Here is a 143,678-nt window from a genome sequence, read left to right as displayed (position 1 = left end):
CGTTGTGGATGTAACATATTTTGATTTGACCATCTGCTCTTCTTTTCCTCACAATCACAAGATTTCTATCAACAAGATCATTCAAATATTTTTGAGCTTCAACTTCTACGTCTAAAGGGTATCCAAACTCATCTATAATTGGAATGAATTCTTCAGCAATCCATAAACGGATTAATTTCCAAACAGCAATGTCATGTCCTTGGGGAAAATATGCAAAATATAAGAAGCAATTTTTCAACATCTCATGAGGCAAATATTTATAACCCAACTTTATTAGCTCATGGAAACTCTGGCGTTCTTGAGGAATTCCTGAAAGTAAATTTTCAGCCATTCGTTGCCAGTCAACAATAGTTGTACACTTACGTAAGACGCCAGCAACCATTACTAGAGCAAGAGGTAGTCCTTTGCATAGTTTTGCAATTCTTCTCCCGATCTCTGCAAAAGATGGGTCCCCGCAGCCCATTTCACCAAAAACTATTTTTTCTATTATCAACCAACCATCATCATCGCTTAACAATTCTAGCTTATGAGATTTCCAGGTAGAATCTACTAGATAGTCACTTCGAGTAGTCACCAGGACTCTACTTCCATTCAAATCTTCTGGAAATACAACTTTGAAATAATCCCAAACTTTTTTGTCCCATACATCATCCAATACAATGAAGTATCTTTTACCCTTCAATAAATTCCATATTTTATGTGCCACTACATCTTCTGGAACCATGCTAAAGTCTTCTTTATGCTTGGTAATTTGATATAGAATGCTGATGAAACTTTGCTTTCTATCAAAGTACTGTGAAACATGAACCCATATGCAATGGGTGAACTTTTGTATAATTTGTGGGTCTTTAAAAAGCGTTGAAGCAAAGGTAGTTTTGCCAGTACCACCCACCCCCACAATTGCAATGACAATCAAATTATTGGATGCCTCCATTACACTACCTTTTATGGTTTCCAAATCAGTCTTCAATCTCTTATTTTCATGTATCACCGGTCCAGTCTGAAAATTTAAAGGAGAAAATTCATGAAAACGCGAAACTCATACTAATCAAGTGCTGTGGGAGGGTGGAACGAAGGAAACAAAATTGAAATTCACTTTCAAATCATTAGTACAATGTGCACTGTCCAAATGTTCAAACTAATTATAATATTTGTTTTTGAACCTTGATGCAATATATACCATATTTAATTTTAACATAACTAAGCAATTCAAAAAATTCTATATATAGAGGTGTATGTAGTTGGTTGGAATACTATAGAGGTCAATGTTTGTCTATTGATCAAAGGATTTGAGGAACTAAGTTGGCTCTAACATAAAAAGATGAGTCATCTTAATTTTAAGACGATCAATAAGCTAGTCTGGAAGGATCTGGTTGTTGGATTATAGACTTAGTCTTTGATAAAAGGGGATTATGCTACACCTATCAAAAGGGAAAGCTGATTCGATCCTCATTATATTCAAGGAAAAACCTCATTCCTCATCATCAAGGCCCTTAAGCTTGTTACATATGGATTTATATAGACCAGTTAATTCACCGAGCATCATTGGGAAAAAAAAAATACTCTTGTGATAGTGGATGATTATACAAGATATACATAGGTAATATAATCTTCCTTAGCGAAAAGAGCGAGACTCTTAGAAGCTTACCAGAAATATTCAAATTGCTTCAAAATGAGAATGCGTTATCAATTGTAAAAATTTGATCAAATAGGGGTACCTAATTTGTGAATTAGTTAATCAAGGAATTCTGTGAAACAAATAGAATTTTTCATCAACTATCAGTAGTTGGGAGCCCTCAGCAAAATGGTACGGTGTAGTAGAAAAGAGGAATCGCACCATCAAGGAGTCTGTGCACATTATGATAGCAAAAGCCAAGTTGCCTAAAAGGTTTTGGGTAGAAGTAGCTAACACTACATGCTACATTCAAAATTGTTATGTGATTCATAAGCTTCATCAGAATACACCATATGAGATTTGGAACTAAAGGAAACCAAACATCTCATATTTTTATACGTTTGGTTGCAAGTTCTTTGCTTATCATAATGGGTGATCCTAACTTTGTGTGTTTGATGAAAAAGATGATGAAGCTATATTTCTAGTCTACTCTTAAACTGGCAAGGCATTCAAAGTTCTAAATAAAAGAACCATCCATGGTCACCAAGGAGTCAATTCATGTTGTTTTTACAAGCATGTGATAAATTCTAATGATATAATTGATAAGATCACCGAAGATGTTCAAAAATAGAATATCAGTGGTCATCCTTATCCAATGCTACCTTGCAACATCCTACCCGAAGAAGACGATGAGGATGAAGAAGATCGTGCAAATCGGAAGGAGGCGGAAGTACATCAATGGAAGCAGGGACGGAGCCAGAGGGGAGCAGGGGGGTCAGCTGCCCCCCTCACCCCACCCCACCCCATATATAGTCTTTGTATAATTGTATGTATATATGTATATATAGTACAGGTTTTAGTATTAGTATAAAAAAACTACTAAATCTTAATAAGTAGTGAGTTAGAGTAGTTGGTAGAGCATGTGTTTGAAAATAGTAAAGGTCAATGGTTCAAATTTTGTTATCAACAGTTAGTTTATAATAGCTTTTTTGTGTATTTAATACACACACATATATATAACATTCTTTTATATTAATAATGAGATGTATAATTTATAATCTGTTTTCTATCAAAATTATTTTATCAAATTAATTATGTTTCATATTTTGTTATGAATATTTTTATAAAGTTTCGATGTGTTTTATTTTTCGCCCATATCCAACAATATTTACAACTATATTTCTTAGGTAAATAATGAGATGTATAATTTATAATGTGTTTTCTATTCAAATTAATTATGTTTTATATTTTGTTATGAATATTTTTATAAAGTTTTGATGTGTTTTATTTTTCGTCCATATCCAACAATATTTACAACTATATTTCTTAGGTAATTTATTTATTTATTTTTAAACTATCTCTTTTGTTTTAATGTTTCGCCTTTACTGGAAAATTTTTTTGAATCCGTTTGTACTTTTTCGCTCCCCCTCGACTAAATTTCTGGCTCCATCCCTGAATGGAAGGACTTATTTTAAGCTTTATATGTTTTACCAAACAGTGGTTATAACTCATTTGTATATTAAAATGAGTTCTAAGCTCTACCAAACCTAGACTTCAAATTATGCTACATTTTAAAATTTTTATCTAAAATTGATATAATCTAAAAGATACTGAGATGAGTAGTGTCGTCAAAATGGGCTTAGCTCACAAGGCTAGACTGTACCGACCCACCAAAAGGGCGGGGCTAGCTTTGAATTTTATGGCCCGCCAAATTAGCGGGCTTTTTAGTCTGCCTCGCCAAATGGCTGGATTTGGCGGGCTGCACCGGAGCCTGCCTAGTAGGTATACATTACTAACATTAGTGTGCATATATACATAGGGTGTGTTTGGTTCGCATATAGGAATCGGAATCAGAATGAGTATCAAATACTTGGTAATGGTAATGGGTTTTGGTGAAAGTATTTAACATGTTTGGTAGTATGGTGGAATGAGAATGGTTACTAATAGTAGTGCTTGAGAATGAATAAGGGAATGAAACCCTTATTGTATTTGGGTATGGGTTTTTCAATTGATGGGGTATTCGAAACCCATAGTAGTGTTCTAAAAACCTATCAACCAAACAACAACAATCACTTTCATACCCATTCCTATGGGCAAAACCCACCAACCAAACACACCCATAATTTTATATAGATTTAATACCACAAATGATCATCTAACTATTTGGTTAGTACTCCTTTTAGTCCTCAACTTTCAATTCGACCATAACACATAGCTTGACTTTCATTTTTTTTACCACAAATAGTTCTCAGCTAAATTTTTTGTTAAATGAGTGTTAAATCTAAGGTTATTATTATCAAATCAATTAATATGATTATGATTACCTCTTTTAAAGAATTATGTATTTATGTGGATTAATTTAATAGGAATATAATCCATGGATTGCTCATTTGGCCTAATGTCATGCCTATGCCCAATCCAAGTATCCCAATACCATCAATTGTAATTGTTAAATAAATGCGTTTTGGAGAAACTTCCAATTGAGTTGGTCAGATAGTTGACTTGTAACGACAAGCTTTCAAGTTTGATTCTCCGTAAAAGTTGTTTATTGGTTTTCTTAATTTGAGCTAATAAGCTATGTGCAAGCTACTTAGGTCGGTTTAATTACCTCATTGTACTTTTTTTGTTTCTAGGTCACGGGATGGGTTTCATCAAGAACACACCTCTGGGTAGTTGATGCTGACTTTCAGTAAATTTAAAATATAAATGTATTTTGACAATATTAAAAAATAATTCTCTCTCATAGATTTTAATGAAATAAAATGCGATCCATCTTAACTATATATAAATAATAAATACTTTATAATTTCATAAATTAACTTTATATTTTGAACTCTTATTTATATATGTTACTATATATTTTTTTACATTTATTTATATATGAACTCTTACTATATATATGTTAACTTTATTCTACTGTTCATCTTTTGAGTGGTAATAAGATTCTTTATATACATTGGTTGTTTATTATTTCGTTGATCCTACCACAAGTTAAAAATGAAATCTACTCAATAATCAAATATAAATAATATCCAATCAAATATTATCACATAAGGAGATGAATATTATAAGATAAATTTAAGATAACAATGTAGTGTTAATCATTTATTATTTGTAAAAGAGTTTTTTAAAGCTTGTGTATTAAACTTCATTGGTTGGTTAATAATAAATTCTATTTTTAGATTTTCATAATAAGTATTTATTTATTATAATTTATAAACATATACCATAAAATTGTATCATCTATGAATTTGTTTGATACTATAATAATAAGATAATTGTACTTTTGAAATAATGATAAATAATTATCTTTTAGAGATTTTAATTTAAGAAGAATAATATTTAGCTTAACAATATATGATTTCTATTTTTATTAACTTTTATTAATATTTGAAATTAATTATGTTGTCATCATATAATTCTTAAAAGAGGTAATCATAATCATACTCAATTAACCCACATAATTTTCTAAAAGATGTAATCATAATCATATTAATTAATTTGATGATAATACCCCTAGATTTAATACCCATTAAACAAAAAAATTTTAACGGTGGACTATTTGTGGTAAAAAATGAAAGTTAATGTACAACATGTTATAGTCGAATTGAAAGTCGAAGACTAATTAAAAGGAGTACTAGCTCAATGTCAAGAGGATCATTTGTGATATTAACTCTTTTCATATAAGTATATATATAAATATATGTTTATTTATTTTTTATATTGACAAAAAGTGTATTACTAATTACTACCTCCGTCCCATTTTATGTGTCTGGTTTGGTTAACGAGGCTTGACTGAAATTATTTTAAATTTAATTTTTCATAATATTAAGTTTAGTATTAGTATAAAAGAATTTATATATTTAGAAACTACACTAAAAGTACTATTAAACAAAAAAAAAATCAAATTCAAAAATAAGTTTAAAATATTAAAGAACATAAACAAAGAATGGAGAGTTAGTTTGACCAATTAATAGTCAGTAGGACAGATAAAATGGGACAAAGGGAGTAGTATATTGTATAAATGATTTTTTATTGACTTATTGATTAATGCAATATGTATTTGACAGTTTATAGGAACTTATTACTTTATTAGTTATTATTGTGTTGAACAAATTAAAAATGCATAATGTATGTTTAAATTATTCAAATTATTTTAGTATACGCTTATTATCATTTTTTATATTAATTTTTATTTATGTTTCAAAATAATTGTGAATTTTGGCAGGCTTCACTTAGGCCTGTGGGCCTAAGGTGGAGGTAGGCCGGCCTTTTTTAGGCCCGTCCACTCCATGGCCCACACAGTTGTGTGGACCATACTATCAAATAACGTACATTCATTACGCAAATAATGTATTTTTTTAGTATATTAAAAATATATATTATATTTAGAAAAAAGTACATTATTTGAGTACTGAAAATACATTATTTTGTATAATAATGTTCATCCAATATACGAATAATGTAGTTTTTGTTTTAATTTGATCCACACAAAAGTAGTCTACAATATAATGAAACAACATATATAGGTCCGGTGTTTCTGATGGCCGGGAAACCTGGGAGTACTAAATTAAATGCGCTTAGATTTTTAGAAGTGAATGTGAATATGATGATGATGAATGGAAATGGCAATTTTTGAATTGAAACACGCAAATGAAATGATTTGAAATATGATATATAATTTGAGAATAGTAAGTTTATGTGGTACCTTGGGTAGCGGCAGATCAATGTGTTTGTAGTCAAGTAGGTATAGAAGATCTTTATCGTGGTCTTTGCCAATCGTTTCCATCTTTGAGCTAATGGACTTGATCTTATCCTCATAGAAAATGACCTTTCCAATATATACGCAGTCCAATTGTTTTTGTAAGAGATGTTTTCCTCTATACTTCTTCACCAGTGCAAAGTAGTTGGCAAGTGCCTCCTCGGCTTCATTCACAAGCATTCGGAATTTTTTCACAGCTACTCTCAAAACACGGTGTTCATTGGCATTTGGGTTCTTGCAAGCTTCCACTAGCTTCTTTTCAAACGCTTGAATGTGGGAGGTCATGTCATTTATCTCTGCAAGCACAGACTGCATTTTGACATTTTTATCTACAATTTGGACCAGCTTGTTTACCACCACCTTTATATCCTCTATCACTTTGTCAAAGACTGTCACTTCATCTCTCTGTACGTACGTGAAGAAATAGAAAATACAATTATAAGGTGTGAACTTGCTCGCACGGTCCGGCACGGATCATACACACATATATATATATATGCTATGGATCATGTGAGAACACTCCCATAAGAGATAAATAAGAACTAATCTCAGAATTACATCAATAAAAATTCGACAGGCCTGATAAGATTTTAAAAAAAACGACGGTATGGCAGCTTCGTAATTATCATTAATTTCACCGTCACTTAAATATACCATCTTTAAGAACTAAATATGCAAACTTGATAAATCCTATAAAATCAACGAAAATGACTAAATTTTAAATCTAAACTATAAATGTTAGACTTTAAGCAATAAAAAGTGATTCACTGGATCAAATAAAATAAAAAATTCAGCCATAAAACTCTAACATCGAAACCTTAATTGCAATGTACTTTCACATTTTTACAAGTACAAACTTTTAAACTAAATATGCAAAACGTTAATACTAATTAAATGTGCAAACTTGAAAAAGTCTAAAAATTACAGATTTTAGTGTTCACATTTGCATAATAAAATTGGTGATAATTACGAAATTGTCACCATATTTTTTTAAAAATCTGATCTAGTGCATTCAATTTCTTCAAATGTAAGGTCGTGATTGACTTGTTCTCATATATCCAATACCTATATATGTGTGTGTGATAAATAATTTATTATATATAATACGGTTTTTAATTTGTACGTACTGTGGAATGTACGTACCTGGAGAGATAGCAGAACACCGGTTTTGTACTGGTTGAGGGATTGAAGGTAATTTTCGTGTTCTTGGCGAATCGTTTTCACCTGTTCCTTAACAGACTTGATCTCATTCTCACAAGAATTAACCTTTACAATATTGCTTGGTAGCGGAAAAGGTCGCAAGGAGTCGTGTTCGTACATCTTCTTCCTCAGTGCAATGTAGTTGGCAGCCGCATCCTCGGCTTTATTCACAACAGTTTGGAAATTTTTCACTATCAAAACATTCACAGATGCAATTGGGTTCTTGTAAGCTTCCACGAGCCTAGCGTTAAATGTTTCGATTTCGGATGTCAGATCCTGTATCGCCGAATCGACGACAGGAGGAGGCCCCCGACTCTGCTTGACATTATTATTGTATGCCGCTACAGTTTGAACCAGCCTGTCTACCGCCTCACTTACATCTTGCTCAATCACCATGTCCATGGCTGCCGTCGTTGGTCTCTCTCTCTGTTAACAACATATATAATTAGGAAATGCATATATATATGGTTCCTGTGCAGTTGACCTTCTTAGGTGCGGTTGTCGGTTGTTTAGGTGCATGGTTTTTCTTCTGGTGAGTGATTTTCTTCTCAAGTGCCTGGTTTGTATCCTTATATGTTGAAACTTATGGTGCGTCAACCTAAAGCTTAAGGTGCGTAGTTTTCTTTCTTTAAGGTGTGTTGTTTTCTTTTTTAAGGTATGTGATTTGTATGCTTAAGGTGTGTGAGTTATTGAAACTTAAAGTGCACCATTTTAAAACCTTAGGTGCGTGGTTTGTGTTGTTAATGTGCGTGGTTTGTGTTTTGTGTACTTAAGGTGCGTTAGTCTAAGCTTTAGATGCACATGATTTGTGTTCTTAAGGTGCTTTGTTTGTGTGCTTAATGTGCGTAATTTGTGTACTTAAGTGGGTCATTTTAATGCTTAAGGTGTGGCTATACCAATGCTGGAAATTATGGAATTTTCAACCACCTAAAACTGATCTTAAATCAAGTCGAAAGCAAAAAGTGGTCGGAAATAGCAACAAAGGTTTTTTCGAATACCAAAAGTGGTTGGAACAAGGCTTTCGATTCAATTTAAGATCACTTTCAGGTGGTCGGAAATTTCATAATTTCCAGCAGTGTACCTACCTCTGAACTCTTCCCTATATATATATATATATATATATATATATATATATATATATATATATATATATGATATCTGAGTGCAAATTAAATGTCAAATTAATTAAAGACAATATAATTGAATACCTTTTCAAAGGTTATGACGATGAGCTTGATTCCTGTATCGTTTCCGACAACATTTTCTTTGATATCGTTTGCTGACTTAACTGCATTTTTACTCATGTGAAACAATTCCATTACCTTAAGGGTATGTACCCTAGAAAAACTTTCTGGAATTCTTTCTAGGGAGCTGCAGTTTCGAAGGACTAGAACTCGTAAAGCAGGAAAGCTATTATGTGTGGCCAGCTTCCAAGTTACTAGGTTCGTCCTTCCAATGCGCAAATATTGAAGCCTTCTGAAAACAACATTATTGCTTAGTTCCCAATTCTCCCCCTTGAATGCATAGTCATCCAACTTCAGCACCTCAAGCTCCTCCAACAACCCCAATACTGTTATATCTTTCCACTTAAACAATGTGCCGGAGAAGCTCAACTTTTTTAGCTTACATGCAAACTTGTCCAGAATAGGAACCGTTAACATGTTATCATACTGCCCATAGAGCTTCAAGTTTTCAAGGCACTTCAGCATTCCAAGATTGTTGAGCAAGCAAATATTATTTTTCTTTTCCTCTAAAAGTTGGAATAAATTCCCACGAACACCCAATTTTTGGAGATTGGGGGTTCTACTAAAGATCTCTTTTGTGCAACTTGTTGGTGATATTGTAGAAAGTGTGCGGATAGCTTTTCCTCCAGAGTAATTAGTTTTGGGAGGAAAGGGTAATTGAGCAGAGGTGTTGGTGCGTACATGTCTTAACTTTTCCATGTTCCATATGCCTCCCTCAATTTGTAGGGTCCTTGATGTGGTTTTGATCACTATAGTCTCCAATTCACGAAGATTTTTGAATGATTCGGGGAGGAGATTGAGATTGCTTGTGATTGCAAGATACTTGAGAAGATATAAGCCATAAACCTCATTCGGCAACAAGTCACAGTGGATGGATTCAATATTCAACACCCTAAGAAGTGGAAAGCTGTTTGGGATGGTTGCTAATTTCTCTTGTGCAAAACGAGTCTCACTCTTTTGTGTGGAAGACAGCAACAAAGAATGGATATGTTTGCCAAACCGATACAAAGAACTCCTACTTTGGCTGTAGCAATTGGGGAACAAACCTGCAAATGATTTATTTTCTGCTGAATCATCAAATATGTCTGCAGTAAAGGAGTGGAAACCAAGACGGCGAGTTGATGATGAACAAGTATTCTCATCATCTAATCTTTGCTCCTCAACCATTATGTGGAATAACTCTTTCCTTGCAGCTTCGCTTTTGCAGAACTCATGCACTATGTCAAGGATGCGGCATGTTTTTATTTGACCATCTGCTCTTCTTCTTTCCACTACCACAAGGTTTCTATCAACAAGATCATTCAAGTATTTTTGAGCTTCAACTTCTACATCATCTAAAGGGTATCCCCACTCATTTACAGTCGGAATGAATTCTTCAGCTATCCACAAACGAACCAACTTCCATACAGCAATCTCATGTCCCATGGGAAAATATGCAAAATACAGGAAACAATTTTTCAACTTCTCATGAGGCAAATCATCATAGCTCAACTTTACTACCCCATGGTAGCTTTGGTCTTCTCGATTAATTTCTAGAAGCGGATTATCAGCCACTCGTTGCCAGTCCGTAGAAGTTGTACATTTGCGTAGGATACCAGCTACCACAACTAGGGCAAGTGGCAATCCATCGCATTTGTTTGCTATTTGTATCCCAAGCCCTTCAAATAATTCGTCACTACATCCCTCTGTACCAAAAACATTATTTTTAATTAGCTTCCAACCATCATCAATGCTTAACTTATCTAAATGATGAGATTTCCAAGTAGAATCAACCACATTGGCGTGTCTGGTGGTCACCAAGATTTTACTTCCATTTTTGTTTTCAGGGAATGCAGCTTTTAAAGAATTCCAGTCTGTTTTTGCCCATACATCATCCAATATAATGAAGTATACTTGATCCTTTAAAAGGTTCCGAATTGTATCTCTCAACATTTCTTCAGTCTTGTTTGTCAAGTCTTCGGCAATCTTGGTAATTTGATATATGATGCTGATGAATTTCTGTTTTATATCACAACGTTTTGAAATATGAACCCAAATGCGAATGGAATTCCTGTGAATGCTTGAGTCTTCAAAAAGCATAGAGGCAAATGTAGTTTTTCCAGTACCAGGCATCCCAACAATTGGGATGACAACAAGATTATTGGATGCATGTGATAAACGAATTCTTACTTTTTTCAAATCTTCTTCAAAGCCTAATACTTCGTTTTTCTTAGCTATTGGTCGAGCCTGAACGTTTAAAGAAGGAACGAAAAAAAAAACATTACTGATCAAGTGCTAAGAAGATAATAACAAAGATTTAAATTCATTTGCAAGAAGAGTCAGAAGCAAGAATATGAGAAGTTGGTAGATATCTTCCACAAATGTATACAGTGCATACTATCTGCTACGGATGATATCACACATTCAAATTAAAGGTTGGCTGGGATTTTGTCATGATCTCGAACATTAGAGAAGAGAAATGAAAGGATGGAAGAAGGATTGAGGTGCAGGAGAGGAATCAGTTTCATAATCTAAGTATTGAAGAGAAGTCGAAGGACCAAAGCGACGTCATTTGCAGCAAGGATAACTAATCGTTATTACTTATTCAAACGACACCATTTGAGGATAGCCGTTGGGAACCGTTTGAATAAAAGGACGAGACGACGTCTTTGTAGATGGCCGTTGAAAGCAGTTGCAACGATTCCCTCAGGCAACGTCGTTTGGTGAAGAACAGCCTGGATTGCGCAGAGGTGAAAATCGTAGAGTTTGTTATAGATTCCTTTGGATGTATTAACATAGATTTTATATTATGTCGTTTGGGTTGGAATGTTTTTTATCATCTATGTTTTTGGACAATTTTCATAATCAAAATCCCTAAATCCCTTTCTTTTTCTCGAACCCTAGTTTTATCTTCTTCTTCTTTACCTATTTCTCCGTTCTTTTAGCTGCAATTTTTCTAGGTGTGCTATATTTGGTATCAGAGCCCTCTCATGGGAACCCCCTCTACTGCCTCAGTTGAAGAGAGGTTGAGCAGACTGGAAGCCTTGACTTCTGGGCAACAAAACCTTGAGAACTCCTTCCAGGAGCTGAAGGTCCACATGGTGGATTGGAAGGATGAAATTATGGAGCTGTTGAGATTGAATAGGCCACCACCAACCACGGACCAACCTTCAGTACAAGCTCAGGTTCATCCTCAGCAACCAAGCCTTGGTGAGGCAAGTGTGGATCCAGGAAGAAGGCATGGGAAGGATCCAGTGGTGGATGGTCAAGCTGACGATCAGGAACTCTCTGATGAAGAGGAAGGCTGTGAAGAGAGTCATTTTGGGCCCCAGGTGAACCCCAGGAACACAGACAGGCCATGGGCTCACAGGAGAGTTAACTTTGAAGATAGGACAGGATACCACAACCCTGGGGGTGAACCACTGATGAGGTACAAACATGAGTTTCCCTTGTTTGATTATGATAATCCTAGACTTTGGGTGATAAGGTGTGAAAGGATTTTCATGTTAGCAAGAGTCCCAGAGATGAAATTATGCATGTGTTGTGTGTAAACTTAACTGGAAAAGTAGCCATGTGGTATGAGGCATATCTGAATGGTCTAAGGGTAGGTTTTCATTGGCCTGTTTTTGCCAGAGCTGTGTGCAAGAGATTTTGTGAGAGTAATGTTGATGTGATGGAGGTAGGGCTGGGCACTTCGGGTTTCGGTTCGTTTTTTTTCGATTTCGGTTTCGGTTTCGGTTTTTCAGTTTTAAACAAATTAAACCATTCAGTTTAAAATAGAGTTCGGTTTAGGTTTCGGTTTGAAAAGTTCGGTTCGGTTTCGGTTCAGTTTCGGTGAAAGTCTACTATTTGAACGTTTCTTTTTTTGCCTAACCGATTGTTCAGTTGGCCACTTGTAGTGCCACTTGAAGTGTTTTGTTGATGACAATATGAAGAATCATTCATCTATAGTTAATATTTGAAAAATAAAAATTATTAAAACACCAAATGTTGGGACTTACAACTTGGAGTTGAGATTTGAAGACTTGAAGGAGTTAAAATTATTAATTATTATAATATTTATATATAATACTAGCATTTTGTACGCGTGATGCACGAAAATTAATGTCTAACATTACAAAATTGATAAATGCAAATAATTACAAATTATAGTTCAAATTATATTTCGCAATTCCTTAAAGTAGTAAATTTTAATCATCGTATTTGAAAATTATAGAGATGAACAAAATTTATATTTTTTTATTAATAATATAAACAATTTTGATATAATTTATATTTTGTTTTTACAATAATTAAATAATATATCTATAATTCTAATCTAGTACCTGATCACATATATTGGTACGTGTGTGTATCTTTATATATATACACACATATATGATTTACTATTCATAGAAATTTAATTAAAATATAATCAACAATTAAAGTAATTATATAATGATTTTAATAAAATGATAATTAAAGAATAGGAAAAAGATATCATAGTTAATTATATATATATATATATATATATATATATATATATATATATATATATATATATATATATATATAGGTGTATGATAATAATGATAGAATTATAAAATATTTAGAATTAAATAGCAACAGTGTAATAACGGTATAATGGTATTTTAGTCTAACAAGAATGTAGTACGGATAATTTTATTCATTATATTTGAAGTGTGCAACATTTAATGAAAAATGTATACCTTTATTACCATACAAATGTGAATATAGACATAAATGTGGCTATAGCTTAGTGGCTAAAGCTCTTAATTTATAAACAAATGTGTAAGGGTTCAAACCGAATTAAACATTTAATATAATATATATCTATAATTAAAAAAATATATATAGAAAACTGATCGATTCTTCGGTTTGAGGCCGAACTGAACCGGTTCGGTTCTAAACCGAACCGAAATACCCCTCCCTAGATGGAGGAGTTCTCTAGTTTTAAGCGGTGGGGGAATGTGGTTGATTTTTCTGATAAATATGAAGAGTATAAGGGGCTATTATTACAACATTATCCTACTTTAACTGAGCAGTATTTTTTAGACAGTTTTGTGGCTCAGGTGTTTTGTGAGGACCTCTAGACCTGCCAACTTGGAGGAGGCAATTTGGTTGGCAAGACAGTTTGAGAAATGACTGAAGGGGAGTGAACCTCAGAAAGCCACTACCCACTTTAACCAAAACCCAGCCTACACTACCCAAAGAACCCAGCCAACCACCAGAACTTATAGCCCTAGACCAAATAAACCCCAAACCAGAACTCAACCAAAACCACAACCTCTAACACCCTCTAGTCCAATGCTAGGTCTCCTGAAATCAGCAAGTTTAGAGATCAACTTAGGGAACAAAATAGGTCTTTTAAGTGTTTTGATCCTTGGAGCCCTGGGCATAGATGTAAGAGCCATACCTTCAACATCATAGAAGGCACTGAAATCCAGGAAACAGTTGAGGGATTCAGTGGGGATCAAGAAGTGGAAAATGAAGTGTTAGTGACACCAGAGGAGGAAGTAGTGGAGGTGACACTAAATGTTGTAATTGGGGGAGAAGGTATTAATACCATTAAGTTAGTAGGCTAATTGGTAGACAAACAACGACTATAATGGTGGACAGTGGGAGTACCCACAGCTTTGTGGACCCCAGGGTGCTTGTTCAGATAGGAATTGCTCCTGATAAAGCTGAGATCTTTAATGTAACAGTGGCTAATGGTGAGAAAATGGTTTGTGACTCAATTTGTAAGGGGTTGGAATGGCATGTGCAGAAGGAGAACTTTAAGAAGGATCTAAAGGTCCTTAAGCTGGGAGGTTGTGATATAGTCCTAGGTATGGATTGGATTGACTTCTATGCTCCTATTCAGTTACTCACTAGGTCTCCTGGAATCTCATTCCATAAGGAAGGGAAAAGGGTGTTGATAAAAGGCCTAACCAAGAATATAGTGTTGCAGCAAGCCACTAAGAAGGAGATTAGGAGGTGGAAGAAGGAAGGGGTACAAGGGTATCTTCTGCAAGGCATAATTCAGACCCTCTACACCTCTGAGGAGACAGAAAATAGACATCCTGAATTGGCTGCCATCCTGCATGAATTTCAAGAGATATTTGATGAACCTAAAAGCCTGCCCCCTTCAAGGCCATTGGACCATGAGATTCCCCTAACCCCAGGGGCTAAACCTGTTAACTCCAAGCCCTACGGATACTCTTACCTACAGAAGAATGCAATTGAGAAGATGGTGGATGAAACGCTTACAACAGGCATCATATCACATAACACTTCCCCTTTTGCCTCACCAGTGCTATTAGTGCCTAAAAAGGACAACACATGGAGATTATGTGTGGATTATAGGGTTTTGCATGGAATAACCACTAAGAACAAGTTTCCAATTCCACTGATAAAGGACTGGTTCTTAGAGTTGGCCAATGCAAGGGTCTTTACTAAATTGGATTTAAGGGCAGGGTATCACCAAGTAAGAATGAAGGAAGGGGGGGAGTATAAAACAGCTTTTAGAACACATCAAGGTTTATATGAGTTCAAGGTAATGCCCTTTGGGCTAACCAATGCCCCAGCTACATTTCAAGCTCTTATGAACTTGGTATTCAAACCACTGATTAGGAAGACTGTCCTGGTTTTTTTTATGATATCCTAGTTTACAGTTCCTCCTCAGAAAGTCATTGGGGGCATCTAAGGGAGGTTTTGGAGATTATGAGGAGGAATCAGCTATTGGCTAAACTTAGCAAGTGTTCATTTGCTAAAAGGGAAGTTGAATACTTAGGGCACATCATTTCTGATAATGGCTTACAAACTGATCCTGAGAAGATGTCTCCTGTGTCTGCTTAGCCTAAACCAGCTAACATCAAGGAATTGAGAGGATTCTTGGGCCTCACAGGATACTATAGAAGGTTCATCAAGTCCTATGAAACCATAAGCAGACCACTTACTGATATGCTAAAGAAAAAATGCATTCCATTAGAGTGGAAAATCAGAAATTGCTTTTGAGCAACTAAAGAAAGCATTGTGTTCAGCCCCAGTTTCGACCTTACCTGATTTCAACAAGGATTTTGTGGTAGAGGCTGATGCTTGCTACAAGGGGATGGGAGCAGTCCTTATGCAAGAAGGGAAGCCAATAGCCTATTTTAGCAAGGGATTTGGTCCTAAACATCTGGGATTATCTATATATGAAAAGGAGTATTTGTCCATAATCAATGCCATAGACAAATGGAGGCCCTATTTGTGTGGGAGACACTTTATTATCAAGACTGACCACCAGAGCCTCAAGTTCTTACTGGAACAGAAAATCACCACAGCTATGCAGCAAAAGGGCCTCACAAAGCTATTGGGGTTGAGCTATGAGATTCAATACAAGAAGGGTAATGAGAATTGTGTGGCAGATGCCTTGTCTAGAAAAAGGGATAGGGAGCAAGTTGAGTTAAAGGCCATCTCAGATGCCAGACCATTATGGAAAGATGAGGTCCTCAAAAGTTATGAGGGAGATGAATTGGCTACTAAGGTTTTGACTGAGCAGAACCAGAATCATTTTTTACTGTCAGTGAGGGTCTAATCAAGCACAAAGGAAGGCTATATATTGGGAGCACATGAGATCTGAGAAGCAAATTGATGGATCAGATGCACAATTCTCCCATGGGTGGCCATTCTGGGCAGCAAGTAACCTATCACAAGCTTAAGCAATTGTTCTATTGGAAGGGTATGAAGAAGGAGGTGATCCAGGCAGTTAAAAGTTGTGATGTGTGCCAGAAGTGGAAGGAGGAAAATTTAGCCTACCCTGGACTACTGCAACCTCTACTCATTCCAGAACAAGCTTGGCAAGGGATATCAATGGATTTCATTGAGGGTTTGCCCAAATCGCAGGGAAAGGATGTCATCATGGTGGTGGTGGACAGGTTCACTAAGTATGGCCATTTCTTGGCCCTCTCACCCTTACACAGTTGAAATGGTAGCTGACTTATTTATGGAAAACATCTATAAACTCCATGGGCTTCCTCAAGATATTGTCAGTGATAGAGATAAAATATTTGTCAGCAGATTCTGGAAGGAAATATTCAAACAAATGCAGGTTAAGCTAAACATGTCCTCTTCTTATCATCCTCAGTCAGATGAACAAACTGAAAGAGTGAACAGGTGTGTAGAGACTTACTTAAGATGCATGGTCTTCCACAGGCCCAAGGCTTGGATCACGTGATTACATCTGGCTGAGTATTGGTATAATACCAATTTCCATACATCCCTGCAATGCTCCCCATTCCAGGCCCTTTATGGATATACACCCCCTTACCTAACCTTTAAGGTGATCACAGAAGGTGAAGGCCATGACTGGTTCAAAGAAAGGGCTATGATGATAGCCATACTCAGAGAAAACCTTTCAAAAGCACAAGCTAGGATGAAGGAACATGCTGACAAATACAGAACTGAAAGAAGCTTTCAGGTGGGGGATTGGGCTTATCTTAAAATACGGCCTTACAAGCAAATGTCTGTAGCTATAAGGTCCAACATAAAGCTAACAGCCAGATTTTATGGACCTTTTGAGGTGATTGAAAAGATTGGCCAGGTAGCCTATAAGCTGAAACTCCCAGGAGAGGCTGCAATCCATCCTGTGTTCCATGTCTCCTTGTTGAAAAAGAGGGTAGGTGCTGGAATAGAGCTACAAACAGAACTACCTTCTACTAATACAGAAGGCATGATCCTCACCCAACCTATAGCTGCATTGGAGAAAAGGCTGGTAAAGAAGAACAATGCAGCTAAAGTGGAAATTCTTGTGCAATGGGCAAATTTGCCTAAGGATGCTGCTACATGGGAAAATTATCATCACATCACCAAGCAATTCCCAAATTTTGATCCTTGGGGACAAGGATCTGGTGAAGGAGAGGGCAATGTCATGATCTCGAACATTAGAGAAGAGAAATGGAAGGATGGAAGAAGGATTGAGGTGCAGGAGGGGAATCAGTCTCATAATCTAAGTATTGAAGAGAAGTCGAAGGACCAAAGCGACGTCGTTTGCAGCAAGGATAAGTAATCGTTATTACTTATTCAAACGACACCATTTGAGGTAGCCGTTGGGAACCGTTTGAATAAAAGGACGAGACGACGTCGTTGTAGATGGCCGTTGAAAGCAGTTGCAGCGATTCCCTCAGGCGACGTCGTTTGGTGAAGAACAACCTGGATTGCGCAGAGGCGAAAATCGTGGAGTTTGTTATAGATTCCTTTGGATGTATTAGCATAGATTTTATATTATGTCGTTTGGGTTGGATATTTTTTATCATCTATGTTTTTGTACAATTTTCAGAATCAAAATCCCTAAATCCCTTTCTTCTTCTCGAACCCTAGTTTTCTCTTCTTCTTCTTTACCTATTTCTCTGTTCTTTTAGCTGTAATTTTTCCAGGTGTGCTATAGATTTTGAGTGCTATCATGAATTGAAGGGAATCAAAATTACAACTGGGCCAAATTTCTATTTACTAACATACGAGTATATAGTATTTTATTTATGCAATCTGCAAACCCTTGAAGGAAGCTAATGTTTGTTTGGAAAGAATATTGGATATGGATTCATGATCACCCAATTAATTAGCCTAAAGGGGGTGCAGCGCAGTTGAGGCACAAGAAGAAATTAAAGTTGAGAATGTCAAATTCTTATTAAAAAAAATCCAAATGTTGGCAAGAAACAAGCTTCAAGTAAGGATCTATCAATTCAAGTCTTCCTTGAATTGGCACAAGGGATCATGAGGACAATGGCTAAAACACCAACTAAACCATTCCAACTAACCATTTTCAATGTTCAAATGAACCACCTACATACCAAGAAAGCACTGAGAAATGATAACGAGGCAGGCAGCTCATTTGTATGAGCAGTGGCTACATGTGAGCTTGAAATTGTAGTTGCTAGAGGATACATTAGAATTACCCCACAAGAACTTGTTATACCAACAACAGAAAGCATTCTAACTTGGAGTATGCAAGGACATTATAGGAAAGAAAATTGAACTTGTAGCTAGGCGTTGAAGTGGAGATATATAAACACCCAAGTCCAAATGAGTTTAAATCAGGAATTGAAGTTTCCAACACACTACAGACTAAAGAATTTGACATCACTTTCACTAAGAGCTTAATTCAACAAGTAGAGGAGGAAATACGGATGGAGAACCCTCCCTGAACTAATTAAAAGTTGAGTTAGAAAGGGTTTGCATTGTAATGGATTGGAACTAAGGAAACCGCAAAAACTACAAGTCTATTGAAGATAAATGAGTCCTACTTCTTTATGACTCATCAAAAAACAACAAAGGCTAAGGAGAAATTGCATGTTGTGGAGGGGTAATTTCAAACCTAAACAACAGATAAGAGGAGCTAGATGAAATTCATGAAGCTACTCTTCCTAACTGGTTATTACAAGTGGGGAATTAGTAAAAGTTCTGTTAAGGAAAAGAAATCATGTATTCATTCTAGCAAATATTTTCTACCTTCATTTAGTCTTGTATTCTTGGTTCATTATTATTCTCATTGATTTTGTTTCCTTTTCTTTATCTTATAGTTTGTATATATAGGAGTACATCTTCTGTAATGAATAAGAGAAAACATACAATTCATATATCTCTTAACATGGTATCATTCGGACACCCTCTTCATTGCTAGGGGGGTTGCTCCGCACGAGAAAATTTATCGACGGGCTCCACCATTATCTCACATTCGTGTCTTTGGTTGTAGATGTTTTGTGCATAATCAGAAGCGACATGGAGATAAATTTGCTGAACGGAGTATTCCTGAAATATTCCTTGGCTATCCTCCTAGCCAGAAAGAGGAAGCGCTCATGTCCCAATTTCCTTGATACTCACACCTCTGCATGGACGCCAAACACTCGACATAACATCTCAGAAGATCGTAAGTTTGACGGGACGTTCTGTAACTACACGAACCCACAGCCTAGTGACCAGAACCGATAGCCCAAGTCTAAATGGCTTTAAGCCTACTAAGAAAAATGGAGAAATTAAGAATGGAAAAAATAAAAAATGGATAAGTTGTTTACTAAATTTATGCTTCCAAATGCTTATTCCATCTCCATTCTCCAACTTTGTATACAAATTTGGAGAACTGATTTTTAGATGTTTCCAAATGGAAGAATGGAGAGAGGGCGGGTGAACAGTGTTAATTAATGAGGGAGGTCAACAGTTCAATTCTTGCCATCTGCAATTATTTTTGCTTTTCAGTTTTCAAAGCTTCTTCTTTTTTTCTCCCTTGTGCGCACAGCGTTTTTGCTTTTCAGTTTTCAAAGCTTCTTCTTTTTTTCTCCCTTGTGCGCACAGCGTTTTTCAGTTTTCAAAACTTCTTTTTCTTTTTCTTTCCCTTATGCGCACAGCGTACATGTTTATTATTATTATTATTATTATTATTATTATTATTATTATGAGCACAGATTTGTTATTATTATTATTATTATTATTATTATTATTATTATTATTATTTGTACAAATGCTATATGGGATGATTGTATTTAATGAGGTTTTACATATTTTGTTGTGGAATCAAACTATGTACTAAAATGATTGAAATAATTTTAATGTGATGAAACAAATTATAAAATTATTTAGTGTTAGTGTATTAAAATTTATATTTAGTATTACTGTATTGAACTTTTTTATGTGATGAAATAAATTATAAAATTATTTTTAAGAAGATCATATTATTTAGAAAAATGAAAATTGGAAGAATGGAGGAATGGAAAACTGGAGGAATGGAGAAGGAAAACTGGAAAAGTGGAGAAATGGAAAACTGGAAATGGAAAAACAGAGAAATGAAGTAAACGACCCCTTAATATCTCGGAAAAAGGGATCAAGGGTAGGCTTATTCATCAACCCTTCTTGGTAGTCGATTCTCACCAATTAGCCAATTTATTTTGTGGACTAGAGTCCACATAGCATTGTGAATCTTGAACGGAAATGATGTTATTTTGATATTTAGATTTTAACAGATTTTGTAATTTTTTTTAACAGATATTTTAATTTTTTTTGGTTCCCATGTTGTTTGTCTATACAGTTACTAATATATTCTAAGTATAGAATTCATACTCTTAATGTAAAGAATTTCATAACACAAGACACATACACGTGTTATATATTTACTTATTTTCAAATCTGATACGATTTAGGTACAAAATTTATGTTTATAAGCACAGAATTTTACAACACAAGACACATAAATTCATAACATAAGACACGCAATATGTTGTCGGATACAAAGCTATTAATTTAATTTGTTCCATGTAAAGAATGTATACTCTTAAGTTAAGGTACAAAATTTCACAACACAAGACACATACGCATGTTATATATTTATGATAAAAGGGTCAAATAGACCCTTGAACTATAGGCAAAAGAACAATTAGGCCCTTCAACTTTAAAAAGATGCAATTAGGCTCTTCAACTTGTTATTTTGAGTCAAATAAGCCCAATAATACGTTTTTCACCTGGAATAACCGATCAAAAATTTTCGGCGATATTTCCGGCGACAAAAAAAACAAAAAAAACAAAAAAAAAAAAAAAAAACAAAAAAACTACCGGAGAAGACAATCGTTCCGTTGTCTTCTCCGGTGGAGAAAGCGACCAGTTCGGTTGTCCTCTCCAGTGGAGAAGGGGACCAGATCTAGCCGCCCTCTCTAGTGGAGAGGGCGACCGGACTGGTCGCCTTCTCCACCGGAGGTTTGTCTTCTCCGGTAGGTGTTTTTAAAAATAAAAAATAAAAAATTGTTGTCGCCGGAATTTTTTGCATTGACTGGTTATTCCAAGTGAAAAATCGAGTATTGTTTTTATTTGACTCAAAATAACAAATTGAATGGTCTAATTGCACCTTTTTTAAAGTTGGAGGACCTAATTGCTCTTTTGCCTATAGTTCAATGGTCTATTATTTGACCATTTTCCCTATATTTATTTATTTCCAAATCTGATTTAGGTACAAAAGTTATGTTCATAGGCACAGAATTTCACAACACAATACACATAAATTCATAACATAATTTACTCTTAAGTTAATGTACAAAATTTATAAGACATCAAGACACATACACATACTTTATAGTTTAAAAAAAAAAAAAAAACACGATAATATGAATTGGACAAGCAAACAGTCTTCGTCAAAATTAAATAAATTATCCTACAAAAACAACCCAATAAATTATCCTACAAAAACAACGCGATACAAGACCAGAATCAGGTTCTATAGCGCACGGTAGACCTTGGTCCCCGGTATAAGGTTTGAACTAGTTAAAAGCATAATCTGCGCAACTTACCCATCAATCCCAAATGATATATTTATGTAACGAAATACGATCCAATAGTTTGAAATAGTAGAGTTTAACTTAGGAATAGTTGTTGTGTTACCTGGAGAGTTTTCACATCATTGTCTTGGCCTCTGATTTCGAACTTCATGAGGTATAGAAGTTCTCTTTCGTGCTCTTGGCGAATCGCTTTCATCTTTGCCCTAATGGACTTGATATCGCTCGCATAGGCGTTGACCTTTCCGCAAAGTGGAATCCTATCCAAGGACTTTGAAAAGACATTGTCTCCATGTCTCTTATTCAGTACAACGTAGTTGGCAATCGTATCCTTAGCCTCATCAACAACAAATCGGAATTTTTTCACTATTACTCTCAAAACATTGTGGTCGTTGGCCCTTGGGTTCTTGAAAGCTTCCCCAAGCCTGGCGTTAAACGTTTCGATGTCGGAGGTGAGATCTATTATCTCAGAATTTATGCCGCGAATCAGCTTTACATTGTCTGTTACATTTTGGACCAAAGCATTTACCCCCTGTGTTACCAGTTCCTCTAGGACTTTGTCCACGACTATCATCCTTATCCTTAGCTTGCTTGCGCTCTCTCGATCTCTACCTCGCAGGGAATGGAAGAAATAGGAAATGCAATTATGCAGGAGGTAGGTATAATACTGTAGTAGATAAGATAAGATAATATAATATATACGAATTGAATGCGCGTTGATTGTGAATTGACTACTTTAATTTTTTATTTTCAAATTATTTTTTATGAAGTTGTCTTTGCTTACAATTAGTATTTAATATTGAAATATTTAATTTAATTTAATTGCATGTGATTTTTAAAAAATATTTATTTATTACTTTGTATTTAATAATTACTAAAGAACAGCTGCGCTGTACCAATATAATTTTTCAGAATACTCCACTAACAACGTAATTACTTTGATTAGCTGGCCAGAATTGTTTATCTAAACTATAATTCTTCCAAAAAAACTGAACCCCAACCCGGGCCCGACAGAGCGGTGGGAGGATGTAAATCATGATGACTCAACTGAACATTAATCATAGAGACTAGACCGGTGCTCACTGTGCACAAGGACCCCCCCCCCCCCCCCTCACTTTGAGAGGTTGTTCTCACACTGCCGCTGGTGAGACTCGATCCCTGGTCATTCTTCCAAAGTTTCACCTCTATGACCAGTTGAGCTACCTATGCGGGCATCTAAACTATAATTAATTTGTTAAGTTCTGTAAATAAATGAAAATTTAAAACAAGTTCTTGTTTTTGTTCTCAATCGATATAGCAACTAAAAGATCTCCAATCTTTCAACGCTCAAAGTTCATTGGATATTTATATGCATGAAAGATGCCGCAAAAAAAGGGGGGAAATTAAAGTAAGTAATTAATAGTCAATGGATTTGAAAGAGTCATGCATCATAGAGGAAATTAAGATCCCCACCCAAGGATGATCCTACAAGTCTACACCTTAGATGATGTGCTTGCCAGTATAATATGAGGAAATAATTATCAGGTTATGACTAAGTCGTATGGGTATTGGGTAACAAAGCAAATTGAGTTTAAGAAGCACAAGTAGGAGATGAAGGAGGTTGAATCTAGGGTCTTTTAGTTAACACATGAGAATCAGAACCGGAATGGGTATCAAATACTTGATAATTGTAATGGATTTTAGTAAAAGTATTTTGCACAGGGGCGGAGCCAGCATGGGGGCAGTGGGGCAGCTGCCCCCCTCCCCCCACCCCACCCCTATATTATCCTTGTATGTATATATGTATATATAGAACAGGATTTAGGTATTAGTATAATAAAACACAAGAATTTAAACAAGGGTTGCTTCAGTTCGGTTGGTTGAGCGTGTGTTTGGCCTTTGGTAAGGTCTAGGGTTTGAATCTTGTTGGGTGTTAAATAAGTTTTATGACTTTTTATTATTAATTGTTAGGCTATTGCTTCAACACAATTTCATATATATAAAATGAGATGTGTACTTTATAATTTATTTTCTATTCTAATTATTTTATCAAATTAATTATGTTTCATATTTTATTATAAATATTTTTATAAAGTTTTGATATGGTTTATTTTTTACTTATATCAAAAGATATTTATAATTATACTTTTAAGTGTTTCATTTTTGTAAAAATTATCTTTTTTTGTTGTAATGTTCTGCCCCCACTGACAAAATTTCCTGGCTCCGCCACTGATTTTGCATGTTTGATAGTAGGGTGGAATGAGAATGATTATCAATAATACTGTTTGATTATGTATAATCTGAATAAAGATTTTAAAAATACAAGACCACAAATTAAAATCAATACTATTGATTCTAATATAAAAATATCCAAAACATTAATATGAACAAAAAAATAAAAACAAAAATCTAAAAGTACTAATCAATGAGGATGAGAAGAAATAAGGGAATGAAAGGGGATGATACTATTGAGATGGTGATATCTAGTTCTTTTCTTTTCATACTGTACGAGTAGAATAGGGGTTGTTTTGGTCTTTCCTCACTTGGGCAGTTATAACTACCCTTCTGTATATATGTTGCTTCTCTTTTGAATCAGTTCACCACAACAGAATAACATACTCACGTTCCTCTTCCTTTCCCTCTCAAATCCGAATGTGAAGTCTCCGATAGATACTTTTATTTTATTTGGGTATAGGTTTGTAATTAAGGGGTATTTGAAACTCATAGTAGTGTTCTAAAAATCTATCAACCAAACAATATCAATCACTTTAATACACATTTCTTAGAGTTAAACCTGTGAACCAAAACACCCCTAGTCTTCATGACTATAAGTTATCCTGAATGCCCTTTCAAGCTTATCTAGTGCTTGGTAAAAGTTTATAATAATTTCAAAAATATCATCACTATTTTCTTCTTGTTTTTTCATTATTTTTCAATTGTTGATTTATGTAGATGGATTATTCTAATTTTTTTTATTGAAAAATCTTTTTCTAATTTGATCTCTCTCTCGCTCACACCAATATGTGTGTGTGTTTGTGTGTGTGGGAGAATGATCATTTCAGTCCCTCAATTATGCAATATTGTAAACTCAGCCCCTTAATTATACATGTGATCTCATTTAGTTCATGAATTGTTCGTTTAGTGGTAGCTTTAGTCCCAAACCTTAAGTTTATGTTAAAATTCACGATGATTGAAGGGTAGATTTGAAAATTTATTAATGTTCCCTGAAAACACAAATCAAATAAGTTTTGAAGTTGTAACAATATTTTATGTATAATATATAGATTAAATTACACTTTTGGTCAAATAGGCCACTTAGAGTGATGATATATTAGTATATTACCTTCACACTACTTAACTAATTCATTTTTATACTCCGTATTTAATAAAGGAATAATGGTCAAATAGGCCATTTAATTACACACCACCACGCAATTAGGTCATTTAACTCAAAAAATGGATACTTTATTACTCCGTATATTTGTTGCTTTCTTATACTGTGTGGGGTATTCTTAATCTCTTTATTTTATTTAAATAAAGGATTAATTTTTTTTTTTATAATTAACATCAAAAATAGAATCGTGGCCTCTCTCTGAGTCTTTCTTGGAGAGTATCTCCCTAGACTTCTAGGGTTTTTTATCCCACGCACTATGGCGATTTGTTCTCCACTACGTAATTCTATTCCTCCCCACGTTGTGTGGTATCTCGCTTATACATGCAGTCTCTGCATGGCTGTTACCCATCTCAAAACATTCGATCACGATCCCAGTTTTGTTTACGACGACAGCAATTTATTGCATTGCCTATACATATTCCTTCTCGATTTTGATCGATTCATTGGCGATCAATTGATATCAACGATCGTGTCCAGATTCTCACGTGTTTTCGACAATCAACACCTATTCGGCTCGATGGAGATTAACGTGATTGAGGAAGGCTGTGCGGTCTTGTCCCTGGCTTCGGAAGACGCGAGTGGCTTAGAGGCACCGGAGATCCTGACAACGGCTATTCCGATCAACCATCACGAAATCGTTGGTCGATTCCTAACTGATCGTACGATCAAATATGACCACATGCAACAGGTGATGGCCTCGGTCTGGCGGCCAGTGATGGGGATGCGGATCCAACCGATCAACGACAATCTATTCCTGTTCCAATTCCCACATTTGAAAGACATGCTACGTGTGGTGGACGATGGATCATGGTCCTTCGAAAATCATATGCTGGTATGTGGCGTGGTTCCGACCGGCGGCAATCCAGAAGAGATACCACTCAACGATGTACCCTTCTGGGTCCAAATTCATGATCTGCCCACCGTTTTTGCTACAACAGAGTTCATCCAACGCATCGGCGAGTATATTGGGGTATTCATCGCGGCTGACCCGAACAACTTTGGTGGTACATGGAGGAGTTTCCACCGGGTTCGCGTACGTATGGATGTGAATGTCCCGCTGAAGAGACGAATGAAAATCAACCGCAAGGATGGATCAACGCACTGGGTAAGCTTCAAGTACGAGCGCCTGGGTACTTTTTGTTTTTGTTGTGGGATCCTCGGGAACTCGGACAAATTCTGCAAACGGGTGTATGAGGAAGGGATTGAGCCGGATTCATTCCCATATGGCTCATGGATGAGGGCTGGACATCGGCGTCAGGTCAGGCCGGTGGGGGCGAAATGGTTGCTGGCTGAACTCCCGCAAATTAAGGCGGCAACAGCCACTGTTGATCCGATCATCAGTCCGAACGAAAAGGTAGCACAAGAGGAAAGTTTTGGTCTGCAAGGTGATCTGAAGAGACGTAGGGCAGGTAGTACCGAGGGGATTGATGTCGTCATGGCTGAAAACCTAAAAAACTCTTCTTCGGCGGGTCTGATCCTTCAGACTCGCCCCGCACAATGAGCACTTTGAGTTGGAACTGCTGGGGGTTGGGTAGCGACCGGACAATTCATGAACTTCTGGACTTAGTATCCAGAAAGCAACCCAGTTTGGTTTTTCTTACAGAAACGAAAGCTATTACAGATCAAGTGGAAAGAATAAGGGTTCGAATGGGATATGAAGGTCTGATCTCGGTTGATCGGACGGGTATGGGTGGAGGTCTAGCGCTTTTTTGGAGGGATAAGGAAATGGTAACATTGCTCAGTTACTCGACAAGCCATATCGACGTCATTGTTTCAATGCCAGGTAAACCTGATTGGCGGTTAAAGGGCTTCTATGGGAACCTCGATCAAACCAAGAGACATCTATCTGGGGATTTTCTCCGTGAGCTTAGAGATCGATCTCAACTCCCTTGGGTCGTCATTGGCGACTTCAATGATATCGCCTGCTAATCGGAGAAACGTGGGCCACATGCACAATCTACGGCTTTAATCGAAGGGTTCAACGATGCTCTGGACGACTGTCAACTGTTGGACCTTGGTATGTCAGGTAGCAGGTTCACTTGGGAACAGGGACGTGGTACCGAGGCTTGGTTCGAAGAACGCCTTGATAGAGCGGTGGCATCGGTGAGTTGGTCGGATATTTTCGAGGAGGCAGAGATTGAAAACTTACTGACTTTCACGTCAGATTATAACAATATTTTCTTGAGCGTGGAGAGGCGAGACACGTGTGGTGGAAGGAGATCCTTCAAATTTGAATCAGCCTGGCTACTAGACGAAGGGTGCGGGAAAGTCGTCGAACAGGTTTGGCGACAATCGATGGGTGCGGATTTTCAGCAACGAATTTTTTAGTGCGGTTGTCAATTGAACCGATAGGGGAAGGATTATTTCAGTCACTTCGGTACACAGAAGAAGAAGCTACGTGATAAGTTGGAGACGCTCAGAGATTCGAGGAACCAGCAGGCCGTTACCGAATATATGGTAACAGAAGAGGAATTGCTAACTTTAATGCGTTAAGAAGAGTTGTTTTGGAAACAACGATCAAAACAGTTATGGCTTCAACATGTTGATCTAAACACCAAGAACTTCCACAAATCGGCGTCATCACGTCGGAGGCGGAATTTCTTGGAACGAGTCAAAAATGCAAACGGCAATTAGGTAGAGGGGGCGGCAATGAACACTGAGATACTGCAATATTATGAGGACATATTCCGAACAACAAATTCAGCCTCTGACTTTTTCGGAAGAGTTCCAGGCCGTGTGAAGGAAGATATGAACGCGACCCTTATGCTGCCAGTCGCGATGACGGAGGTCAAGAACGCTCTGTTTTCAATGGTCCCGGAGAAGGCGCCGGGTCCGGACAGAATGACACCTGTCTTCTATCAACGCTTCTGGCCGTTACTGGGCACGACTTGTTCATCTTTGTAACGAGTTGTATCGCAGCCAGAACGCTACCTCAAGGCCTCAACAACTCCAATATCGTTCTGATCCCCAAAAAGAAGGTACCTGAAAAAGTCTCTGATTTGCGTCCAATTGCTTTATGCAATATTGCGTACAAGGTGCTAGCCAAAGTACTAGCCAATAGATTGAAGGAAGTTCTGCAGAGTGTTGTTCCATTGTCTCAAAGTGCTTTTGTTCCTGACAGACTTTTAACGGATAATATTATCGTGGCAGGGGAGGTGGGGCATTACCTGAGGAGGAAAACAGGAGGGGTGATGGGTTGGACGGCCTTGAATTTAGATATGGCCAAGGCCTACGACCGGATGGAGTGGGATTTCTTGAAGGGGATGCTTGCGGCACTGGGGTTTGACCGGGGATGGATCGAGCTCCTTATGATGTGTGTCACGACCGTGGCTTACAATATTCAGGTTAATGGTGAGTTGGCGGGATTAATAACTCCGACCCGGGGCATCCGTCAGGGTGATCCGTTATCACCGTACCTGTTCATCTTGTGCGCGGAAGGACTATCTATCATTCTACAACAAGCCGAAGCAAGAGGGGATATCCATGGGATTAAAATTGCAAGGGGTGCAGTGGTGCACCATCTATATCGCACTTGTTCTTCGCGGATGATAGCTTATTATTCTTCAGAGCTACATCCGAGGAGGCTCAGAGGGTCAGAGATTGCTTGGAACTATACAGCGTTGCCTCGGGACAAATCATCAATTACGAGAAGTCGAGCGTCATGTTCAGCACTAATACGGATCATGAGACTCGCTGGACGGTAGCTGATTGCGTGGGGGTGCATGAGACTAACGATTTAGGTCGCTACTTGGGCCTGCCGTCGGCACTAGGACGGAATAAAACGGAAACGTTTCATTACATTGAGAGGAAAGTCCGTGAGAGAATTGGAGGATGGCAACAAAAACTTTTGTCTAGGGCGGGAAAAGAGGTATTATTAAAAAGTATAGCACAAGCTTTACCTATATTTACCATGTCTGTCTTTCTGTTACCTGAACGTGTTTGTTCTACCATTGAAAAGATCTTCAACCGCTATTGGTGGGGAGGGAACGGAACTCGACATACGGGTATTCACTGGCTGAGTTGGAAACGATTGTCTACACCTAAAAAGTACGGAGGTTTGGGCTTCAAACGGCTTCATGAATTTAACTTGGCTCTTTTGGCAAAACAGGGGCTGGCGGCTCTTAATTTATCAAAATTCTCTTGTTGCTAGATTATTGAAGGCAAAATACTTTCCACATTGTAACTTCCTCGAGGCACAACTGGGCAACAACCCAAGTTACTTATGGCGAAGCATTTTGGCGGGTCAACCGCTCCTGAAATTAGGTGTGTCCAGGCGTATTGGCAATGGTGTTGATTCCAAAATCTGGGGCTGGCCCTGGCTCTCAGACTCGATCCATCCTTCGCTGGATACTCCATGCATCGAGGACTTAAAGGACGCGACAATAGACGGACTGCTCACGGCACAAGGAAATTGGGAAGTGGAAATTTTAAAAGACCTCTTCATTGAAAGCGACGTTACCAGAATTATGGCAACACCGGCTTCACTTCACCATCCGGACTCCTGGAGTTGGAAGGATGACATACGTGGTGTCTACACGGTTCGACAGGGATACTACATCCTTACGGCCTCCAATGGAGAGATGTTGGCGACGGGTGGGTTCACGAAGTGGCAGCAGCTATGGAAGCTACCGGTACCTCCCAAGGTAAAAAATCTGTTATGGAGGTGCGCACGAGCTATCTTCCCAGTCATGGAAATCCTAAAGGTGCGCCGGGTGTGGATTGGTGGGGGCTGCCCATTCTGCGACTATCCGTGGGAAACTATGGAACACCTGCTATGTGAATGTGCCATTGCGAGACAAGTGTGGGAAGATGACGATGTGCTACGAGGTCAGACTATACAAGGGCTGATGGAGGCAGTGCTAGGAGTCGCCAACACGAGCAGGTTGTGCGCATGGCAGCGATTTTTTGGACCTTATGGGGTGCGAGGAACGACCGGGTCTGGAAGGCGGAGACGAAATCTGTAGAGACTTTACGCAAGCAGGTTCAAGCGACGCAGCAGTTATGGTATTTGTCGCACTCGACACCTTCTGCAAACTGCTCGGGTGCCTCAACCACGGCCATATGGGCTCCACCACCTCACTGGTGGACCAAGTGTAATGTTGATGCCGCCCTATTCGGGAATGGTGCGGGATTTGGCGTGGTGGTTCGTGATCATGGCGGTCATTTTATTGCAGCTCATGGTGGAAGTCTGGGGTGTGTACGCGATCCTCTGTTAGCAGAAGCTTCAGCCATCGAGCGGGCCTTAGTATGGCTCAAGGATCTGGGTAGTAATAACGTAATAATAGAGACTGATTGTTTGAATGTCTCTACTGCTTTTAATTCTCGTTGTGTTGACTTTTCTTATGTTGGTTCTATTGTAAAACAATGTTTAAAAATTGCTAATGATATTGGGAACGTTAAAGTTCGCCATATCAAGAGGTCAGCGAATCAGGTCGCTCATGTTCTAGCTCGGGCAACCGATTCCCCGTCTGTCCTGGGGCCGTGGTTTAATCACCCACCCTCGTGTATTGCTTCTTTATTGAGAATTTAATGATATCGGTTTCGTTTGTTTCAAAAACTCAAAAAATGGATCATTGAACAATACAAACTTATGCAATTTGACCTAAAATTTACTTGTTTACCTGAATAGGAGGTTACTAATTTAAAAATAATTTTTAATTAAAATAAATATTTAAAATAAATAAAAAATAAAAAATAAAAAAACAAAAAAACCGCCGGACACGAAGAAGTCTTCGTCTCCGGCGGGTCGCTTCGTCTCCTGGCCGGAGACGAAGTTACCTTCGTCGTCTCCGGCCATGGAGACGAAAGGACCTTCGTCCCCAGGCCATGGAGACGAAGGTCTCTTCTCGGAGACGAAGGTACCCCATAGCCGACGATGAAGGTACCTTCGTCTCCGGCCAGGAGACGAAGGGACCCGCCGGAGACGAAGACTTCTTCGTCTCCGGCGGTTTTTATTTTTTTTATTTTAAATAGTTATTTTAATTAAATTATAGTAAAAAAATTATTTTTAAATTTAGTAATCTCCTATTCAGGTGAACAAGTAATTTTGGGTCAAATTGCATAAATTTTTGTTGTTCAGGGACCTAATTGTATTTTTTTTTTTGAGTTGGATGGTCTAATTGCATGTTGGTGTTCAGTTGAGTGGCCTATTTGACCCTTATTCCTTTAATAAATAAATACATTTATTTTGTTGTTAAACCACGAGGTGTCATGAGCAAGTCTTAATTATAGGAGACATTTTTTTTAGTTGAAAGTGTCTTGAGCAGGCCCTAACGGTAGAAAACACATTTAAGCTCGTACCATACTCAGACTAATCCCTGTTTGCACTAGGTTGCGTTGGTTTAATTAAGGGGTAAAATGTCTGCCAGATTAATTTTTTCATAGGAGATGAAGTTCAGATCCTAGATCTCTCTTAAGAAATGAGAGCGCACGGTCACTCATGCCAACCAAGCTAGTTAATAAATACATTTACTTTTAACTCACCAGAGAATGGATCAATTCATAAGTTGTGTATGACTCACAAGTTGTTCTTCAATTCTACTATATATATAGATTATATTATATTATATATATTGTCATTTTTTTGGGAAAAGAAATAAAGACTCGCGGCATAAACTATGTGATTCTACAACTATCTTCCTCATATAACAAACATGCTCTTCTGTGTGTTGGATTGCCAAACTTGTGTGCTGTAAACAGAAGCCTTAAGGTTGCAAAATCTGGTGTGAAGAAGAGGAATAGACTAGTTTAAGCAGTGCAGTATTTCCTTTTATTCTATTTGTTGTTCGTGAGTAATCGCAGAGGAGCAGTAGGTCTTGCAAGCTTATTAAGTGTAATGTCAAATTTAACCCTCTTAAAAATGAAGAAATTTTACTCTGGTGGAATTTTGACGAAAAAAGTGGTCAGAAGGACCATTTTTGCCAAAAAACCAATAATCGTGAACTAAAATTGCAAGGTTTGAAAGTCGTGGATCAGTACTGATAGTGTCACTATAGTCGTGGGACTAAAAGTGCAAAAAACTCTTTGTACATAGATAGCTTTTTCGAGTATGTAGAATATTTTGAAATTATTACGTACATATATAACTCTAGAGATGTGTAGGGATTCCTAAAGTCCTCTAGAATATTAGAGAACTCATGAAATGGTATAAAATTGTAAGAAGAATTTTAGAGACAAAATCCTAGTTATAGGATTAAGTGGATCTTCACTCTCCGTTGAGGGGTGGATGATTATAAATACCCCTCTTGTGGTCCACTTTGTAGGGATCCAAATTCCAAGCGTAGTTTACAAGTTCTTAGCACTTCAATAATATTTATCTACTGTCATATAAATCAAAAGTCTGTAATAGTAGAACCAAATTTCAGTCAAGAACAAATTACACTTTGGGTCCTGTGAGTATTAGGGTACTGGCAATTTGAGTACAGGACTTTCAAAACTCTCAATTTAAACCTTTATCTATTCATTTTTTGGCAGTTTTGGTCCTCCGGACCAAATTGCCGGCCAAAATTGGCCAGAAAATTATTTAATCGTTCGAATTGTTTTTGGGTGAGGGTAAAAACGTCATTTGTTATTGTATTTGGGGGGAAAACACCTTCCGGTCTTTTAGTCAACAACACCACTTGCAATTTGGGGGGAAAGCAACGAATTTGGGGGGAAAATCCAAAGAACTTCATCTTCCACTACTGGAGCAGCGATTGTGTGAAGTGGTCTGGAGCTTCGATTGTGGACATCATCTTCTGGGTTTGGAGAGGGCGAGCTTCATCATCTGCGACTGGAATGGGTCTACAACTACGTAAGAAATTTTTTTTTCGGAGTTTAAATGTGAAGAAATTGAAAGTGTCTGAGCGTATTTGTTGTTTGGGTTGCCTATTTTTTGTGTGTGTGGAGTTGAATGCAAGTTTCTGCATATCTAGGGTTTTGTCCTGGGCTTTATATATGAATAGAATAGGGTTATGTAGTGTTGTTTTGTTCTGCGGGGACCACCACTAAGTTTCTGCAAGTATTATTGTGTTGTGTTGTGTTGTGTTGTGTTGTGTGGGCACCACCACTATACTAATACTTTTGTCAAGATTCCATGTGCATAAACTGGGAGTTGGAGCAATTTCTGTATACCTTTATTGCTTTGTGGTCTGTGGGGTCCAGTATGTTGACTATTGTATGTGTAAATGGTTTCTTTACAGGGGATGGAGTTGGTCCTTTTTCTGTTTGCCTTTTCCATAATGGAGTAATAAATAGGGTAGGTGAGGTTAAATATATGGGTGGTGATGTAGAGGTTTATGACAGAATGGAAGCTAGGGAAATTTGTTTACAAATGTTGAAGGATATGATTAAAAATTTAGGGTATAGTGAAGTAGGAGCACTAATATATTGCCTTTCCAATGATGGTTTGAAGTTGCTGCAATCTGACATGGATGTAATAACAATATTGAATGAGGACAACCCAGGCAATATGTTGGAGTTTTGGGTTGAAACAATGGATGAGGTGGACTTGGTTGATGCTGATATGGAAGTACTGGAGACAGAAAGTGATTGGGAAAATGCAATTGAGGTAGAGTGTTTGAAGGTAGAAGAGCAGGTTGCAGAACAGCAGAAGGTGGCAGAAAAGCAGAAGGCTGCAAATGCAGAAGCTAGAGCTGTGGATGATGCTTTTGTGGAAAATAGGAAAACAAAAAAAGTTAAGACCAATGATGAGGTGGAAATTAAGTTTTCAGATGAGGAGTCAATTGTTGATTCTGATAGTGATGTTGAGGGTAAGTGGCCTATATTTAGAGCTGCAACAGACATGAAGGACCCACAGTTTAGGTTAGGAATGACTTTTGCATCTAAACAACAGTTTAGAGAGGCTGTGCAAAATTATGCTTTCAATAATGGCAAAGAGATTAAAACTCTGAAAAATGACAAGGAGAGGGTAATTGTTAAATGTACACATGAGGGGTGTCCTTGGAGAATAGGGTTGAGGAAAGTACTTGGTTCAATGACATGGAGGATTTTGAATATGACAGATGAACATGAAGGCTGTAGTTGGGTATGGGAAAATGGTATGGTTAAGTCTTCTGTGGTGGCTAAAAGGTGGTTAACTGAATTGCAAGACCATCCTGATTGGATGATGAGGAAGTTCAAGGATAAGGTGTGCAGTCAGGAGGGTTTTTATGTTAGCAATTCACAGGCCTATAGGGCTATTTGGAAGGCAAAGAAGCTAAGGCAAGGTAAAGTGGAAGATACCTTTAAGAAGATATGGAGTTATAAGGCAGAAATAGAAAGAACAAACCCCAAGACAACCTGTCCTGTAAAACTCAGTGACCTAACTGATGAAAGTGGCAATTCCAGGTTTTTGAGAATGTATGTGTGTTGGGAAGCTAGCAAGCAAGGATTCAAGCACTGTAGAAGAATAATAGGTTTAGATGGGTGTCACCTTAGAACTAAAACTGGTGGGATGCTACTAACAGCTGTTAGTATTGATGGCAATGATAGTATATTTCCACTAGCATATGCTATTGTGGAAGGGGAGAAAAAGGAATCTTGGACATGGTTTCTACAACTTCTGAAAACTGATTTGGAAATAACTAGAGGTGTTGAGGATGAATATTGCTTCATTAGTGATAAACAGAAAGGGTTGATTCCTGCATTTGAGAGTGAGCTACCTGGTGTGGAGAATAGATTCTGTGTGAGGCACCTTCATGCAAATATGAAGGTGGCAGGTTTCCAAGGAAAGGCCCTTAAGGACTGCCTGTGGGCTTGTGCTAGGGCAACCACTTTGAATGCATTCAATGTTGAATTAAGTAAACTTAGGGGCTTAGATGAAGATGCATACCAATGGCTTGGTGATAAGAGTCCAACAGAGTGGTCTAGATCTCACTTTTCTACACAGTCTCATTGTGACATGTTGGTTAATAACATCTGTGAGTCATGGAATGGATCTATAAGGGATGCAAGGGACAAACCCATTATTGAATGTCTTGAAATACTAAGGAAAATGTTGATGGGCAAGTTCTTTGAGAAAAGACAAAAAGCTGCAGAGTGGAAAGCCTTGCTATGTCCTGCAATTGTGAGAAAGCTTAAGAAAATTGAGAAGGATGCATCAACATACCATGCAACACAATGTGATTTCCATAAGTTTGAAGTAAGCCATTTATATGGGGATCAACAAGAGGTTGATCTGGAAGCAAAAAAGTGTTCATGTAGGGTTTGGGACCTAACTGGCATTCCATGCAAACATGCCATTTGTGCTATATGGAAAAAGCATGGAAAGGGTTCAGTTACTGACTATGTCCATCCCTGCTACTCCAAAGAGACCTACTTGAAGGTATATGGTGGTTGTATCAACCCTATGACAGGTCCAGATGATTGGCCACAATGTGACAGAATCCCACCATTGCCTCCTTTGTATACTGCCAAGGTATATATGCTTTGCCTAGTCATTAATGTGTTCTTATTCTATTCACTTTATCTTGACTAAATTGATTTGCAGGTTGGGAGGCCCAAAAAGCAAAGGGCAAGGTCAGCTGCTGAATTAACAATAGATGGAAAGTATGTGTCCAGACAACACATTCAGTTACATTGTGGACTGTGCAGGCAACCTGGCCACAATGCAAGGAAATGTCCTACAAATCCAAATAAAAAGGTTTACTTTGTGGCCTCTCATTAGATATTCAACTACATTTCCTAGTTTTGGTGTATTATGCCTGAGTTTACTTATCATGTTTCTTTGTTTTTTCCCAGTTGAAGCCAAAAAAAAGATTCATCTATAGTGCAAGACAAATCCCCATCCACCTTCCTTCAGGGCACAACCAGCCTCATGAGGGTGTAGCTGAGACAGAAGACCACTTTCCCTCTGGTGACCAGCAGCAGCAGGAGCTAGATGACCTACCAGCAGCACAGCAGCTAGATGAGCAGGACCAAAGCCAATCCAAGGACAGTAAGGGCAAAAGGAAATTGAGGCCCTCCAATAGGAAAAAACCCTATTATACCAAGAGCAAGACCACCTTCAAATCCAAGTTCTTTGGAAATAAGGGTGAACCAATTGACCTTGAGTGATTGCCAACTAGGTGCTTGTTAGGTTGCCTTATGATTGTGTTTTGAAACATGATGGATAAGTTAAGGTCTTAATGGTTTTTGTTGTTTTGTTTAAACTGTGTTTTTGTTGTGTTAGCTGTTTTGTATCAAACTAATCAATGTACACTGCTTTTTTGTGAATGGTAATGCAGCATGTGATTTCCATAAGTTTGTCCAACATACATATCCAACCACAATTCATACATGAATGGTAATGCAGGACCAAAAGCCTGGAATTCATTCAGTAACATATATATCCAAAAACCAAGACTAATTCCTTAATGACCAAAACCAACCACAATTCATACATGAACAAAACCAACCACAATTCATACATTTCCAAAACCAACCAAACTACATACATTACCAAACCCTACTACCAACTACTGCTACAAATAACACAATCAAGACTACTAACACCTTGTTCATGGACTTCAAACCTTGTTCACTTCTAAGTTTCGAATTCAATTTTCGTATCTCTTCATCTTGTCGGTTGATGCGTTTTAGCAATCCTGGAATTATTCGCTTTGAACGATAGCACATTGGAGTATCATACCAATCAATAAAACCACATCCCACCTTCCTCTGCAATAATAAACAAAATGCAAAACAAAACTGTGATTAAAGTAATTCCTAAAACAGAAAATATCTAGAAATTTGATGTTCATAAATTAGGGTTTGAAACTAATTTAAACAACACAAAAAAAAAACCCAAATTGAGCATTTCGTAGGTATACACAAAAATTAGACTTTCAAAAGTAATTAACTTACATTACCACCCACGCATTGCCAAAATCTACGACCTGGGTTCTCAGCTGTCCATGAAGTGCGTATCTTCAGTTGCTCACCACACCTACAATGGACAATTGGAAACCTTTCCCCAAATTCATAAAACTCGTTGCCATGATTAGAAGAAGAAGATGATGAATACGAATTAGCCATTGATTGCAAGCGGAGGAGGTCGAGCAGGAGTGCAGACGCCGTCGAGGAAACCGGTCGGAAGGTGGAGTAATAAATACGCCGTCGAGCAGCCGTCGAAGACAATCTCCCTCTGGTGACCGTTTTTTAGCCCAACACGAGGTGGTCCCCAAATAAATACAATAACAAATGACGTTTTTACCCTCACCCAAAAACAATTCGAACGATTAAATAATTTTCCGGCCAATTTTGGCCGGCAATTTGGTCCGGAGGACCAAAACTGCCAAAAAATGAATAGATAAAGGTTTAAATTGAGAGTTTTGAAAGTCCTGTACTCAAATTGCCAGTACCCTAATACTCACAGGACCCAAAGTGTAATTTGTTCTTTCAGTCAAAGTATAACAAATTATATTAGTTTTAATGAATTGATGTATACTCGATCATTGAAAACATATTAAATTTCAAAAGACACAATTATAAATTTAAAAACACAAAACACAAAACCCAAATAGAATCGCTCTATTATGTAACATCTTTACTATAATATAACATTTAAATATTATTTAAGATATAAATGATACCCCTACGGATAATGCATGCCTATTTGTTTTTTAATATATAGAACAAGATGAATAGTAGTAGTATAATTAGTATTCATAAAACTGGTACACAAAGGACATGGTCAATCTAAATGAGGAGCTCTTTTATCTTTTATTCTCACTGGTTTAGTTATCCGTGGTAATTCACACCAACAACAATTTATAAAATTTTGAAATCGATTCCTTCTAGATAGTGATCGAGATCTCATGTGTGTCAACTCTTGAAGAAGGGAAAGTTTGAGTTTTGAAGCTTGATTCTAAAATAGTTTGGCAAATGGTTAAGAATTTGAAAAGAAAAACTATGTTTGATTCTTCGCAAGATATCCTTGTCACGAGAAGCAACAAGGAACTAGTAACAGATATATTTTCCAAAGTTCTGTGATGGTAAAGGAGTGTTTTATTGTCTTGCAACAAACATGTGTAACGATTTTTCAAAAAAAAAATTCATAATACAATGAGAATAGATCAATGTATTTTGACTAGACATCATTGTATTTATAATTCATGAAACTTGTAATAATGAATGATGGATACTATAAACTAGTTCTTATTTAGAATATAAATTTTAGTTTAATATATGTACCATCCATGCTTTTCTCCACAATGCTATGATATTCATGTCTTAATAATTATGCACCTTTTCGCCTAGTTTGAATGCATGAAGACCTTTATAATAAGTGCATTATGTACTGCACGGTTGCACCAAAAGGCACCACCTAAACCACACTAGCTACAGAGAGAAGACATGTCAGAACTGTATCACGATGTAGTATATCTGAAACTACTATACAATCCCAAGTAAGCAATTAACCTCTCACAATTTACAGAAACAACATAGTTTAGGTTATATACACCGTGAGGAAAAAGAATGCTTTAATATTGTTTACCAGCAAACTTTCTAAATGTATTATGAGACATTGATTCACCAAATTTTGTATTCTGCTACTTTTGACTAGATGAGCCTTAACACTCAATATGTCAGAGGTAATTGCATGATCTGATACCGTATTGATTAGGCTTAGATCACGTAAGTGAGCTATAATGCACAAGGCCAAATCACATTAAAAGATTAAATCAAATCCATTAGCTAGTTTAACTCATAACTTTGTAAACTCATTTGTTCTATCTTCCTTATATTTTTAATGAGTGTGGACTCTTAACATTAATAATTGGACAACTATCATAATAATTTACCAGTTAGAAGTTGAGGTTTCTTGCCGGTTATCTATTTAAATACCAGCCATCAACAAAACCTGGATAATTGTGCAATATAATAAATGCAAGAAAGTGAATAGGTGGAAGGCCCATCAAAGGCAATGAAGAAACATGTTGAACAAGTATCAATAAACATATTCCAGTAACAGGCCCGCTAGAATGTTGTGTGATATGATGATCAAAAGATTCAACTTCTCAAAAATATGTAGAACAAATATTAATAGAAGGCAATATTCTAAACGTTCAATTTTAATAAATTAATGCATTCACACTAATAAATATTGGTTTCGGATTAAGATTGATGATTATACATTGATAAGTACATCCATCCTCTGCTATCTTTCAATGAATTGAATCACAGAAAATGAATATCGTAAATATCGGTTTTAGTTGCACTACAAAAGTTGATCATGTAGCCGAAGGTGAGGCGTGGGCACTATACCTAAGCATCAAATGGGCGTGAGAAGAAGGTGGATTGGATGTGGGGTCAGAGCCTCTTGGGCCGTGTGGTAATATTGTGAGAGAGAGCAATGAATGGCTTGAGAAAGAGTGGGATGTTTCTATTAGTCATGTCCTTAGAGACCTTAATGGTGTTGTTGATTGGAATGACTGCCTTGCAAAGCTTGCGGTGCGAAGAAGATGTGATTGGATCGAGTTCAGGAATCCCCCATTGGAGGTTAGGAACCTTGTTGAGATTGAAAAAGTGAAGATGACGTTCAACACAAGACGCTACGTGAGCTAGGCCCCCTAGTTGGGTTTCCCCCTTCCCGAATTTTAAAAAAAAAAATATATATATATATAACATTAGTTTTGATGATAATTATTGTATTATATTTTTTGAAAACCAACCACTGCGAATTATTGTATTATTATTTTTTCCAAAATATTTTAGTTGCTTACTGTTTACTGTTTGCTGTCTGTGACTCTGTGAGCATCTGTATAACATTTTAAATTATGTTTTGAGTGTTTGGCTTGTTTGGACTTTTGGCCAATTGAAACTTGAAAATTTTGATTTTTGATTGTTGATTGTTGATTGTTGATTGTTGAGTATTGAAAGTTGAAACTTTGAAATTTGAATGTTGAATTTTGTGTTTGAACTTGGAAAATTGGAACATTTTTAAATTCTTATGTACTAATTTAGTAATTTTGTAACTTTGTTTGATTGTGTAAAATTTAATGTACTAACTACAATTTTGTTTGATAATTGATATAAATCATATATATTAATTTGCTATAAATTAGAATGTTAGATTATTATTGTAATTTTTAAGTACAAAATTACAAATTGTGCAATTTGTAAGTGTAATTGACTAATTTTGTGTATTTGTTAATTTTAATAAATGAAATTTAAAAAAAAACAAAAAAAAAAGTACGAGCTGGAGGGTTGGCCCGTTAGCCCGCCAGACCACAGGTTGGATTTCATAATCCCAACCCGTTTAGAAAACGATCTGCCTGGCACGTTTTGACCATACCCGAGTCAGGCCAAGATGGCCTGTTTTGACAACTCTACGGCCTCATGTCTACAAGTTGATAATGTGATCTCATTTGGTTTAACATTGGTCTTTTCCATTTCTTTGAACAACCTAATGGCATTGTGCCATTGTGTGATTGTGAGCCCTTCCATGATTTGCAAGACCTCCCATGATGGGTGGTACACTGATTCTATAGTTTTTTTTTCCAGTCATGCCAAATGTACAGCTTGGGGCCAAACTTCCAATATAGCATCTGTCTCCAATATTTGGGCCAAAGGGAGAAATATTTAGTATGCTTCAGCCCAGTAGCGGATCCAGAAAATAATGTGAGTGGGGGCGTACTTAACTTGAGATATCACTTCTAAGAAAAAATTGCATCTTTCACAATTTTGTCTGAAGAATTTGCTAGGACTTTAGAATTGTCAATGACAAAATATCAAACAAGTATAATATGGTTCAAATACATTATAAATTATAATACAATATTTATGATAGACTACAAGATAGTTAAGGGCGGAGCCAAAACTATACTTGGATAGGGTGAAATTTTAAAACACTTTGAAATGTTATAAAAATATTTATGACAAAATATAAAGTATAATCGATAGAAGCTAAAATATACACGCAAAAAAAAAAGTAGAATTAAAAAATACATTTAATTTATTGAAGGGTGGGAAGAGCTAAAATAAAGATAAGAATCTAAAATATAATAAAATGCTATAGGTAAGATTTGAACCTATGTCATTTCATGTTATATTCAAAGTTCAACCCACTGATCTACTAAACACTTTGTTGATTTATACATGTACTTATATATTAGTAGCAAGAGTTGAGGGGGGGGGGGGGGGGGGGGGGGCAGTGGGGGAGTGGCTCCGCCACTGCTTCAGCCTAACCCATGAAGAGAACTTTTCCAAAAGTCCATAAAAATTTTGACGAAAAGGGTCAAATAGGCCCTTGAACTTGATACGAAAAAGGAATCAGACCCTTGAACTTTAAAAAGTTGCAAAAACACACCAACTTATTAAAACCGGTCAAATAAGCCAGGTTACCTGTAAAATTATGATGGCGTGGCATGATAACCGTCCTTAATAACAAGGCTGCAGCCGTTCACTGAAGAAGGAGAGCTCGACTTGCCTTCTTCAAATTGAAAAAGAAGGCGACCAACTTTTGAAACCCTAATGACCGATTATTCCAAGCGGATAATCGACTATAAAGCCTAGATGCACCAAAATGACAAGTTAAAGTGTTTAATTGTAATTTTTTAAAGTTCAGAAGCCTAAGCCTAATTAATTTTTTGTATAATGTTCAAGGCCTATTTGACCCTTTTCCCAAAATTTTATAAACAGCCTTCTACCATGTCCAAAACCAACCTGGTTAGAAGTCAGATGCCCTAGGTTACCTTTTTGTTTTTGTATTTTATTTTCTTTCTTGAACAAGGGGATTAGGCATAAAAATAGCATTCACTTCTCTTCTAAATACTTAGTGATGGAATTAATTAAACCGGGGGTCCGGATTAATTAACCCGCATGAATAAATAATTGTAACAAATATGAGATTAAAATGATAATAGGGGTATATTGTAGGGAATCAATAAACAAGTACACAAGGATTTAACGTGGAAACCAAAGCGGTAAAAACCACGAGCCTTTTTGGGCTAAGCCAAGCCAAAAGTCTTTTATTATATTTGTGGCAAGTGTGGTACATGTACATAGATAGCCCTGGCCAGCCATGGCCATGGAATGAATGACGAAAAGAGCATGTATGTAGCAGAGAGAGAGAGCCCCTTTGTCTGATCCCAAAGCCTTTATATAAGGTCCTTCCTCTAGTTGCAATCTTCCCTAATATTAAGGCCAATAACATTCCTATTTTCTTGCCATGCATGACTTCTTCTTTGACTAACATTATTATAATAATAATAATAATAATAATAATAATAATAATAATAATAATATGGCACGCATATTATATTATTCCATCATGAGTCCTCCACTTTCTTAATCGCAAGTATTTGTCGGTATAAGAAAGTAGAAAACTGATGTTCACCGAATAAAAATGATAACGCTGGAGTGCATCCTTAACGAAGAGCATAGTCTGGACTACATGTTTGTGCGCGGAGCACCAAAGTATGTTTGTGCGCGGAACACCAACGTATTCGTTCGCCTGTCGTGTTAGCCATTAGGTCAAAGTGTTTTTGCCTTGGACCCGTAGCTTCCGTTCGGCGATAGGCGAGGTCGGACCTCGTATCGCCCCTAGGGCATCAAGGTTGCGTTACGTCCGTTCAGGATAGGCGAGGTCGGACCTCGTAACGCCCTTAGGACGTTTTAGCGATTCTTGGGTTGGAGTCTTCTGACTCGCATCCCGAATCCTTCCGTTCGGCGGTAGGCGAGGCCGGACCTCGTACCGTCCCTAGGGTGTCAAGATTGCGTTACACCCGTTCGGCGATAGGCGAGGTCGGACCCCGTACCACCCTTAGGACGTTTTAGCGATTCCTGGGTTAGAGTCTTTTGACTCGCATCCCGAATCCTTCCGTTCGACAGTAGGCGAGGTCGGACCTCGCACCGCCCCTAGGGGTGTGACGACTATGGGTTGAGTCCCCCGACTCGCACCCATAATCTCCTCCGTTCGACGATGTGCGAGGTTGGACCTCGTATCGCCCCTAGGTGTGATGAGTCTAAGCTAGCTATCGCGGTTGCCCGCGAGCGTGGCCGCCTTCCCGGGGGACCAACATATATGTAATAAACCAAAAATAGGCTCTTCTTTATCCAGGTAGTGAATAAGGACGGGCCTCGTATCACCATTAAGGTATACCAAAGTCGGGGCTGGCGCGCACAACCACGACCATGGATCAACCCTTATACTTTACTTTGATGTAATAAATAATTCAGTGTCCCATTTTGCTTAGTGGTCCACTTATTAATATCATTATATTCTATTATTTAAGAAACATATAATATATATATATATATATATATATATATATATATATATATATATATATCCGTACGCATATTGTGGAATTCTATTATATAAGAAACATATAATATATATATACGTACGCATATTGTGGAAATGCATGCATGCCTTTTCCAATAAATTCGCAACGATCAGTGGTAGGAAAACACCAAAAGCGATCAACCGAACTGGCCAACCAACCAGAAACCAGCGACTCCGATCCGCGCCTAGGTGGTGGCTTTGCCTGTTGTGGCGCCTGAGACGACACCAGTCCAGACCTTCCTCCCGCTTGTGCATGCCCGTCGTTTCCAGTGGATCAGAGAACGAGATGATGGGCTCGCAGCGGCAGAACACGGGTTCTAATGGGGAGCAAATTAATCTTGCAGGACAGAGCACACAGATCACCTTCAGCGCTGCGAACTTCAACCATACGAGGGAGCAGACGATCGGCACGAGGTTCGGATGTAGCTTTAGAAAAACAGACCAACCAATTGATATAGATTTATCCAAGCATTCGTATGTGCATTGAACCAGAGATCGCCATGGATCCCTTTATAATACACAGTGACATCACATTTACAACATCACCATGCTCTTGCTTCTAGCAGCGATAGCTCCATGGACCACAACATCAATTTCATTAGTGGCCACACCAAGTTGAATTATGCGAGTAGCTGCATCTAAAACTTCCCTTGCTATACGGTAAACTATGGCATGCGATCACGTTCGTCGTTTCCCCCATCCTTCTTCTCTACCTCTCTCAGGGTTGACTCCACAGGAAAATGTGTCGAACAGAGCATCTGTGTCTTCTAGTGTCCAGTCTTTGGTTTAAGGGAGTAAGGTGAAGAAGTATAGTTGAGCGATGGAATTCAAAGCATCAATAAGTTCAAGAACCTGACCACTTCACAACTTGGACGTAGCTTTTAAAAGATATGTAGTTCCTTGGACATCTGGCGATCAGACTTGGGAGATGTTGGGAGGTACGCCGAGAACGTTAGCAGATGCCATGGGTCCAGTGCCGCTAATGAACGAGGAGGGCAATCCAAAACCATTCCGTTCACGATCATCCAAGGGTATGTACTTCGGATCCCCTGGTTTTTGCGATCAGAGAACGTGCGGCTGAGGATGGCGAAGGAGACGGCGAGCATGAAAAAAGCTAGCACCATAGATTGTAAATGGTTCGACTTGTAAACTCATGTTACGTCTAGATCAGGATCATTCGCGCCATTGGGATTTGCAATTCTGCTACAGTAGGCGACTGCATCCGCGACGATACATCAGCAGAGATCGAAGAAATGCATGTGTCGAAATTCCATGCCGCCGTGATCAGCACTGTGTCACAACCCTGAGATTAAAAACCAAATACACAGAAGCAGAGATAGAGAAAAGAAGAAGAAACAGATAGGGGTAGAGAAGAGAAGAAGAAATAGGTAAAGAAGAGAAGAAGGAAGAGGTCTAGAGGGAAGGAAGGAAATTAGATTCTTGATTTCAATTCAATAAAGGGTATAAAAAATTCTGAAAGTAAAAACAACCAAATAAATAGACTAAGTCTAGCTAATACATCCAAAAATCCATTCTAACAAACTTCGGATCTCAAGCTCAGCAGCCCACAACCGTTGGATCCTTTGAGGTTAAAACGACGTCGCTTCATTCAATTTAAACGACCTCCAACGGCTTCGGCTTCCAACGACGACGTTTGAATAAGTGACCAATTTTATTCGAGCCCTAATTGCAAAACGACTTATTGGAGCCCTAATTGTAAAACGACACCGTTTGACTCTGCTCTAACTTTTGGGTCGTAACATTACCTTCCCCTTTAACCGATCCTTGTCCCCAAGGATCAATTGTTGGAAATTGCCTTGTGATATTAGGGATGAGAGCATTCGAATGCTTGATGGTACTGTGGAAATGAGGAAGGGACCACCCAGCCCAGCTTTGGTGCTTAATTCTATTTCAACAGATCCAACACACATTCGGCCAGCTTAATTAAACCTCAAATCTACACAGCAGTACCAACTCAGACTTTGGAGAATTCTTGCATTATTATTCTGCTGCTATATTTAGCAAAATTGGCCATAAGACCATAAAGCATCATGGACCCCTTCTACATAAACCCAAATTTGCTTCTGCAAATAAGAGACATTCAAGCCCATCCATAACCATATCTCAGCCACCATGAGTGTATTCCTCTGATTTGCTGCCCAGCCCAGCTTCTCACAGCAACAAAGAATTGCAGATATGTAGCTTCGAGAGTGGTGCTGCATCTACCAAGATCTGTGTAGCATTCACAGCATTCATCCCTTTCAGTTTATATTAATTCCATTAAAAGGCCTTCAATTAAAGTTCCACTCAATCAAGCCTCAGAAAGTTTTAGCTGCAACCTCTGGTCAGTAGAATCTGCAATTCTTCTTTCTTAACACAACTACATAGAGTGTCATCTCCTATGGAAGGATCCACTCTATGGCAACATCAAAACTCCACTTTAAAAGTTTCATTTTGTTGCTGCACTCAAGGCTTCATTCGCATGCCTTCCCATTCCGTAGCTCTGCCGATCAGACTCCCCAGATGCAGATCACATTCCATTCCACTTTCTTTTCCATTCACTTCTGCTCAGATTTCAATAGATCAGAGGTCCACCAAGTTAGGTGAACCCTCCTTATGCCTCCAAGGATAATTCAGCTCAGATCAGTCTACTATCTGGTCACCAGAATAATATTAGGGATATGCTGTAGAAGTCCATAATGTGCAAGAAGAGCATGTGTCATCCGAATTCTGTGTGGCTTCATTGGGGCCTTGCCCATAATAATAATTCCCAACTCATTGTGGCTGCATCTCTATCTCCAGTGTACAGCATCTGATGTATGATAGGAAAATATGGTATATTACTCCTTTACTGACATTTGTAGTCCCATCTTTTTACCCACCGAATTCTTCCATTCTTACAGACCACTGCCAAGCTTTTTAACGTACCAAGAGCCCTAGCATAATGTGATAACTGATAACTACTAGAAGACCTTCTAGGATGGCAGCCAAAGCACAGCAATTTGAAAACAGTAAGTGCACTTCTCAATGAAAAATTAAAGTTCCTATGCCATCCCTTCACATGAATCAACCCCAACAGAGCACAAATTATACCCACAATTGCAGTCAAATACTCTCCCAATTCATTGAGCTTTTATCACCCCTTTCATCTCCCTCATACCAAGTCAAACAAATAACATTACAGCAACACAAGCAATAATAGTTTAAACTTGCAGCAACAAGAAACTTATAATTTTAGCATTCCTCCCAGATCAAATGGAAATTCACTCCACCATGGTATTTTGTGATTGACATTGAAGTAATATGGTTCCACAACTCTCACCACTCCTCTCAAGGTAGTTAAAACTATTCCATCATTAGATGCATATTCAATATTCAGTCCTGAAAATTTCCCACCTAAAATCACATATTCCACCCCAACACTTTCATCATAGTTCATCACCACATGCATACCCACATTTTTAGCCGTAATTCTAACATTAATTTCTTCAAGAGATAGTAGATTACTCTTAGGTGTGTCATTAGGAACTAAATAAGAATCAACATAATCCATTACCTCAAGCTTAACAATGGAAATCAGATGGTACTTGTGATCACTCCACTCAGACTCCAAGCTAATGAGGTGTTGAGAAGGATTTTCATTCAGAATTAAACCTTGTATAGAGACCAACACTTGCAGTATGGTTGATGTATTCGGCTGCCACTTTTCAGTATCCTTACCAGTCCAAGTGTTCAAAAAGCTGGGGGAGACTTTACCACACTCGTATAGATTAGGATTCAGTCTCAGGCCACTGGAATAATAGTAAACCACTGGTGGTGTATCTGGGTATGTGGAAGGAAGCAGGACATCAAAAATGAAAAGACCATCATGATAAGGAGTGCCCTGAGGTCCAACAATCACTACCCTAAGAAGATCCATCCTTGTTTCATATACTCTTACATATATGGTGTCAGACATATCAAGATTAAACACAGTAGATAAACACCTCATATTTAGCATTCCCAAACATGAACCATATAACCCACGCGACATAGAGAAACACCAGAAATGGGGAAATTTCTTCTGTTTACTTGGCATTGCAACTAAGTGTACTTCTTCATTTTTAGTAGTAAATTCAACATCAATTCCTTCATTGACATCACTAAGTTCCTCCAATTCATCAAGAGGAGGTGAACTATCATTAATCATGCCATTATCAACTAAGCAAGGAATAGCATTTTCAATTACCTCAACCTCAACTACCGATGCTTCAGTTTCATTCTCGTTGGAAGATTCAGACTCCGCAACTGCATTCTTCACATCAAAACTGCTTTTTGCTGCTGTTTTGGCAGCTTCAATAATCTCAACACCTGGGTTCAGCTTCTCCCCTTCCGATTCACCGGCGAGGTCCCTAATTTCTTCAGCCGCTAGAATCAACGGAGCAGATCTGTCACTTCTGCCGGCTTCAAGTTGCACAGAGGGTGGGAACAACTGATTCTGCTGGGAAGCCATTGAAGGTATCTGCACTGTGGAGCCTCTCTCTACTAGATTCATCACTGGAGAAGCAGGTTGGTGATGAACTGAAGAAGGATTCCGACAGATGAATGTCTCAGCCGCGTCCAGACCACCACCCTTGGCTTTCTTCATCATATCCGGCAACACCCCAATACGTGAGTTCAGCTTCTCCCCTTCCGATTCACCGGCGGGATCCCCAACTTCTTCAGCTGCCGGAATCGACGGAGCTGAACTAACGCTTCTACCATGAGCTGAAGAAGGATGATAAGCAGGAATGATATACCCATGGTGTAACCTTAACTCCTCGAAAATCTCAACTTTCCATGCCTCCATTAATTCCTTAAAATCCTGACTGGAATCCTTCATTTTTGCTGATTGTCTTGCTCAAAAACCCTAACCCCAAGTCTGCTCACCCGGTCCTCTACCGTAGTTGGAGCTCCCAAGATGGGCTCTGATACCAAATGTCACAACCCTGAGATTAAAAACCAAATACACAGAAGCAGAGATAGAGAAAAGAAGAAGAAACAGATAGAGGTAGAGAAGAGAAGAAGAAATAGGTAAAGAAGAGAAGAAGAAAGAGGTCTAGAGGGAAGGAAGGAAATTAGATTCCTGATTTCAATTCAATAAAGGGTATAAAAAATTCTGAAAGTAAAAACAACCAAATAAATAGACTAAGTCTAGCTAATACATCCAAAAATCCATTCTAACAAACTTCGGATCTCAAGCTCAGCAGCCCACAACCGTTGGATCCTTTGAGGTTAAAACGACGTCGCTTCATTCAATTTAAACGACCTCCAACGGCTTCGGCTTCCAACGACGACGTTTGAATAAGTGACCAATTTTATTCGAGCCCTAATTGCAAAACGACTTATTGGAGCCCTAATTGTAAAATGACACCGTTTGACTCTGCTCTAACTTCCGGGTCGTAACACACTGGTTTTATGGTTACGGGAATGAAGATCGGTAGATAAAGTTGGGTTGCAAGAAATAATGGTGACATCCGATCCATGCCATCTCCGATCGGCAACTTTCGGCGATTACACAATAAATATATAGTAATTATGGTAATGTATGTGTGCATTACAAGATTTGAGCAGGAAAACCTTCAGCACGTATAGTATTATCCTATGCAAGTGGCATTCAGATTGGATTCTAATTTGTCTGTGCCGCGTTATTTGGACGTGCGATCCGTATTTATCGAGACATGTTCCATGTCCACTCGACGCAGCAGTCTTATCGGGAATACGAGATCATCGGCACGTCGGGCTTCATCTTTAGGGACAGTGCGATCGTGTTCGAGAGACCCGGCGGAGCAGAGCCTTAGGTGATGGCGTTTGGAGACTCCACTGCGTCCTACGTCGGGCGTCCATGGAACTTTTATTCTGGCATGGTTGTCATATAATTGTACGCTCGAAGGGCTATTGAAATGGGATTTGATCTTGCCATTGTTGAAGTGTTGGTTTCATAAGAAACGTTGATTAAGGAGAGCACGCTCAAGCTTGTACAGCCGCTCTCAACAAGAGCACCAATGATGGAATTAATTAAACCGGGGGTCCGGATTAATTAACCCGCATGAATAAATAATTGTAACAAATATGAGATTAAAATGATAATAGGGGTATATTGTAGGGAATCAATAAACAAGTACACAAGGATTTAACGTGGAAACCAAAGCGGTAAAAACCACGAGCCTTTTTGGGCTAAGCCAAGCCGAAAGTCTTTTATTATATTTGTGGCAATTGTGGTACATGTACATAGATAGCCCTGGCCAGCCATGGCCATGGAATGAATGACGAAAAGAGCATGTATGTAGCAGAGAGAGAGAGCCCCTTTGTCTTATCCCAAAGCCTTTATATAAGGTCCTTCCTCTAGTTGCAATCTTCCCTAATATTAAGGCCAATAACATTCCTATTTTCTTGCCATGCATGACTTCTTCTTCTTTGACTAACATTATTATTATTATAGATAATAATAATAATAATAATAATAATAATAATAATAATAATATGGCACGCATATTATATTATTCCATCACTTATCATTCTCAATCTAAAATTCAAGGGTTCATAGATGAATGTAAGGTTTTTGATCTTCTTCCTAATTATATTTCACAGAAACTTATTGAAATCTGAAATCTGTTTTTACTAACATGATGTTTGCAGATGGTGGATTCTACCACTCCAGCTCAGAGAAGTTTCCTCCATTCCCAGAGAGATTCTCAAAGAACTATGTACTTATACTCCATCTCTCTCTGGCTGTACATACAAATATCGTGTATGTCTAATGTGAATACAGATCATGAGATATGATGATTTAGGGTATTGTGATGGTGTACTACCCACATCACTGACAAAAGAGAAGTAGAGTTCCTCAAAGATCAGTGAAGTAAATAATGGCCACAAAAACTGGAGTCTTGACAATCAAAGGGTTAGTAGATATGTTGATGCCCATTTTGAGAAATAGTAAGAACATGGCCCACATGAAGAAAATACATTCCCAAGTGGTTAAGTTTTCATTAACACAAAGCAGTTTCTTGGTGGCAAAAATGATAGCTTTTTGTGATAAAATTGAGGCTATAGAATATGCTAGTTTGCTATTCAAGCATGTTGAAGAGCCAAACATATATTTGTTCAATTCTATGATCAGAGCCTACACGCAGAAGCATATGTATGTATCCTGCATAGATGTGTATACAATGATGATGAGACAACTTAAATGTGAAGAGCCCATTTTTCCTGATTCATATACGTATCCATTTGTTATTAGGTCTTCTGGAGGCTTTTTAAGCGCAGATTTGGGTAAACAAATTCATGGGCATGTATGTAAATTTGGGTTGGAGTCCAATAATGTGATAGAAAATTCATTGCTAAATATGTATGTTAAGTGTGAGGAAATAAGTGAAGCACATAAGCTGTTTGAGGAAATGGCTATGAGAGATGTGATTTCTTGGAATAGTCTTATTTCTGGGTACATAAAGTTGGGTAAAGTTAGAAGGGCAAGAACCTTATTTGAAGAGATGCCTGACAAGAATATTGTTTCTTGGACAACTATGATTTCTGGTTACACGAAAATCGGGTGTTTTGGGGATGCATTAGATGTTTTTAGGAGAATGCAGATGGCTGGGGTGAAACCCGATTGGATCAGTTTAGTTGCAGTTTTGCCAGCTTGTGCACACCTGGGGGCACTAGAGGTAGGAGAATGGATTCACTTTTATGCAGCTAAAAATGGGTTATTGAGGAGGACTTGTGTATGCAATGCACTGATGGAAATGTATTCAAAGTGTGGTAATGTGAACCAAGCTTGGTAATTCATAAGGAGCATGCCGATGAAGGCAGACTCTGCAATATGGGGTTCTCTGTTGAGTTCTTGCAGAACTCATCGAAATCTTGAAACCCCCTTCATCTCCTATATTCATTGGCGCGAAGTAAAAATTTGTAGGTACACATTGATAATATCTTTCACTAAATCCTGTTTTCTTAGAGTATAAAACCCCCTTCATCTCCCATATTCATTGGTGTGAAGTAAAAAAATTGTAGGTGATTTCCCTTATTTTGTTATTTGAGATTTGAGATGTCTTTTAGTGGTAGTGTATTTGTCATTGGAAAGTGCACTTGAGTTTCATTCTTGATGTGGGGATGTGCTTCCTTTGAAGATGTTGAGATATGCCAAAAGAGGAAGAAGGTTTCAAGCATGTCCTTGATATGGGGTTGGTTAAATTTTAATTCTAATCAATTATTCATTGATATGTTGTTATTGTAACTTCAATTTAGATTTGCATGTAGCATTATATTTCTTGTGTTGTAGTCCACAGGTAGTTGTGGGGTGTTCTGTTGGTACTCTATGGATGTATCGAAGCACATGGCTATGGTGATTCATGGACTTTTTAAGTGGAGTTAATTCCATTTTTATCCTAGATTTATAGGTGGCAATACACTTTTAATCCTTTCTTATTATAACATCCCTTTTTGGTCCTAGTATTATTGTGACATAACTAATTTTGGTCCTCTATCAAAAAAGTCATTGAAATTGCTTAAATACAAGAGCATTTAGCTCTTCAATTATGAGTATTTTCAAAAAATAAACATAAAATATATAACGGGTCAACACACTTTGTATTAAAAAGATCAAAATGTCCTTCTACTTAACGAAATGTCAACGATTTTGTTGATAGAGGACCAAAATTGGTCATATCACAATAATATTAGGACCAAAAGGGGATGTTTTGATAAAAAAGGATTAAAAGTGAACTGTTACCTATAAATCTAAGACAAAAAATGGAATTAACTCTTTTAAGTGCTATGAAGAATGAGTAGATTCAAGTTGAAGCTAATAGCTATTGTTAGAACATCTACATGAATGGTTTTTTCACAGTTTTTGAAGACAACATGACTTATGTGGAGTTGAGAGAAGAGTTGGGTGCTCTTGCAAGGTTGGTTTTTTGTGGAGCTCATCAGGAGAGAAAAAAGGTTTAAAAAAAAAAAAAAAAAAGGCTCTACAGGTGTGCGTGGCTTGCACGGGCGCGTACAGTGCATGCATGCGCCTGCTGGCGCGTCCAGAACTTCATTCGTTTTTTTTTTTTTTTTCGCGTATGACCTGCTTTTTTATTTTTATATTTCTCTTTTTCCTATTCTCTTTCCCTCCTCCCTTCTTAATTGGCATCTAAAAAACCACAAAAAGAGTCATTGCTATTGGAAATGCTCTTATAACATTTTAGTGTAAATCAATACATAGTGAAGTTTCCCTCTTGGTGATAGGGGAAAGTGGATGAAGGGAATTATACTACTCCGTATTTGTTTAAGAAATTCCACTAGAGCAGCAAATGGAAGAAAAGTTGGCCAAAGTAGATACAAGAAAGAGTTCTACTACATGTACTCCCAAATTCTACTCCCTCACTTGTACTTCATGACATGGCAAACAAAGATTGGTTATTTTCATCATGCATGTGGGTCCCAGAAAATGTCTACATCAAGAATTTGTGGGAGGGAGTAAAAGTTGAGAGTAAGAAATGAGAGTACATGTAGTATTTTCCTACAAGAAAAGCCAAAGTTGATTGACTGGTACATATTTGTAATGGCATGTACAGTGTTGCAAAAATCCCGCTTAAACACTGATTAATCGGCGTTAAGCGCTGGTCGATTGTCTAGCGTATCACTATAAACGGTGGTTTAGGAGTTCGATTAGGCCGCCTAAGCGCCGCCAAGGCCTCCTAAGCACCGACTAGGTCGCTTAGTCTGTCGATTAGCTATTGTTCACTCAAAACGACATCGTTTTGAGCGAAATAACTTTAAATTGTTCAAACTCTAAATATTTTTAGGTTAATATTTAATATTTAATTATTAACTATTAAAGTATTAAATAGTTTATAATTATCAAGTTTTAAAAAAAATTTAAAAAAATAAAATAAAAAATATACGGGCGCCTAGGCGTCGATTAATCGAAGCCTAGGCGCCCCTAAACTCTCGTGGAGCGCCTAGCAATTTTTTCAACCATGGGCATGTAATATCACCTTCTTCATAATAGGAACTTGAAAAGTACACACTGAAATATTTAAAAATATAACTCAAAAAATAGAAACTTGATAAGTAGACACTGAAATATTTAAAAATATAACTCAAAAAATTTAAAAGAGTGCGCACATAATATAATATTTATAAGTTCAATTTAAAAAAAAAAAAAAACTCTAAAATTGTACTTCAAAAAATAAAAACAGTAGCATTATGTTAGATTTACATAATAAATTTTGAAGGAATAAGAATTGTATTCTATAATGAATGGAATAGACAGTGGCGGACCTAGAAAAATGGTTGAGTGAGGGCAAAGTTCAAATAATAAAAAATATCTATAAATTTATAACAAAATGTTAAGCATCAAGAGCTTCTGCGAAACATTAAAACAAAAGGGATAACTTTAAAAAAAAAAAAAAAAAAAAAAACACTTAAGAAGTTAGCCATAAATATTGTTAGATATGAGCGAAAAATAAAACACATCAAAACTTTATAAAAATACTTATAACAAAATATGAAACATAATTAATTTGATAAAATAATTCTAATAAAAAACACATTATATATTACACATCTCATATATATATATATATATATATATATATATATATATATATATATATATATATATATATATATATATATATATATATATATATATATATATATATATATATATATATATATATATATGTAAAAACTGTGTTCAAGCCAAATGGATTAAATAGGATTCAAACCCACACCCTTCCTTAAGCACACACACATGGTTTACCATCTCAACTGACTTAACTTTTGTTAATTTTTGTTATTTTCTTTTATTTATATTAAAACTGTGACTATATGTATGTATGTATGTATGTATGTATGTATGTATGTATGAATATATATATATATATATATATATATATATATATATATATATATATATATATATATATGTATGTATGTATGTATGTATGTATGTATGTATGTATGTATGTATGTATATATATATATATACAAGGGATATATATGGGGTGGGGTGAGTGAGGGCAGCTGCCCCCACTGCCCCATGCTAGGTCCGCCCCTTGGAATAGAATAGGAATTTCATTCCATTATTTGATTTGTAGAAGAATAAAGTTTAAAAATTGTATTTTAGTGTATTTTAGTATTTTAGTATTTTAGTGTTTGGTTGGATTAAGGACTAAAAATGAAATAAACATTCATAAGACAAAAGAATAAGGGTTAAAAATTTGATTTGTGATTAAAATAAAATATTTTATTTATGTACACCCCCTCCTTCGTCTTCGGCAAAAACAATGGTCTTTCATATCTAGTAAAAAAAAGAACAGGTCGTCAGATTGCAGACTTTAGACTATTCTCACTTGATTTCAAGTACAATACACACACATAAATATGAATTTTATTATTTTTAGTATCAATTAATATTATTATCACAAAATTTTTTAAAAAAATTGATTTAATTTGATACATTAATTTGAGTTTTCCTTCTTTTTTTCATCAATAAGTCATTTTTATAGCATATATATATATATATATATATATATATATATATATATATATATATATATATATATTAATTTGTGGATCAAACGCTAATTTGGAGTTATTTTGACTTAACTTGTTTGAGCACATGCAGATAAAATTTAAAAAAAGTTGGTAAAAGTGAATGCAAAGGTAAAGTGAAATAATCAAGTAGCACATATATACAAACATGGCATATATATTTATAGTAATTTTCCTGGAGCAAACATTGACATCCAACAGTGGAGAAATTAAAGTAATTTTTGGAAAATAGTAAAAGGGTGAGAAAATTGTTGTAGCGATATGATAATGATAGGATAAGGACAAAGAGGTTGGCGATTGAAGAGTAGGAGACAATGCGAAGGTGCAGATGTGGCCCACGTTGTTCCCTCCTTCGTCGGTCATCCAAAATCATTGCCTTCTTTATGGAGCAACTCTAATCTTTTTAGCTTCTACTCTTCTTCTAAAGGAGATAACAAACACCATTTTATTTTGACTTTGTAGACCTTTATTTAGACTGATATTTTACTTACTTTTTTTTTTTTAAGACTCAATCAAAATTACTATCAAATTATATTTTGATTTACGGAAGTTTTTTGCACTTTTGGTCTCACGACTATAATAGCACTATCAGGATTGATCCGCGACTTTCAAACCTTGCAATTTCGGTCCACGACTATTGTTTTTGTTGCAAAAATGGTCCTTCAGGCCAATTTTCTGCAAATTTTTTGCCGCAAAAAAAATTCTCCATTTCAAGCAGGGATAAAATAGATATTTACATTTCCCTTGCAATCTCGGACCATTGTTGACCTCTTATTCTGATCCGCTGTCTTGGGACGAAGATGCCTCCTACGTCTGCCTCTTGGAGCATGGAGAAACCTCGTCGGCCATCCCCGTCGGCGTGTTGCCATTTCTTGATTGATCACTGTTCAAGTGCGAATATCCGAGAAGCTCTCGTCGGAGAAAGCTGACAAAGCAACTGATTTTGACTCTCTCGTCTTCTCTAATCAATTTCACTTCTATCTCGAAAAATTTGCAACCGCCTCTACTCCAGTGAAATTTTTTGGCGTACGACTCTATCACGACAGAGGACGACACCAGCTCAATACAAGAGGTCTTTCGCTGTAACCGCCTGAAATTCCCCGCCGGAAAACAGCTTATCAAAATCTCCCTGGAAATCGTGGGAGCCAATCCGATCATCGTCCCCATCGTGGCGTTTTACAACCTGCCGCTCCACCTAGCCGAACCGGAAGTCTAAGCTCTGCGCCACCACCATGGTTTATAACGTCGCCAAAAACTTAAAAGAATGGGTTATGTACCATTCCAGAATCGGAGTCGAAAGATCCATACTTTACAACCGCAAGGGCAATATAAATGTCTATTTTATCCCTGCTTGAAATGAGAAATTCTTTCTCCGTTGAAAAATTAACTGGAAATTGGCCGAAAGGACCATTTTTTTAACAAAAACAATAGTCGTGGACTGAAATTGTAAGGTTTGAAAGTCGCGGATCAATCCTGATAGTGTCACTATAGTCGTGGAATCAAAAGTACAAAAAACTCTGATTTACGGGAAAGTCATCTTGTGACTCCAGTTGACAAATGATTACCAAAAAAAAAAAAAAAAAAAAAAAAGTAAACTCGGCTTTATTGTTTATAGGTTACTGGCTCATACTAAGAAGGCCAATAAACAACACCTATAAAGAGTTAAACCTGAAACCTTATGGTTACCAAGACAACTATCTAATCTACTTGTATGGGTGTCAATTAATATTAATGTCAAGTTGTATCTAATATAACTATATAGATGTAACTAATTATATTGAGTATTAGCCAATTACTATTAAGTGTGATGACACCTCTGCTACCATCCCAAATGGATGGTCAAAGGATCGAATCCCGGTGATGGGGGCATTGATTCTTTGGCTTGAAAAAAAATTGAGAAGTATAGAACAAATGCTATTTGTAAAGGATCATGAGTGTTTCAAACAAAATTAGGGATAAGGGTCAAATAAGTCATCCAACTATACTGAAATGTGCAATTAAGCCTTTCAACTTCAAAAAACTTAAATTATATCTTTGAACTCGAAAAAATTAAACAATTAACCCCTTTTTACTAGTTTTTTTCCACTTATTTGCAAGTTAATGTTATGTCACATTTTAATATTATTATTTTAATTTTGTGTTATTATTATTTTATTAAAATAATATAATTTTTGTCAGTGCCGGTCGCCAGTCTTTTCGCCTATCACTGCGGCTACCTTTTTCAAGATTTGGAAGAAGGCTAGCGTGACCTTCTTCCAAATCTGGAGAAAGTTGTGATGCCTTCTTCCTGGAAGAAGGCTATGTCGCCTCGTAGCCTTCTTCCAGACATGGGAGAAGGTCATCGGTGCCTTCTTCCAAATCTCATCGCGTGTTTTTTTTTTTTAAAATGTGATCTAGTCCGTACTATTTTTCATATGTAAGTCTAAATTGGTTTTAGGAGGATGTATTCATTCAAAACTTTTATAGACTTTCAAAAAGTTTTAAAGTGATGAATTTTAAATGACTTTCATAGAATCTTTCTATACTTTCATATAATATTTTAGACTTTCATCAACTTTGTATGAATCTCATGGCCGGATTTTGGGGCGTGCAAGATGGGTAACCGCACAGGGCTTCAATTTTTAAAGGGCCTAATATTTACACATTTCATACTTATTTGAAATAGAAATCATATATTTTACAGTATGAAATGTGATTTTTGCATTCAGCTGGTGTTACACTATTAAGTTCATATTGGTTTTAAAGATTGCGCTTATACTTTTAGTAGGACCTCATTTATTTATAAGAACGGGGCTATAAAAAAAAAAAACTGGTCCTGATGAATCTATAAAAGTCGGTAATGTTAGATTGTTGGAAATGTTAGATTACTGAAAATGTTATATTCATGTGTTTAGTTAAAATTGAGGTATGTAATATAATCCTGTTTGGTTTAGGGTTATCTTGTATGTTATATATATATATATATATATATATATATATATATATATATATATATATATAAATGGATTCTCGTGCGGTTGGTTGTCTTAGGTGCGGTTGTGGGATGAGATGAGATTCATTGATCTTGTCAAGATCAACGTCTAGGATTAACAAGATTTAAAAAGTACGCGGTGGCAATTTGGTCTTTTTGCATCTAGGTCAAATTTAAGGTGCATGGTTTTCCTTCTTAACATGCGTGGTTTTTGTGCTTAAAGTGCGTCAGTTATTAGAAATTTAAGTGTGTCGGTTTAAAGCTTTAAGTTCGTGGTTTTCCTTATTAAGGTGCGTGGTTTTGTGATGTGTGCTTAAGGTGCGTCAGTTGTTAGAAACTTAAGTGTTGGTCTAAAGTTTTATGTGCGTGGTTTTCCTTCTTAAGGTGTGTTGTTTGTGTGCTTAAGGTGCATCAGTTATTAAAACTTAAGATGCATCGGCCTAAAGCTGTAAGTGCGTGGTTTTTCTTCTTAATGTGCGTGATTTTTCCTTCTTAAGGTGCGTTGTTTTCTTTATTAAGGTGTGTCGTTTTCCTTCTTAAGGTGTGTCGGTCTAAAGTTTTAGGTGCGTAAGTTTACTTCTTAAGGTGCATTGTTTTCCTTCTTAAGGTGTGTTGTTTTTCTTCTTAAAGTGCTTTGTTTTTCCTTCTTAAGAAAAAATAAAATAAAATAAACTTTTATTAAATTCATAAACAGTTTCATGAATTCATTTAGGTTGTCTGCCATCCCAGGTGCTCAGATGAGAGCATTTAGTGGAGGACGTGCGTCATTTTTTTTTATATAAAAAAAAATTAATAGATTTGAGCCATTTATCTATATTTGATCAATGGCTCAGATCTAACCTCATTTTTACTTGGGAGCAACCCCGCACTAGAAGTCCTCCATATATATATATATATATATATATATATATATATATATATATATATATATATATATATATATATATATATATATATAATGAAAAAATTTATAAATATCCGGATAACCTAAGAAAGGTAACAGAATTACATTCCTTCAAAATCTGAAAATCTTATGTGGAGGGTATGTTCCATTCTTTGGGAATGTTATATTCCCTAAAATAACATGAACCAAACATAGGAATGTAAGTTTTGGAATGTCACATTCCCTTAGTTATGTTGTATAACTTGAACCAAACACCCCCTTAATGCATTTTTACTTTCCAAATGATAAAATTGAAAGGTATTACAAATTGCACTGTATAGTATTGAAAGTTACACTAGATTTTTCCCTCCATGCTCTAGAACCGTTAGATTTGGCCAAATATACAATTAAAATTGATTCTTAATTTTTTTTTTCTCTTAGAATAATAAGTTCTTACAAATGATCCAATTTTTTCTCTATATATTAATAAAACTTCAAAAACTAAATTCAAAACTAAACTGTAAAATATTAAATCCTTAGTGAACCATTAAATCAGAATAAAATCGTCCCAAATTTTAGATTAAAAACAAATCTGAATAATAATGTCAATAAAATGGTCATAAATTTTATTTTATTTTCATTTTTCTAATGAGTATGGAAGTATGGAACCCGACAAGCAGATGGTCCCCGCCACGCCCAAACGGTGCCCATATTCGTCGGTCTCTTCTCTCATTTTCATTAAGATCTTCAAAACAGTAGATTAACACTACATTAGTGTTACAAAAATGCATTAAACAAGTCTTATCTCCTCCTATATCTTCCCCTCAATTATTAAAATTTTTAATAATATTCTGCGCTCAACTAAGCTTATTATAATATTCTCTCTCTCTAGATTTGTCTCCTCCCGACAATATATTATATTTAGTACTTAATTGCATTATTGATGACCAAATTTCACAATATATCTTGCATTCAACAATGCTAATATGCTATTTGGAGAAATTTTTTTGCTCCATATAGTAGCCTTCATCTTAAAATTAATTTATAGGGAAAATAAGACCCCTTATTCCTAAATTATAGGAAAATATTTTTTTGGATGACGATAAAAATTAGCCGATACTACTTGAGAGTGTACATTGAGAACCCCGCCTTATAACCTTAATTGGCAAAAGACCACAGTAAGATAAATCAGTTTAAGATGGCAAATTTTACTGTGTACCATAGTCTATGTAGCAACGTGGACCATGAAGTATGTATTATTTTAATTACACTTTTTCATTTGACAATATTGTTATGCTGTTTTTGTTTTATTTTCCCTCCACACTAGTTTCATTATAGCAATACTAAAGTATGATTTTAATTTTACTATACTTTCATTTGATAATATACATTATTGCTTGAGCTCTATTTTTTTTTTTGTTTTTTTTTTTGTTTTTTGTTTGTTTGTTTGTTTTTTTTTTTTTTTTTTTTTTTTGGTTTCATTTTCACACATACTAGTTTAATTATAGTAATGTTGAAGCATTATTTTAATTGCACTTCAGGTCATTTGACGATATATGTTATTGTATGGCTCTGAATTTGGTTTCATTTTCAAAGCACTCTAGTTTCATTATAGCAATACTAAAGTATCATTTTAATTATACTATAGTTTCATTTGATATTAATGTGCTATGTTTTTAAGTTTCATTTTTCACACACAATAGTTTTATTATAGTAACACTAATGAAACAATTATACTATTCAATGATCATTGTCAACACAACGATGTGTGGACCATGATCATCGTATAACAACTAGCCTAAGTTACCATAACTAACTGTTTCAAAACAAGAAGACCTCTATTATCTATAAGTGAAATAATATTTTTTATCCATCAAATATAGTGTCACCATTTTCTTCCTTCAATTCTTTATAAAATGAATTTTTTAACACATGCATAATAAAACTCAGGGACGAAAATAAGCAATTTTGCAAACGATTAAGAGATCAGACGAAGAATGACAGCAAGTATAACTAATGGTTAAAATTGCTATTTCTATATAATTTAATAAATTTATAGACGAAAACTGCAAATTTCCTTGTTTTGTAATATATAATTTACAACTGTGTTTACCTTATAATCTAAGTGTGATACTTATCTTATCTACATCATTGTGTAAAATATTTTGTAAGAAGTTTAGCTTATTTATATCAAAAGTTTTGTGATTATCAAAAAAAATATCAAAAGTTTTGTTATTGCTTTTTTATATACAATATTTATCTTCACCATTGTGAAACTAATTCGAATTTGACTTAAGACTCGCACTCTTTCCCTGCAGAGTTGCCGCTTGATTAGAAAAACTTTAGTTATATTAATAGTCCCTTACTAATTGCTATAATCTATTAATTTTATATGTATTATAATCTTTTTCTTTTTTAATATTCATAATTCTTTACCAGGTAACATATATCTGTTTTATACTTTTTTCAAATGAAAAAGGACTATTATTATTTCTGAAAAAACTGAGAAATACAAGAGCAAGGGATGAACAACTCATTGGCTACAAGGTTCGTTTTAGGATTTGATTTGCACCTGTGCGCGTGATAGAGAACCTTTATGCTATACATTCTTTCCAATTTTCACTTCTATAACCAGTTGAGCTGGCCATGTGGGCTATGCTATACAATTCAATAAATACTTTTAGAAAGACTTTGGTATAAATAGTCGTGCAAATCCACTTCCCAAATCAATGTGAGACAAAGGTTACTTGGTCTTTTTCCTTTCATTTTTCAACTCAAATGAGTCTACTTTAAGAATCAATATCTCATTTACCCATTATCCGTTTTGAGCGTACAATATATTAATCTCTTCGTCTCACTACGAAGAACCCGAATCTACTTTAACCCGACCTAAATTGGAAATGGACCCACTAATAATTGTAACACAAAATAGCCACTTAAAATGTTATTTTATACTATTTTTTTCAATACATATATCTTTATTAATAGAGTTCTACTATGTATCTATCACATTCTATTATATTACTTCTCCTTTTTTTTTTTTTTTTTTTAATTCTATTATATTACTTTTTTTTTTTCCAACTCCAAGGGTCCCCACACCCCGACACAACAGAGTATTTGGGAGGATATAAACTACACATGGCCGACGAGGTAGAACATTTAGGAGGATATAAATCACGGTGACTTGGCTAAGCAAATATGGCCAAATGCTGGTGTGCACAAGGAATTTGCCTACTTTAAGCATAATCCCTACGCTACTACCGTCGACGTTTGAACCTTAATTTCTTCGTTCAAATATTGTCTATTGAACCATTTAGCACTTTTAATTTATAATAATGTGACAAATAATGATGTACTATTTTCATCATTTGAATCCTAAGCAAAGTGTTTAAACAAAAAATTTGAGAGAGAAAATAAAAATTGGGAATAGAAAATCAGACTTTACATAATATTTCACTTACCAAAAAGTATATAACATGTCTTTTTATATTTTATTTATGGAGTATATGATAAGACAGTGTTAAGCTTAATTTAAATAATTAGTGGTTAATAGAGATTACTTAAGACTCCACGTTCTCTTTGTCAGGATGCAGAGCATGATGAAGTCTACTAGTGTCTTCTTCCTTCTCTGCACTTAGCCAGTAGCCACAAGGCAGGCAGGCTTCGCGACGGCGTCGTTTTACATGCTCCCGACCGCGAATGTGAACTATTTTCTACTTTCTTCAACCACTCTCTGCTCGTTTTCCGCTTTGTCGCCTCTCTTCAATCAATGTCAGTGGAGCAGCTCGTGAATCCGTGATCCATTAAAAGCTTTCACGTTTCCGGTAATTACTCCTTTTCCTTTTTCTTTTCCATTTTCAGCTTTTTCTTTTTCTGTGCGAATCAAATCTGTGGTCTTCATTGTAACTTCATCATGGCTTGCTTCTACTTCTCTTCCTCCCTGGACCGCCGCTTCCTAGTTTAAGGCTAAAATGTGTGTGTTTTTAAGGTTCTTCTCATTTTCGATTTGGATCTTTTCCCTACTTTTAGGTACTCTTTGCTTGAATTTTGTTAATTAATTTGGAATTTTAGCTCTCTTTTCATTTGCGGCTGATAATTCTGTAATGTGCTACTGCATTCCGCATTTTGCGGTGCCTATCAGTGTCAGATCTTTCTGTGATTTTCACTTAGGAAGTAGAATTTGAAGCTTTTGGAGTTGTGGTTTACATTCACCGCTCATTTTTTAAAACATATTTTTCGGATTAATTTTTTGTACAATGTGGTTAAAGAAATTGTGTTTTCATGATAGATACTGCAGATTTCTATGTAATTAGGTATATTTGTTCAATTATAACTAGTATTTGGAAAGCCTTATGGCATATTGATTCCTTGTTTGGTATTGACTTATCTTTATCGCAGGATTGAGGATGCTACACGGTTGAGTGGAGAGACAAAGATTCCATTAGGACAAAATGGAGCAATATGAAATCCTTGAGCAAATAGGGAAGGGGGCTTTTGGGTCAGCCCTTCTTGTGAGGCATAAGCTTGAAAAGAAAAAGTGAGCATAAATATGTGTATGTGTGTGTTTTTTGAGACCATGTTTGCCTGAGCTTTTGCTTATTTTATGCAACTTAACATTTGATAAGTGTAATATCGCGCCTGCCTTTTCTCATTTGTCAAAATAAGGTATGTTTTGAAGAAAATTCGTCTTGCTCGCCAAACAGACAGGACACGTCGAAATGCACACCAGGAGGTTGGTATTTTCTGCTTAAAATATTCTCTCTGGCAAAAAAATAATTCCATTGAAATTACTTTTGAATTGGATTTTTGTTGAGCCTTTGAGTTTTATAATTGCAAAGGATTTTTTGTGGTCCTTGTTATTTCATCTTGTTTGTAAAAAATGTTTTTACATCAACAGCAGAGGGAAAGTTTTTTACAGACGGTGAAGAATGAGATCTTCATTTGTATGTCTGTATCCAAAATTTTCCAGGGTAGAAGAAATACATAATCTTCAACCAGCAAATCGTCATCATATATCTGTACAGAAGTGTGCAACTAAGAGAACTGTTCAAGTGTGTGTATTGAATATCACATTATTACATTGCCTTTGGACTAATCTTTCCCATTCCTCCGCAGATGGCACTCATTTCGAAAATGAAAAACCCATTTATTGTGGAGTATAAGGACTCCTGGGTGGAGAAGGTTAGTTCTGCGGTTAATTATTTCTCTTCACGCCTTTAATGCCTTTTCTTTTGGATTTTCTGCAAGTGTGGGATATGGAGATCACTCTTTCAATTTTGAATAAAATAATACCCCCATTTGTGCCACTGTAGTTGGTATAGTTTGACTAGGAGTTTTGTAAATATTTTAAAAAATTGTATATCTTTATTGTTTATTTTGTCAGGATAAAGTAGTAAATAAACTTAATAACGTATAGATCAGGTGAAGAACATTGTATCAAGTTCAAAGTAATATAATCTAGTCTTATTCGAAAATAATTTAATTTAATTTAATTTTTTTTTTTTTTTTTGGAAACAATAAGCAAGTGGATATCTTTTTTCACTTCGAATCACATGAAATGTCCTGTTGTTGATCTGAATTACTTGCATTCTCATTTTCTGTAGATTGACTTGCAGTGCTGCTTGCTTCCCTAGCAAGTTATGTTAAACGTACAAGTATGAAATCTTATTGATGTATTGCTTTCACTTTCAGGGTTGCTATGTGTGCATAATCATAGGTTACTGTGAAGGTGGTGATATGTAAGTTACTTTAGAAGTTGAGATTGAAATGTTCTGGGTATATTAGCATTTTTTTGACCTGGAAAGTATTCATAAGAATATCATCAGTGCAGTGACCCTCCTTTGTTACATATATTTTGCAGGGCAGAAGCAATAAAAAGGGCAAAGGGTATCCACTTCTCTGAAGAGGTGAAATATTTACTACTCACTGCTTTTACTTCTCATGTTGAAAATCAGTTAAGAGTTACTTGTTTCTAACTTCAGTCATAAACTGTTTATAGAAGCTATGCAGGTGGCTTGTTCAACTTTTAATGGCTCTTGATTACTTACACATGAATCATATCCTTCATCGAGATGTCAAGGTCAATTGCATTTTCTTTTTCATGCTGAATGTCTAAATAATTGCTTCTGAACTTTTGGAGCAGTATCTTATCTATTTTTTAATATCTTTCTTGCAGTGTTCAAATATTTTTCTAACCAAAGACCAAGACATTCGTCTTGGTAAGTATGCATTTTCTGTTCGGTTGTATGTGCTTATTGAAAGTTACACAGATAATTTTCTGAAGCACATGTGTGCAATCCTCTTACAGGTGATTTTGGACTTGCCAAGATGTTGAGTTCTGATGAACTTGCTTCCTCTGTAAGATACATTGGCTGTATTCTCTATGTTCTTAAAATCTCTAGTTTTTGCATTTCTTCAATTGATTTCTTGCTGCACTTTTATTGCAGATTGTTGGAACTCCCAGTTATATGTGCCCTGAGCTTCTTGCTGATATACCTTATGGCTCCAAATCAGACATATGGTCTCTAGGTATGTGAATTAGATGTCAGACATCAAACACATACAAGCAAGAGTTGTAGGTTCATGTTTGAGAGATGAATTTGGCATACACATACTACTATTTTATGCACTGATATCAGTAAGATCTTTTCATGTAGGATGCTGTATATATGAAATGGCTGCACAGAAGCCTGCATTCAAGGCATTTGTAAGTTTCTTTATACTGTTTATCTTTTTCCTGTCTTGTGTCAAGCATTCTATGCTTCACTAACCTATTAATCATCATTGTGAAAATGCAGGGGACTGTGTTTACTTCATTTTTCCAGTTTTCATTTCTATAGTTTTTCATTTCTCCAGTTTTCCATTCTCCATTTTCTGTTCACTGTTCTCTGTTCTCTGATTTCAAATTGGAGAAATATACCAGTAAATGTAAACACATTCTTTGTTCTCCTGTCTCCAGAAAAAAACTGGAGAATTTCTCCAATTGGTTTTTTTTTTTTTTTTTTTTTTTTTTCCAACAAATTTCTCTTCTATTTTATTTGAGCTCTTTTGTGTATGCCAATCCATTTTGATATGGGAAAGGTAAACTCAGCAATGCCTGACAATACCATATTTGTTTGTTTTTCTTTTCTCCCATTAACAGAAGTACTTCTTATAATATTTGGTACATTGAGTTAGGATTGGATTTTTGGTTGAGGTATAGAATTTTATCTTAACAATCTGACTGGGTTTACAGTCAATCTGTTAAAATCTGGAAGTGCTTATTGAATGAAAATATTTCATAAGAAGTGAAGTCTGTATCCATGTGTTCAAGCAATTTGTCTTTCACCTGTTTACTAATTTGGTTCCCAACCTTGTACTCTGGAACTAATGAAGTATCCTACCTTTTGTCAAAGGATATGCAAGCTCTAATCAACAAGATAAACAAGTCTATAGTGGCACCACTTCCTACAAAATATTCTGGTCCATTGTAAGTTCTCTTTATTGGTATGAAATGTTTTGGTTTAAAAGAATTACTTATATGATGTATTTGTTTAAATGAAATGCTTTAGCAGTACCTTTTTTCCCTTCTAATAATAGGTACCACTCTCATTCTCATTTAGCAAGCTTTTAATTAGAAAATATTCTCTCTAACTTGATGCTTATCTGTTTCCATGTGTATGTGTAAATTTGGGTAACCCATAAATAGCCACCCAACAATGAGCACCATCAAACATTGCACATGGTTTGTTCAATTTAAGGCCTTCTAATTGAGATTCAGAGTATTTTAATAATTAATTAATCTAGAGTTTTTTAAAGATGTACAAAATCCCAAAATTTCCACAATATCTGACTTGCTTGTGAAACTCAGTTCAGCTCTTATTTCCTTTGGTTGCTTGCTATGCTCTACCTAACTTGTTTTACTTATTTGTCTTCCAGCCGAGGTCTTATCAAGAGCATGCTGCGGAAAAATCCTGAATTACGGCCTAGTGTATGCACTGTTCTATTTCCACATTTTACATAAATAGTTGCCATCAGAACAGACATGCTATTGCCTTTAGATAATCCAAAATTTTGATTAAATAAACATGTGACTTGTAAAAAATAGACATGCTGATTCAAATCACAATTGTATGTTTGACATGGCAGGCTGCAGAGCTTCTTAGGCATCCACACCTTCAGCCTCATGTGATTAATATTCATCTTAAACTCAATAGCCCGAGGCGCAACAGTTTACCAAATTACTGGCCCGATAATGATATAAAAAAATCCAGATTTACAGGACAAGAACATGTTCCTTATTATAGAGAGAAGAGGCTGTCATGCGGCAATGACAGGACTTTGAATCCCAGTGTTTCTGAAAATGATCATGACTATTCATTTTCTGGTCAACAATATCGTGATAAGCCAAGTAGAATCACTGCATTGTCTACTGGAAGCACTGAAGGAGGAACCATCACGAAAAAAGTTACTACAAGGGCTTCAAATGCAGTCAAGAATCCCAAAGCAACCCTGACAAAAGCTTCTCCTACTCCAAAGAGACAAGCATCAGCACTGAAACACAATGAGCTGGTATGATTCTGAACAATTCTTGATATGACTTGTTCAGTAACTAAAAATGTCATTCCTACATAATTTTTTTGTCCTATTATTTCATTAAAAAAAAAAGCTGAGAAAGGTATGTTCCAGTGGTTCTCATTATTCCATTTTGGTAGCAATGGTTAACATAAGAATGGGTTTTCCTGTCTGTCCACATTGACCATGATGCTATTACATGTATAGACTGAAGTTCACCAAAGGAAAAGAATTAAGAAATTGAATCTCATTGCACATCCCACCTAAAAAGAAAGGGGAAGCTTGAATCTGTGTTTGCTTATATGAAATAAATAAATAAATAAATAAAAACAGTGGAACTGTAATGGACAAATTAAGATACAACAAATGCCATCATTTAGTGATCAATGCTCTTCATTTGTTATACACTCATCGAGGATTTTGATTGACTGCTTCTGCAACAAATATGTTTGTGTGTATTATTCTGACAATGTATTTGTGAATAGTATCTGATTAGCATAGTGCAACAAATATGTCTTCATAATCATCCTTCCTATTGGATATTTATAATGCATTGGTTTTTTGCGTTGAAGGGGTATGGGTGGGGAAGGGGCAGGAGGTGGTGAGTGGGTGTTGAGGAGACTTGTAGCATTATATTTCCTTTATTTGCCTCCTTGATATATATACACTTTGCTATACAGGTTCCTACTTCAAGAACTTTGGTGAAGAGATCTGTTTCTACAACTCGTAGAGCATCTTTGCCCTTGACCACCAAAGCTGCAGCTCGAGAGTTACCTCACAGGCCCAGTCTTGGTGTCCTTGATTGCTACAGGTCTCCAGATGTTTCTGTCAATGCCCCCAGGATGGACAAGATGCTTGAGTTCCCCTTAGCCTCGTACGAAGACCCTTTCCATCCTATCCGTAAAACTTCATCAACTTCTGTGCAAGATTCCTCTGGGTCGCCAGAAGCAGACTGTTCAATCATGAAAGATAAATGCACAATCCAGATTCCTGACAGCAAATCTGATAAATTGAGCTACACGGGTGGTTGGCAAGGATTTACAAGCCCCATCCTGCCAATGGATAGAGAGGATGGAAGTGATTGTTCTGATCAAAATGCAACTGCTGGTGCATCAAGTCGAACCTCATCAGACCAAAGGCGTCGTCGTTTTGATATGTCATCTTACAAACACAGAGCTGAAGCATTAGAAGGACTGCTTGAATTTAGTGCAAGGCTGATGCAAGATGAAAGGTTTGAAGAACTGGGCGTTTTACTAAAGCCCTTCGGGCCAGGGAAAGTTTCTCCTCGGGAAACTGCTATATGGCTATCCAAGAGCTTTAAAGAAAACACGTCCAAACCAGAAGATCAGACCCTATAAGCACCCAACACGTGTAAAGTAGTCTTTGCTTAAACAGTTTTAGGTCTTAAGACATTTGTAAAATTGTAAGTGGAAGCATTCCTAGAACCTGATATTGTAGGTTATGTAGCTTAGGATTTATCCAGCAGTTCCTTCTAGTAAGTACCCTAGTAATTTCATTGCGTACAGCATACCAAATTGCTGTCTTGCTGATAGGCTGAGGAAACATCTTTTTTTCTAATGTTAGCATCCTTCGGAGTCATTAATGAACAGCTTAAAGCTGATGGTAGATTTGTTTTTCTGTCTTTCCTTCTATGGTACTATGTGACTATCACTGATTATATGATAAAATCATCGTTACATCCCTACATATTGGAAGGTGTACCTTCTATCTCAGATTCGTGTTGTAAGCCTTCAACCGATGGTGTTCTGATATGCTTTTTCTTAATGCCCCACTTGGGTCTTTGCCTTGGCTCACTCTGTGATCTAGCCTTTGCTCTTGAGGATTCGGTATTGGACATGTAACTTCTTGCATATTGGGAATCAGGAAACATATAATTCATACTTTCTGATCGTGGAATGGGTTGTTTTGTCCTTCCAGGCTTGGGACTTTGCAAGAGACCTCTCTGTGACAATCTGTCAGATAACTCCTCCAATGGCCTGTCAAATGTTATTGTACTGATTTCACTAAATGTTGAGGGACTTGGACATATGCTTTGAAGCCTTTGATGCTCTCTTTCCGAGATAGAATGCCTCCCAGGTTGAGAGCTTGTCAATCCATTTCCATTTGGTCCACCATGTCCATGGTTTTTGTGCAGGCTTCTTCTCCTGGATATACTCTCTTTTTCATGGCTACTCATATATTCCTGTGTTTCAGAGATTACAGGGTAAGCCACATTTCCCATATCTTCAAGTTATTGTTTTGAATCTTTATCAAAGAGAGGGTTGCAGAAACGTAAAAGAGGCTTACAGTATTAGAGGTTCTATTGATTAGCTGACTTCTTGGAGCTGAATCTTTGTGAATTGGCCATTTTTTGAAGGAAAGTTCAGTTTCATCAGCTATATGAGCCCGTTGAACTCGGGCTCTTAACTGAATCGCCATCAAAGAGTGCAAGCACCTGATCATATCAGCTGTCTGTTTTCGCACCTGATGACCCCTCACAAGTGCTTGTAGCTTCACCAAGCTCCTTAGAGCTCGTAACGCCTTCCTTGCCTGCAAGGAAAATGAAAATTTCTCTCATTTTCGTATCATATACCGTGACTTATCCTCCATTTTAGTTACAAGGATCATAGTGGATAAACTTACCAGATAAGATCGAAAAGCAGCTTGAATCCTAATGGCAGCTTCCACTTCAACAGCAGCTGTTTTAGCAGCCTCATTTCTTGCTGCCAGAAAGGCTTTGGCATGGTTTTGCAGAATCTCAAACTCCAACAATGAGGCCTGAGCTTTGAGCTGAGCAGTGAGGGCCGAGTCGAAGGATCTAATGCTGTTATGAGTCATGCTGTCCGAGCTTGAAGATCTCTTGAAGCTCCATCTCCTTTTCACCTTTGAAGACGATGGCACAATCGCAGGCGAGGTCCCTAAACTCGCTGCAGAAACCGAACCCTCATTATCCTTCTCCTTTTTTCCCATCAGAAAGTTTCTGATCCATCTGCTTGCCTTCCCCATATCTGGCATTCTCTCAATATCTTTGAAAACTCTACCAAAATTGTGGTCTCTCTTTTTCTCAAAATATTGTGCATATATAAGAAGTTTGCAGCCAAGTCAACTGGCTTCCTGTTAAAGTTATCATATTTGAGCAGACAATTATATATTAAGGCCTGCAATGGCTCATGGTAGCTAGCTCTCGAGCTCTTTACTTCATTGACATTTTGGGGTTTTTTTAGTATTCAAATAATATGGTTGGTGAATGTGAATCTTATATATTCACTTAGGCCTGCAATTGACTTCCCCCTTGTGCCATTTGCCACTAGCTAACATGAATATTTGGCTGTTCACTTTTTCATATATTTGGATCTTTTACAACTAACCACATTTTTTCTTCCATTTTTAATGCAAGGATCACCTCCATGTCAACTTTGACCATGAATATTGGATAATGCCAACATATGTAAATACAATTAAATTCCGGGAATTATATTAATTTTAGAGAGAAACTTGTCAAAAAGATATCATGCCTATTATAACCACTGAGAAGCGGTGACATTTTTGTAAAGGTTAATGTCATTCTTATTTTTTATAATAATAGGTACGGTTGGTTTTACGGCTTAGGGCAGTCGGATGGCGGGCCAACGCCCAACAATATCGTAAAATATTAATTCCATTTATAGGAAGCCTTGTTCTTGTTTTAATTAACCTGTCCATACGTAAATATATTTTTGTGTGCCATTTTATTTTTCTTAGTAATGATTTCTTTATTTCATTCAGATTTTTTGAGGTTATTCATGTAATCAAATTGTCAAGCTGTCATACGTACTCAAAGCATGCTGGTCTTGATTGCAAGCTAGATTAATTAGTTATTATTGGATGCACTCTCAAGTTTTATCTAATGTAGATCCAGAATTCATAATATTTATAAAATTGTAGTTACTACATTTTCTCTTAATTTGTTGTCATTATTCCATGGGAAACCTTGATTTTGCTTTTAACCTGTCCATACATAAAAACATTTATGTGCGCCATTCTATTATATATATTTTTCTTAGGGCAATCACAAATCCACAATAGTAGTTTTTGAGGTTGTAATGCTGATCTAGAAAAGAGACTGGAGATAAGAGAGAAGGAAATGGGTCATTGTGCAAGAACCTGGTTTTCTTTTTGTCTCCAAAGTTAGACTCACCAAAAAAAAAAAAACATAAAAACTTATCCATTACCGCATGAAAAGCACCAGAATGCGTTCAACCGGGTACGTGCATTCCACGTGTTAATCTGCAACTATTTTGTTTTTTCAAATTTTGTTTTACTTTTTTTTTTTTTTTCCACCTGCATCTTCTCTTTTTTAGGCATCTATTTTCTAGTCAGGCATGCAAAAACTCCTCAAAATCTATGCCTAATGAAATTTTCAAGCTATCAAACACAAAGCATGCTGGTCTTCAATATCTCATCTATTTCCTAATTACACCTGTAAAAACTCTTCAAAATCTACCCCTAATGAAATTTTCAAGCTGTCAGACACAAAGCATGCCGGTCTTCAATATCTCATCTTCCATTTGGATCTGTGGCCCAACGGACCAACCATATAGCATGTAGTGAGCAAAGCTAAGCTGTCAATTGATTGCCATTTATGAACCTAACAAACACCACTCACCGCTAGCTACCTCACTCCATAGTCCATACTATATACTATTCATGCTTTTAATGTATCACCTTCCCGGCCGGCCGACCATTTCCTACCTCTAAACTTTAATGATATGGTCGCATATAGTCTAACATCACATTTCTTCAATTCACACTAGCTAGCTAGCTACCTGCATATTCATATTGCACTACCTACATTATATAGTATAAAAGCTAGCAAATGGATTGTGGTTGAGTGGAAGAGACGTACTCATTCCTCCTTAATCAATAGTCAAGTGTTCGATCATTGGCTTTGAGTATGAAGCCGCCTTAAATCTCCAAGCCAGCTGTCCCACTCAAAAGTGATACATACAATTCAGCAATAGGATTAGTTCTGTGTCTGACGGTAAAAACTTTGGGTGCACCAAAAAAAATAGTGTAAAGCTAGGGAAGCAAAAAAGAGATTCTATATATACTTTACATACATACATATATGTCAAGTTCTCTAGTCTAAATTGAAAGTCTTTCACTTTGAGATTATTGAGAATAATGGAAGAGGGGAAGGGGAGTAGAGTGAGAGTTCACTCAAAGTTGAGAGTGATGTCAAGCACTCCCATTGAACCCAATAAGGTCCATAAGCTCAGCGCATTGGACCATGCAATGGCTCTCCACACGGTCCACGTAATCTTCTACTACCGAGCCAACCCATTCCATGAAGGTCCGATGGAGCTTGACATGGATAACCTCAGGATTACGCTGTCGGAGCACCTGTGCCTTTACCCGCCGGTGACCGGCCGGTTGGTCCGGGATGGGGAGGGTAACTGGGAAGTGAAGTGCAATGATGCCGGAATCAGGATGGTGAGGGCGAGTGTAGGGGTCACTGTTGACGAGTGGCTGAGATCGGCTGATGCGTCGGAGGAGCGGGATCTGACGGTCTGGGAAAACATGCCTCAAGATCCAATCATTTGGTCTCCCCTTCGAATCCAGGTACATCATGAAAAAAAAATAAAAAAATGAAAGATTTGATCATAATTTGATTTTGGTCTTGTTTAATAAATGACAAATCCGCTAAAAACATGGCGTTTTGGGATAAAATATGTCTTTTCCCAAAATGCTCTTAATAATAATAATAGTAGTAGTACGTAGTAGTAGTAATATATTATTATTATTATATTGTTGTAGCAATGTTTTAATAAGTCTTTTTACATCGTCTCAACCGCTAATAGTAAACAACTAATTTTATTAAATGTCTTTACAAATCACTAATACAATTCACTGGTCAAACTTGCTGACACAATAATCCGTTATTCGCTGATTGCTAAACAAGATTTTTATCACATGGCACATGCATTGATTTTAGAATAAATTTTGTGTAAGACTATTTTATGTGAGAAGTGTATGTAACATGTTTTAAATAAAATGTAATATTTTTTATGGATACATAAAAAAAGTATTACATTTAATTAAAAAATATATTACATTCATCTCTCATGTGAGACGATTTTACATAAGACCTATTCTTAATTTTATTGTAGTCGATCTATATATTTTTTGAAGTAAAATCATTATATTAATGTAAGTCAGAGTCGGTGTGATCTATATAATTAAATTCTATCACAGTATCACTCTATAACGTGCTAAGCTTCCTTGATAAAGATTATAATTGCAAGTATAGTAAACAATAAACTCTTGGAATATTCCAGGGTACCGAACCATATGGGTAGGGTATTAAGTATTAATGCATATTTATTTATTTTACTATTCGTTGGGGCCGGGATATGGATATCACATTAAAGTGCAAATAGATTTGCCAATCTCTTGATGGAACCCATTACTCAAACATAATTTTTTTTTTTCATTATAAATAACAATATTGGCTATTATTTTTTTTTTTGAAAATATATTGGCTATTATTTAATTTAGGAATAAGGTTCAAATTGGCCACTGAACGTAACCTAAAAATGCAATTAGGCCACTGAACGAAAAAAAAGTGCAATTAGGCCACTGAACACTTCAAAAATGTGCAATTAGGCCACTGAACTCTCCAAACGTATGCAATTTCACCGGATAGCAGGTTACCATCAATTTTAGCAGGTTACTTGCTTACGTGGCAGCTGAGTTGGCATTTTTAATAATTTTTAATAATTAATTTTAATAATAAATTTTATAAAAAATTGAAAAAAATTAAATAAACAATAAAATAAAGTCGTTTTTATTTTTTTAAAAAATTTTTAAATAAAAATTTATTATTAAAATTTATTAAAAATGCCAACTCAACTGCCACGTAAGCAGATAACCTGCTAAAATTGAAGGTAACCTGCTATCAGGTGAAACTGCACATTTTTGGAGTTTTCAGTGGCCTAATTGCACTTTTTTTCGTTCAGTGGCCTAATTGCATTTTCAGGTTACGTTCAGTGGCCAATTTGAACCTTATTCCTTTAATTTATTAGATTTGTTAGATATACGTGTATACAATTTTTTGGCAAATTATGTTGTGCAACCGTTGCACCATGCATGGTGCACACGGTTGCATAAACGATGTCGTTTTAACTAAAAATGTGCGTTCCACTTTTAAAAAAAAATCAATTTTGATTTCAGGCAACAGCATTATGTTGTGCATAATTTGAAATATATATCCAGAATCAATGAACTAAAAATCCAGAATCAATGAACTATATATCCAGCATGAATGAAAAAAAAAATCAGTTTCGATTTCAGTGTAAATATCAAGAATAAATGAACTAAAAATCCAGAATGAATGAACTAAATATTCATAATGAATGAACAACATAATGCTGACATGCTGTTGAGGTGAATCGAAATTGAAATTTTTTTTTAAGTGGGACGTGCGTTTTTAGTCAAAACGAAGTTGTTTTTGCAACCGTGTGCCACAGGGTTGCACCGCAAATTATGTTGTGCAACCGTGTGCACCATGTATGGTGCACACGGCATGGTGCACACGGTTGCAAAAATGACATCGTTTTGACTAAAAACGCGCGTCCCACTTAAAAAAAAAAATCAGGTTCGATCCCGACAATAGCATTTTTTTGTGAATAATTTGAATTATATATCCACAAATTCATAACTATATATTCACAAATTCATAACTATATATCCACAGTGAATGAATAACACAAAATCCATAATGAATAAACTAAACATCCACATGAATGAACTAAATATCGACAATGAATTAACTAAATATTCACAAATTCATAACTATATATCCACAATAATTCATAACTATATATCCACAATAATGTTGTTGAGGGGAATCGAAATTGATTTTTTTTTTTTTTTTTAAAATGGGACGCGCGTTTTTAGTCAAAACGACGTCGTTTTGCAACCGTATGCACCATGCATGGTGCACACGGTTGCACAGCATAACTATTGGGGTTGCACAGCATAACCATTGCAATTTCTTGACGGTTGAACACACCTTCTGTGTAGCTAAATGATTTTGAAGGTGGCGGGCTAGCTATTGGACTCAGCTTTACCCACACGCACGCAGATCCAACAAGTGCAACCTTATTTTTCAAATCTTGGGCAGATTTTCACAGAGGCGGCTTGCCAATTCTTCAACCTCCCATATTCAATCTTCCTGCATTCACCAATCATCCCACCGTTAATCCAAGTTTAAAAACCTCAGAATATTATATCAAGAAATGCAAAGAAACAGAAACTGTGCAGTCAACCAAAATGCCCACACTCACCTTCAGATTCTCAGGCTCAAAAGTCATGAAATGCCTGTCCCAAGTCCATCCCATTTGCCCTGAGGCCACCCCATTTGATGTCCTAGCAGCACTCTTCTGGCTGCGAATCATGCGCTTCACATCACCTACTCCCCTCTCTGTTTGCTTAGACTTGAGGAATCACAAAACCAAAGCAATCCCTTTTCACTACTTTGGCAATGCTCTCCATTTCTCATCACTCTCACTTCATACCGAGGCACTCGAGGGTTGTGATGAGCTAGGCCATGTTGCAGGGCTCGTGCACAAACATGTGACAGGGATTAAAGAAGAAGGAGAGTTCTGGACAGCATTAGATTGGTTCGAGTCTCGGAAGGGGGAGACGGGGAAATATGCGCCGCCATTTAGAATGTATGGACCTGAACTGACTTGTATTAGCATGGAACATTTGTTCAGTGGAGATTGTGATGATGAATCTTTAACGTATGGAGCGATGTTTAGGGAGGAGGAGAAGCCGGTGCATGTGAGTTATAATGTGGGAAATGTGGGTGCTGGGAAGGGATTGATTATGGTGATGCCTTCACCTGGGGATAGGTTGGGAAGAACAGTGATGGTCAGCCTTCCAGAAAAGCAGCAGATTTCTATCCTTTCTCAAGATCAAGCTATTATGGAACTGGATCCACAAATGCTCCTTAGTGGGAGGAGATAATAAGCTTGAGACTTGCGCCAATATTATTCCTCAAATCATACTGCGCTTCTGATTAATTTCATGTTCATTGACAGATTTGGTTCTTGCTTTTGATACTTATATTGTCTATTATTTGTATATTTTATTCCTTATGAAATAACATTTATATTATCTTAAAATTTATTTTGCGAACCAAACATGTTGTTATTGAATGAGAAGAGTTCTCAAATTACAAGAGTTGTTTGACTGAAGAATTGACGACCAAACAAAAGATATGTTGAAATAGAATGTGTAACTCATACAGTGAAACAAAAGACTTGCTAAAGGAGGAAATTAAATTAAATAAGAAGAGTACAAATATTGAGAAGGGAGTTAAGCTTCCAGAATAGTCAAATCTGTACGTAATGCAATGTGGCACATCATATAGTATACGTGCATTATTTGACTTTAGCGTGTCTAGGGAGTCTATTATAACATTTTAAAATTCTATAACCCAATCGCATTCTTATGCGTAATGCAATGGTCTTGAATTTTATTTTTTTTTAAAAACAAAGTTACAATTGGTTGCCATTTATTATAAACCCAACAAACGCCCACCAAACTAAGACTCTCACGACTTAGTGTAATAGTTCATTATCTGACTTGATGTCACGATTAAAGATATCAATGTAAGAGTTTAACTTGGCTGAGAGACTGGTATGAGCGATGTAGACGTAGAAACAACTCTCAATTATGCTATTATGCTTTGTGTTCTGATTCTTTCTTTTCTGCATTTGATTTTTTTGTTGATGATGTAAAACAAGTTACCTCTATGATTAATGGGGTTAACTTTGGATGTGTAAGGCGATCTGCGAATCGTGCAGCCCACGCTATTACACGAGAAGCCGTTTCTGTGTCAGGTCCCGGGGAGTGGTTAGACTCACCACCCTATTATCTTGTTGTTATTCTTGGTGATTGATTTAATGAATTAAGTTCCTTTTCTCAAACAAATAAATATTTTTTATTTCTATTTCTTAAATCAACAAAATACTAGAATAACATTATTAAAGTCTATTTCTCCGACGAACTAATTAATAGAATACAATTCATATTCTATTATTTGCATATTTTATTCCTTATGAAATAACATTTATATTATCTTAAAATTCATTGCGCGAACCAAACATGTTGTTATTGAATAAGAAGGGTTCCCAAAATACAAGAGTTGTTTGACTGAAGAATTGACCAAACAAAAGATATGTTACGTTGGGAGAAGAATATGTAACTCATACAGTGAAACAAAAGACTTGCTAAAGGTGGAAATAATAAGAGTAGTTAAGCTTCCAGAATAGTCAATTCTGTACGTAATGCAATGTGGCACATCATATAGTATACGTGCATTATTTGACTTTAGCGTGTCTATGGAGTCTATTATAACATTTTAAAATTCTATAACCCAATCCCATTATTATGCGTAATGCAATGATATTGACTTTTTTTTTCTTTTATTTTTTAAACAAAGTTACAATTGGTTGCCATTTATTATGAACCCAACAAACGCCCACCAAACTATGACTCACAACTTAGTGTAATAGTTCATTATCAGACTTGATGTCACGATTAAAGATAACAATGTAATAATTTAACCCATAGATCGACTGATTGTGCAGGATTTATAATTAGTCCTACAAAGTTGGAATCATTTAAAAAAAAAAAACAAAAAAAAAAACCAAACCTTTTATTGGGGCCGAATAGCCCGACGCGAGGCAAAGCCCTCCAAGATTATACAAAACATCCAGTTTAACCTTTACCGGTAGGGAATCAAAGCTACAGAAAAATCTGTGAAGAGTTATGATCTAGACCTATCGTTGCAAGAGCATCGGCTACTCAATTAGTTTCTCGATACACATGTCCGATCTACGAACCCCAAGCATTAGGGAGTATTAAAAAAATCAAAACAAACTCCCACCAATAGATCACGATTCATGCTTTTAATGTAACTATCACCTTCCCCATCTGCCCACCTCTGATCTTTAATAATCTTATTTACGTGGCATATACGTTCTTCATATTGCAGAGACTGGCAAAGCTATGATTGCAGTATATATATATATATATATACATGCCAATATAATCAAAGTTGTGTGGTGTGAAAGTGTTTGATATTATTGAGAATGGAAGAAGGGAAGGGTAGCCGAGTGAGAGTTGAGTCCATGTTAACGGTGGTGTCAAGCACACCCATTGAACCCAATAAGGTTCATAAGCTCAGCGCTATGGACCACGCCATGGGTCTCCACACGATCCACATCATCTTCTACTACCGAGTCAACCCGTTTCGTGAAGGTCCGATGGAGTTGTACTTGGATAATCTCCGGGTGACGCTGTCGGAGCACCTTTGCAAGTACCCGCCGGCGACCGGGCGGCTGGGCCCGGACGAGGAGGGTAACTGGGAAGTGAAGTGCAATGATGCGGGAATGAGGATGGTGAGGGCTAGGGTAGGGGTGACGCTTGATGAGTGGCTGAGATCGGCTGATGCGTCAGAGGAGCGGGATCTGACGGTCTGGGAAGACATGCCACAAGATCCTACCATTTGGTCTCCCTTTCGAATCCAGGTACTTTATGCTTCACGTTCGCATGTGTACACTGTTTAAGTGTTAATTTTGTAGGAAAATGGTTTAATTGACGAAATTTTAAATAATTTGAAGATCAAGTTGATTGAAATTGAAAACTGCAGACTACATTGACGGTTAGAAAACAATTGAGGGACCAAAATGATAATTTTCCCTATTTTTACAGTGTTATTGTATTGGATACATACTTAAAACTTTCCTCGTTCACTTTAAGGTTATACTTAGTACAAGTAACACGGGTGTCGACATGTAACTTAACATTTTCAATATATATGTGCAGATTAATCTCATTTATCTATCTAGGTTAATCAAGGGCGTCCTAAAAATTAAGGAGAAAACAAAAAAGATAAAAAAACGCAGTGACTTTTTATTTTTAATAATTAGGATTGCACATTTGAAAATATTTAGGCCAAAACTTTGGTTAACTTACGTTTTAAAACCAAATTAATTATAAGGAATAAGGTTCAAATTGGCCACTGAACGTAACCTGAAAATGCAATTAGGCCACTGAACACTCCAAAAATGTGCAATTTCACTTGATAGCAGGTTACCCTCAATTTTAGCAGGTTATCTGCTTACGTGGCAGCTGAGTTGGCATTTTTAATAAATTTTAATAATAACTTTTTATTAAAAATTTTTTTTAAAAAATAAAAACGACTTTATTTTATTTTTTATTTAATTTTTTCCAATTTTTTATAAAATTTATTATTAAAATTTAATTATTAACAATTATTTAAAAATTATTAAAAATGCCAACTAAGCTGCCACGTAAGCAAGTAACCTGCTAAAATTGATGGTAACCTGCTATCCGGTAAAATTGCATCCGTTTGGAGAGTTCAGTGGCCTAATTGCACATTTTTTGAGTGTTCAATGGCCTAATTGTACTTTTTTTTTCGTTCAGTGGCCTAATTGCATTTTTAGGTTATGTTCAGTGGCCAATTTGAACCTTATTCCTAATTATATAAATAAAACAAAATTCTTAAAAAATGTAAACAGTTAATCAAATTAGAAAGAAAAAGTTTGGCCACCAACCAATTAACTAAACTTTTTAATTCAATTGGTTAATTAGGTTTCTGTATATAGAACTATAGAAGTTTGAATTGCACACTTGCATTTCATGTATTCCATGTACAAATACATATGGTGTGAAATAAATACTGTTTCCCCATATATGAAGAAAGACCTAACTTTATTATAACTCTGTTTAAAGTAGTGAAAATTTTTACTATATATGGGAATATAAAGTACTCTATTTGGATATTTCTTTTTTGTGAAAATTAAACAAAAATTGCTTCATTCAATAAATTTAATATTTATTTCTTAAAATATTCTTTAAATAATAAGAATTTGTAAGCATTGAATATGCATTTTGTATGTAGCTAAATGAATTTGAAGGCGGTGGACTAGCTATTGGACTGAGCTTTACACACATGCACGCAGATCCAACAAGTGCAACCTTATTTTTCAAGTGTTGGGCAGATTATCACAGAGGCTTGCCAATTGTTAATCCTCCCATTTTCAATCTTCCTGCATTCACCAACCATCCCACCCCCAATCCAACTTCAAAAACATCACAATATTATAGCAAGAAATGCAAAGAAACAGAAACTGTGTCAACCAAAATGCCCACACTCACCTTCAGATTCTCAGGCTCAAAAGTCATGAAATGCCTGTCCCAAGTCCATCCCATTTGCCCTGAGGCCACCCCATTTGACGTCCTAGCAGCACTCTTCTGGATGCGAATCATGCGCTTCACATCACCTACGCCCCTCTCTATTTGCTTAGACTTCAGGAGTCACAAAAGCGAAGTAATCCCTTTTCACTACTTTGGCAATGCTCTCCATTTCTCGTCACTCTCACTTCATGCCGAGGCACTGGAGGAGGATTGTGATGAGCTAGGCCATGTCGCAGGGCTCGTGCACAAACATGTGACAGGGATTGAAGAAGGAGAGTTCTGGTCTGCAGTGGATTGGTTTGAGTCTCGGAAGGGGGAGACGGGGAAATATGCGCCACCGTTTAGAATGTATGGACCTGAATTGACCTGCATTAGCATGGAACATATGTCCTGTGCAGATGGCACCACAGATGAGTCTTTAATGTACTCTGCCATGTTTAGGGAGGACGAGAGGCCGGTCCATGTGAGTTATCATGTGGGAAATGCGGCCGGCAAGGGATTGATTATGGTGATGCCTTCACCTGGGGATAGGTTGGGAAGAACAGTGATGGTCAGCCTTCCAGAACAGCAGATTGCTATCCTTTCTCAAGATCAAGCTATTGTTGAACTGGATCCAATAATGCTCATCAGTGGGAAAAGATAAGCTACCATACAAGTTCATTTGTTTTGGAATTTGTTATTTGCTTACGATACTTGTATGTTTTACAGGTTTGATTGTATTTTCATAAGAATACAGACTTCAGACTTCCAAGACTTTTTCTTTTTGTGGTATATCGTCTGAAAATCACTACAAAAATATTACAGACAAAATTACTAACACAGAGAACTAAAACTTGTGTTAGTAATAGAGAAGCTTCATACTTCACACGACCTGAATAGTCAATACCCTGTGGCACTATAACTAGTAAATGCTCTTAATTTATTTCATGAAATAAAACTCCAATCTTCTCATTGTAGGGTGCATTTCGGGTAGATGAGGAAAAGAGCATTAAATAGAGAGTACATATCCAGTATGTGATACAGTGATATTACAAGCAGCAGCTTCAATTGCTAAGATCAGTGAAAACTGGATTAGCTTCAAGGTGCTCTGCGAATTTCTCAAGGATCTCCTTAAAAAAAGCCATAAATTCATCTTTGCTGCATTCTTTGGTGATCTTTTCATTTTCTGTATCAGCTAAAACAGCATCATATAGAAGATGTATTTCATCATTTTGTAAAGAGGGCAATCCTAACTCCTCTCCGTTTTTCTCAAGGAAACTTCGTATTGTATCTTTGCTTGTTTGCTCATCTTTCCTGCCTTGGTTTTCCTGCATTATCTTCTCCACGGCATCATTTAGTTGTTTTCCATCTGCCAAAACCTGCATTGGTGGTCCAACAGTCAATATTTAGCTACAATAATTTAGTCATTGAATGCCCAAACATATGAAGAGCATACCAGTGAGTGTCATCCAGCAGGACCAATAAAATTCAATAGAAAGGAAATTTCAACTCAAGCTAAGGTTGTTATCAGTTAAGTTAAAAGCTCATGATATACACCTTAGTTTTACCCAGCGGACTTATATTGGTTCCTAATTTGACAAATGCTAAACTAAGATATTAATATTCATGAAATGTTGTGGCAACATGACCATTGATAATGAAAGAAAACCAAGGGGAAATAACTTACCTTTCTTAGTTTGGTGCCATTGTTGGCTTTGATGTTTTGAACAACTATAATGGGATTCGCTGCAAGGGCATCTGCCACCTCTTGGAGAACAGGCTGAAGTAGATATGCAAACTGTGCTTGTCCCAGTCCTTCCTCTCCCTCAGCCCCATTCTTCTTCAAAATTTCAGTAAGTTGAGGGAACTCTGCTCAACAACAAATCATAACTTAGTTTAGTTTATAAAGGAAAAATGAAAATGTAATTTCTAGTATAGTAACATGCTTAAACAGTAAGTGATAAATTGAGACAATGTGGATATATTAAATAATGAGTCGGGAAAAGAATCATTAGTTCACTCATAGACTTTGTGCCAGCAATTTCACTGACAAGCTAAACAACACCCAAATCCCCAATAGGTCCCTAAGACAGGTGGGATTATCCTTGTTCAGATGCTCACATTCTATCTTAAGTGGTTTAGAATAGCTTTTTCACCCTATACCTTGCTGTCAAAATGTTGTACTAACTGAAAAATTAAACCTAGAAGAAATAACACTAGGAACTACGATGGCACGCAAATATCTTAACAAGTCATATACAGCAAAACTACTACCAGATAAACAGTTTCAGATGGAAGGCCAGCACTTAAATGTTAGTTGGCTATGAATCATAGTTAAGTGACAAATGAAATATTTCATCTATTTCTTTATTTGTAATTCTTTTCATAAGAGTGGCAAACCTGATAAAGGAGGGATTCCCATCGCAACACCCATTTGAGAGAGAGCATTTTTTATCTCATTTCTATTGATTTTTCCTCTATCTTCAGTGTCTAACTCAGTAAATACATTCTCAGCCAGCATGGCAAAATCATCTTCATCTTCCAAGAAGATTCGAATAGCTTTTCCATTGAATATTGCCACAACTACTGGATCATCTGAATGTAAAAATAATAAAACAGTATTTTGTTAGCTAAACATTCCAACTAATCATCAGTCCAATATCAGAAACAACCTAACATAAATTAAGTGTATTACAATACAAAAATCAAGTACAGAATTGCCACAATTATGAATGGGTATTCACAAGTGAGTTACTCCCAGCATCCCGTTGAAATGTGTACATATCACAACAAGGCATCCCTACCAGATATCATTATGCATATGCGATCATCATAACTAGTCAATTGTATTGACTAGTGATCCTTTTGAAATCACACATGTATATCAAATAGATTTTTCTTTAATATACATATTAGTACAATTTAACAACACACCTCAATCATCAAAATGAAAGCTAATTACACAAATAGGAAGGAAGAAATTGATCCGGAAATAAACCAAATTAAGATGAGATATTTTCAATACTAACATAAACTAGACGAATACTAGCTATGAGTCAACGGGCGCACACCTTTGAGCACGTCCACGACGGCAGCAACGAAATTCCGAAGCGTAGAAGCTGCCTTTTCGCGATCCAGCTCCGCACCCAGAAAGCTAGCCTCATCGGCGATTCCGAGGCGCTTCAAGGCGGAGGACTTGACAGTTTCCGGCAATGCAAGGCCGAAGAAAGAGGATGAGATCTTTGATTCTGCCAGCTCCAGGACCCGGGCTCCGGTGAGTGTACTGCCATTACCGTCGCATAAGGGCGGCGACAGGTCTACGGCACTCAGCTGTGTCCCGTCCAAAACCGTTAACACCTCGTCCATCATTCCTTTCTCTCGCTGTATAAATCTATATGTATATGTTAGTTTTGATCGTGCAACAGTTCCTGGGAAGAAAATGGATACGGAGAGTTAGAAAAGTTTGAGACGAATACTGTGATGAATTTCAAGGAGGACAGGGCGCAAGAGGGAAGGAAGCGCGTTGAAATGAAAAAGGCTTTTTGAACATTGAAGTTTACCAATTTGGGGTTTACGTACGCGGACTCTATTTTCATTGGTTTATTTATTCCATTAATTTATATTATTGTAAATGTTCAATTTAGTTAATGTATCCTCCCAACAAAAAAATAATTAGTTAATATCCAAAATCATCTTGCACGTGATTTTTTTTTTTAATTTCGTCTTAAACGATTTTGATAACATAATGTAATTTTAAATTTTTGTATTTTTGTTCAATTTAATCTTTCGTTTGTTATTTTGTCAAATTGATATTAAATAAATGGAAAATTTTGTAATAACAATATTGAACGGTCTCTCTTTACTCTCAGCCCTATGAAGTGCGAAATCCTTCTTTCTTTTACAAATTACTTCCAGACCTGCAAATCAAATTTTATATTCATAGGTTTGGGAGTAATTAGTAAAAGAATCAGGAATTCCGCACTTCGCAGGTCTAGGAGTAAAGAGATGTCAATAATGAAATTACTGCATTGCTCCTCTGTTTAACACTAAATGGGCGGAATAACAAATAGATGACTAAATGGAACAAAAATACAAAAGTCTGGGACTACATTAAGTCACCAAAGTAGTTTAAAACGAAATTGAGAAAAACCATTATAGTCAATTACCATTTTAAGTATTAACTCAAAAAATAATGTAATGAGATTAATTAGATTACTCCGATCGTTTGCGCAGAAAAAGTGAAATTAATTATTTTTTTTAAAAGAAATTTATCTTCCACATTTTTTTATTTCATTGTTCAAAATTAGGGTAATGTATTTTATAATTATTTAAGGATTTGAATGCAATAGTAAGATAACAAAAGTATGCAAATGAAGTTTATGAACATGGTAATGAGTATAAATATTATAGTATCAAGTATCAAATATTTTGTTGATTTGATTAATGATTGATAAAAAGAATTTAGGAAATGATCCTAAGTTTTATGATTAAAAATGTTATTTGATTTTTATCCTTTTAATCCGTGTTACTATATATCTTACCCAATTTTCTTACAAAGGATACTCGTCATCAGCATCATACATAGAATTCAGCTTGGACTTCTCAAGCAACTCCTCCTCCAATATAATCTAAGTGGGACAACTAACCTTATGACCAAACAGACTAAGCTTAGGTTGTAGTGACAATGTTGAGACATATGATGAATGCGGCTCCGGCCAGCTGAGCCCCCATTTGCCGGAATCCGGCGGACGTCCTGCCTGTTTGGAGTTCAGTGGGGAGATAAAATTAATGAACAAAAGAAAAAAAAAAAACTGATTTAGGCCAGATAGTAACATAGTTAGCTCATCAGCCAATTTTTACTTATTTGACCACTATTAACTGTTTGACTTGATTAAACAATCAACATGAGTGTTTGATTAATTTGCTTGTTTGTAACAACTCATTGCTTCATAACGTTAAAATTTAGAAAACTGCTCAAAACAGTTTTTTTATCAACTTTTTGAGAAAATCATTTTGCATGTAATCAGCTAACAGTTAATTTACCAAATATTATTCTATAATCAGTTAATGTTATCAATTAGTCAAACTCATTAACCAAATCAGCTAACAACTATTTACTAAACGCATCCTTAATACTTTCCACAAAAAGCGAAATTTCCCCATTCCTTGCCCCACAATTGGACTTGACATATGTAAATTAATTTTCTTTTGACAATATATATATATATATATATATATATATATATATATATATATATATATATATATATATATATATATATATATATATAGGGTTGCATTCAAATACAAACCCCCCTTAAAATACAAACTTGAGCTCGTGTACACATTAACATACTTACATGCACACAGGGCGCACTACCAACAATTTATGGGATTAGCTCATGCACACATTAACATACTTACATGCACACAGAGCGTAGGAGGAAAAATACAACCATCCATCAAAGCTCGTGCACACATTAACATACTTACATGCACACAGCGCGTAGAAAGATAAAAATCACAACCATCCTTCAAAGCTAGTGCACCATTAACATACTTACATCAGTTACATGCACAATGGGCACACTGCCAACAATATCTAGGATTAGCTCGTGCACACATTAACATGCTTACATGCACACAGTTTATATTTTAAGGGAGGTTTGTATTTTAAGGGAGTTTGTATTTGAAAATAATCCTCTATATATATATATATATATATATATATATATATATATATATATATATATATATATATATATAAAAGTATATTCTAGTGTTCATGACAGATTGACAGGGTTTTCATGACCATATTAATTTAGTTTTTTTTTCACGATTTTTTTAAAGAGCCACTTAGGAGAGAGAGGAGGTAAAGAGAAATAGAAAAAAAAAAGGAAAAAAAAAAATAGAAATCTGACACCAAAGAAAAAAAAAGCCCAGCATTTTAAGTGCCCGCTGGGACAGCCGGCGCGTGGCTGGCCACGATCAGTGCGTGAAACGTGCTCTTCTGCATGTTTCTTGAGATTTTTCTCTCTTAGGGGTTTACAAAAAATCCTTCACTTGCAGAAAGATAAAATACATTCTCTCTACTTCTTCTCTTTCATCCACATTATGTTGCAGTGTTCTAAAACCACAAAAAAAGCATTGATGTGGTTGCTCTATCCAAAAGAGTAATAGTTATTAGTGCCCCAATTTTTTCTTTCATTTTTACTTACTTGACATGTCTTGATTAATCTAAAAAGATGATTTGTGTGGACCATCTTACGGATCCTAATCATGAGATGGATCGAATTAGTTGGGTCAATATAAAAATGTAATACTTATACTAAACAAAAAAAAAAAAAGTAATACCTTTGAGGAAAAATGTAATATTTTTACATTTTGGTGTAAAAGTAATACATTTTTCATCAAAAGTATGCTTCTCCTTATGAGTAATGTTGACAAGTATTTGTTATTTATAAGAGAAAATGTAATATTTATGAGAAAAAATGTAATACTTTTAAGTTTTAAATAAAAAAAGTATTACATTTTTCTTCAAAAGTATTACACTTTTCTATATAAATAATAAATATTTTATTCATAATTAACATTACAGTTTCCAATATAAGTATTACATTTTTATCTTAATTCAATCCGTCTCACAAACAAGAATTCGTGATTAACATCACACTTTTCAGTATAAATATCACATGCATGGGCATGGTCACGGCCAAGCCCGTGGCCAAGAAAACATGGACAAAGAATGTATTGTGTTGTAGGCACGGGCATAGGCATAGCCACGCCTGTGCTGCCCTTGGCTACCAAGCATAATTCATGTGTATCTTATTTGTCTTCTAAGCTATTTTTACCCCTGAAACCTTTGAATTAGTCTTTATGATCTTCATATTAGAAGTAGTAGATCTTTAAGTTAGCTTTCCAATGACACTTTAATCTCTTAAATTGGATCTTCTTACATCGAGTTATGATTGAAATATCGAGAAGACGCAAATTTGGGCAAGAAATGTCGCCTTGCTTTCTTTTGCTTTGACTTTGCATTGAATTGCTTATATCATCAAGATCATTAAGGCACAAATATTTGGCACATGATAGTGTTTGTTCAATCTCCTTTGTTTCATTTTGCTTCACAATAATATCTTGATGTTATGATGACTTGAAAACTTGATCAAATAGCTTAATGTTTGACTCTTCAAAACATTATTTTCTTGTCAAGTCATCTAAGCACAAACAATAATTTAATAAGTGATAAAATTGGCACAATAGAATAACTAGTAATTAACAAGCAAAAATAGTAAAAAGTGTAAGGAACAATTAAGAGTTTAAGACACATATATGGGCTCTGTTTGGCAGAGCTTATTTAGGAGTTTATAAAATAAGCTATAAGCTCTATTTGGTAATGTTCTCAAAATAAGCTAGTAACTTTTTAACTTTTTCCATCTTTTATCCTTATTATTTTAAATAAAAGACATCTTTTACCATCCCCAATAAAAACTTTTTTGCATTTTTTCTTTTTCTATATTTTTATTCATTATCTTCCGCAACTCTTCACCGCAGGAACTCCTTAAAGTTCTAATTCCTATCGTCCGTTCATAAATAAATGACATCATTTACCCTTACCAATTAAAAACTTTTACCCATGAAAATGGGGGAATTGCAATTCCATGGAATTGGAATTCCTTCCAACCAAACTAAGGAATTTTATGGCCTTTGGAATTAAGTGGGAAGGGAATTTAAACCCCCTCCAACCAAACGCCCCGTAAGAGATAATTCTATTTTTGGTCATAAATTTATAGGTGATAGTCTACTTTTAGTCATTTTTTTTTTATCAAAACGTCCACTTTTGGTCTAGTATTATTGTGACATGATCAATCTTGGTCATCTATCAACAAAATCGTTGAAATTTTGTTAAGTATGACATTTTGATCTTTTTAATACAAAGTGTGTTAATCTGTTAAATATTTTATGTTTATTTTTTGAAAAAAAAAATCATAATTGAAGAGTGAAATGCTCTTGTATTTAACGCAATTTCAATGATTTTTTTGATAGAAGACCAAAATTGGTCATGTCATAGTAATACTAAGACCAAAAAGGAATGTTCGGATAAAAAAAGGACGAAAAGTGGACTGCCACCTATAAATTTAGGACCAAAAATGGAATTAACTCTAATAATTAATGACTAACGAAATACTAACGGTGTAAAGACAATTTAGTCTGAAAAGATTACGGTACAACATTTTTAACCTAACATACAACTTGACAAATATAAAAAAATACTAACATAATTTAAAGATATAACATGCATTCGTTCTTAGAAGTTAGGTAGGTAGAAGGTTGCATCAATATAATTGTGTTTTTCCCCCCTCATTAAAGGAAATTTGCTCATAGGTACTAATTCATAACAGTAGAATACCAAATTTGATACCTAAAGTCAAATGAAAATGATTGAATTAGACAAGTTTGACAAAATGACAATGACTAATTTGAAAGTGCCAAATTAACTCTTTCTCTATACAAATAATAGATATTTGGTATGTGTATGCAGTGAGATATACATACTAAAGACATGGCAATGGGAAGGGAGATTTTGAGAAAGGAAGTACTTCCCTTTGTAGCAATGATAGTAGTGGTGTGTATGCAGATGGCAACAACCACAATAGCCAAAGCAGTCCTCAACTCCGGGTTGAGCTCTCTTATATACGTCGTCTACTACAATTCCCTTGGCGTCCTCCTCCTTCTTCCCGGATTTATCATCCAAAGGCACAGGTCGGTTTAACAAATCGATCACAAATGTACTCATTATTGATGATGAGTTTACTTTAATTTCCTGTATGTTTCAGAAGACATGCACGAGCTCTGACCTTGTCTGTGCTGAGAAGATGTTTCGTCGTTGGCCTGCTCGGGTATTGGACGATATGATGCATGCATGATTGTACATTGATAAACTTTGTGGAAGAGATCGATACGATGAACATCTAAGAGTAGCAGTTTATTTATATGTTTATGATATTGCAGGACATGTGCGTTGGTTTTGGGTAACCAAGGGCTCAACTATAGCTCTCCTACTCTCTCTGCAGGCATAAGTAACTTGATGCCTGGTTTTACATTTGTGCTTGCAATGATTTTCAGGTAATGAAGACAAGCTAAATTTGTGTGCATGGCAACTAACTTCAATTCCATATATGAATTGAATATATATATTGTTGCAAAATTTAGGATGGAGAAGTTTGAGGTGAAGAGAAGAACATGGCAAGCAAAATCAGTGGGCACACTTGTGTCAATTATAGGGGCATCTATCATGACTCTATATCAAGGACCAACAATCTTGGGATCATCTTCAACTTCTGATTTGCCTCATCAGCACTCTCTTCTGTCACATGAATATTTCTCAAGGTGGGTGGTGGGAGGTGTTATGCTTGTAGCCACATACCTTTTTGCATCTGGTTGGAGCATTCTTCAGGTACAATATAATTGATGATGATGAGTATGAAGAATATATATATTGTTGCAAAATATAGAATAAGGATCAAATAAAAAAGCTTCATTAGGTAAAAAATGCGGACAAGTTATGGTCATAGATGCAATCCAAATCAACAGTTCAAATTGAATTTTAATTAAGAACATGCAGTGGCATATTTGTAATTTTGAGTAAAATAAGTTAGCTTGTGTTTTGTTTCCGAATGTACATTTGTCCTTCTTCGAGTACATCACTTTTATTTCAGTACTTAGTTTCTATTTTGAGTGCACATCTTTGTGCAGTTGAGTGCAAATGTTTCTATTTTGAGTGCACATCTTTGTGCAGTTGAGTGCAAATGTTTGGCCTTCAATTGCACGTTTGTAGCCTTCAAGTGCATGGTTTCCTTTCTAAGAGTGCATAATTAATTTCCCATTTTCCTTCAAGTGCATGTTTCTTTGCCTTCAAGTGCACAACTTCTGGGCAGTATTTGTTATATCTTGTGCATTCTTTTCAACATATAACTAAATTTTTAATGAAATTTGTGAGAATTACAAACGATTTGTATATGGGTAATTGATTTTTTTTTTTGAATGCTACTGACTCTATTATACTGTAGGCTCGATCTCATGACCTCCCACATGGGAGAGGTCACTACATGTCATCTGAGAACAAGGTGTTTGACGGGTATTGGTTTAATAACACTTAAGTTGAATAATCTCCCTTTTTGGTACCATAAATTGCATCAATTGCACATATATTTGACTTTGAATGCAATTTTTTTTACCTTCAAGTGCACATTTTTTACTTTCAAGTGCATGGCTTTGAGCCTCCAAGTGCACCAACCACATTTCCCACGGGAAATCTTGTGCTCACCTGATCCTAAACCTATATATATATATATATATATATATATATATATATATGTGTGTGTGTGTGTGTGTGTGTGTGTGGGGGGGGGGGGGGGGGGATTAATTACTACAAAATTAAACTAATAATTAATTTCGAGTTTGAATTTCAATATAATATAATCTGCATGCAGACAGCTACACTAAAGGATTACCAAGAACAGATCACAATAGTGTTCTTCTCTACTTGCTTTGGTAGCATCCAATCTGCAATTGTGTCACTACTCCTAGAAAGGAAGCTAGATGCTTGGAAGTTGCAGCCTGGCATTGGAATGACTGCCATTGTTGCTTCTGTAAGTAAGAATTTAAATTCATATATAGTATATACATACATTTTTGTTATACCAATCAAAAATTTCCTTCCATTGTAGGCGGTTTTAGGGCCTCTTTGTATCAACAATATTATTGCCTTCTGCTTGGTGATGAAGGGTCCTCTGTACGTTGCCATGTTCAACCCCCTGGGAGTTGTCATTGCAGCAACTCTCAACCTCCTTTTTCTTTCAGGCGCCCTTCATTTAGGCAGGTATATATATATATATGTAATTAAACACCATGCATATAAATTTCCATTTCCCACTCAGAATTATATTATTTTATTTGCAACTTAATTATTTAAATTGTAATTAATCAATTAAAATCTACTGATCGATAACGTTTTAATTTGGCAGTATAGTTGGATCAATAATCATTACTGTTGGATTCTACGTGGTGATGTGGGGCATGTTGAGAGAGGCAACGGATATTTTATGCCAAACTGGAGCTGCCAATGAAACATCCCCTCTGCTACAAAACTAAACCTACTGATAATACCAATTCAAAACTTTGCTTTGTTTATCTTTCCTTAACATTATTATTTCTGGTGAAAAAAAAATGTGGTAGTTATTGCACGTGTTATATGTTGCATGGAAAGTTCCAAAATACATTTACAACCTGATTGTGATTGGTGCAGGCTAGGAGATATTTTCTACTAATACTGAAATACAATCTCAGTCTAGAATGTGATTAAAGTCGATGAGAACAAGAAATTTTAGAGAAAATTTTATTATTGATCAATCATATTTACAAAGTATATTAAGGGATGTATTTATACAGATATAAAAGATAATCCTAACTAGAGCACGATGGATAAAAGTAGAGTTATAATAATATGTATTCAAAGATGAAGTAGGAATCATAAAGTCAATAAAGTACAGAGTTCTAATACACCCCTCAAGTTTAAGGTTCTCTAAAGAGAACATTGAGCTTGTTCTATAGAAGATTGAATCTAGCAATGATGAGTGGTTTGGTGGAGATGTCTGCAAATCGGTATTTTGTAGATATGTAATTCACTTGTAACTCCTGATGCTACTTTATCATGAACAAATGATATTTGGTATGTGTATGCACCTAGCTAAAAGTGTCCAAAGTGCAGTGAGAGTGGTTGCGCTACATACCAAAGTACAGAAATGAAGTATTTCCATTTGCAGCAATGATAGTATAATGGTTTTTTTTTTTGAAAGCTACTGACTCTATTATATTGTAGTATCTGTTTATCTACACTTTCTCAATCCGTTGAAGCACAAATAGTCAACATCGTCTCCACTGAGACTTGATCTCATGACCTCCCATATATATGGGAGAGTCACTACATGCAATGATAGTATAATGTTTATGTTTATTAATTTTTGTTTTTATAAACATATAAAAGGATATTATTATTAATTTACTGCAGAGAGAGTGAAAGTATATATTGTAAATACTAAAGTCAAATGTGGAAATGGGCAGAACCTTTTTTCTGACGAGGTTAGGAGCAGGAGCAAACACTTGGTCTGAAGAGCAAGAACACTTGGTCTGAAGAGCAAGATGTTCATCTCTTAAGAGCACGGTGCTCATCTCTTAAGAGCACGATGCTCATCTCTGAAGAGCAAGATGCTCATTTCGGAAGAGCAAGAGAAAGAGCAAGATGCTCATTTCGGAAGAGCAGGAGAAAGAGCAAGATGAAGTTGCAGGAGATGGTTTGCTATAAATAGGCAACTCCTCTTCATCCAATCTCATCCCATTCCATCAGGAATCTTCCCATTAGCATAGCAAAATATAGAGAGTAGAATAGAGAGTTATATTGTAATTCCTATTTGTAATATCCTTTTGCCAATACAAAAAATCCTTCTTCAAATTGCCTTTATTTTGTGTATGATTTATTTTAAATCTTGCACTAGAAATATTCTCATTATTCCCGGTCCGAATTGCCGCTGGTATTTTGGTGTTGTGAACCGCATCGATCCTAACAAGTGGTATCAGAGCCCCAGGTTGGTTCATAGATATATCTGTACTGTACCGGTTATGTTAGAACTCATACTGGTAAAGTGATTGTACATGTCTAGGAAAAGATCTGGTTAAGACTTGGTATTTAAGCAGTCCATTTGTGACTCACCTCTCTTCTCCAGAAATATTTTCCTGGTGTACTGTTCACAGGACCGGTAGTTTTCTATTATACGATACTATTTAGATATATTGTTCAGGATCAAGAACACCACTTACAATGACGGCAAAGTACGAGATTGAAAATTTCAATGGGAACAGTTTCTCGTTGTGGAAAATGAGAATGAAAGCAGTTCTCAGGAAAGATAACTGTGTTGCAGCAATTGAAGAAAGGCCAGCCGATTTCACTGACGATGCCAAGTGGACAGAAATGGATAGCAACGCTATTGCCAATCTGCACTTAGCACTTGCTGATGAAGTTTTGTCAAGTGTGGCGGAAAAAGGTACGGCAAAAGAGATATGGGATACTCTCGTAAATTTGTATGAGGCCAAATCACTGCACAACAAAATCTTCTTGAAGAGGAAGCTATACACTCTCAGGATGATGGAGACATCCTCAGTAACTGAGCACATCAACACTCTCAACACTCTATTTTCACAACTCTCGGCGTTGAGTTATAAAATAGATGTGAATGAACGTGCTGAAATTTTACTCCAAAGTCTACCGGATTCATACGATCAACTCATTATCAATCTAGTCAACAACAAGGAGGTACTTGTCTTCGATGACATTGCAGCTGCGGTTCTTCAAGAAGAAAGTCGGCGCAAAAACAAAGAAGATAAAGTTGGAACCTCACAACAGTCTCAGGCGTTGACAGTGATAAGAGGAAGATCAACGGAGCCTGGCTCCAGTGGGAGTCACAACCGAGGTAGATCAAAGTCAAGGGGTAAGAAGAATGTCAAGTGTTTTCACTGTGGCAAAAAGGGGCACTTCAAGAGTGAGTGTTGGCAGCTCAAGAAGGATGGGGCCAGAGGCAAAAATCCCGAGACATCAAATGCTCAGGGATGTGTTGTGAGTACATCGGATGGAGGCAATGTTTTAATTGGTGAAGCAGCAACAATTGTTGAAGGCAAGAAAAGTCTAGTTGATGTTTGGCTCATGGACTCCGGAGCAACATGGCATATGACTTCACGAAGAGAATGGTTTCATGAATATGAACCTGTCTCTGGAGGATCAGTCTTCATGGGAGATAATCATGCCTTAGAGATTGCTGGCATTGGTACTATCAAACTAAAAATGTTTGATGGTACGGTTCGCACTATCCAAGAGGTACGACACGTGAAAGGCCTGAAGAAAAATCTATTGTCTCTAGGACAATTAGATAGCCGTGAATGTAAAATTCACATTCAGGATGGGATCATCAAAGTAATCAAGGGCGCGCTTGTTGTGATGAAAGCTGAGAAGATAGCAGCCAATCTATACATGCTTAAAGGAGAAACACAACTACAAGGAGAAGCAGCCGTTGCAGCAGACAATCTTATAGAGGAATCAACGATGATGTGGCATCAGAAACTTGGCCACATGTCGGAACGAGGTCTAAAGATTCTTGCTGATCAACATCTTCTTCCGGGGCTAACAAAGGTATCATTACCCTTTTGTGAGCATTGTGTTACAAGTAAGCAACATAGATTGAAGTTCGAGAGCTCTAAAGCAAGGAGCAAGGCTATCTTAGAGCTAATCCATTCCGATGTTTGGCAAGCACCAATTATATCCCTGGGAGGTGCAAAGTATTTTGTATCCTTCATAGACGATTATTCGATGAGATGTTGGGTGTATCCAATCAAGCGGAAGGCGGATGTATTTGAAGTTTTCAAATTCTTCAAAGCGCGTGTGGAACTTGAATCCGAGAAACGGATCAAGTGTTTGAGGTCGGATAATGGAGGAGAATATACTAGTGATGAGTTTGATAAATTCTGTCTACAAGAAGGTATCAAACGGCAGTTCACGGTGGCGTATACTCCATAACAAAATGGAGTGGCAGAGCGGATGAACAGAACCTTGTTAGAAAGAACAAGAGCAATGTTGAGGACTGCAAATTTGGCAAATCCATTTTGGGCTGAAGCAGTCAAGACCGCCTGTTATGTGATCAATCGGTCACCATCAACCGCAATTGATCTGAAAACGCCAATGGAGATGTGGACGGGTAAGCCAAGTAGTTATTCTCACTTACATACATTTGGGAGTCCGGCATATGTGGTATACAACGCTCAAGAAACATCAAAACTTGATCCAAAGTCAAGAAGATGCGTTTTCTTGGGGTATGCTGATGGAGTGAAGGGGTATCGCCTGTGGGATCCCACTGCCCACAAGGTTATCATCAGCAGGGATGTTCTATTTGTAGAAGGGAAGGTACAAGAAGGTGAAAGCACTGGGAAGGAGAAACCAGTGACAACTACAGTACAAGTTGAGGGAAGGAAGGAAGAAGAAATTCCAGTTTCCCCTGAAGCAACAATAGAGCATGATGATCAAGATCAAGCTGAGTCTTCAACTTCAGAAGTTCGACGATCAACTCGAGAGAGGAGAGAACCAGCTTGGCACTCAGATTATTCAATGGAGGGAAATGTTGCATACTGTCTATTGACAGAAGATGGTGAGCCATTAACTTACCATGAGGCTATAAAAGGCCCAGATGCATCTCTGTGGATGACAGCAATGCAAGAAGAAATCGAAGCTCTCCATAAGAATAAAACATGGGAACTTGTCCCATTACCACGAGGAAGGAAGGCTATTGGAAACAAATGGGTCTATAAGATCAAACGAGATAGCAACAACCAAGTGGAACGGTATCGTGCTCGATTAGTTGTGAAAGGATTTGCTCAGAAGGAAGGAGTTGATTTCAACGAGATATTTTCTCCTGTTGTACGACTTACAACGATTCGAGCAGTCCTAGCGATGTGTGCTGTGTTTGACTTGTATCTTGAGCAGTTGGATGTGAAAACTGCGTTTCTACATGGAGAACTTGAAGAACAGATTTATATGCTCCAACCAGAAGGTTTTGAAGAAGAAGGGAACTTGGTTTGCAGGTTGACCAAATCTCTATACGGTCTCAAACAGGCGCCGAGATGTTGGTATAAGAGATTTGATTCATTCATTCTGAGCTTTGGATACAACAGGTTTAATTCCGATCCTTGCGCATATTGCAAGAGATTTGATGATAATCAGTTTATCATCTTGTTGTTGTATGTTGACGACATGTTGGTAGTAGGCCCCAACAATGATCGTATCACGGAGATGAAGGCTTAACTGGCTAGGGAATTTGAAATGAAGGACTTGGGACCAGCAAACAAGATTCTAGGGATGCAAATTCACCGAGACAGAAATAATAGGAAGATTTGGCTTTCTCAGCAGAATTATCTGCAGAAAATCTTGCGGCGCTTCAACATGCAAGATTGTAAGCCAATTTCTACCCCTCTTTCTATTAATTTCAAGTTATCCTCAAGTATGAGTCCTAGCAACGAAGCAGAGAGGATGGAGATGTCTCGAGTACCGTATGCATCAGCAGTGGGCAGTTTAATGTTTGCTATGATCTGCACTAGACCAGACATTGCACAAGCAGTGGGAGCGGTCAGTCGATACATGGCAAATCCTGGTAGAGAGCATTGGAGTGCTGTGAAGAGGATCCTTAGATATATCAAGGGTACCTCAGATATTGCATTGTGTTATGGAGGATCAGACTTCATTATTAGAGGCTATGTTGATTCAGATTATGCAGGTAATCTTGATTGTAGCAAATCCACCACGGGTTATGTGTTTACTCTTGCTGGCGGAGCAGTAAGCTGGGTCTCGAAGTTGCAGTCTGTTGTGGCAACATCGACGACGGAAGCAGAATATATAGCTGCTACTCAAGCTAGTAAAGAGGCTATATGGTTGCAAATGCTATTGGAGGAGCTCGGGCACAAATTAGAGAAAATGACTCTATTTTGTGACAGTCAGAGCGCTTTGTACTTGACAAAGAATCCAGCATTTCATTCCAAGATGAAACACATACGGGTCCAATTTCACTTTGTTCGTGAAAAGGTGGAAGAAGGGAGTGTGGATATACAGAAAATCCATACTAAAGATAACCTGGCAGATATGTTAACAAAGCCGGTTACCAACGATAAATTCGTATGGTGTAGATCCTCAATTGGCCTAAAAAGTATGCAAGCAGCACGAAATTGGCAGAAAGGATGAAGGTCCACATTGTGACTTTAAGTGGGAGATTTGTAAATACTAAAGTCAAATGTGGAAATGGGCAGAACCTTTTTTCTGACGAGGTTAGGAGCAGGAGCAAACACTTGGTCTGAAGAGCAAGAACACTTGGTCTGAAGAGCAAGATGTTCATCTCTTAAGAGCACGGTGCTCATCTTTTAAGAGCACGATGCTCATCTCTGAAGAGCAAGATGCTCATTTCGGAAGAGCAGGAGAAAGAACAAGATGAAGTTGCAGGAGATGGTTTGCTATAAATAGGCAACTCCTCTTCATCCAATCTCATCCCATTCCATCAGGAATCTTCCCATTAGCATAGCAAAATATAGAGAGTAGAATAGAGAGTTATATTGTAATTCCTATTTGTAATATCCTTTTGCCAATACAAAAAATCCTTCTTCAAATTGCCTTTATTTTGTGTATGATTTATTTTAAATCTTGCACTAGAAATATTCTCATTATTCCCGGTCCGAATTTCCGCTGGTATTTTGGTGTTGTGAACCGCATCGATCCTAACATATATAATGTAAATGCAATTTAGTACGTGTTTATGTATATTAATTATTAAGATTTAATTTATGAACATATAAAACAAATATATATGATAATGAACTAGTACATGATAAATGGGACACATTGAGGAGGGGGTTTTTGAATTTTCTAAGTAATAATATTATCAATTTATCTCACTTCCCTTCAATTGTTTTATGGTTGTGTTGGTCCACCGTCCGACTACTTCGTGGTCATGAAACCAACAATACCTAAAGTCAAATTCAAATGATTCAATTAGACAAGATTGAAATGACTAATTTGAAAGTGCAAAATAAACTTTTCAATCTCCTATACAAACATGTCATTCATTAATACCCGAGGATTAAATATTACAAATGAAGATAGTATAGTTTTTTTTTTTTTTCTTTTTAAAATTCAGAGTTTACAAGTATAACTATGGCGGATTAAAAATAATATTGTAACTTTATTTCCATTTATAACAAATAATTTTAGATTATGATTGTAATATAGCGCATACTATATATTATATATTATATATAGTAATGTCTGCATCCTTAGAGGTGTCTACATACATCTACATATAATTAAATGAGGGGATTAATCCTTGTGATCTGACCAAAAAAATGAGAAGATTAATCACACACTATGTTCAACTGTGAAATTCTTAGTGTTACATTAAAAAAAAAAATTATAGTACTATTTGCATATTTAGAAGTGCTTACAATTCGATCAGCGAGAAAATTAATCATCATTATGTTCGATGGTGAAAACATATAACCTAGAGTTACAGGAAAAAAAAGTTATAGTAATGCCTACACCATTAATATCAATTAGGGGGGCGGAAGATGTGTGCCCCCCTCATTAAAGGAAATTTGACTTTATTAGTTTAGTACCATTTACACGCATATTTCGTCAGCTCCTTGACTAGTGAATACCTGATTGAGTTAGGAATGCTATGGGTGAAGAAACCTTATACTTATTTTCACAATATTAACAAACAATAAGATTTTTGGTATGAGATGTGACCTAACCACGTTCATGCATTTGTAATTACGTGCGTTGTGTGTAACAGTGTAACTTACCCAATATTTAGTTAGTAGGTGAGATTAGTGCTCATAGGTCTAGGTACTAATTTATAACAGTACAATATATATATACTAAATTTTGATACGCAGTTGACCTGTTGAGAACCAATGAGGCCGCACAGCAAATCCACCTTGGCTCCCAACCCCTACTCAAAAAGTTTACTTTCATGCACCATCACTTCGTTGAGCCTCGAGAAAGTGAAAGACTAGTGATGGATACCCCGAGAGGTGTACCCAGTCAGAGGCGTGCCCAAACACTCGGGCTTGCAGCCTATTCGAGAAACCGCCGAAATTTCAAATTCGGACACGGGTACAAGTGCATGCGGCCTTCAGTCATTCGTGGCTGACCAACACGAGGTATAGACCAGGCAGTCAGGACTCTCGCGAGGGCATGTTACTAAACCCAGTCACCCACCCTTCTATAGGCATTCAAGGTCATGAGGGGCCAACCGGGTGCTGAATTCAGAGGCGGTAGAGGGAGATATCTCAGAGATTTCCCTTTTCGCCATTAGAAAAGCGGTATGATAGCTTAGTAAACTTTCTTAACATGACTTTGTATAAATACCTCATCGGCGGGGCACATTGAGGAGGGGGCTTTTGAATCTTCTAAGCAATAATATTGTCAATTTATCTCACTTTTCTTCAATTGTTTTACGGTTGTGTTGGCCCGTCATCTGGCTTCCTCATGGCCGTGAAACCAACAATACCTAAAGTCAAATTCAAATGATTCAATTAGACAAGATTGAAATGACTAATTTGAAAGTGCCAAATTAACCTTTCTCCTATACAAATAGATACTAGCTGAAAGTGTCAAAGTGGAGAGAGAGTGGGTGGGATAGCAAAGATATGGCAATGAGAAGTGAGATTTTGAGAAAGGAAGTACTTCCATTTGCAGCAATGATAGTAGTGGTGTGTATGGAGATGGCAACATCCACAATAGCCAAAGCAGCCCTCAACTCCGGGTTGAGCCCTCTTATATACATCGTTTACTACAATTTCCTTGGCGTCCTCTTTCTTCTGCCCGGATTTATCATCCAGCGCCACAGGCCGGTTTAACAAATCAATTCCATTATATTATTTCATGTTGTTTACTTATCAAATTAATTAAGCTTCATTCCAACTCATAAGTTTACTTTCATGTTTCAGAAGGCATCCTTTACCTCTAACCTTGTATATGCTGAGCAGATGCTTAATCCTTGGCCTGCTCGGGTATTAATACTACATTCATAAGCGCTGCTAAGCTTTGTGATGAAAGAAATTGAAGGTATGAATTGAAGATCTATCTAAGAAATTTTTTATAATTATGATATTGCAGGACATGTGTGGTGATTTTGGGTTACCAAGGGCTCAACTATTGCTCCCCTACTCTCTCTGCAGGCATTAGTAACATAATGCCTGGTTTTACATTTGTGCTTGCAATGGTTTTCAGGTAAGAAAAGTCCTCTGATCTACTGTATAAGTTAAGCATGCTTTTGTCTGGAAACTGCCATGAATTGTTCTAAACTTTAGGATGGAGAAGTTTGAGGTGAAGAGAAGAACATGGCAAGCAAAATCAGTGGGCACAATTGTGTCAATCATAGGGGCATCTGTCATGACTCTATATCAAGGACCAACAATCTTGGGATCTTCGGCTATTTCGTCAGATGAATATTCCTCAAGTTGGGTGGTGGGAGGTGTTATGATTGTAGTCGCGTACCTTTTTGCATCTGGGTGGAACATTCTTCAGGTACAATATATATAATTGAGTATGAATAATATGAATTATCCCATTAATACACAACTAATTTCATTTGAGTTTTGAATCATATCTGCAGACAGCTACACTAAAGGATTACCCAGAACAGAGTACAGTAGTGTTCTTCGGTACTTGCTTTGCTAGTATCCAATGCGCAATTGTTTCAGTACTACTAGAAAAGAAGCTGGATGCTTGGAAGCTGCAGCCTGGCATTGGAATGGCTGCCATTGTTGTTTCTGTAAGCAAGAATTTAAATTCATAATTAGATCAGATTTTGGGTTCCGATCCGGTCTTGCTATATATATTTTTCTTATACCTTCCAAATATTTGGTTCCATTTGTAGGCGGTTTTAGAGCCTCTGTGTAACCAAAATATTACTGCTTTCTGCTTGAACATGAAGGGTCCGCTTTACGTTGCCATGTTCAAACCCCTGGGAGTTGTCATTGCAGCAATTCTGAATCTCCTTTTTCTTGCAGACGCTCTTCATTTAGGCAGGTAAACACTCACAATTATTTGCAACTTTCATCCCTCCACTATCATGTCGTGCCCGAGTGTGAGGTCTTAGATGTTGAGCATATATATAATATATAAACATAAATTTGTAATCAAACTATCAACTTAGACTTGAAAGTTGAAACACATGTTTCAATTTGATATGAGAACCCAGACAAAGGTAATGGTTTCCAATATCCGCCTCACTTGCGTCACCCGATAATAAATTTATAATCCAACAACTGAAAACTGAGCACATGCCCCAATTCTAGCGGCAAGGAAACAGATCCTTATCAGTGAGACAGGTCATGTCAATATATATATATATATATATATATATATATATATATATATAATACTTATACTAGCAAATGTAATATTAAATTATGAATAAACCGTTCCTTACGTATTATAAGGAAAAACATAATAATCTTGAAGACAAATGTAATATTTTTATATTTTGATGTAAAAATATTACTTTTTTCCATTAAAAGTATTACGGAGTATATTTTTTTTCCATATATGTAATAAACATTTTATTACTGATTTTTTTTTTTGAAAATCATTTTATTACTGATTTAGTATTACATTTACTAGTATAAGTATTACATTTCATTTTAATCCGACGCGGATAAGAATATGTGGGACAGTCTTACACAAGTTTTTACCATTAATTAAAATCTATTTATAACGTACGTTTTGACAGTATTATTGGATCAATAATCGTTATTGTTGGATTCTACGTGGTGATGTGGGGCATGTCGAGACAGCCACTGGAAATTTTACGTGAAAGTGAAGCTGCTAATGAATCATCCCATCTGCTACAAAAGTAAACCGGCCTGGCCTCATCATCATCATCATTTACTTAAAATTAAAGATTCCATTAAAGTAGCTAGTGATAGATGAGGCCAATACTGATAAATGTTCTGTAGTAGTGAACTTTATTTGTGGTGGAAAAAACACACTGCGGTAGTTGCACGTGTTAGGTTGCATCAATGCTCCAAAGTACATTTACATGACATGATAGTGATTGTGATTGGTGCATGGAGGTATTTTCTACTATGTAATATATCCTCAAGATGAAAATAATTCAATGTTTTTTTTTTTTTTTTTGAGGAAAATATTTCATTCATTAGTATTTGAAGATAAAATATTTCAAATGAAGATAGGAGGGTTGAAGAACCACTCCGAGCAACCAGACATATAAATGGGATGCTTAGCTAGGTACAACATGAACAGTCTGATTTGCAGATCGGTTGGCAAAAGATACAAACTCATTTAACAAGATTTTGATATTATAAAGGATTAAATGAAAAGAAGAGTCTCCTTTTAACAGACTACAAGACTTTGAACTACTCACAATGAATCTGTTTCAATATGCACATTGTCATAGTTGTATTCCTTCAATGCAACCCGTTCAAAGCTTCACGGATATAGTAACCACCTTGCTTCTCTAGGAGAGAGATTAGCCCTAGCTTTCCATTGAACTCCTTTCAATTCGTTACAGTAAAATTATCATGGTGATTATGTAACACCCAACCAAACCCCATTGCGGCATAATTATCTGAGTATATATAGTTCATTAATTCTGGATATATAGTTCAAATATGCACAACATAATATCGTTAACGACAATCGAAACTGATTTTTTTTTTAAAGTCGGACGCGCGTTTTTAAATAAAACGACGCGGTTTTTACAACCGTATACACTATGCATGGTGCATATGGTTGCACGGGATAATTTGCCGGTCTAGGCCAGGCCAGGCCACATATATCGGGTTTGTCAACAATATAATGGCCCTAATCGTTTCTTCATCATATCCCAACTCAAATCAGTATTATATTGTTTTTTAGGGAATCAACGTACACAATCATTTTCCAACCAAGGATAGATAAGGAAAAGAAATCACTTTACAAGCCTCCAAGAAAGGTAGAATCTGGGAAATATCTTGCTTTCTATATCCTTGAAACCAAAGACTCAGGATTCTAAATAAGTACCCATCTCCAGGATTAATGCTTGATTAGTCTTGGAGAATATTTTCATGCACTAAATATCTTTTATTTAGGTAATATTCCTTTTGTATTTAGCTGCTACTATTTCCTTGTTATATATTACCTTTCGAGTTTCCTTCTTTCTAAGATTTTAACCTGTATATATATATAATTGTCTTTGGTTAAGTAATGAAATATGACAATGGGAACAAGTATTTGAAGAATATCCCATTTAACCTGTATAAGAAAATCCCGTTTACTTGCTGCTCAACTTCAAAATGGAGATTGCAGCTTATTAACTTGGCGTTTCATTTTGAAGTGGAGCAGCATGTAAACGGGATTTTTCTGAACTTCTTTGAGTTTAATGGGACTGCTGAGTCTGGTGGATATATGGTTGGAAAGGACAACCTTTGAGGATATATATTAATATCATCTACGATTCTCCGACGAGTATAGTGTTCTAAATTTTCAAATTACCACCTCTGGTCCTTCGAGTTTCAAATTGTTACCCTCCGTAGTCCAAAGTTAACCACTTATGGTCCTTCGACTTTTAAAATTTAACCAGTTGCGGTCCTCCTAGAAGGACCATGTATGGACTTAGGGATGGCAATGAGTCGGGTGTGGGTCGGGGAGGGCTACATCCATCACCCGACCCACCTTATATTTTCTCCACCCACCCCCACCTCTAACCCGCACCGGGTGGACTTTTTCAAAACCCATCTCACCCCCACCGAGTGCGGGTATCCACCACTTATCATCTTATGTTTTTCAAAAATAATATTTCAATTACTTACATATAATAAAATAATAAAATTCATTACTGATACTAAAACATAAAATAATAGAAATATTTAAATATAATAACTAAATTGTTAATTTTTAAAAATAAACTTAGTAGTTTAGATATAAAAAATAGTAAAAAGATATACGAAGTTATTTAAACTTTTATAAATAACAATGCTGGGTTGGGTGGGGTTCTAGGCGGGTTTTGTACATAGAACCCGAATCCAACCCGACCCACCGCGGGTTTACTTTTTTAAGACCCACCCCAGATATACGAAGTTATTTAAACTTTTATAAATAACTACATACTAGTACTTATTTTGCTATTATATATATACACACACATGCTGGGTTGGGTGGGGTTATAGGCGGGTTTTGTACATAGAACCCGAATCCAACCCGACCCACCGCGGATTTACTTTTTTAAGACCCACCCCCGATCCACCACCCACCATCACCCAAAAAAACTCAATCCATGCGGGGTGGATTCGGGTGAATATCCACGGGGTGGATTGAAATTGTCATCCCTATGTATGGTTAAAATTTGATAGTTGAAGGACCTTGTGTGGTTAACTTGGACCACGGATGGTAAAAATTTAAAAGTTGAAAGACCATAAGTGATAAGTTGAAAGTTTAAGACTAAACATGGCAAAATCACTATACTCGCAGGATCCTAGATGGTATTAAGTCTAAAAAATATGAACATAATTTAAAGATATAACCTGCGGTAGATGGTATAAGTTAGGTAAATGGTTGCATCAATTGTGTGTTTGCCGCTCATTAAAGGCAATTTGCTCATAGGTACTAATTCATAACAGTAGATCGATTACCAAATCTGATACCTTAAAGTCAAATTCAATAACTGATTCCATTAGACAAGTTTGACAATGACTAATTTGAAAGTGTCAAACTGCAGCGGGTGTGGGTGGGATAGCAAAGATATGGCAATGGGAAGTGAGATTTTGAGAAAGGAATATTCGCTTCACTCGTGTCATCGGATAAAAAGAACATAAATTTACGAGTAAAAGATATTTTTGGTCCTAGACTTATAATGACACGGACAATTTTAGTTTTTTATAAAAAAATCAGACAATTTGTGGACACTCTTATTGTGATGAGGACAATTTTGATCCCCGTCACTATTTCCGGTAGATGCTTCGTTTGAGTGGGGTATTTGCGTCTTTTCATCATAAAGATTTGTTGCAGCAGTTGCACCGCGTCTCTCCCTCTTACTCCGTGAATACCTAACAAAAATGACGAAGAAAATCCCTGATAGAACCAGGGACGGAGGGAGAAGGGGGGCGGCTGCCCCCCTCACCCCATCCCCACCCCATATATAGTATTTGTATGTATATATGTATATATAGTACATGTTTTAGTATTAGTATAAAAAAACTATAAAATGTTAACAAGAAGTGAGTTAGAGTAGGTGGTAAAGCACATCTTTGGTAATAATAATAAGGTTAAGGGTTCTAATCTTAGCATCAACATAGTTTTACAATTCTTTTTTAATAGCTTTTTTAATATTACACACACACTCTCTATAATAAGATGTGTAATTTCTAATGTGTTTTCTATTCAAATTCTTTTATTAATTATGTTTCATATTTTGTTATGAATATTTTTATAAAGTTTCGATGTGTTTTATTTTTCGTCCATATCCAACAATATTTACAATTATATTTCTTAGGTAGTTTATTTATTTATTTTTAAATTATCTCTTTTGTTTTAATGTTTCGCCTTTTCTGGAAAAATTTTCTGAATCCGTCTGTACTGTTTCGCCCCCCCTCAACCGAATTTCTGGCTCCGTCCCTGGATAGAACTAGTACCCCTGTCGCAGTAAGACACTGAAAGGTAGTGGACTCATGAGAAAGGAGAAGGAATTGCAATTGAGAACGACACTCGAAAAGTCATGGAACGCCGATTCATGAAATTCCTCTGCTTAGAGGCAAGTCTTCAACCTCTCATAATCCTGCTTGGACAGAAGAGTGCTCCGCCTCTTCGATGAGAATCGTAACCAGTCTCATCTTCCATTGACTATAGTTGACCTTGGGTATCAAGCAAGGATACAGAAGCCACCGACTTAGAAAGAATTACTAATAATCTGGCGTTAATGTACAAGTAGATGTTCACGAACACCGGAATAGCCCCCACGTGCCAATCCACAGGTGGGTGGGCAATCCGAGGAGGAAGAACGACGAGGATATGGGAAACTTCTACTCCGCCGGTCGTGATATCTCCTTCTATTGCCACCATGCAAACGTTGACCAGATGTGGATGATATGGCTGCAGCTCAGCGGCCTTGGCCGGAAAAGGAATTTCACGGATGCTGATTAGATCAACGCCAGCTTCTTCTTCAACGACGAGGACGTGCAGCCGGTGCGCGTGAGGGTCCGGGACAGCGTGGACAACCAGCAAATGGGATATGATACAAATACGAATTCGCAAACCTGCCATGGACAAACAGCAAGCCAGTTCTCAGACCGCGACGGCGGAGAGTGGTGTTGCTCTCCAGTGCTCCGTACGTCGCCACTGTCTTTCCGGTGACTCTTGACAAGGTGGTCTAAGTAAAGGAGGCATGATTAAAAGACGCAAATACCCCTCTCAAACGGAGCATCTAACGGAAAGAGTAACGAAGGATCAAAATTGTCCTCGTCACAATAAGTGTGTCCACAAATTGTTTGATTTTTGTATGGAGGACTAAATTTGTCCGTGTCACTATAAGTCTAGAACAAAAAATATCTTTTACTCTAAATTTACCATCCAACTATCAATTGAAACGAAATATGTGCCTTAATTCGGGGGGGGGGGGGGGGGGGGGGGGGGGGGGAGAGATTATCGTCTTTTGTGGGTAAAAATTTGCAATTTTCAAGTACATGTAGATTGTAATTAATCAGTTAATTAAAGTCGCTAGTGATAGATGAGGCCAATACCTGTCTCTCCTTTGTTATGTAGTGAACTTTATCTCTGCGAGAGTTGTACGTCTTTGGTTGCATGCAAAGCTCCAAAATACATTTACATGACCTGATTGTGATTGTGATTGGTGCACGGAGATGGACGATGCTAGATGCACCAACATTACCACTCGTAATTTTGTCACTCTATCTTTGACGTGTCAAGTTTCTAAGAGGTTGACATTTAATTTTTTTTTTTTTTTTAAAAGCCTATTAAAATTTGCCACATACATCGAAAAGTAACAAATTTCTGAGTAACATTTATAGGGATCAGATAAATATAAATAGCATTTTCCTTTCTCCTGGGATTTCACTGCTGAAAATTATGGAATTTTCGACCACCTGAAAGTGATCTTAAATCAAGTCGAAAGTAAAAAGTGATCGGAAATAGCAATAAAGGTTTTTCCGAATACCAAAAGTGGTCGGAACAAGGCTTTCGACTTGATTTAAGATCACTTTTAAGTGGTCGGAAATTCCATAATTTCCAGCAGCGTTTTTGGAGTGGTTTTTGAGTAGTTTTTGTATGTGCATCTGATTAGGAAAAAGAAAATGAGAAGAAATAAAAAATAGATAAAAAAAAAAACAAAAACAAAAAAAAAGGTAATTAACGCGCCCAGATGGTGCTTGCAATGCATACACCAGGCTGGGCGCGAATTATATTATTCTTCACGCAAATGGCGTGGAGCTATTCCTTTCCTCAGCTGGCCCCCAAAAGCTGACAAAAACTAACCCCAAATGAAGACGACTCCATACATTATCTCACTTGCTTCTCTTTCGTCCATATTGACATTTTTTCCTTAAAAACCGTGAACAATACTCCTAAGGGGACCGTTTGGTTCACGGAATGTTAGATTACCTCAGGGAATGTTAGATTGCTGGGAATGTTAGATTGCTGGGAATGTTAGATTACTGGAAATGTTAGATTCCTGTGTTTGGTAAAAATTGAGGTACGTAATATAATCATGTTTGGTTTAGGGTTATCTTATATATATATATATATATATATATATATATATATATATATATATATATATATATATATATATATATATATATATATATATATATATATCACTGTTGCAAAAATCGGTCTAGGCACCCCTAGACCGTGGCGATTTCCCCCCTAGGCGCTCGTCTAGGCGTCCGCCGCGCGCCTAACTCGGCCGCCTAGGCAACCGCCTAGCGTCTAACTTAGCCGAGTTAACTTGTCCATTTCAGTCGAGTTAACCCGATCAGCTCGGCCTTGCTAATTCTTTTCATATATATATATATATATATATATATATATATATATATATATATATATATATATATATATATATACACACTATTTGACTAGTTTGATACTTTGAATCTATGGATGATTGAAGTATTTGAGTATTTCATATTTGAGTATTTTTAATTTTTAATATTGTTTTAATGTTATATATGACTTATGAATTATCATTATTTCATTTATTTGGATGTGTTATTTGATTGAATGTTGAAAACATTCTCATTAAAATTGTTAAACTGCAAGTTTGCCAATATTTTTTTAGTGCCCGCCTAGGCGCTGCCCGGACGCCCAACTAGCACCTAGCGCCTATTGCAACCATGATATATATATATATATATATATATATATATATATATATATATATATATATATATATATATATATTTATTTATTTATTTATTTATTTATTTATTTATTTAAATAATTAGAATTAAAAATGACAAAATTTATAAATATCCAAGGTTATCTTACATAACCTAAGAAATTGAAGAGAATCACAATCCCTTCAAAATCCTATGTGGAGGGAATGTTACATAAACAAAGGAATGTAAGCTCGGGAATATCACATTCCCTTGGTTATGTAATATAACCTGAACCAAATGCCCCCTAATGGGGATGCTCTAATATTGAAATTTATCTCAATCTAAAAATTGGTAAAGGTCGATGTAATATATACTTCTAGATGAAAATAATTCAATGTTATCATCAACAAATGTAGTACGTACTTATATACATGTATTAGTTTTTAGCATTGCGCGTACAAAATGCTAGTTTTTATTATACGTAACATTCAGGCTTTAAAATTTTAATTTTTAAGGCACGAATTTCATATAATTGAATATATATATATATATATATATATATATATATATATATATATATATATATATATATATATATATAGAGAGAGAGAGAGAGAGAGAGAGAGAGAGAGGGGAGGGTTCAAATGCGGTGGTGCCGCGTCACCAATAGTTCACACTACAAGAAAAATGCACATAGACAACGATTTTTCACCGTTGTCGTAGGGGTAAAATTTCTGTTGTTGAAGTCAGTGTTGTTGTAAGTCCCGCTCATAAATAATGGTTTTTAACCGTTGTCTTTTCTATAAACAAAACGGTTTTTGAACCATTGTCTATTGAGTGTTGTTGAAACCGGTGTTGTTAAAAGTCACGCACATAGACAACGGTTTTTAACCATTGTCTTTTCTAGAAAAGACAATGGTTTTTGAACCGTTGTCTATTGAGTGTTGTTGAAACCGGTGTTGTATGGTAAAAGTTACGCATATAGACAACGGTTTTTAACGTTGTCTTTTCTAGAAAAGTCGACGGTTAAACACCATTGTCTATTGAGTGTTGTTGAAACCGCTATTGTGGAATCAGGTATCGAACTATCAGTGTGCACACCCCTGACCAGGATTCCAAACCTGGCGGGCAGTATCCAACCTAGTAACTCGGGAATATCAACCTCGTTACTTCATATCGGATCGCAATGTCCGTTTCTTTCTTTACTTTCTCTTTTCACTATTTTGTCGGTTCTATCAGATCTTATCTCTTTTCTTCCGAAAAGACATAGTCCTAACGGGCCTCCAAAATCTCGGTTTACTACACTAGACACATTCACACATATAGATATAACTCATGCATTTCTACTCATGCAACACTTTACTTATGCAAACTTATGCACATAGCTTCTCAACAACTTCTCTTTTCTCACAAATTAGAAATCATTTATCATTCAACTACTCAATGCAACTAGATAATGATCTTCCGAAATAGATATAAGTTTTTGAAAATAGTACTTAGGCTCACACTGGCCACTTATGCACTTTAAAACATGGTATGCTCAAATATGCACTTTACTGTAAAATGTGCTTCAAAATTTCTTTCACTGTGAATTCTCAACAATTGTCTAAACATGCTTATAAATCATAACTTAGCAATTCTTCTTTGGAAAACACTTAACAAGTATTCAACATGCACTTGAACTCAAAATACTCAACAAAACTCATTCACTGTAATCTAGTATTCAAGAAGAACATGCTATGTACACTTCAACATTTAATATTTTTCGCAAAATTTTCAACAAGTCATAACAGGCATCTAGGCATACTTTTCTAACATAACTCATCAAATATTGATCATATTTCTTAATCTAACAATCATATAATTTGTCATGCTTTTCAAACAAATAGCCAAGACCAAACACTTAGCATTTTCATTCACTGTAATTACTCTCAGACAACTTCTGTAGCATATTTCTTACAATTTCTATCACAAAATGCTCAATTCTACTCCGAATTCAATGAAATCAAATTCTACTCGTGCGTCGTGACGATCCCGAGTGTTCGAGCCTCAAGGGAACGCGAGTTCCAGTCCGAAACGACACGTAGCTGAGCCACAAGGGCTCGACCACTGCACAGATTTTGCCCAACGGGACTTGCCAATGGTCCCTGCCTAGGGCCGTTGGCTAGTCCCGTGTCTCATATGGTGCACACTGTTTTGTGCACCAGTGAGCTTCTCCTTCACCTGTAAGACATTTTCAGGCAAATAAAGACTCTCAAATCATCAACAACACATCATAGATCACTTAATAGCTCAAACACATCAATATTTTAGCATTTCTACTCATTTCAATCACTAAAATGGACTTCACAGAGTCTAGAAAGCTTATGGGAGTCCATGGGGTTATACCTTCGTAGATTCCTCCTTTTGGCTGGGATTCCACCTTCTTCCCAAGCTAGCTACACCCTCCTTCACCCCCTAAACATCTCAAACAAACCAACACAACAACCTTAGGACTAATTTCTCAGAGATAAGATAGAAGGAAGCTAGAAGGTATGAAAACTAGAAGGGAGATAGGTGAATGGATGAAAAAGAATGGTGAAATCTTACTGTGTTGCTTCTTGTTCTTGCAGAGCTCAAAATGTGGGAAGCCAAGAGTGGAATCAGGAGAAAATATTGGCTTACTATTCCTTTATATGGGTGCAAAACCTTAGGAAGATACTCAATGATTGGTGGAGGTAAGGTGGTAATTTGGTGGTTGTTCTACAAGATCAGACAAGGGGTTTTGGATGGTTGTGGTCTACCAAGCTTCACGGACCAAGGTCTAGAATCAAGATTTAAAATAGTTTGTGGTTGAAAATGAATTTTCCCAAAAATGATTTCTAGATGAACACTTGATTTAGGCTTCTCAGATTTCTCCCGGTTTCACTCAGAATGATTTTTCAGTTCAAAACTTGGAACGCAATGTACCCGAAAATTTAGGATTTTAAATTTAAATCATGTCCCAGTGTTAAATTTATTTAAAAGTGGCTCAAAATAATTGATTCAAACACTAATTTTATCGCAAAAATTTTTATAGAGTGAAATTGGCTATTTTGGAATTTTTTAAAGCCGAATTTATAAAATTAAATTTTAGGTTGTCACATCTGTGCCCCTTAAAGATACGCGGCCCTTAAAGATACGCAGCCGACCTGTCATGAACCAATGAGGCTGCACAGCAAAGCTGCCTTGGCTGCCAACCCCTACTCAAAAAGTTTACTTTCCCGCGCCATCACTTCGTTGAGCCTCGAGAAAGTGAGGGACTAGTGATGGATACCCCCGAGTGGTGTACCTAATCTGGGGCATGCCCAAGCACTCGGGCTTGCAGCCTATCCAAGAGACCGCTGAAATCCCAAATTCGGGCATAGGTACAAGCGCAGGCGGCCTTCAGTCATTCGTGCCTGACCAGCACGAGGTATAGACCAGGCAGTCAAGACTCTCGCTAGGGCACGTAACGTTACTAAACCCGATCACCCACCCTTCTATAGGCATTCAAGGTCGGGGGGAGGGGGGGGGGTGCAACTGGGTGCTGAATTCAGAGGCGGTAGAGGGAGATATTTCAGAGATTCCTTTTAGATATTGGACGAGATTTCCCTTTTCACAATTAGGAAAACAGTATGATAGCTTAGTAAACTTTATTAACATCAAATTTGTTAACTATTTTCTTTACTAGCTTGGTAGACCTTGTATTTACCGTACCCCATCGGGGCACATTGAGGAGGGGGCTTTTGAATCTTTTAAGCAATAATATTGTCAAATACATAGTCAAATTCAAATGATTCAACTAGACAATATTATTGCTTTCTCCTATACAAATAGATACTATATACGCAGCTGAAAGTGTCAAACTGGAGCGAGAGTGGGTGGGATAGCAAAGATATGGCAATGAGAAGTGAGATTTTGAGAAAGGAAGTACTTCCATTTGCAGCAATGATAGTAGTGGTGTGTATGGAGATGGCAACATCCACAATAGCCAAAGCGGCCCTCAACTCCGGGTTGAGCCCTCTTATATACATCGTTTACTACAATTTCCTTGGCGTCCTCTTTCTTCTCCCCGGATTCATCATCCAGCGCCACAGGCCGGTTTAACAAACCAATCCCATTGTTTACTTATCAAATTAAGCTTCATTCCAACTCATAAGTTTACTTTCATGTTTCAGAAGTCATCCTTTACCTCTATCCTCGTATATGCTGAGCAGATGCTTAATCCTTGGCTTGCTCGGGTATTAATCCTACATTCATAAAGCGCAGCTAACAAGAAATTGAAGGTATGAATTGAAGATCTATCTAAGAAAAATTTATAATTATGATATTGCAGGACATGTGTGGTGGTTTTGGGTAACCAAGGGCTCAACTATAGCTCCCCTACTCTCTCTGCAGGCATTAGTAACTTGATGCCTGCTTTTACATTTGTTCTTACAATGGTTTTCAGGTAAGACAAGTCTTCTGATCTACTGTATATGTTAAGCACAGAATGCTTTTGTCTGGAAACTGCCATGAATTGTTCTAAACTTTAGGATGGAGAAGTTTTGAGGTGAAGAGAAGATCATGGCAGGCAAAATCAGTGGGCACAATTGTGTCAATCATACGGGCATCTGTCATGACTCTATATCAAGGACCAACAATCTTGGGATCTTCGTCTATTTCGTCTATTTCGTCAGATGAATATTCGTCAAGATGGGTGGTGGGAGGTGTTATGATTGTAGGCGCATACCTTTTTTGCATCTGGGTGGAACATTCTTCAGGTACAATATATATAATTGAGTATGAATAATATGGATTATCCCATTAATACACAAAACTAATTTCATTCGAGTTTTGAATCATATCTGCAGACAGCTACACTAAAGGATTACCCAGAACAGAGTACAGTAATGTTCTTCGGTACTGGCTTTGGGAGCATCCAATGCGCAATTGTTTCAGTACTAGTAGAAAGGAAGGTAGATGCTTGGAAGCTGCAGCCTGGCATTGGAATGGCTGCCATTGCTGTTTCTGTAAGCAAGAATTTAAGTTCATAATTAGATCAGATTTTGGGTTCCCTATATATATATTTTTCTTATACCATCGATCCAAATTAAAGATTTGGTTCCATTGTAGGCGGTTTTAGAGCCTCTGTGTAGCAAAAATATTGCTGCCTTCTGCTTGGACATGAAGGGTCCGCAGTACGTTGCCATGTTCAAACCCCTGGGAGTTGTCATTGCAGCAATTCTCAATCTCCTATTTCTTGCAGACGCTCTTCATTTAGGCAGGTAAACTGTAAACACCATACCTCCACTCACAATTATTTGCAACTTTCATCCCTCCACTATCATGTGTCGGGGTGTAGGGTTGTAGGTGTTTGAGCATATAATATATAATTATAAATTTGTAATCAAACTATCAATTTAGACTTGAAACACATGTTTCAATATAGTATCAGAATCCACCATTGAGAAAGGTGATGTGTTCGAATATCCTCCTCACTCGTGTCACTCTATAAAAAGAATATAAATTTATAATCCAACCGGTTGAAACTGAGCACATGCCCCAATTCTAGGGGCAAAAAAGTGGATCCTTATTTGTGAGACACGTCATGTCAATATATATATATATATATATATATATATATATATATATAATACTTATACTAGCAAATGTAATATTAAATAATCATGAATAAATGTTCATTACTTATTATAAGGAAAAACATAATGATTTTGAGGACAAATGTAATACTTTTATATTTTGATGTAAAAGTATTACTTTTTTTCCATCAAAAGTATTATATTCTTTTTACATATAAGTAATAAACATTTTTTACTGATTTAGTATTGCATTGCTAATATAAGTATTACATTTGATTTTAATCCGACCTGTCTCACGATTAAGGATATGTGAGACCATGGACGGAGCCAAAGGGGGGCAGGGGGGTCAGCTGCCCCCACTCACCCCACCCCCACTCCCACCCCATATATAATCTTTGTATGTATATGTGTATATATAGTACTTGTTTGAATATTAGTATATAAAAATTGTTGATTATCAATAGGAAATGAGTTAGATTAGTTGGTAAAATATGTGTTTGGTTATAATGAAGGTCAATAGTTCAAACCCTTTGTTTGTTAATATAATTTTGCAGTTTTTTTGGCTCTTTCCCTATCTATGACTTTAATAGAGTCACGTTTTAATAGCTTTGTTTTATGTTTTGTCTATGTCCAATAATATTTACACATATATTTCTTAGATACTTTATTTATTTATTTTTTAAATGTTTCGCCTTTATTGAGTTTTCTTTTTGAATCTGTCTCTATTTCGCGCCCCCCCCCCCAACAAAATTCCTGGCTCCATCCCTGTGTGAGACAGTCTTAGACAAGTTTTTTCCATTAATTAAAATCTAATTATGACGTACGTTTTGACAGTATTATTGGATCAATAATCGTTATTGTTGGATTCTACGTGGTGATGTGGGGCATGTCGAGAGAGGCACTGGATATTTTACGTGAAAGTGGAGCTGCTAATGAATCATCCCATCTGCTACAGAAGTAAACCGGCCTGGCCTCATCATCATCATTTACTTTACTTGAAATTAAAGATTCCATTAAAGTAGGTAGTGATAGATGAGGCCAATAATACTACTGCTTCATCGATCTATCTTTCCTTGTTTGTTCTGTAGTAGTGAACTTTATTTGTGGTGGAATAAACACATTGCGGTAGTTGCACGTGCTCGGTTGCATGAATGCTCCAAACTACATTTACATGACATGATTGTGATTGTGATTGGTGCATGGAGATATTTTTTACTATGTAATATATCCTCAAGATGAAAATAATTCAATGTTTTTTTTTGAAGGAAAATATTTCATTCATTAGTATTTGAAGATAAAATGTTACAAATGAAGATAGAAGGGTTTAAGGACCACTCCGAACAACCAGACATAGCAATGGAATGCTTAGCTACAGCATGAACAGATCCGTGGATCAGTTGGCAAAAAATACAAATAATACTTGAGTAAACTCATTTAATAAATTTTTGATATTATAAAGGATTAAATGAAAAGAGGAGTCTCCTTTTAACATACTATAGACTTTGAACTACTCGTAGTGAATCTGTTTCAATATGCACATTGTCATAGTTGTATTCCTTCAATGCAACCAGTTCAAAGCTTCACGGATATAGCAACTGATGCTGGACAAGGAGAACAGGAAGAACACAAACACTAGAACTCAAACTCAAAGACTTTCAATTATATTCAAACTTAAACATCTCAATACCAAAGTCGGTTTAAATAGACAATTAAGAAAACTGAAGAATTGCAAATAATAAAAGCATGCATGGGAACTACAAAATAAACATAATGAGAATAATAACATTTAAAGCTAATTTAGATTTTCCGTAAAAAGTAGCCACCAAACTCTATGTCTCTTAGACTTCATGAATGTGACCATTTTTCTACTATTTCCTCAATTCCTGTTCCGCATCATTCTCTCTTGGTTGCAAAAGACTCGTCCCGAGTCGTCAAAATACATTCTCCCTTGATTGCAAAAGACTCGTCCGGAGTCGTCAAAATAAAGTGTTACCTCATTGGAGTGATATATGAAAATATAGCATAGTACCTTCAAATTTCCCTTAATTGTTTTTTTTTTTCGTACCTTAAAATAACCATATCTCTTAAGATTCAATCTGTGAGATATTCTTGCACGCGCAAACTTCTTTCTTAAAAAGAGCATATCCTCCCTGCTAATTGTAAAAACTTGTTTGCCATGAAATGCCCATGTCCTATGTTTACCGCTAGTAGATATTATCTTGTCTTTGATTTCCCTTTGTATCATGACATTTTCTGAAGCTTCAATCTTCACATCTCTAGAATTCTCTTGATGCCAGTAACCATTAGCAGACATGGGTTGTTTTGGGTACACAGTAGCACCAATGACCTCCCACCTTACAATGTCTTCATAACTTTTATCAACCTCCATTGTGTACATTTTTGGTTGAGTTTCAATTTCCCAGCCAAGGTGCCGATCAAGGACGTTGGAATTGATGTTATGGCAGTTTCCATCATCAATGGTAAGCTTACACACTTTACCGAACATGCTGCCGTAGGCCCTAAAGATGTTGTGTTGGTTGGGACTAAAGATGTTGTGTTGGTTGGGACTCTTCTCTTCTGCATATAAAAGGCGCTGCATACAAGAATTCAAATGATCTCCTACTTCTGCTGCAACTTTAACATTGAATTCCCCATAGACATCCCCTTCTCCATCATCCTCAACATATTCTTTTGTGAGATTAGCAGACATTCGAACTCTACACTCGTCTGAGCAATGATTATCTAGCTCCCCACATTTGAAACAATTTCCAATTATCAGTGTGGTGTTAGAGTTCTGGTATGGTTTCTTTGTAGAGGCCTTGCCACTCGACTTTGTTGAAGGGGTTATTCTAGATGGGTCTGCATTATTTGTGGCTACAAACTGGAAATTGCAAGAATTGTTGTAAATAGTGTGCTGTAGTGTCTCATAATTTGAAGACCATGGGTGTACAATTGTTGGCGGCTTTTGTTGGTTGGACTGTGAAACAATAGCTTCAGCTTGCAAAGTCATATTGTAAGCCTCATCTACGGACCAAGCATGATTTTGGCTCATCTTTTCCTGTATGGCACATCTCAAACCATTTATATAACGAGCAGCTTGTTGTTTCGAAGTTTCAAAGAGATTGCAACATGCCCCTAGCCAAAAGAACTTTTCAGTGTATTCAATGACACTCTGGAATCCTTGGAAGCAATTCTGATATTGATTAAACAAATGTTGTTGATAGTCAGGTGGTAGAAATCTACTCATCAAAAATTTTCTCATTTTTCTCCATGATCTTACTGGAGATTTCCCTTGGTATCTCCTATTATTTTGCAACATATCCCACCAGGCAGAGGCTCCCCCTCTTAGTTTACACGCAACATATTTGGCTTGCTTGTCATGGGGGATTTCCAGCATGTCTAAATAGTGTTCCACTTCAAAGCACCAGTCCAAAAAGGCTTTTGCGTCCACATTGCCATTAAAAGTGCGTAGCTCAAGATTTGGATGGTAATGGAGATGTTGTCGATGTCTGTTTCTACTCACGTGCTTTGCCGGCGGATTCCAGTCATTGATAACGCCCGGAGTTGCACCATTACCTTCTAATTGAAGATTTATATTTGCAAGAATGTTACGAATTTCTTGAAACTCGTGATTAACATTCTCACTATATATTTGAAAAGCTGCCCGAAGGCAATCCATTCCACGGTCACCGCCGAAGGATGGGTTGTTATCCTTGTTGTTGATATCGCCTTGTGCCATCTTGGGTCGTGACAAGTGGAGAGGGCTAGGCCGCTATCTCGGTTGTCGCCTAGGAACTTGAGGCTCTGATACCAACTGATGCAGAACAAGGGAAACCAAAAGAACAGGAAGAACACAAACACTAGAACTCAAACTCAAAGACTTTCAATTATATTCAAACTTAAACATCTCAATACCAAAGTCTGTTTAAATAGACAATTAAGAAAATTGAAGAGTTGCAAATAATAAAAGCATGCATGGGAACTACAAAATAAACATAATGAGAATAATAATATTTAAAGTTAATTCAGATTTTCCATAAAAAGTAGCCACCAAACTCTACGAGAGAGAATAGCCCTTTCCATTGGACTCCTTTCAATTCGTTACAATAAAATTATCATGGTGATTATGTAACACCCAACCAAACCCCATTGCGGCATCATTATTGGATCTTGTTTAGAGCAGCATCGGTCCACATTTAATTTCCTCATTCATTCCTTGTTGAGGTTTAGTCCAGGCAGGACGTTATGCTGTGTAACTGTGTGCACCATGTATGGAGTACATTGCAAAAACGACATCATTTTGACGTCTGACCTTTAAAAAACAAAATCAATTTCGATCGCCGTTAACGTCGTTATGTTGTGCATAATTTTGAACTATATAGTTCATTCATTTTGGATAATATAGTTCATTCATTCGGGATATATAGTTCAAATTATGCACAACATAACGCTTTTAACGACAATCAAAATTGATTTTTTTTTTTTTAAATCGAACGCGCGTTTTTAATCAAAATGACAGTGTGCACACGGTTGCGCAGCATAATTTGCTGTCCAGGCCAGACCACATCTATCGGGTTTGTTAACAATGGCCCTAATCGTTTCTTCATCATATCCCAAAAATCAGTATTATATTGTTTTTTAGGGAATCAACTTACACAATCATTTTCCAACCAAGCTAAGGATAAGGAAAAGAAATCACTTTACAAGCCTCCAAGAAGGTAGAATCTGGGGAATATCTTGCTTTGTATATCCTTGAAACCAAAGACTCAGGATTCTGAATAAGTCGATCTCCGGGATTGCTTGATTAGTCTTGGAGAATATTTTGCACTAAATATCTTTGGAATAAGGATCAAATATGCCACTGAACTACACACGAGAATGCAATTAGGTCACTGAACCTAAAAAAAACTTACAATCTTGTTCCTAAACTAACCAATTTCATTCAATTTATCCATTTTCAAGTTTCTCAAGTTGCTAACAGATTACCCATCCACATAAGATGCATATGTGGCATTTCAAAAATAAAAATTTATTTTTAAATTCGTTTTTTAATGTTTAATAATTAAAAACTAAAATAATTTATTTTAAAATTAGTTTTTTATGTTTAATAAATAAAAACTAAAATAATTTGTTTTTTTTTAAATAAAATAATTTGTTAAGACGTCGTACAGGGCTTGAATTTTAATTTCAAAAAGATTGGTTGTCTTCTCCTTTGCCGGGGAAGACAAGAAAAAAAAAATGCAAGTGGGATTTGCGTTTCTTGAGAAATGCAAGTCCCACATGCGTTTAATGTTTGACCGAAAATGTGATAAAACACATTTTCCAAAGTTTTTCATATTTTTGCCAAATCCCCAACAACGTCATATTTTCATAAATACATGTGCCTACTTACATATTTCAGTCATTTTTTCGAACGCCCAACCGTATACGAAAATGGTGTGTTTTCGAATACTGTATGGTGTTTTTACTCATACCTAATGGTGTGTTTTTGGTGATGTGTACCTAATTGATTTGAACAAACTTACCCCTTTAATTATTCATAATGTGGCACATTTGGTCCCTCATGTTATATAATTATATAATTAGAATTATTTTTAATAACTTATTTTTCATGAGGTTATAATTGTCCAATCTTTTCAACCATTTAACTTTCTTCTCCTTCTTCTTTGCGGAGTAATATTTTTCATGTGCTGATATTTGTTTCTACATTTTATGATGATGGTAGGTTTTTCGATCACTATGGATTTTTTAGAGATGGGGTATCAAATTTGAAGCTTGAGAAATGTGCTGAAGTTTCATTATCTGTGGATGAGCAAAGGCGCATGCTCAACACTATATATATATATATATATATATATATATATATATATATATATATATATATATATATATATATATATATATTGCCATATTGGACAGAGTAGTTTAAAGGATGAAGTGAGATTTCGCAAGTTTTTCAAGAGGCTTTCAAACAAACAAGAAACTTCAACAAAATATCCAAAAATAACTTATAGCTTTATTTGTGAATTTTCAAATTCACGTTCAACCGTTTGAGAAAACAAACAAAATTGCAACCTATGTTTGTGGTTGGAGATTTTGTGATCGAAGGTACTTTGTGTTTGATCCTCAACCAAATCAGGTGTTGAAGATCGGCATGAATGCACACCCGAATCGAGAAACACACACAAACTCACGCCTTTTATCAGCTAGTTTTAAAGCTTAAAACTTGTGCTACAATTATTTTTTAGATTTCCACTGCTTATTAACTGGTTCTGAGCTAGTTGGTAAGTTATATTTGTTCAAAACGTTTTTAAGTTAAATTTTTAAAAAAGTCTATTCAACCCCTCCTTCTAGGCTTTTAACTTCTTTAAGACCAACAAAGAAGATGGGAAGAAGACTTGTATGCTATGCGGTGTTTGATAAAATGCTCCAATTAGGATGGATTTCATTGCTAATTGGCAATTCAATGGCCATAAGAATGACATCCTCCTTGATCCTTACTAAGAGCATCCACATCAGTTGGGGAGAATTGGGAATAATGTGTTGGAAATCGTTGGTAGAAAAAACAAATAATAATCAAAAAAATAAGATTATTATTTTCTGGAAAACAAGGGAAGGAAAGATGGAGAATTTTGACTCGTGTTTGGTGTTGGGTTTTTGCAAGAGTCAAGCGAACACTCTTTCCTTAAAACCTTATTTGCCACCTCCCAAAGGTGCTGGAGCGTTGTGGCCTAGGCTTCCCAGGATAAAACTTGCTATGATTCAATGTTTGAGCATTCAAACAAAGAATCCGCGAGCAAGACAATGGCTATGAACACAGTATAGCTAAAGAAAGAGTAGAAGCAAAGAGGTTTTGATGCTAAAAAGATGAACTTTCGTGTTCTAATTTTTCTGTGTAAAAAACTCTACTGCCCAACTCCTCCTTATATAGGGGTGGAGGATTTAAATAGCTTTTATTAGGCACTTAAGGGCACCCCTCCACCTTCCTGTAACAGCAACCATTAGCATGGCATTCAATTCAAAAATTCAAAATTGGAATTAACTCAAAAAATTAATTCCGTAACAGCAGAATTGAACACCCAACAGTCACAAAACAGGAAACTTCTGGGCCCTTATCAAGTCTCGGCCAGTGGCCGAAACTAATAGTTTCTGCCTGTCCATGGCCGAAGCTACAGGTTTCGACATTCGTGCCCGCAGGTGCCGGCGCACACGAGCTCGTGCTTGAATCAAGCCGGCCACTGCTCCATAACAGTGCACTACCAAATATGATACTTAGGCTCTGTTTGGAAAGCAGAAAAATAACTTCTGAAAATGTTTTTTAGAAAATGGGTCATTTTTTAAAAAAATATTTTCCTTTCCCGTGTTTGACTACAACACGAAAAATTATCTTTATGTGTTTGGTTCATTTTCTAGAAAATGAGCAGGAAAATGAAAAGAATGGAATACTTCAAAATTTTAATTGTTTGATACTTTTGATAAAATCTTTTAATAACATTCCATTGATATTATATATATATATATATATATATATATATATATATATATATATATATAGAGAGAGAGAGAGAGAGAGAGAGAGAGAGAGATTTAATTCCAGCAATAGTCCACTGACTATTGCGATTTTTCATGATTGGTCCTTGACTTTTAATTTGGACGAAAAAGACGCTCGACTTTCACATTTGTTCCAGTATTAGTCCTTCTGTTATTCATCCGTTTGTTAGGCGTTAAATTAGGGGCTAAAATTGTCTTTTTCTTAACTTGTTTTCTTCTTCCTCATGACATGAGAGGACCAAAGCCAAAACTCCATTGTTTCTCACCTAGCTTCTTCTTCACTAGCGAAATTTTCCTTCGGATATTTAGATACAGTTGACCAGCGATGGCAACATGACCTCTTCGATGGGCATCCATCTTCCGCAACACTGTCTTCTACGTCCTCATTGAACTTCCACCGCAACAGAGGGGTGTGCGACCTGCTCCTCCTCCCAGCAGAACCTCCGCCAGTATCCTTCTGCAACCGCACTCCCACACCGGAGCGAGGTGTCCTGCGAGGGCTGGGTTGCCTCTGTAGAAGATCTAATTATGGGGTTGCGTTCACTGCTTTGGAAAACGTGAGTGTCGGGAACTCAGTCCTACGGCTTATGATCTTCATTGCTTTTGCCCAGATTCATCCATCAACCGCCTCTACCTCCGCCTACCCTGAGAAGCCAGTAACTGTAGTAAAGCTTCACTCTTTAGCGTGATCTCTCTCTCTCTCTCTCTCTCTCTCTCTCTCTCTCTCTCTCTCTCTTATTCACAGTACACCATTGTTACAGTGTAGATTCTTACAGTCAACGTCTGTGCTTATAGCAAAACTCTGTATTGAATAATGGTCTTAATTCACTCTGCTTGTAGAAATTTAGTGACGAAAACAAGAATCCGAAAAAGATGGTGGCGATGAATAGTGGGCGTAATTCACTCTGCTTGTAGAAATTATTCCCATCGGTTGATTTTCACGGTGATTGCTTGGTTCTGTTACAAATATGAGCATGGAATTGTTTACCTATGGTAAGTCCCACTGCATTCATTCCCATTCAGAACCTCGATAATAAGCCTTAGCTTATGGTGCCAGGTTATCATTGTTGTATCCTTTTCAGTTAAATGCATCCATTTTACATTTCCAAGTGAACTCACAGTTTGATATTTGTAATAGGTGGTCATGTCGCCATCACTGGACAATTGTATCTAAACATCCGAAATTAAATTCGAGTGAAGAAGTTGGGTGAGAAATAATGGAGTCTTGGTTTAAGTCCTTTGCATGTCTATCAGGAAGAAGAAAATCAGAGAAAATGACCATTTTAGCCCCTAACATGACGCCTAACTGATGGATAGATAACAGAAGGACTAATGTTGGAACAAATGTGAAAGTCAAGTGTCCTTTTTGTTCAAATTAAAAGTCAAGGACCAATTTTGGAAAATCGTAATAGTCATTGCTGGAAATATATATATATATATATATATATATATATATATATATATATATATATATATATATATATATATATATATATATATATATATATATATATATATATATATATATTAACATTTTAAAAAATTAACTTTTTTTTTAATTTTTAAAAATAAATTAAATTAATATTATTTGTAGACTTTGAGCTTTACTTATTTTTTTGAACTTAAAAAAAAAAAAAAAAAAAAAAAAAAAAAAAAAAAACTCACGGATCGGCCCGCAGGACCCGCCAACTCGCATGGGACGGTCTATGGTTGCATGAACCCTAACCCGCGAGTTCGGTGGGCCGACTCGCAAAAGCTCGCAAAAAATTAGGCCCGAAAAATTTTGCATGTACATCTCTTGAAAAATGGCGGCTTAAAACCCAAAAAACATTTGTCAGAAATTATTTTTCAAATTTTCAAACGCACCCTTAATTCAAACGATTCAATTAGAAAAATGTGAAAATGCTAAATTAACTTTTCTCATCTCAATACAAATAGAAATTTGGTACGTGCAGTATATGCACCTGAAAGTGTCATAGTGCAATGAGACTAGCTGCGATACCAAAGATATGACAATGAGAACTGAGATTTTCAGAAAGGAACTACTTCCATTTCCTGTTTGGTAAAACGAGTGTTAGCTGATAGCTGATTGTGTTAATTAGAAGGTATAAATAGTTGATAACATTAGCTGATTGTAGAAAAGTGTTTGGTAAATTAGCTGTTAGCTGATAGATGTTTGATATAATTCTTTTTCACAAAAAGCTAATTGAAAAAGTTGTTTGAAGTAAATTTTTGAATTTTAGCCTTTTGGAGTTGCAAAAAAACTAATTAACCAAACATTTATATTGATACTTTAACTAAATCAAACAATTAATAGTGGTCAAATAAGCCTAAATTGACCTATAGGCCAATTTTTTACCAAACAGGTCCAATATAATGTTTACTTACATTACTAGTCTTTTCTATGCGTGATGTGCAAAAGTATATGCTCAATATTTTTTTTTTAAGGAATAAAGGTCAAATAGGCCACACAACTGCACATCAAAATGCAATTAGATCATTGAACTCAAAAAGAATGCAATTAAGCCATTGAACAAACACAAAAACATGCAATTTAGTCCAAAATGATTTGTTTACCTAATGTAGCAAGTTACCAATTTTAAAATTATTTTTTTAAAATTAATTTTTAATAAATAAATAATTAAAATATTAAAAAAAAGTTTTTTTTAAAAAAATAACAGAATATGGTGGCCGAAGACGATTCGTCTCCGGCTGGCTTTGTCTCCATGGCCGGAGACGAACCTCCACCTCCAGCCATGGAGACATGGAGACGAAGGTCCCAGCCATGAAGACGAAAGGTCCCTTCGTCTCCATAGCCATGGAGAAGAAGTTTTTTTTTTTTTTTTAATATTTTAATTAATTATTTATTAAAAGTTATTATAAAAAATTAATTTTAAAATCAGTAACTTACTACATCAGGTAAACAAATCATTTTGGGCTAAATTGTATTTCTTGTGTTGTTTAATGGCTCAATTGCATTCTTTTTGAATTCAATGACATAATTGCACTTTGGTGTGCACTTGGGTGGCCTATTTGACCTTTATTCCTTTTTTAAAATAACTAACAAATTCCTACTAATTAAAATCTATATGAAATCAAATTTATTTATTATACTAATCCAATATATAATGTTTACACCTATTATTATCATTAAAGAATATAAAAATATATATAGTGGATGCATGTATGTGCATGATAACAATAATGAAAAAGATAACGAAAGTTATAACGGTAGGGGTATTTTTGTCCAAAAAATTATATAGTACAACTCTAAAAGTACAATGTACAAAAGGGAAAATAGCACTTTTTCTCCATGAGTTATATACTTATAGCACTTTTCTCCCTTGAATTATTCAAGTGGCTGTTTTTCCCCCTAAAATGTTAAATGGACATATTTACCCTTAAAATAAATATTTCATTTGTTTTTCTTCTCCAACAAATTATGACCACAATTTGATTCAAATCAAACAGACACTATAGCAACCAAACCGAAATATTCCAAATACAATTTAGAATCGAAATCCGATATTTAGAGTTTATTAAAATTGCGAATCAGAACGGCTGGTTCATGTTCCGAACTGAAAAAGAAAAAATAAAATACATTTATTGTTGAATTTAGACTATTTTAAAATAAAAAAATTAAATTTTAAAATAAAGACGGTCCAAAATCGCGAACCGGATCCGGAACCGCCAGTTCCCGATTCAGGATCCAGCTTTTTTGATTCATAATTTTAATAAACTGAAATCCAAATATTGGGTTCTGGATATGAATCATAACTGGAAACTTTTAATTCGATTGCTATAGTGTCCAGTTCAGTTAGAACCGAACCATGGTCATCCCTACGTATACACAATAATTTGTTAGAGAAGAAAAATAATTAAAATGTTTACTTTAAGGGTAGAAATGTCAATTTAATATATCAGGGGGGGAAATCGCCACTTTTAGAATAATTAAGGGGGGACTAATGTGCTTACATGAACAATTCAGGGGGAAAAGTGCTATAAATATATAACTTAGAGGGAAAAGTGTCATTTTCCCATTAAATGATTAGCATTAAAAACATGAACATAAATAAGGGATATAACTTTGATTGAGACTTATTATGTTTTTCGAATCTTTATTTTTATAAATTTATAAAAGGATATTATTATGAATTAACCGTAGAGTGAGTGGAAATATATATATGATGTAAATACACTTTATTGTTTATGTACATAAAATTTTAGTTGAGATATAGATACAAATTAATGGTAATAATATATTTAATAATGGGTAAGATAATAGTAAATTAAAACCCAAAAAAACAATAATTTTGAAAAATGTATTGCAGTTTTCCTCAAAAGTATTACATTAATCCCCTTACTGAAGATTTAAGGTTACTCTACTCCCAAAGCTAAGGATTGAATCTTTGACCTTTGGTTAAGAATAGATGAGTCCCTTCCACACAACCACACTCTTCAAGCTCAAAAATATTACATTATACCTTAAGTAACAAACACTCTATTCCTAATTAGTATTATATTTGTCCGTATAAGTATTTTACATTTTCATATTAACTCGACTCGTTTTAAAGACCAGGATCTATGGGACGATCTCACGGGAGAGTTACTCTTTAATAATTTAGGTAAATTATTTTGTTAAATAATGAATTCAAGGTAAATGCAATTAGGTAATTAACTTAGTAATTAATAACTAACTAACGAAATACTTAATGTCATAAAAGCAATTTAGTCTTAAAAAGATTAAGGTACAATATTTTTAACATAACGTACAACTTGACAAGCAAGATATACTTTACATTGTCTCTTAAAAGTTAGGTAGGTAACGACTCTTTGAGAAAGTATGTATGAATATATACTATATTATAATAGAGTCGGTAGTATTTAGAAAAAAAAAAAAAAAAAAAAAAAAAAAGTTAGGTAACAAGAAGGTTGCATCAATATAATTGTGTTTTGCCCCCCTCATTAAATGCAATTTGCTCATAGGTACTAATTCATAACAGTAGAATACGAAATGTGATACATAAAGTCAAATGAAAATGATTATACAAGTCTGACAAATAACAAACGCAACTCTGCTCTCTTCTCATTGAGTGTGTTTGGTTGATGGATTTTACTCATAGGAATGAGTATAAAAGTGATTGTTATTGTTTAATTGATAGGTTTTTAGAGCACTACTATGGGTTTTAAATATTCCATCAATTGCAAACTCATACCCAAATAAAATAAGGGTTTCATTCCCTTATTCATTCTCAAGCACTATTATTAGTAATCATTCCCATTCTACCCTACTACCAAACATGTTAAATACTTTCACCAAAACCCATTACCATTACCCAGTATTTAATACCCATTCCGATTCCAATTCCCATGAACGAACCAAACACACCCTTATTTCTCTTCTGTTGGAAGAGAATAACTCACATGTTGCAAAGCTCCCCACCCTCTCTCTCTTGCATCTGTCACTGCCAAATTAACTTCTCTCCAATACAAATAGATACTATATATGCAGCTGAAAGTGTGAAAGTGGAGCGAGAGTGTGTGAGATAGCAAAGATATGGCAATAATGGGAAGTGAGATTATGAGAAAGGAAGTAGTTCCATTTGTAGGAATGATAGTAGTGGTGTGTCTGGAGATGGCAAGAACCACAATAGCCAAATTGGCCCTCAACTCCGGGTTGAGCCCTCTTATATACATCGTTTACTACTATTTCCTTGGCACCCTCTTTCTTCTTCCCGTATTCATCATCCAGCGCCACAGGCCGGTTTAACAAATCAAATCCCATTGTTTACTTATCAAATTAATAAGCTTCATTCCAACTCATAAGTTTACTTTCATGTTTCAGAAGGCATCCTTTACCTCTAACCTTGTATATGCTGAGCAGATGCTTAATCCTCGGCCTGCTCGGGTATTAATACTACATTCATAAGCGCAGCTAAGCTTTGTGATGATGAAAGAAACTAAAGGTATAAATTGAAGATCTATATGTCTAAGAAAATTTTATAATTATGATAATATTGCAGGACATGTGTAGCGGTTTTTGGTAACCAAGGGCTCAACTATAGCTCCCCTACTCTCTCTGCAGGCATTAGTAACTTGATACCTGCTTTTACATTTGTGCTTACAATGGTTTTCAGGTAAGACATACAAGTATCTGTTCGTAATTACTGATTCTGTTACAATATAGTATCCGTTCGTAATTACTTTTTTAACCTACTGAAACACAAAGAGCTTACTGGGGCTCAAATTCATGACCTCCCATTTGGAAGAACGACTTCGTGCCACTAGACCACAAGGTCATTGGCAGCAAGCAGTAATCCCCCTAGCCTGCTTCTGTCTGGAAACTTCCATGAATTGTTATAAACTTTAGGATGAAGAAGTTTGAGGTGAAGAGAAGAACATGGCAAGCAAAATCAGTGGGCACAATTGTGTCAATCATAGGGGCATTTGTCATGACTCTATATCAAGGACCAACAATCTTGGGATCTTCGTCTATTTTATTGCCTCAGAAATCTCTTCTGTCAGATGAATATTCATCAAGGTGGGTGGTGGGAGGTGTTATGAGTGTAGCTGCATACCTTTTTCTATCTGTGTGGAACATTCTTCAGGTACAATATATATAAATGAGTATGAAGAATATGGATAGATTATCCCATTAATACACAAAACTAATTTCATTCCAGTTTTGAATCATATCTGCAGACAGCTATACTAAAGAATTTCCCAGAACAGAGTACAGTAGTGTTCTTCGGTACTGGCTTTACTAGTATCCAATGCGCAATTGTTTCAGCACTAGTAGAAAGAAAGCTGGATGCTTGGAAGCTGCAGCCTGGCATTGGAATGGCTGCCATTGTTGCTTCTGTAAGCAAGAATTTAAATTCATAATTATATCAGATTTTGGGTTTTAATTAATTTCACTTTTGTTCCGACTACTTTTGAGGTTGTATCATTTTTTGTGCATAATTTTGTTATTTTTATCAATTCTGGTCCTTTTGACCAAATTGATAGCAAAATATTACTTGATTTTATATTTTTAGGGGTAAAATTATCTTCCCAATGAAACATCTTCAGTATCTAAACAGAATCATTGTAAAATCATATCTATAGGTGTTTGATGGATGAGAATAATGAGAAGACGAGCATAAACTAGACACAGATCTATAGAATTTATAACATAGACGATTGTCAAACTCTTTTTCTCTTAATATAATTTTTGAAAAAATTGTAACTTTTGCTCTTCCATAATATGTCAATTATCAATGTCACCCATAAATTATTAGTGGTGCAAATGTTGCCCCTCAATTTTCAAAACGGAATATATATTGTCCCTCCCGTACTGTGTAGGATGGGCAATATATGTATTGTTTTAAAAAATTAAGGGCAACATTTACACAATGGAAGGACACTATATGTCTATATGTACGGTTTAAAAAATTAAGGGGCATCATTTACACCACTAATAATTCAATGGTGACATTGATAATTGGCATATTATGGATGAGCATAAATTACAATTTTTCCTATGATTTTTCTTTTGTTTAGAATCGAAGATATTTCATTAAGATGATGATTTTGTCCTTAAAATATAAAATTCGACAACATTATTTCACCGTCAATTTAGCTGGAAGGACCAAATCTGATAAAAATAACAAAGTAAGACACTAAAATTAAAAAATATATTAAAATTGTGCACATAAAAAATTATAAAATCTCAAAAGTTGTGGGACAAAAAAGTGAAATTAATTTGTCTTGCTATATATATTTTTCTTATACCATCTAAAGATTTCGTTCCATTTGTAGGCGGTTTTAGAGTCTCTGTGTAACCAAAATATTAATGCCTTCTGCTTGGACATGAAGGGTCCGCTCTACGTTGCCATGTTCAAACCCCTGGGAATTGTCATTGCAGCAATTCTGAATCTCCTTTTTCTTGCAGACGCTCTTCATTTAGGCAGGTAAACACTCACAATTATTTGCAACTTTCATTCCTCTACTATCATGTCCGGCTGGAGTGTGAGATCTTAGGTGTTGAGCATATGTAATATATATAAACATAAATTTTTAATCAAAATATCAACTTAAACTTGAAAAACATGCTTGAATCTAGTATCACAACCCACCCATGATAGAGGTAATAAGTTTGAATATCTGTCTCACTAGCTTCACCTGATAAAAGAATATAAATTTATAATCTAACTACCGATTGAAATTGAGCACATGCCCCAATTCTAGGGGTAAAAGAACGGATCCTAATTCATGAGACAGGCCATGTCAATATATATATATATATATATATATATATATATATATATATATATATATATGCAAATATAATATTAATCATGAATAAAACGTTCTTTACTAAACATAATGATCTTGAGGACAAATGTAATATTTTTATGTTTTGATGTAAAAAACTAAAAATATTACTTTTTTTCGTCAAAAGTATTATATTTTTTACGTATAAGTAATAAACATTTTATTACTGACTTAGTATTACACAGGGTTGTAAAAATCAGTCTAGGCGCTAGGCGCCTCTAGACCGTGGCGATTTCCCCCCTAGGCGCCCGCCTAAGTTACCGGCCGCCTAGGCGTCCGCCTAGCGCCTAACTCGGCTGATTTGGCCGCCTAGAGTCTAAGTTAGTCGAGTTAAATCGTCAATTTCGGTCGAGTTAACTCGATCGGCTCGGCCTATTTTTTTTTGTTATATATGTGTGTGTGTGCGCGCGCGCATACATATATATAATATGACATATATACACTCGTAGACTAGTTTGATACTTTGAATCTTTGGATGATTGAAGTATTTGAGTATTTTTTATTTTTAATATTGTTTTAATGTTTTTTTTTTTTTTTTGAAAACCATTGTTTTGATGTTATGAATTATCATTAATTCATTTAGTTGGATGTGTTATTTTATTAAATGTTGAAAACAACCTCATTAAAATTGTCAAACTACAAGTCTACCACTGTTTTTTTGGCGTCCGCCTAGCGCCGCCTAGATTCCGCCTAGGCGCCGCCTAGACCGTCTAGGCGCTAGGCGCTGTCCGGGCGCCCGACTAGCGCCTAGCGCCTACTGCAACCATGGTATTACATTACTAGTATAAGTATTACATTTTATTTTAACCCGATCCGTTTCACGGATAAAGATATGTGAGATAGTCTTAGACAAGTTACGTACGTTTTGACAGTATTATTGGATCAATAATCGTTATTGTTGGATTCTACATGGTGATGTGGGGCATGTGGAGAGAGGCTATAATCATAGTTGAGCCACTGGATATTGTACGTCAAAGTGGAGATGCTAATGAAACATCCCCTCTGCTACAAAAGTAAACCGGCCTGGCCTGATCATCATGATTTACTTAAAATTAAAGATTCCATTAAAGTTGTTTAAAAAAAAAAAAAAAAAAATTCCATTAAAGTAGCTAGTGATAGATGAGGCCAATACTACTGTCTACTGCTTCATCGATCTATCTTTCCTTTATTTGTGGTGGAAAAAACACACTGCGGTAGTTGCACGTACGCGTGTTCGGTTGCATGAATGCTCCAAATTACATGCATTTACATGACATGATTGTGATTGTGATTGGTACCGGGAGATATTTTTTACTAATACTGAAATTTCATCTCAATCTAGAAAGTGGTTAAAGTCGGTGTAATATATACCTTAAGATGAAAATAATTCAATGTTTTTTTGAAATTAAAAGAAAACATTTCATTCATTAATACCCGAGGATACAATATTACAAATGAAGATAGGAGGATTGAAGGACCACTACTCTGAGCAACCAGCCATAGAAATGGGATGCTTAGCTAGCTACAGCATGAGCAGTCTAATTTTTTGGATCGATTGACAAAAGATATAAATACTTAAGTAAACTCATTTAACAAGTTTTTAATATCATATGAGATTAAATGAAAAGAGGCGTGTCTTTTTAACAGATTACAGACTTTGAACTACTCGCAGTGAATTTGTTTCAAGCACATTATATTGTCATAGTTGTATCCCTTCAATGCAACCTGTTCAAAGCTTCACGGATATAGCAATCGCCTCGCTTCTCTAAGAGAGAGAATAGCACTTTCCATTGAACTAACTCCTTTCAATTCGTTACAATAAAATCATCATGGTGATTATATATGTAACACCCAACCAATTAAACCCCATTGCGGCATCATTATTCGATCTTGTTTAGAGCAGCATTTAATTTCCTCGTTCATTCCTTGTTGAGGTTTGGTCCAGGCCAGGTCACTAGGAACTAAGTGTTATGGACGCTAGTGTTGTGAATAACATTCAAAAATTGATGTTGGAAAATTTATGAGTTGGTCCAAAATTACTTTGTCTAATTATTTTTGTAGTTGTTAGTTTTTCACTCAAATGAGTCAATCTCATTTGATTAGAATAAGTGGTCCAGCACTGGTTTTGGATTTGGATGGTTGAGAAGAGAAGCCTATGTTAGTATATAAGGGGCACTTCCCTTATTCATTAAAACACACAACAATTCATTCTTCTCTTCTTCTATTCTTCTATTCTCTCTGAGCCTCCTGTCTGAGCTCTAAGTCGGGTCCTAATGTGACTGCGAAGACCTGTGCCGGTATCTCATAGAAAGTCTGTGTGCAACCAGTGGAAAGCACCCGGTTATCCCGACAATTTGCTTTTAAGGTAGTGTATTCACACGACACAAGATTTCCTTACTTTTCCCAAATTAGCCAATATAAAAAGCAGTGCTACTGCGACATTTTCCGATACTAAACTCCAACAGTTAGGACTTAGGAGTCTTGCAATATAAGATATGCATCTATCGGGTTTGTCAACAATGCATGGGCAGCTCAATTGGTCATCTGTGGTTCAGTTGAGTTACCATGATTTACATCCTCTCAAATGTTCTGTGGGGGCCCTTGGAGTTGGAGATTCAACCTTTTGGGAAGAACAATGGCTCGGCCCTAATCATTTCTTCATCATTTCTTCATCAGATTGTTTTTTAGGGAATCAACACAATCATTTTCTAACCAAGTATAGGGAAAAGACAGTCGTTATATCGTGGACCGCGGTGTATGTGCATCGCGGTCAAAACGGTGTCGTTTCTTTAAGTAAAAAAACGGTGCGCCGTTAGTTTTAACGGAGCGCGCATTTTGTATATGTTAATTACCAACTGACACTACAATATATCTAAACTGACACTGCCTCACGTATTATTTTTATATTATCAAATGATAATGCAGTTATATCAAAATGATACTATAGTTGTGGTGAAATGATACTGCAGTGTATATAAAATGAAACTGAATAACATTTCACATATTTGAGTGTATATTGTACAATGAAACTGTAATTATATCAAAATGATCATGTAGTTGTGTTTTAATAAAACTATAATGTATATAAAATTTGTTGGGAATGTGTGGCTCAAATATTTACACATGGACCATTTCACCATGTTGGCATCTTCCACTCTCACCATAAAGCTAGCAGCTCTCTCCACGTTGCACTTCATCCCTCCTTAATGCCTATTTTCTCTCATTTAGAATAGTATAAATAGCTTTGCTTGTTTTTGTAATAATGTATCAATTCTTACATCAATTCATATATTCATTCCTTTGTTTTCCTCTTACGTAGCATATATATATATATTATATTCATTCTTTCTATTCTTTTATGTTATAATATATATATTTCCCTTATTCCTAATTCTTTTGTCATTATTTATATTTTCCCTATTATTTAACTTCTATAATTCTCAATTTTCGATTCTTCGCTTCCGCATTATTCCGCTATATTCCTAACAAGTGGTATCAGAGCGGTTTAATTGAGAGTTATTTTCAAAGATGTCAACTGTTACCAAGTTCGATATCGAGAAGTTCGACGGGAAAATTAGCTTTTCTATCTGGAAGGTTCAGATGGAAGCCGTTTTAACCCAGAACGGTTTGAAGAAAGCGCTAGCTGGGAAGAAGAAGAAACCGGCTACAATGACAGATGTAGATTGGGAAGATCTGGATGACAAGGCACGTTCAACCATTCTTTTGTGCCTGTCTAAAGAGGTTCTACGTGAGGTATTAAGTGAGACGACTGCGTCAGATTTATGGTCCAAGCTGGATACGCTTTACATGGCCAAAACTCTGGCGAACACGCTACGCCTGAAGGAGCGTCTGTACACAATCCGTATGACGGAAGGTACTTCTATTAAGTCTCACTTAGATGAATTCAATTCTATTTTATTGGACTTGGAAAATATTGATGTTATAATTGAAGATGAGGATCGCGCTGTTTTATTGCTTGTCTCTCTCCCTAGATCATACACGCATTTCAAAGAAATTATGTTGTATGGTAATAGTAGTGATACCCTTACTTTCGACAGTGTTAAGTCAAACCTATTGTCCAAAGAAAAGTTTGACTTTGAAATTAAGTCTGAGGACAAAGGTGAAGGCTTGACTGTAAAGGGTCGTTCACTTGAATCAGGGAGTAGCAATAAAAATTCTAGATCCAAGTCCAAAGGACATAAGTCCAACAAATCCTGTAAGTACTGCAAGAAGCATGGTCATGATGTGACTGAATGCTTCAAGTTGAAAAACAAGCAAGAGAGAGAAAAGAAGTCCGCTGAAGCTAGTGTTGTTGAAAGTGATTCAGATGGTGATGTGTTGTTATCTGTTAGCTCCGGTGAGAAACGGAGTGAAACCGAGTGGATTTTGGACTCTGGTTGTACATTCCACATGTGTCCTCACAAAGACTGGTTCGTCTCTCTGGAACCGGTTGATGGTGGAGTTGTCTTGATGGGTGATGATACCCAATGCAAGGTTAGTGGAATTGGAAGTGTGCAGATTAAAACTCATGATAACGTTGTCAGGACTCTTACCAATGTTCGGTATATTCCTGATTTGAAACGCAATCTGATATCATTGGGCACCTTAGAATCTCTGGGGTGCAAGTACACAGCTGAAGGTGGAGTTTTGAAGGTCATAAAAGGCTCTCTTATTCTCATGAAAGCTTCTCGTTCTGGAAGCTTGTATGTCTTGCATGGCAGTACTGTGACAGGTTCAGTAGCGGTATCCTCATCGATGTCTGATGCGGATCTCACTCAATTATGGCATATGCGTCTGGGGCATATGAGTGAGAAAGGCATGCATCTCCTGAGCAAGAAAGGTCTCCTTGGTGGTTCAGGTACGGGTAAATTACAATTTTGTGAGCATTGTATTTTTGGGAAACAAAAGAGGGTTAGTTTCTCTACTGCTACACACCGTACCAAAGATGTATTGGAATATATACATTCCGATTTATGGGGACCGACTAAATTCCAGTCTATGGGAGGCTGTAGATATTTTATGTCTATTATTGATGACTTTTCTCGTAAAGTCTGGGTCTATTTCCTGAAACATAAAAATCAAGCATTTTCTATTTTCAAGAAATGGAAAATACTTGTTGAGACTCAGACAGGTAAAAAAGTCAAGAAGCTCAGGACAGACAATGGCTTGGAGTTCTGTGAGTCAGATTTCAATGACTTCTGTGCGGCAAATGGAATCGCCAGGCACAAGACCTTGCCTGGTAAACCCCAGCAAAATGGTGTTGCCGAACGTTTGAACAGGACTCTATTGGAAAGAGCTCGTTGTATGCTCTCTAATGCTGGGTTATGGAAACGGCGTGATTTTTGGGCCGAAGCCGTTTCTACTGCTTGCTATTTGGTAAATAGATCTCCACATTCATCCCTTGATTTCAAAATTCCAGAGGAAGTTTGGTCAGGTAATCCTGTTGACTACTCTATCTTAAGAGTTTTTGGATGTCCTGCTTATGCTCACTCCAGTACGGGTAAATTAAACCCTCGAGCTGTCAAATGCATTTTCTTTGGTTATGCCTCTGAGTCAAAAGGGTATCGTCTATGGTCTCCTGATTCTCGGAAAATCATTCTGAATCGAGATATCACTTTTGACGAAAATGCACTACTTTCTTCTGAAAAAGTTCCCAGTACAGGTGAGACGCAGAGTACTGGTGAAAAGGTGGAGTTTGAGTTCAGGCCTATTGACAGTGTTACTACTGCTGATGGTAATACTAAAGATGATGCATCTACTAGCACCGCACCTCTCGTCGAGCCACAACGAGAGTATTCCATTGCTATGGATCGTCCTAGGAGGACAATTAAAAAACCTGCTAGGTATGCTAGTGATGATGAAACCAACATGGTTGCTTATGCTCTTTCAGTCGCATAGGAAGTTGATGGTGATCCATCCTGCTATTCTGAAGTTCTTCCTATTACTAAGTTCAAGCAGTGCTTGAGTTTAGTAGGTTGTTCCAGTTGTTAATTCCCACAATGGATTTGATCCAAGGTGGAGATTGTTAGGACATAAATTTTGTGGCTCAAAATCCATGCAGCCATCAATCCGTTGCAGTCCACATACGTCCCATGCAGCATTGAGGAGCTTCTTGCACATTCACCGCAATTGCCGCACAACCTTGTCTTCAATCTGCATGCCTTCCACGTCCCTTCCTTAATGCCGCTATTACCTCTATTTTCATTGTATAAATAGATAGCTTTGCTTTGTCATTCATGCATCATTCATTGTAATTGAATCCATTCATCACGTAGAGTGTAATATACATATATATATATATATATATATATATATATATATATATATATATATATATATATATATATATATATATTCCTTTATATTCTCTTTATAAGAGATTAATATATATATATTTTATATTTTCTCAATTCATCATTTTTAAATTTGTCATTTTATATAATTTTCTTCATTTATATATTTTCCCTATTATTTAACTTCTATAATTCTCAATTTTCGATTCTTCACTTCCGCATTATTCCGCTATATTCCTAACAAAATTAAATTAAATAACATTTTCACATATTTGAGTCTATAAATATCGAATGACACTGTAGTTATATCGAAATGAAACTATAGTTGTGTTGAACCGAAACTGCAGTATATACAAAATGAAATTGAATAACAGAGTTACTTTTTACAGAAAGGTGCGGGGAACGGATGCGTTTCTTTTTATTAAACAAAACGACGTTGTTTTGATGTGGGGTGCATGATATAATTTGCCACGAAAAGATATCACTTTACAAGCCTCCAAGAAGGTAGAATCTAGGAAATATCTTGCTTTGTATATCCTTGAAACCAAAGACTGAGGATTGCTTGATTATATTAGTGTTGGAGAATATTTTAAAGAATATTTTCATGCACTAAATATCTTTTATTTAAGTAATATTCCTTTTGTATTTAGCTGGTAATATTCCTTGTTATATATTACCTTTCGAGTTTTCTCCTTTCTAAGATTTTAACGTGTATATATATAATTGCCTCTGGTTAAGTAATGAAACATGCATGACAATGAGAACAAGTACTTTGAAGAATATTTCATTTAGCCTGTATAAGAAAATCCCGTTTACTTGCTGCTCCACTTCAAAATGAAGATTGCAGCTTATTAACGTTTCATTTTGAAGTGGAGCAGCAAGTAAACGGGATTTTTCTGAACTTCTTTGGGTTTAATGGGACTGCTGGGATTGGAGAATAAAAGCGTTGTAGGAGTTTGGTGGATATATGGTTGGAAAGGACAACCATTGAGGATATATATATATATATATATATATATATATATATATATATATATATATATATATATATGGATATCGCTGTCCGGGCACACCTCCATGGATGGAAGTTCATATTTCTTAATGACTTTGAGGTATTTCACTACTAGCTAGGCGCCGTTTTATTTTCAATTACATTTTTTGCTATATATATCTAATTTTTTTTGAAAACCAATCTGTCGATTGTATTAATTGATCAAAGCTATAATAGAGTCAGGCGGGATAGAATCCCAATACATAGAATAATCCTCAGGGAAGGCTAACGAAGCTAAAGTATGAGCATGCAAATTAATCTGTCTAGGAACATAGCTTAACGAAATAGAACTAAACAACGACATAATAGTTCTGCATTGGTCAATCACGACCCCAACATATGAGTAAATGGGTGTGGTTTGCTGCTGCATGGTACTCCACAAAACCATACAATCCGTGAGACAACTTGCTAATGTGATATTCCTTTCTGCAAGCCAAGAAAGTGACTCCTTATAGGCCAGAGCCTCGGCCATGAGTGGTGAGTTACAAAACTGCAATTTGCCGTTTTCTGACGGTACTAAGGTCCCCTCGGGTGATATTAGAACAATTCCATACGTGGCCTCCCCGGTTCCTTGGCGAAACCCCGCGTCCACATAGCAACGCAACGTGGCGCCGGTCTCGTGCTGATCTTGGCCCGAACTTGGCGTCGGTTCCAGCAGTGGGTGGCGGTAGTGTGCTGCGCCGAATGCCCTTTCCGCCACTGCCGCACCCTTGACCACATCGGCTAGCCGCGCCATGGTCCATTCCCACACAGCCGCATTGCGGCTTCTCCAAATACTGTATAGGACCGCTATCATGAGTCGTGTTTGCTCCTCCGTTAGGACCGTCACAGCCGTCGTTAACCATGTTGAAAAGGAATCTGTAACAATATTTGTTATAGGCAATTGTGTTATATTCCAAACTAGTGTAGAATATTCACATAACACTAAAGCATGCAACACATCTTCATGATCTAAAGCACACATTGGGCAAAGAGGGTCCACTTCCACCCTTTTAATAATCAAATTAGTGGTAGTGGGTAAGATATCACATATGGCTCTCCACAAAAAGGTCTTCCATTTGGGTGGGACTTTCAACTTCCACATCTTCACCCATTAATCAAAAGTTCCTGGGTTACTCTCAAAATCACCCACAATTCGCCTATAAGCATTTTTTACTGTATATGTCCCTTTCGGGTCCCCCATCCAATACCATGAGTCATCATAGTCAGGGCTTACAGGGATCTTAAGTATTCGGTTCACATCCTCAGGGATAAAAATATCAGATAAGATATGTGGATCCCATGTGCTTGATTGTGGATCAATCAGACCTGTAACTCGCGCCTCTCTTAACTCTTCCAGAATATTTGTTTGTATCAAGGGGCTAGGACCATCCGGCAGCCATGGATGACCCCATATCAGAGTTGACTGTCCATTCCCAATCCTGCGTCGCACCCCAGCCGTGACTGTAGGGTGAGCCGCCATTATACTCCTCCAACAGAAACTCAGGCATCTCCCAATAGTAGCATCAACAAAACCAGTAGTGGGGTAATAACGAGCCTTATATATTCTTGTAGCAAGTGATCCTGGATTGGTAAGAAAACGCCATGCCTGTTTTCCTAACATAGCCAGGTTAAAAGCTCTTAATTCCTTAAAACTCAAGCCCCCATACTTTTTAGGGACACACAACATATCCCATGCCTTCCAATGTATTCCCCTGTCTCTTCCACTTCCCCACCAGAATTTATTCATGGTTCGCTCAATGGACTGACAAACTGTTTCAGGCAATAAAAAGATACTCATTGAAAACGTAGGCATAGATTGTGCTACGCTTTTCAACAACACTTCCTTACCCGCCTGAGATAACATCTTTTTACTCCATGATCCAATCCTTTGCCTGATTTTTTCCTCCACATAAGCAAACACAGCTCTCTTATTCCTACCCACAAAAGATGGCAGGCCAAGGTACTTTCCAAAGTTGTCAGCCTGCTCAACCTCCAGGCATCCTGCAATTTGCATTATATCCACTCATGCAGTATTCCGGCTAAAACATATATTGGACTTATTATAATTTACCATCTGCCCAGACAAATTTTCATACCTTACCAAACATTGCTTTATGACACCAGCTTCTTGAGTATTTGCTTTGAAAAAAAGCAGACTATCATCTGCAAAAAACAGATGTGATACTAGAGGTGCCCCCCTGGCGACTCTACACCCGTGTATTGATCATGTCCCCTGTTCCTTTTGCAACGACATAGAAAGCGCCTCAGCACAGATAATGAATAAATAAGGGGAGAGAGGATCCCCTGTCTTAGACCACGAGTCGGTTTGACCCGCGCCCCTACCTCACTATTAACCATCACAGTATAATTCACAGTTGTAACACATAGCATTATAAGTTGGATCCACTTCTCACTAAATCCTAACACAACCAACATCCTCTCCAGGAACTTCCACTCCATTCTGTCATAAGCTTTTGACATGTCTAATTTCAATGCACTCCAGCCCACAGCTCCACACTGTTTCCTGTTCAAGTAATGACCCACCTCCGCCGCGACCAAGATGTTATCCGTTATTAGCCTGCTAGGAATAAAAGCACTTTGGGACTCAGAAATAAGATCACTCATAAGTGTTTTCATTCTATTGGTTAACATCTTAGCCATAATTCTATATATGACATTACTTAGGGCAATCGGTCTTAAATCTGCAACTGTTTCGGGCACTTCCTTCTTGGGTATTAAGATTATGTTGGTGTCATTTAACCCCTCTGGGAATTCACCTGAGTTTAACGCATGCATTATAAACCGAGTCACATCCTCTCCAACTACTGACCAAAATTGCTGATAAAAGCCCGAATTCATCCCATCTGGGCCCGGTGCTTTATCCGGAAACATTGAAAAAAGAGTTGTTTTAACCTCCTCCCCATTAAATGGGCGATCCAACATCACATTTTGCTCATCAGACACACGGGGGGCAAAATCATCAAAAAGGGAATCATCACAACATAAATTATTAGAAGCAAAAATACCCGTAAAATAACTCAAAATCGCCGCATGCATATCGGTGCCCTCAACCCAATCACCAACATCATTCTTTATACTAGCTATATATATCTATAAGTTACTAGTGTTTATATATTACGATAAAAGTGTATTTAAATTTGATGATGTAATGTGTAAGAAAACCCAAAAAAAAAAAAAAAAAAAAAACAATAATTTTTTTATAGAACTTTATCTTCAAACCAAACATAATTTGCAGTAAGTTTGTCCAAGTCAACTTCGCAAAGGAAGATAGAGTAGCAGGAAGGTTCTCAAAGACAATAAGACAGGTGTTTAGTAACTTCCAATTCATTATGAAAGATTGTGAGACAGTGAAGGTGAAACAACAAGTCCAACAACTAGATAAGAAGCAGTTGTAGTGCGTAAAGGAAATTTATTACCAAAAAGAAAATATCAAAATTCAGTTCCGATTCGTTACAAAAATTCAAGGCGCATAACACTCACTTTTTTTAAAATTGATTTGCACTCCTAAAAGTGTTAAGAGCGTTGAATTTTTTAGTTTTCATGTATGATACAATGCATTATAATGAATATATTTAATTTGAACACATAAATATAAACACTTTCGGCTATCAAGAACAAGGAAAAACACTTCTGATTTTTCTTCAAGTTTATTTATTTGTGTTGATTAGTTTTATATTATAATTGGTAAATATATAGAAAAGAAATGATACTTCGTATTAGAATACATTTGGTTTAATATAGTATTTAATAATGGCAAAAACTTGTATTTGTGAGATGCGTTGGGTTAATATGAAAATGTAATACTTATACTAAAAAATGTAACATTTATACTACAAAATGTAATACTAATTAGGAATAAAGTGTTTGTTACTTATAAAGGAAAGTATAACTTCTTTTTTTTTTGAACGCTAATTTTTTTTTTAGGGTGTGTTTGGAAACCTGGAAAATGAGTTCTGGAAATCATTTTCCAAGTTTCCAGTGTTTGGATGTGCCTGGAAAATCAAGTCAACGGAAAATGATTTCCGTTGACTTTGGAAAATAGGCTTATTTTGGAGGAAAATGACTTCCCATTTTTTTGGGGGGAAGTCATTTTCCAACTTGTACACCAACATCACACCACCACCATCATCAACACCATACCACCATCACCACCACTATTGCCGCCGCCACCACCACTATACCACCGCCACCACCAACACCGCAACCACTACCACCACCACCACCGCCACCATACCACCGCCACCATCGCCGCCGCCACCACCACCACATACCACCGCCACCACACCACCACCTTCACACCACTACCGCCGCCACTACCACCACCATACCACCGCAACCACCGTCGCCGCCACCACTACCACCATACCACCGCCGCCGCCATCACCACCATACCACCGCAACCACCGCCACCATAACACCGCAACCACCACCACCACCACCACCATACCACTACAACCACTGTCGCCGCTACCACCGCCACCACCACCATACCACCACAACCACCATCGCCGCCACCACTACCACCATACCACCGCCACCGCCATCACCACCATACCACCGCCACCACTACCACACCACCGCCACCACACCACCACCTTCACACCACCGCAACCACACGACCACTGCCACCACCGTCATACTACCACCACCAACACCACTACCGCCGTCGCCGCCACCACCAGCATACTACCGCAACCACCGTCGCCGCTGCCACCACCATACCACCGCAACCACCGCCACCACCATCACATCGCCGCCGCCACCACCACCACGACCATACCACCGCAACCACCACCGTCGCCACCACCACCATACCACCGCCACCACACCACCACCGTCATACCACCACCAATTATTATTATTATTATTATTATTATTATTATTATTATTATTATTATTATTATTGTTGTTGTTGTTGTTGTTGTTGTTGTTGTTGTTGTTGTTATTATTATTATTATTATTATTATTATTATTATTATTATATAACGAATAAAACCACTACCACTACACCACCACCACCACCATAATATTTTTGATATATTATTAATTTTTTTTTTTGAAAAACTTAGCTATTTTTATTATATTTAAAATTAATATTATATTATTATATATTATTATACATGTTGTAATATTCTAAATAAAATAATTAAAATGTTTAATTATACAATTCTACTCATTTTCCAGAAAATGAACCAAACACAGAAAAACAGTTTTCCATAATGCAACCAAACACTGGAAAGGAAAATGTTTTCCGGAAAATGACTCATTTTCCAGAAAACATTTTCCAGTGTTTTCCGGACCCTTAAAGTAATACTTTTATATTTTTCTTCAAAAGTATTACTCTGTACATTTTTTCATCAAAAAGTATTACACTTCTCTTTATAAGTAACACACATTTTATTCCTGGCTAGTATTATTTTTTCAGTATAAGTATTGCATTTTCATCCTTACTTTACATGTCTCGTGGATAAGGATTTGTAGGACGATCTCACGGAAGAGTCACTCTTTAATAATTAGGTAAATTATTTTGGTAAATAATGTATTCAAGGTAAACGTAATTACGTAATTGATTTAGTAATTAATACTCCGTAACTAATTAACTAATGAAATAATTAAAAAAAATGAAATAATTAACAGTGAAAGGGAAATTTAATCTGAAAAGATTACAGTAAAATACTTTTAAAATAACATATAACTTGAAAAATATAAAAGAATATGAACATAATTCAAAAATATAACCTCCGTTAAATGATATAAGTTAGGTAAACTTACATCAATTGTGTTTTGCCCCTCATTAAAGGCAATTTGCTCATAGGTACTAATTCATAACAGTAGATCGAATACCAAATCTGATACCTTAAAGTCAAACTCAACTGATTCAATTAGACAAGTTTGACAATGACTAATTTGAAAGTGTCAAATTAACTTTAATTTCTCTATACAAAAAGATATTTGGTATGTAGTGAACTTTATCTTTGCGGGAGTTGTACGTGTTTGATTTTCAC

The 143,678-nt window shown here is 36.3% G+C and overlaps 13 protein-coding genes and 1 long non-coding RNA gene across 24 annotated transcripts in view; 7 read left to right on the top strand and 7 right to left on the bottom strand.

Annotated features, from left to right (window-relative positions):
* The window catches only part of LOC109181763, a 44,856-nt gene extending 22,108 nt beyond the window's left edge, over nt 1-22,748 (bottom strand). For all 4 annotated transcript variants that reach the window (XR_002054264.1, XR_002054263.1, XR_002054265.1 and 1 more), the window contains exons 1-5: nt 22,178-22,748; nt 8,786-11,047; nt 7,521-8,003; nt 6,324-6,782; nt 1-1,000 (exon numbers count right to left, since the gene is read on the bottom strand). The exon at nt 1-1,000 is cut by the window's left edge. Coding sequence is in view for 1 of the 4 variants with exons in the window: in XM_019331673.1 (XP_019187218.1) it covers nt 1-1,000; nt 6,324-6,782; nt 7,521-8,003; nt 8,786-11,047; nt 22,178-22,645 (4,672 nt within the window). In the remaining 3 variants the exon portion in view is untranslated. The remainder of the gene's footprint in view (nt 1,001-6,323; nt 6,783-7,520; nt 8,004-8,785; nt 11,048-22,177) is intronic.
* A 13,864-nt stretch (nt 22,749-36,612) lies between these two features.
* Nucleotides 36,613-37,438, bottom strand: LOC109181237. Its single transcript, XM_019330989.1, has 3 exons — nt 37,268-37,438; nt 36,917-37,081; nt 36,613-36,726 (listed from the first exon to the last, which is right to left on the bottom strand). Exons 1-3 carry the CDS (start codon nt 37,436-37,438, stop codon nt 36,613-36,615), a joined length of 450 nt encoding a protein of 149 aa, XP_019186534.1.
* A 12,943-nt stretch (nt 37,439-50,381) lies between these two features.
* On the top strand, nt 50,382-51,844 carry LOC109181765 (pentatricopeptide repeat-containing protein At2g20540-like). Its single transcript, XM_019331676.1, has one exon. It carries the CDS (start codon nt 50,582-50,584, stop codon nt 51,494-51,496), a length of 915 nt encoding a protein of 304 aa, XP_019187221.1. The 5' UTR covers nt 50,382-50,581; the 3' UTR covers nt 51,497-51,844.
* A 10,840-nt stretch (nt 51,845-62,684) lies between these two features.
* LOC109182251 (serine/threonine-protein kinase Nek2-like) lies at nt 62,685-69,312 on the top strand. Of its 4 annotated transcripts, none has more exons than XM_019332369.1 (15): nt 62,685-62,937; nt 63,512-63,650; nt 63,779-63,845; nt 64,229-64,294; nt 64,805-64,851; nt 64,974-65,019; nt 65,112-65,192; nt 65,289-65,331; nt 65,421-65,470; nt 65,560-65,641; nt 65,770-65,819; nt 66,508-66,581; nt 67,031-67,082; nt 67,241-67,663; nt 68,347-69,312. In XM_019332369.1, exons 2-15 carry the CDS (start codon nt 63,565-63,567, stop codon nt 69,022-69,024), a joined length of 1,845 nt encoding a protein of 614 aa, XP_019187914.1. In that variant the 5' UTR covers nt 62,685-62,937; nt 63,512-63,564; the 3' UTR covers nt 69,025-69,312. The 4 variants fall into 4 exon arrangements, with proteins under 4 accessions (XP_019187914.1, XP_019187915.1, XP_019187916.1 ...); XM_019332370.1 differs by lacking the exon at nt 62,685-62,937 and adding an exon at nt 62,948-63,142; XM_019332371.1 differs by lacking the exon at nt 62,685-62,937 and adding an exon at nt 62,989-63,086.
* On the bottom strand, nt 69,234-71,126 carry LOC109182252 (protein IQ-DOMAIN 14-like). Its single transcript, XM_019332373.1, has 3 exons — nt 70,310-71,126; nt 69,974-70,216; nt 69,234-69,869 (listed from the first exon to the last, which is right to left on the bottom strand). Exons 1-3 carry the CDS (start codon nt 70,679-70,681, stop codon nt 69,369-69,371), a joined length of 1,116 nt encoding a protein of 371 aa, XP_019187918.1. The 5' UTR covers nt 70,682-71,126; the 3' UTR covers nt 69,234-69,368.
* A 1,340-nt stretch (nt 71,127-72,466) lies between these two features.
* Nucleotides 72,467-76,753, top strand: LOC109181038 (protein ECERIFERUM 26-like). The gene is made up of 2 exons (XM_019330790.1): nt 72,467-73,267; nt 75,731-76,753. Exons 1-2 carry the CDS (start codon nt 72,830-72,832, stop codon nt 76,676-76,678), a joined length of 1,386 nt encoding a protein of 461 aa, XP_019186335.1. The 5' UTR covers nt 72,467-72,829; the 3' UTR covers nt 76,679-76,753.
* A 1,769-nt stretch (nt 76,754-78,522) lies between these two features.
* LOC109181844 (protein ECERIFERUM 26-like) lies at nt 78,523-81,710 on the top strand. Its single transcript, XM_019331780.1, has 2 exons — nt 78,523-79,248; nt 80,646-81,710. The coding sequence occupies exons 1-2, from the start codon at nt 78,811-78,813 to the stop codon at nt 81,582-81,584; spliced, it is 1,377 nt and encodes a 458-aa protein (XP_019187325.1). The 5' UTR covers nt 78,523-78,810; the 3' UTR covers nt 81,585-81,710.
* A 124-nt stretch (nt 81,711-81,834) lies between these two features.
* LOC109181850 lies at nt 81,835-84,468 on the bottom strand. Its single transcript, XM_019331789.1, has 4 exons — nt 83,992-84,468; nt 83,321-83,515; nt 82,608-82,789; nt 81,835-82,299 (listed from the first exon to the last, which is right to left on the bottom strand). The coding sequence occupies exons 1-4, from the start codon at nt 84,287-84,289 to the stop codon at nt 81,985-81,987; spliced, it is 990 nt and encodes a 329-aa protein (XP_019187334.1). The 5' UTR covers nt 84,290-84,468; the 3' UTR covers nt 81,835-81,984.
* A 4,981-nt stretch (nt 84,469-89,449) lies between these two features.
* On the top strand, nt 89,450-102,612 carry LOC109181848 (WAT1-related protein At3g28050-like). Of its 3 annotated transcripts, none has more exons than XM_019331783.1 (7): nt 89,450-89,683; nt 89,758-89,820; nt 89,933-90,046; nt 90,134-90,377; nt 91,414-91,572; nt 101,443-101,594; nt 102,298-102,612. In XM_019331783.1, exons 1-7 carry the CDS (start codon nt 89,484-89,486, stop codon nt 102,422-102,424), a joined length of 1,059 nt encoding a protein of 352 aa, XP_019187328.1. In that variant the 5' UTR covers nt 89,450-89,483; the 3' UTR covers nt 102,425-102,612. The 3 variants fall into 3 exon arrangements, with proteins under 3 accessions (XP_019187328.1, XP_019187330.1, XP_019187329.1); XM_019331785.1 differs by lacking the exon at nt 101,443-101,594 and adding an exon at nt 91,651-91,802; XM_019331784.1 differs by lacking the exons at nt 101,443-101,594; nt 102,298-102,612 and adding exons at nt 91,651-91,802; nt 91,948-92,256.
* On the top strand, nt 100,507-114,137 carry LOC109181851. Of its 3 annotated transcripts, none has more exons than XM_019331790.1 (4): nt 100,507-100,573; nt 113,235-113,661; nt 113,752-113,910; nt 114,014-114,137. In XM_019331790.1, the coding sequence occupies exons 2-4, from the start codon at nt 113,517-113,519 to the stop codon at nt 114,034-114,036; spliced, it is 327 nt and encodes a 108-aa protein (XP_019187335.1). In that variant the 5' UTR covers nt 100,507-100,573; nt 113,235-113,516; the 3' UTR covers nt 114,037-114,137. The 3 variants fall into 3 exon arrangements, with proteins under 3 accessions (XP_019187335.1, XP_019187336.1, XP_019187337.1); XM_019331791.1 differs by lacking the exon at nt 100,507-100,573 and adding an exon at nt 113,097-113,184 and having other exon boundaries at nt 113,390-113,661; XM_019331792.1 differs by lacking the exon at nt 100,507-100,573 and adding an exon at nt 113,100-113,184 and having other exon boundaries at nt 113,434-113,661.
* LOC109181852 lies at nt 110,801-111,525 on the bottom strand. Its single transcript, XR_002054288.1, has 3 exons — nt 111,488-111,525; nt 111,287-111,355; nt 110,801-111,121 (listed from the first exon to the last, which is right to left on the bottom strand). It is a non-coding gene; the product is annotated as an uncharacterized LOC109181852 (long non-coding RNA).
* On the top strand, nt 112,757-131,464 carry LOC109181846 (WAT1-related protein At3g28050-like). The gene is made up of 7 exons (XM_019331782.1): nt 112,757-112,995; nt 127,877-127,939; nt 128,055-128,168; nt 128,402-128,639; nt 128,734-128,892; nt 129,832-129,983; nt 131,220-131,464. The coding sequence occupies exons 1-7, from the start codon at nt 112,796-112,798 to the stop codon at nt 131,362-131,364; spliced, it is 1,071 nt and encodes a 356-aa protein (XP_019187327.1). The 5' UTR covers nt 112,757-112,795; the 3' UTR covers nt 131,365-131,464.
* A 6,360-nt stretch (nt 131,465-137,824) lies between these two features.
* On the bottom strand, nt 137,825-138,754 carry LOC109181236. Its single transcript, XM_019330988.1, has one exon. It carries the CDS (start codon nt 138,752-138,754, stop codon nt 137,825-137,827), a length of 930 nt encoding a protein of 309 aa, XP_019186533.1.
* A 9-nt stretch (nt 138,755-138,763) lies between these two features.
* On the bottom strand, nt 138,764-140,709 carry LOC109181235. Its single transcript, XM_019330987.1, has 2 exons — nt 140,001-140,709; nt 138,764-139,653 (listed from the first exon to the last, which is right to left on the bottom strand). The coding sequence occupies exons 1-2, from the start codon at nt 140,707-140,709 to the stop codon at nt 138,764-138,766; spliced, it is 1,599 nt and encodes a 532-aa protein (XP_019186532.1).
* Nucleotides 140,710-143,678: the final 2,969 nt, after the last annotated feature.

This window comes from Ipomoea nil, unplaced genomic scaffold (genome assembly GCF_001879475.1).
Source record: "Ipomoea nil cultivar Tokyo-kokei standard unplaced genomic scaffold, Asagao_1.1 scaffold1043, whole genome shotgun sequence".
NCBI lineage: Eukaryota > Viridiplantae > Streptophyta > Magnoliopsida > Solanales > Convolvulaceae > Ipomoea > Ipomoea nil.
The sequence above is the reverse complement of the archived record's forward strand: the minus strand, read 5'-3'. Positions and strand labels throughout refer to the sequence as shown.

What these genes read in the sequence shown, in the direction of transcription:
- LOC109181237 (XM_019330989.1), bottom strand. Translation starts at nt 37,438, where the DNA reads ATGGCTAATTCGTATTCATCATCTTCTTCTTCTAATCATGGCAACGAG. An exon ending in GGCAATGCGTGGGTGGTAAT is followed by an intron (nt 37,082 to 37,267) that starts GTAAGTTAATTA and finishes TTATTATTGCAG; the next exon opens with AGGAAGGTGGGATGTGGTTT. An exon ending in GTTTGAAGTCCATGAACAAG is followed by an intron (nt 36,727 to 36,916) that starts GTGTTAGTAGTC and finishes AATGAATTCCAG; the next exon opens with GCTTTTGGTCCTGCATTACC.
- LOC109181765 (XM_019331676.1), top strand. Translation starts at nt 50,582, where the DNA reads ATGGCCACAAAAACTGGAGTCTTGACAATCAAAGGGTTAGTAGATATG.
- LOC109182251 (XM_019332369.1), top strand. Translation starts at nt 63,565, where the DNA reads ATGGAGCAATATGAAATCCTTGAGCAAATAGGGAAGGGGGCTTTTGGG. An exon ending in CATAAGCTTGAAAAGAAAAA is followed by an intron (nt 63,651 to 63,778) that starts GTGAGCATAAAT and finishes TGTCAAAATAAG; the next exon opens with GTATGTTTTGAAGAAAATTC. An exon ending in AGCCTGCATTCAAGGCATTT is followed by an intron (nt 65,820 to 66,507) that starts GTAAGTTTCTTT and finishes CTTTTGTCAAAG; the next exon opens with GATATGCAAGCTCTAATCAA.
- LOC109182252 (XM_019332373.1), bottom strand. Translation starts at nt 70,681, where the DNA reads ATGCCAGATATGGGGAAGGCAAGCAGATGGATCAGAAACTTTCTGATG. An exon ending in CTGCTTTTCGATCTTATCTG is followed by an intron (nt 70,217 to 70,309) that starts GTAAGTTTATCC and finishes TTTTCCTTGCAG; the next exon opens with GCAAGGAAGGCGTTACGAGC. An exon ending in TCAATAGAACCTCTAATACT is followed by an intron (nt 69,870 to 69,973) that starts GTAAGCCTCTTT and finishes TCTGAAACACAG; the next exon opens with GAATATATGAGTAGCCATGA.
- LOC109181038 (XM_019330790.1), top strand. Translation starts at nt 72,830, where the DNA reads ATGGAAGAGGGGAAGGGGAGTAGAGTGAGAGTTCACTCAAAGTTGAGA. An exon ending in GGTCTCCCCTTCGAATCCAG is followed by an intron (nt 73,268 to 75,730) that starts GTACATCATGAA and finishes CCTTCTGTGTAG; the next exon opens with CTAAATGATTTTGAAGGTGG.
- LOC109181844 (XM_019331780.1), top strand. Translation starts at nt 78,811, where the DNA reads ATGGAAGAAGGGAAGGGTAGCCGAGTGAGAGTTGAGTCCATGTTAACG. An exon ending in GGTCTCCCTTTCGAATCCAG is followed by an intron (nt 79,249 to 80,645) that starts GTACTTTATGCT and finishes TTTTGTATGTAG; the next exon opens with CTAAATGAATTTGAAGGCGG.
- LOC109181850 (XM_019331789.1), bottom strand. Translation starts at nt 84,289, where the DNA reads ATGATGGACGAGGTGTTAACGGTTTTGGACGGGACACAGCTGAGTGCC. An exon ending in CGTCGTGGACGTGCTCAAAG is followed by an intron (nt 83,516 to 83,991) that starts GTGTGCGCCCGT and finishes TTTTACATTCAG; the next exon opens with ATGATCCAGTAGTTGTGGCA. An exon ending in ATGGCACCAAACTAAGAAAG is followed by an intron (nt 82,300 to 82,607) that starts GTAAGTTATTTC and finishes CCACCAATGCAG; the next exon opens with GTTTTGGCAGATGGAAAACA.
- LOC109181848 (XM_019331783.1), top strand. Translation starts at nt 89,484, where the DNA reads ATGGCAATGGGAAGGGAGATTTTGAGAAAGGAAGTACTTCCCTTTGTA. An exon ending in TTTATCATCCAAAGGCACAG is followed by an intron (nt 89,684 to 89,757) that starts GTCGGTTTAACA and finishes TGTATGTTTCAG; the next exon opens with AAGACATGCACGAGCTCTGA. An exon ending in CTGGTTGGAGCATTCTTCAG is followed by an intron (nt 90,378 to 91,413) that starts GTACAATATAAT and finishes ATCTGCATGCAG; the next exon opens with ACAGCTACACTAAAGGATTA.
- LOC109181846 (XM_019331782.1), top strand. Translation starts at nt 112,796, where the DNA reads ATGGCAATGAGAAGTGAGATTTTGAGAAAGGAAGTACTTCCATTTGCA. An exon ending in CTGTGTGGAACATTCTTCAG is followed by an intron (nt 128,640 to 128,733) that starts GTACAATATATA and finishes TCATATCTGCAG; the next exon opens with ACAGCTATACTAAAGAATTT. An exon ending in TGGCTGCCATTGTTGCTTCT is followed by an intron (nt 128,893 to 129,831) that starts GTAAGCAAGAAT and finishes TTCCATTTGTAG; the next exon opens with GCGGTTTTAGAGTCTCTGTG.
- LOC109181851 (XM_019331790.1), top strand. Translation starts at nt 113,517, where the DNA reads ATGACTCTATATCAAGGACCAACAATCTTGGGATCTTCGTCTATTTCG. An exon ending in CTGGGTGGAACATTCTTCAG is followed by an intron (nt 113,662 to 113,751) that starts GTACAATATATA and finishes TCATATCTGCAG; the next exon opens with ACAGCTACACTAAAGGATTA. An exon ending in TGGCTGCCATTGCTGTTTCT is followed by an intron (nt 113,911 to 114,013) that starts GTAAGCAAGAAT and finishes GTTCCATTGTAG; the next exon opens with GCGGTTTTAGAGCCTCTGTG.
- LOC109181236 (XM_019330988.1), bottom strand. Translation starts at nt 138,754, where the DNA reads ATGTGGAAGTTGAAAGTCCCACCCAAATGGAAGACCTTTTTGTGGAGA.
- LOC109181235 (XM_019330987.1), bottom strand. Translation starts at nt 140,709, where the DNA reads ATGCATGCGGCGATTTTGAGTTATTTTACGGGTATTTTTGCTTCTAAT. An exon ending in TTATACTGTGATGGTTAATA is followed by an intron (nt 139,654 to 140,000) that starts GTGAGGTAGGGG and finishes TGCAAATTGCAG; the next exon opens with GATGCCTGGAGGTTGAGCAG.